General features: G+C 37.8%; 1 protein-coding gene across 1 annotated transcript; it reads left to right on the plus strand.

Moving 5' to 3' along the window:
• The first annotated feature begins 19,855 nt into the window (after window positions 1-19,855).
• LOC118934470 (kelch-like protein 4) lies at window positions 19,856-117,880 on the plus strand. The gene is given in 9 exon segments (XM_057495364.1): window positions 19,856-19,927; window positions 72,362-72,574; window positions 75,236-75,336; window positions 75,338-75,420; window positions 87,611-87,835; window positions 89,354-89,516; window positions 91,429-91,641; window positions 94,979-95,154; window positions 117,843-117,880. Coding segments are annotated over 9 exon segments (1,284 nt in total).
• The last annotated feature ends 10,724 nt before the right edge of the window (window positions 117,881-128,604 follow it).

Genomic DNA, 128,604 nt, shown 5'->3' on the forward strand with positions numbered 1-128,604 from the left:
CACCAATTAGGATGTCCACCATCCAAAAGACAAACAACAACAAATGTTGGTGAGGTTATGGAGAAAGGGGAACCCTCCTACACTGCTGGTGAGAATGTAAATTAGTTCAACCACTGTGGAAAGTAGTATGGAGGTTCCTCAAAAAACTCAAAATAGAAATACCATTTGACCCAGGAATTCCACTCCTAGGTATTTTCCCTAGGAATGCAGGAGCGCAGTTTGAAAAAGACATATTCACCCCTATGTTTATCGCAGCACTATTTACAATAGCCAAGAAATGGAAGCAACCTATGTCCATCAGTAGATGAAAGGATTAAGAAGATGTGGTATAACTATGCAATGGAATATTATTCAGCCATCAGAAGAAAACAAATCCTACCATTTGCACCAACATGGATGGATCTAGAGAGTATTATGCTCAGTGAAATAAGTCAGGCAGAGAAAGACAAGTATGAAATGATTTCACTCATCTGTGGAGTATAAGAACAAAGCAAAAACTGAAGGAACAAAACAGCAGCAGACTCACAGAACCCAAGAATGGACTTACCATTACCAAAGGGAAAGGGACTGTGGAGGGTAGGTTGGCAAGGAAGGGATTAGGGGGAAAAAAGGGCATTATGTTTAGCACACATAATGTTGGGGGGGGGCATGGTGAAGGCAGTATAACACCAAGAAGACAAGTAGTGATTCTATAGCATCTTACTACGCTGATGGACTGTGACTGTAATGGGGTATGTCGTGGAGACTTGATAATGGGTGGATTCTAGTAACCATAATGTTGCTCATGTAATTGTACATTAATGACACCAACATAAAAAAAAGAGAAGTCCTTTATCTGAACTTTAATACTGTAAAAATGCATTGGTTTTTGTGTGTGCACATGCCCAAATTTTACATTGTTCTCTTTTAACTAGTCATTGCTTACTTTGCTCAGTATAAAATGTTCAGCAATAGGATGTGTAACAAGGGCATTAATTTATTTACACTATGGTCAGATGTGCAGAGACAATGTAGTTTCTTTATTTACAAGTCCTACCTCTGTAGTTAAAAGGAACCATTTAGACTTAACAATTAACAATATTTTCATTTCTTCTGGTTTAAACATTCTCCTTTCTGTTTAAACATTCAGTCTACTCAATGTCCAACTTCTTATCAGGGCTGGCTTAAAAAGTCTCTTGAATAATTCTTTTTGTATAAATGTCTAGATTTTCATTATTTTCCCTCCAACCTCCTTCTCTGGGTTATGAAGAGAGGATTGTCTCTTTATGGCACTTGAGTGAAGGAATTCCCCAGATCCTCATATTGTCCCCTGATTGCTCTTGTGTAACACCATTGACACTGCTTGATGACTGCCCACCTGCTGGCATTCATGTGTGAAGTTTGTGATCAGATCTCTGAGGTTTGTCATAGCCTGTTGATGACTTTTAACCACATCTTAACTCTCATCTCTACTGAATATCTGATATATGTTTGTCTAGACTTAGAGATTTACCCCAAATTCCTTCTATGGGATTACTTCACTCCTTACCATAATAAGCACCATGACACATCTTCTGGCTTCCTAGTCATCTCCCATGTTCATCCCTCTCAAAAACTATTCTGGGATTCTTTGTCTCTGTCTACTCCACTGGAGACACAAGTACAGTTTAGAGAAACTAAACTCTTGCAGCTGTAAGTATCAGATGGAGTTTAGTTTGGAAAACCAGAAACCACTATAGGCATTTCAAGCAAAATGGAATATATTGCAAGGAATTCTGTGCTTATAAAATTATTGGCAGGGTTAGAGAGGCAAACATTAGGAGACTGCCATAAAATTTAGGTTATGCAACCTCAGCTATGCTGGAAAGATAAGGGATTGCTATCACTATTTAGTGATCAGGGAAGAGGAGGAAATCTGCTAAGATTTGAATTACCCCTCAGCCTCAAAACTGGGGACTAGCAGTGAAATGAATATTCATGTTTCTGTAAAATTTTCACACTTCAAAATCCCACTGCTGCCAGAGGAAGAATTCCTTCTGTCACCTTTCTACCTTTCAATTCTCATGTCCACGACTGGTAATGGCAGAATGTAAATCATATCCAGATCCCTAGAGGCAAAACAGTCTTTGAAATGTAATTTCAAGGATTCCAGCCACCATTATATAAAAAAAGAACATAAAAGAGGATAGGATAAATTCTGATCAGCAATAGAAAATATCCAGCACCTTCTTTCTTAATAATTCTACAGCAGTTTTCATTACTGTGATCACCCACTAGACTTTCAAGTCCCTAACTAGTAACCTCTTACACTAAGGTAGTAAGTTTCCTTGCCCAGCTGTTAGAGGGAAAGAGATATATCTTCTCTATAGTCAACGAAGAAATTATATTATCTGAGTTCTCTATACTTGGTTCTTGAAACATTAAATATATTTTGATAATCAAGTGCTCTTTCAACAAAGCTTGGCTTTTGAGCCCATCACTTTGTTTTGAAATCTAATTTTGAATGTCAAAAGCTGAATAAAAATAGTTTCCTTTCTTAACTTATCCAATTTAGTATAACCAAGGAACTAAAGCCTTTGAGCCTTTTTATATGCCAAACATTTTTCTAAGTCTTTTACATCAATTAATTCTTATTTAAAACTTGCCCTGGAGAGGCGGAGCCAACATGGCGGCGTGAGTAGGACAGTGGGAATCTCCTCCCAAAAACATATATACTTTTGAAAATACAACAAACACAACTAGCCCTAAAAGAGAGACCAGAAGACGCAGGACAGTGGCCAGACTGCAGCTACACCAGCGAGAACCCAGCGACTGGTGAAAGGGGTAAGATACAAGCCCCGGCCCTGCGGGACGCGAGCGCCCCTCCCCCCAGCTCCCGGCGGGAGAACAATAGGCAGAGCGGGAGGGAGACGGAGCCCAGGACTGCCGAACACCCAGCCCCAGCCATCCGGGCCAGAGCGCAGACACAGTATATGCCCAGGGGGCCCTGGATACTGGGAGAACAGGGGGTAGACCTCAGAGCGGGTGATGAAGCTGATGCCCCTGTGACAAAGAAAAGCGGGGGCTTTTTTGAAAGTCTTAAAGGGACAGGGACTTAACAGCTTGACGGAAACAACCCAGGTCACAGTACAGCAGCTGGAAATTACAGGGAAAACCGGGTGCACTAACCCCCTGGGCAACAGCTCTGAGACCCCTCACGGAGGCAAACAGTCAAGCAGCCCCCCCATCCATCACCCCACCGGGCGCTGCGAAAGCAGAGAAGCAGCCTGAGACAAATTCCGCCCACAGAAAGGGAAATTTCTCCCTTCCGGCCAGGCAAGACACAAAGACCCACTCTACACGCAATTACCCAACACAAGCCACTAGGGGTCGCAGTTGCCCCAGTAAAGAAAGGCCAGTAGTAAGTGAAAATTTTGGCCCTCCCAGCTGACAGTCAATAGCACCTGTCAACATGAAAAGGCAAAAAAATATGATTCAGACAAGACTAACCCAGACAGCTTCGGCATCTGCTACATCTTCCCCTGAGAAGGAATCAGGGGAGATAGATTTAGCCAGTCTACCTGAAAAAGAATTCAAAACAAAAGTCATAACCATGCTGATGGACTTGCAGAGAAATATGCAAGAACTAAGGAAGGAGAATTCAGAAATAAAACAAGCTCTGGAAGGACTTCAAAACAGAATGGACGAGATGCAAGAGACCATTAATGGACTAGAAAACAGAGAACAGGAACGCAGAGAAGCTGATGCAGAGAGAGATAAAAGGATCTCCAGGAATGAAAGAATTTTAAGAGAGCTGAGTGATCAATATAAAAGAAATAATTTAAGAATCATAGGCATTCCAGAAGAAGTAGAGAGAGAAAAGGGGATAGAAAATGTCTTTGAAGAAATAATTGCTGAAAATTTCCCCAAACTAGGGGAAGAAATGGCCTCTCAGACCACAGAGGTACACAGAACTCCCATGACAAGGGATCCAAGGAGGGCAACACCAAGACACATAATAATTAAAATGGCAAAGATCAAAGACAAGGACAAAGTATTACAAGCAGCCAGAGAGAAAAAAAAGGTTACCTACAAAGGAAAACCCATCAGGCTATCATCAGACTTCTCAACAGAAAACCTACAGGCCAGAAGAGAATGGCATGATATACTTAATGCAATGAAACAGAAGGGCCTCGAACCAAGACTACTGTATCCAGCACGAATATCATTTAAATATGAAGGAGGGATTAAACAATTCCCAGACAAGCAAAAGTTGAGGGAATTTGCCTCCCACAAACCACCTCTACAGGGCATCCTACAGGGACTGCTCTAGATGGGAGCACTCCTAAAAAGAGCACACAACAAAACACCCAACATATGAAGAAGGGAGGAGGAGGAATAAGAAGGGAGAGAAATAAAGAATCATCAGATTGTGTTTATAATAGCTCAACAAGCGAGTTAAGTTAGACAGTAAAACAGTAAAGAAGCTAACCCTAAACCTTTGGTAACCACAAACTTAAAGCCTGCAATGGCAATAAATTCATACCTTTCAATAATCACCCTAAATGTAAATGGACTGAATGCACCAATCAAAAGACACAGAGTAATAGAATGGATAAAAAAGCAAGATCCATCCATATGCTGCTTACAAGAGACTCACCTCAAACCCAAAGACGCGCACAGACTTAAAGTCAAGGGATGGAAAAAGATATTTCAAGCAAACAACAGAGAGAAGAAAGCAGGTGTTGCAATTCTGGTATCAGACAAAACAGACTTCAAAATAAAGAAAGTAAAAAAAGACAAAGAAGGACATTACATAATGATAAAGGGCTCAGTCCATCAAGAGGATATAACCATTATAAATATATATGCACCCAATACAGGAGCACCAACATACCTGAAACAAATATTAACAGAACTAAAGGAGGAAATAGAATGCAATGCATTCATTCTAGGAGACTTCAACACACCACTCACTCCAAAGGACAGATCCACCAGACAGAAAATAAGTAAGGACACAGAGGCACTGAACAACACACTAGAACAGATGGACCTAATAGACATCTACAGAACTCTACATCCAAAAGCAACAGGATACACGTTCTTCTCAAGTGCACATGGAACATTCTCCAGAATAGACCACATACTAGGACACAAAAAGAGCCTCAGTAAATTCCAAAAGATTGAAATCCTACCAACCAACTTTTCAGACCACAAAGGCATTAAACTAGAAATAAACTGTTCAAAGAAAGCAAAAAGGCTCACAAACACATGGAGGCTAAACAACACGCTCCTAAATAATCAATGGATCAATGACCAAATCAAAATGGAGATCCAGCAATATATGGAAACAAATGACAACAACAACACTAAGCCCCAACTTCTGTGGGACGCAGCAAAAGCAGTCTTAAGAGGAAAGTATATAGCACTCCAAGCATATTTAAAAAAGGAAGAGCAATCCCAAATGAACGGTCTAATGTCACAACTATCAAAATTGGAAAAAGAAGAACAAATGAGGCCTAAGGTCAGCAGAAGGAGGGACATAATAAAGATCAGAGAAGAAATAAATAAAATTGAGAAGAATAAAACAATAGCAAAAATCAATGAAACCAAGAGCTGGTTCTTCGAGAAAATAAACAAAATAGATAAGCCTCTAGCCAGACTTATTAAGAGGAAAAGAGAGTCAACACAAATCAACAGTATCAGAAATGAGAAAGGAAAAATCACAACAGATCCCGCAGAAATACAAAGAATTATTAGAGACTACTATGAAAACCTATATGCTAACAAGCTGGGAAACCTAGGAGAAATGGACAACTTCCTAGAAAAATACAACCTTCCAAGACTGACCCAAAAAGAAACAGAAAATCTAAACAGACCAATTACCAGCAACGAAATTGAAGCGGTAATCAAAAAACTACCAAAGAACAAAACCCCCGGGCCAGATGGATTTACCTCGGAATTTTATCAGACATACAGGGAAGACATAATACCCATTCTCCTTAAAGTTTTCCAAGAAATAGAAGAGGAGGGGATACTCCCAAACTCATTCTATGAAGCTAACATCACCCTAATACCAAAACCAGGCAAAGACACCACCAAAAAAGAAAACTATAGACCAATATCCCTGATGAACGTAGACGCAAAAATACTCAACAAAATTTTAGCAAACCGAATTCAAAAATACATCAAAACCATCGTACACCATGACCAAGTGGGATTCATCCCAGGGATGCAAGGATGGTACAACATTCGAAAGTCCATCAACATCATCCACCACATCAACAAAAAGAAAGACAGAAACCACATGATCATCTCCATAGATGCTGAAAAAGCATTTGACAAAGTTCAACATCCATTCATGATAAAAACTCTCAGCAAAATGGGAATAGAGGGCAAGTACCTCAACATAATAAAGGCCATCTATGAAAAACCCACAGCCAACATTATATTGAATAGTGAGAAGCTGAAAGCATTTCCGCTGAGATCGGGAACTAGACAGGGATGCCCACTCTCCCCACTGTTATTTAACATTGTACTAGAGGTCCTAGCCACGGCAATCAGACAAAACAAAAAAATACAAGGAATCCAGATTGGCAAAGAAGAAGTCAAACTGTCACTATTTGCAGATGACATGATACTGTACATAAAAAACCCTAAAGACTCCACCCCAGAACTACTAGAACTGATATCGGAATACAGCAAAGTTGCAGGATACAAAATCAACACACAGAAATCTGTGGCTTTCCTATATACCAACAATGAACCAACAGAAAGAGAAATCAGGAAAACAACTCCATTCACAATTGCATCAAAAAAAATAAAATACCTAGGAATAAACCTAACCAAAGAAGTGAAAGACTTATATTCTGAAAACTACAAGTCACTCTTAAAAGAAATTAAAGGGGACACTAACAGATGGAAACGCATCCCATGCTCATGGCTAGGAAGAATTAATATCGTCAAAATGGCCATCCTGCCCAAAGCAATATACAGATTTAATGCAATCCCTATGAGACTACCAGCAACATTCTTCAATGAACTGGATCAAATAATTCAAAAATTCATATGGAACCACCAAAGACCCCGAATAGCCAAAGCAATCCTGAGAAAGAAGAATAAAGTAGGGGGGATCTCACTCCCCAACTTCAAGCTCTATTATAAAGCCATAGTAATCAAGACAATTTGGTACTGGCACAAGAACAGAGCCACAGACCAATGGAACAGACTAGAGAATCCAGACATTAACTCAGACATATATGGTCAATTAATATTTGATAAAGGAGCCATGGACATACAATGGCGAAATGACAGTCTCTTCAACAGATGGTGCTGGCAAAACTGGACAGCTACATGTAGGAGAATGAAACTGGACCATCGTCTAACCCCATATACAAAAGTAAACTCAAAATGGATCAAAGACCTGAATGTAAGTCATGAAACCATTAAACTCTTGGAAGAAAACATAGGCACAAACCTCTTAGACATAAACATGAGTGACCTCTTCTTGAACATATCTCCCCGGGCAAGGAAAACAACAGCAAAAATGAACAAGTGGGACTATATTAAGCTGAAAAGCTTCTGTACAGCAAAAGACACCATCAATAGAACAAAAAGGATCCCTACAGTATGGGAGAATATCTTTGAAAATGACACATCCGATAAAGGCTTGACGTCCAGAATATATAAAGAGCTCACACGCCTCAACAAACAAAAAACAAATAACCCAATTAAAAAATGGGCAAAGGAACTGAACAGACGGTTCTCCAAAAAAGAAATACAGATGGCCAACAGACACATGAAAAGATGCTCCACATCGCTAATTATCAGAGAAATGCAAATTAAAACTACAATGAGGTATCACCTCACACCAGTAAGGATGGCTGCCATCCAAAAGACAAACAACAACAAATGTTGGCGAGGCTGTGGAGAAAGGGGAACCCTCCTACACTGCTGGTGGGAATGTAAACTTGTTCAACCATTGTGGAAAGCAGTATGGAGGTACATCAAAATGCTCAAAACAGACTTACCATTTGACCCAGGAATTGCACTCCTAGGAATTTACCCTAAGAATGCAGCAATCAAGTATGAGAAAGATCAGTGCACCCCTATGTTTATCGCAGCACTATTTACAATAGCCAAGAATTGGAAGCAACCTAAATGTCCATCGATAGATGAATGGATAAAGAAGAGGTGGTACATATACACAATGGAATACTACTCAGCCATAAGAAAAGGGCAAATCCAACCATTTGCAGCAACATGGATGGAGCTGGAGGGTATTTTGCTCAGTGAAACAAGCCAAGCAGAGAAAGAGAAATACCAAATGATTTCACTCATCTGTGGAATATAAGAACAAAGGAAAAACTGAAGGAACAAAACAGCAGCAGAATCACAGAACTCAAGAATGGACTAACAGGTACCAAAGGGAAAGGGACTGGGGAGGATGGGTGGGTAGGGAGGGATAAGGGGGGGAGAAGTAGGGGGGTATTAAGATTAGCATCCATAGCGGGGTGGGAGAAAGGGGAGGGCTGTACAACACAGAGAAGACAAGTAGTGATTCTACAACAGGTTGCTACGCTGATGGACAGTGACTGTAAAGGAGTATATAGGGGGGACCTGGTATAGGGGAGAGCCTAGTAAACAAAGTATTCGTAAGTATTCGTCATGTAAGTGTAGATTAATGATTAAAAAAAAAAAAATGCAGTTCCTATGTGGTGACCTCTAATGAGTTCTACACAATAATATAAAGGACATATAAAAGTGTAGGCAAAGGGTCTGTTTGTGTTTATACAGAGGATCAAAGCCTAATTTGGCTACCCCGAAAATGAACTAAGAAACGATATGAAAGAGAACTTCCAACATCAGCACTCTCGGGAAGACTCATGCCAGAAGATGATCATCAAAAAACCCCAACAAAGATCCACGCACTGCTACAGCTGTAGATGCACTCATCCCACCAGCTCCTGGACTTGCCATGGGAATGAAGGAGATATCTAAGCTGGCCTGTGCATACAGTAAAACAACAAATTTGACTGGATCTATACTGTTGGAACTCAACCAAGAATTAGGAGAAGTGCAAATTGTAGCGCTCCAAAATCTTACAACTACAGACTATTTACTGTTAAAAGAACATATGGGATGTGAACAGTGCCCAGGAATGGGTTGTTTTAATTTGTCTGATTTTTCTCAAACTATTCAAATTCAGTTAGATAATAACCATCATATCATTGATAAGTTTTCACAAATGCCTAGGGTGCCTAACTGGTTTTCTTGGTTTCACTGGAGATGGCTGGTAATTACAGGTATGCTTTGGTTATGTAACTATACTCCTATTATGTTAATGTGTGTGCGCAATTTAAGTAGTAGCTTAAAATATATACATGCTGAAGTTACTCTACAAGAAGATATGTCAAAGAAATAATCAATCTTCCCATGTTTTCTCCCGCCTGCTACTTCTATAGCTTTTCTTCTTCCTTCCTAATTACAACGAATTCTTAAATAGAATTCGTGCCTCATATCAAATTTACCGAGTATCATAACTCCTCCAAGTGGTAAAGATACCTCAAGACAAATGCTGGGCATAGAAGCCACAGGGCATAAATATGCAAAGAAATAAAAAGCTAACCATTTCAAACAATAAGGCTTCTCTCTCACTTACCAACTTAACATTTCCCTGTGTGGCCCCGGAAGATGACTGGTTAGCCAGAGACGGGTAAGATTCCTCAAGGGAGGAACAACCTAAGACAGGCACAGTCGCTGGCGGGTCATCAGGTGAGAAATTGGGGATCAACAGAGGTGAGGCTTAGAACCTCACCCCCCCTGTTCTGAGAGAAATCTTCTGCATATGTGGATGTTTTATTGCCCTTGTCTAGCTTGGATTAACACATAGTCTACAGGCACACACCTGATCATATACATTTGCTCTCTTACAACACTAAACTATGTTTTCTACCTTTATGTTGTATCTACCTACCACTTCAGCATCTTATTAAAAATAATAAAGAGAGAAATGTGGTATCCACATATAAATCAAGTATAAAAATCAAATGTGTATTCATATTTGAACTGACTGTTTATAGTTCATAATGCATGAGCAAAACCAAAAGTTTCTGTGATGACTGCCCTTGTACTGTTCACCATGTAACTTATTCACTATGTAAGAATTTGTTCTCCATGTAAGAACTTGTTCGTTATGCTTCAGAAGATTGGAGACTGACGAAAATTAGGCTTGGGGTGGATTAATGATTGTGCATTGAGCATTGACTCCCCTATACAGAATTTTATTGTTGTTAACAACCATTTGATCAATAAAAATGAGAGATGCCCTAACAACAACAACCAAGAAAAAGTACACACTTCCAATTGTAAAATAAATAAGCAACCGGGATGTAATGTATAGCATAAGGAATATAGTCAAAATATTGTAACAACTTGGTATGGTGATAGCTGGTACTTAGAATTATCATGTATATAAATGTTGAATCACTGTGTTGTACACCTGAAACTAATGTAATGTAATACTGTGTGTCAACTACCCTTCAATAAAAAAAAAATAAAATAAAAAAAAAATTACAAAAAAAAAAAAAAAACTTGCCCTAACCCTCTCCCTATTGATTTTACTTTTCTCCTCCCCCTCCCACTTCTCCTCCTCCTCCTCCTCCTCCTCCTCCTCCTCCTCCTCCTCCTCCTCCTCCTCCTCCTCCTCCTCCTTCTTCTTCTTCTTCTTCTTCTTCTTCTTCTTCTTCTTCTTCTTCTTCTTCTTCTTCTTCTTCTTCTTCTTCTTCTTCTTCTTAGTATTATTATTACCATTATACTATAAGATATATACTCCTATTCCCATTTTACCAATAAGAAATTGACACATAGAGAAGTAAACAATTTCCCACTGGAAATGACAGAGTCAAAGTGTACTAAAGCAATTCAGTATCCTACCAGGTACTTTTAACTGCTTCTCATAGATATAACAGTACCCACTCCACACATATTTCAAAATATTACCCCTATTACTTGTGGCTTGCCTCTTTTACTGATTACTTTGAAATGGTTTGCCTTTCCTAAATTATATTCTCTCTGTGTTTCTCTCCTTAGTCAGACTTCTGATTTCTTGGTACACCTTTGACTACTGTGTGAATGCATGATCATTTTATTCTGCTCTCTTTGGTTGCAATAGTCTTTTCCCAGTAGAAGCCTGAGTTTAAAATGTATTCTTTTGTGGAACAACTGTAACCCTCATGAACTGGTGATGGGCACATAAAATGGTTAAACCATTTAGGAAAGCACTTCAGCAATCTCTTATAAATTTAAACATCCATCAACCCTATTTTACCCAAGAGAAAAGATAGTATCTGTATCCAACATATGTCAACAGACTATGTGCCCAAATATGTCAAATATGTATATGTTAATTATAACTCAAAGAAGTTGTATTTTTAAAAAACTGAGTGTAAGACAAAATTAATGGATTTTTCATTGAAGAGAAACATAAATGATAAGACATTCTTTGTGCAACACTGTGAACATCATATCTCTTACACCTTCTTCTTCTTCTTCTTCTTCTTCTTATTATTATTATTATTATTACCATTATACTATAAGATATATACTCCACTAAAGGTCCATGTGTGTAACTCAGTCGTGACTGGATTCCTGTGAGTGGAGCCTCTATTGTCACTCCATTCTCATCCTCAAGCTGTGCTAAATATTTGACTGTTTCTCTGAAGAAATGATTCAATTCTGTAACTTACTAGAAACTGTTTTTTACTAAAGATATCATATTAGAGAGAGACAAGGGTTATCATACAGAATAACTTTATTAATGCTCGCATTAGATGCATCCATTTTTTCCCTAAAACACCTTACAATAGGATTTCTTCTTCCTTTCATTTTTTATTTCTCCACCTGCATCTAGACCCCCTGGGCTTTTTTGAGCAGTTCAACAATGGCCCTTAAATTGTATACAACATTCAAAACATAAAAGCTTCTACTTAGCTGAATTTTCCTGTTAGAGAAAAGGTTATCCACACTGTCCACCCTTCCTCCAAAATCTTCCTTGGGAATCTCATTCACTTTACCAAGTATTCACTAGTCCATCCTTAAAATACATTTCTTCATGTAGAGATATGATTCCCATACTAGGAAATGAGATTTTCATTACATTCCATGTACTTTTTGCCAATTGTCTTTTTATAATTATTGTCCATTGACAGTTCTTTGTGTTATTTGTAAAATTTTTGTACATATATCAGAACTAATTGTCCTTAATTTCCTAAAATGGTCAATTGCTCTAGCAGGTCTTATTCATTCATTACATAGAATGATGAATGAAACCATTTTACAATGAGAAACCATGTACTTATTTGAAGGGAATGGTACCGCACAGATGCTTCTTTTCATGTAGTTTTAGTATTATTCCCTGGAAAATAACTGATTTAAAGGTTTTGTTTATGTTTCAATGTTTATCCTGAATTTCTATAAAAATGGACATATTATTTTTTCTGGTACTCCATATCTATTAAATGTCTACTAGAAACAAGACCTTTGTGGTCTCAAAGCTCCCTCTCACAAGTTGTTTTTACCAATCTCATGTAGTTTCATAGTGAAATACTATGTAATCTATAAAAAGACATATGATTTTAATGTTGGCAGAATTTAAGGTACTTAGAGTCTGTTTTTATGACAATAATCTTGCCACTATGATTTCTCTGCTTAATCCATTCATTTTAGTGAAAATGACAGCAATTGTCTATTTCATTTGGCAGGGAAAAATATTTTCTGAAGTTTAAAATGTTTATCTTTTCCTCAAGATAAACTTTCTGCTGACCATAGATTATTTCAAGCTCAGGTGTTTGTTTACTATAAATTACTTGCTAAATCTAAATGTCAGTAGTAAACTACTGTGATTTAGAACTATAATCTCATTAATTTACTTCCTGATGAATGTTCACAAGGTCCTTTAAATGGAGGGCAAGATAAATCTATGGTGACTAGGAGGCCACTTTTGAACACAGGAAAACCTAACAGATGTATATTATAGAAAATAATATTTAGAAACTTGCCTAGACAGTCAGATTTTACTATTATGTTGAAAGGTGAGAGAAATTTAAACAGTTGCACTGTAAGCCATCTTATATCCCTAGCTTGCTTCAGGATTGTTTTCTAGCATGAAATAAACCTTTGGTATATGGAGTTTCCTGCTGATTTTTGAATAAGGATACTTCTCATCTGCATAATCTTAATTGCTCTGTAAGGTCAGCAAAGCTGAAATGAATGTTGATTCAGGAACACTAAAATATGATATGAAACTCAACGTAGAAAAATAAGAAAACACTCAACCACTACATATTCCTGAATCATTGTCATGGCATAGCAAGTAGAAGGCCATTGGTGATATCTGAATGCATGCATGAGGTAGAAAAACACAATCATAAATGAATTTAAAGGGGATTATTTTTCATTCTCACTGAACTAACTCATTTCCTCTTTTTCCTTAGTGTTAGAAAAATGAATCCATTTTCACAGTTTCAATACTCATCTTTTATATAGATGACTGCTAACCCTCTCATCAATCTCCACTGAAATAGCTGCACTTAATGAAAGACATCCTAACTTGGATGTTTTGTTTTCTACAACTCAACATGTCTAATAATTGAGTTTGCTCTTCCCTAATTGGCACATTTTCCTATTGCTCTCCCTGTTAACCAACATCCTCAGTTAGCCTTTAAAACTTCCACCCCTACAAACAAACTTCATATATAATCTATCTCAAAGTGAAGTCAATGGTTCCATAATGACTTACTTATCCATATCTTCTTTGATATCCTGCCCAATGAAATCTCAGCTTTTCCTTCGAGATGCTGAACTCTAATAGTATTAGGATGGCTGATGAACTCCAAATACCATACTGATAGAATTTGTGCCTAATTAAAAAGGTCATGTAGTAAAAAGTTTTTTGAACAATAACACAGATATGTGTTTGAGGGGAAGGAAGGGGAGAAATCATATTCATCAGGGATTGAGTTTAACTTATATATATTTTTTCTCTCTGGGGCCTAAAATTTAAATAGTTCATTTCTCAATTGCCACTGAGAATTTTCTTTTGCATCCTTTAGGTGCCCTTTACACACTTGAGTGATAATATCACATCTGTACATCTGTTCTCCTTTCAGTACAAAACACCATTGTGCACACACTACTTAATGAGAATTTAAAACTGGGAAACTGTATTTTCTTACCTGCTAATAGGCTTACCTGTGTTACAACTCCATCTTGCCTGAAAGGAAGCTTTGAAGACCTAAAACAGTCCCCTAAATGCTGGAACTTCCTAAAATTATAATTGCAATTTAGGATCACGGTTGTGATTTGATATATGAACCACAGGAGTTTACTGAAATAGTAATTCCATGAAATTAATTGATAACCTTTCCCAACCTAATCCTGCCTGCCTAGCAATTTCAGCTACTAAAGACATTTGATGAGATTGTTTTATCACACAAACTCAGACTCTAAACAACAGGATACTAGTGGTTGAAGAGGAAAATTAACAAAGATAAACACTTTGCTAGTGGACTAGCCAAGGCAAAATTCTATGCATGTCACAATGAAATGCATATTTAAGGCAATTGTCACTAAGTCCATTTACCAATGACATGGTTTTCTGTTTTGTTAAATCAGTAGTGCATTTATTATTATACTAGATTGAAAAGGGCTTCAAAATTTGTCCCATGAATATAGATCATCTTTCAGATATTAGAAATGAAAAAAAATATAGGTGACTATTTTGTTTATTGCTTGAAAGTAAGTGTGTTTAACACAAGATACCAAAAGGAAAAAACCATGAGATTGGTAAATGAGTACACAAAATTTCAAAATATACGTAAATAAAGAAACCCACCACGTTAAAAGTTGATCAAGAAAATGGAAAAAATGAGGTTAATATCCTTGCTACAAAAGAACTTCTTACATACATCGGTGTATATGAAAGAAGAAAAATGACAATATTAAAATAAATAGAACAATTAACAGAAAAAAACTATAAATTCATCAATTCTGTAAATACTTACTGGGAATGTACTATGTGCTTTGCACAAATGTTCAATAAACAGAAAAAAAGATTCAACCTCACCAGATCAACCTCATCAGTAAACAAATATATGCAAATAAATATCAAAGGGGTATAAATTGATATACATTTTCTAGAGTGAAGTTGGTAAACTGTATCAAAATGAAAACTACACATTCATTAGTTCAGTAGTTCTATGAATCTTATCTCACAAAAATAATTTGACAAGTGTGTACAGATGTAAGCACTAGGAAATTGAGTGAAGCATGTTTTATGACATTGGTTTTAAGACTGGGTGCCCAGAGCTGCAGAGACATTTCATGGTTTCATGGTACCCCTTCAGGGGCTATTTCCTGTGTACACGAATGGAGGAATAAACTGAAAATGTGAAGCTCACAATCCCATTCCCTGCTTCAACAAGAACATTTGAACAATTGCGTGTTTTGAATATTGAGATTCTGTGCAAGTTTCCATTTTAAGAAATGACTGTATATATAAAATGTTTGTAGAAGCTACTGAAAATTTGGAAGCAAAAGTGACTATCAAAAGAGAATTAATTTAAAAATAATGAAATAATCATATCATGGAATTCTCTCAGCCCGTTAAAGTGATATATGTCATCAAAAATGATACCAGCCAATATTTTTTATATCAACAGAGGCCCAAAATATTTTTCCAGGGATAAAAGCAGGATACATAATGTAATCCATTTGATGATGTAATTATTATGTGTCTGTGTAAAGAATAAAGTCCAGAAATATATGTAACAAGACAAATCTCAATCATAATATAAATTAGTCACAGGGATGTAAGTATAGTATAAAGAATATAGACAATGTTTCTGTAACATCTTTGTATTTTGACAGATAATAACTACACTAGTTGGGGTGAGCATTTAATAATGTATAACTGTTGAATCACAATGTTGTATACTTGAAACCAAAAAGTATTGTATATCAATGTTACTTCAGTAAAAATAAATGATCTCAAATTAATAACAGAGCAAAAAGATATTAACAGTGCTTATCTCTGCTGGGTGGCATTGTAGGTGAATTTAATCTCACTCATATTTTTCTGTATTGTTTCATATTTGTATCACCTTTGTTCAAGGGAAATATTATATTCATTTTGGAAAAAATCACAAAAATTACTTTTGATACATTTTTCTAATTGCTTATCTTCTTTGACTGAGACTATCACTGTAACACTAGGTGATAATCAGACTGCCATTCCAGGGTTGATGCTGAAGGAGGAGAGGAGAAGAGAGAGATGAGGGCAGGATACGTCAATGCTTTGCCTATCATCTGTCATTTCCTATCCATACCCTCCTCTTCCATCCTTCTGCTTTTAAATGGTCCTGTTTAAATAATGCCCTGAAAGCATGTGAATGCTTAATTGGAATTAATCTCCATATAAGAGTTCAAAATATCTATCTTACAGCTGATGTGCCAGAAGCATGTTCTTTCCAAAAAATAGCATATTTTATTTATTTTATAAATAGTCCAATACTGTATTATATAATATCATTCTAAAAATAACCCTAAAGCTCAGGGTTAATGCAAATACACACACATGCATGCATATTTGTATAAGTATTTTCTATTCTTCTATTTTTATATTTCCTTTCCCTCCGTAATTATTAATTATTTATGACATTCCCATCCTCTTTTTTTTAAAGTATGACCATTTTGTGGAACTCAAAATTGCTCTTTTACCATGTAAAGATTTTTATTCTCCAGAGATTTCTAAAATATTTTCTCCAATTTTTTTTCCTCCAATTCATATTCTTACTGAAATGGAAAAGTATAGAAATAACAACAGACTTAACATAAAATCTAGGAATGGTAACAATATTTTTTACTGAATTCAGTCTTTCAAGTAAGGTGACTCATATTAATAATTTAACTGATTGATTAAGGATTTTAAAACTGAAAGGAACATGTATACATTGCTATACTTACACAGGAAGGAATTTTTCAGGAGATTGGATAGGGTATTTTTAAGGGTTCTTAGGCAAAAACAGTGAGTTTACTAGATTAAAAATCATGAAAATTTGATAAATGCTCTATGTCTTAAGCAGAGATGTCCTATTTGTTTTTAATATTTTTGGGTGAAGAAAAAGGGATATGTTCCCTTCATTAAATGTCTCCCCATGCATGTGTGTCTAAACATGTTCATAGTAGAGATACTTTTGCTTTGTTCATTTGATTCCTCTCACAAGTCAGGCCTGAGACTGTGTAACCTATTCAAATAACAGAGCTCAAGGGTCTAGCTGGTGAGGATTAGAGTCAGCTTTGTATTTTATTGATTCTCAAACTCTGCTCTGGCATTAGAGACATGACATGTGTTGTTCATATATATAAAACAACCTGCTCTGGTCACAGTGAAGGTGATGGATAATGAACACCTGGCAATCTAGTCACTTGTTTCTTTTCCATTAGAGGAAGAGTATCAAAATTCAAGTTAGTGACAACAACATTACTATAGAGGTAATCTTTAGTCTGCTCAATTTATATGAAAAGCAAACTATTTGCAAACTTTGTTTTATAACTAAAGTGATTATTCAGTTATTTTACTATCAGTGTCAAAGATTTTATGGCCTGCTTCACACTAGATTAAGATATACATGTAAGTCAAGACATTGAGATAAAAAAATGCTACAATAGCAGTTAGAAATCAAAGGGGGTCTCATGCCAGTATTGTAACTGGTCTTTTGGTACTGCTTTTAACCCAGAAGCACTCCAAAGGTGCCAGTTACCAATGGTACAACCTGTAGACATTTATTTTGCTGTTTCTTCTATAGACTATGATAATTGGCCTGTCCTTTTCCTTATTTGCATTCTTAGTAGAAAACTAATGGAGTCAGTGTAAGGCTAGAGGTACAGGAGGGAGGAAAGCAGGGACAGTGCAAGTGGAACAAAGACAGCACCAAATAGCACTGTGCCATATAAGGAAGGAACTGACAGCTCTTCCTAGATTCCAGTCCCGTGAAGTGCCGACAAACCCCGGATGCAGACCCCCTCCATCCAGAAGGAGGACACCTCTGGCTGTCCATTACCCGACTCTGAGCCAATAAAAATTCCCCACATACCCCTGGCATGGCCCACTCCTCCTTCCTTTCCTGTGCTTATAAATATCCCAGCCTATCTAGTTGCACAACTTCTCCAGCCTGTCCCAGTGCAGACTGGTGAACCTTGCCTGGGATTGCGCTCAAATAAACTGTCTGGCCCTTTGTTGCCTCTTGTCACCTGCTTATTTCGGTTAGAATTTATCTTACATTTGGTGCTGAAACCCGGGATGGGGTGTGAGCATAGTGCCCTGACTGGCCATCAGTGGCCCTGCCCCCTCCTTCCTTGCCCCGGGACCTCAGCCTGCTCTCTTCTGCATGGACTATTTTCCGGTGAGTCCCTCAGTTTCCCCCGGTCTGCTTCCCTTCCTAACTCCACTTCACCAGGTCCTTTCGAAATCGTAGCTATGTCCAGGTTGGGGCATCTGGCCCCTGGGCATCCGGCCCACCCTCTGTGGGCATCCAGCACGCCCCTGGCCCTGCGGTGCGGGAGACATCCCTAACCCAGGCCCCAGGATGTCTGCTGGCATCTGGCCTGCCCCTGGCCCTGCAGTGTGGGAGACGTCCCTCACCTAGGCTCCCAGGACGCCTCCCCTGACTTGGCATGCATAGGACGCTGGGTGCTCCTCTCAGCGGGATTAGTTGGGGGGTGATGCAGACATGGGGAACCAGCCTTCAAAAGCGGAGGCTCAGACCCCGTTGCAGTGTCTCATTTCTAATTTGGCTACTCTATATTTGTCCCGTAAGTTCACAAATGGAAGCTAGTCTTCCTTTGCTCTCAGGCCTGGCCTCAGTATCCCTTGGACAACCAATCTTGCTGGCCCCCTGAGGGAACTTTCGATATTGGCCTCCTCACCGACTTGACTAATTATTGCCACTGGAGGGGAAAGTGGAGTGAAATCCCATATGTGCAGGCTTTTTGGACTTTGTGCGCCTGCGCAGATCTATGTGTTCAATGTACTCCTTCCCAAGTTTTGTTAGCCCAGGCCTCTGCCAAGGACCGCCAATCTCTACTGGTGAGGCTTTTCTCTGATAGACTCAGTGGAGGATCTCGGCTACCCCCCTTCCCGCTCCTCCAGGCCCACCATGGGGGCCAGCTCCCTTCCTCAATGTTCATGTCCTCACCCCTCCTTCTCTCTCTCTCTCTCTCCACCATCCTGTTCCCCTTCTCTTCTGGTCTTGCCACCATCCTGCTCCACAGGTGCCAACTCCACTTCAGAAAAAAATGGATAACCCCCCAACCCATGAGGCCCCTTGTCAGCTGGAAGTAGCCAGATCGAGTCATCATCCATTATAAACAAATGAACCTCGCCTGGGATTGCGCTCAAATAAACTGCCTGACCCTTTGTTGCGTCTCGTCGCCTGCTTATTTCGGTTAGAATTTATCTTACAGTCAGTATATCTCTCATTTTGTGCTCTAACTAAGATATAACAGCAAATTTCATGTACTTTTGCTTCTATCTTTTAAGGAATCCACTGCAGGGAAGCAGGTTTTAAACAAACAATTGATTGTAAAACATATAATAGGAAACAAAATTATGAAATCTTAAGATACTTAAGATAAAAGCAGTCTGTGTTCAATTTAATTGTCTTGGGAGCTGGTCACATTTCTACCTCTTCATCCTCCTCCTCCACTCCCTCCTTTTTTCTTTCAGTTTCTTCTCCTCCTTTATGGACCTAGACCAATGATCCTGAGTCAAGCACAATCTCCTAGGTCTCCATCCATCTATCCTCTAGTCCAAGCCCCAGCTAATCCTTTATAAAGAGCTATGACAGCAACTAAGGAGAGGATGTGTAATAAGAGGAGAACCAGGAAAAGCTGTGTCACTGAAGCTTTGAAGGTAAGTGAGAAAAATTATCAAGAAATCAATAGAGTTGAATCTTTCAGAGAGATCAAGTAATTAAGTTCTGAAAAACATTAGTCATTGTAGATGTTAAAAACTGTAATTGGAATTATAGGTCATCTTCAAAATGTGATTATCTATCTTAAGACATGTTACAAAGCATAGAAGTAGAAGAATATTTGATGAAAACTTGCAATATCTCACTGTCTCTGTGTAATAGAATTTTGGTGTTTGAAATTCCTGTTTTATTAAGTTGCCTTATGTCAACTGTCACTGTTTGGCATGTCTTTGTAAGTTATTTACTGTACTTCCATATTTCATATATATTCCAGCAATAAAGAAGAAATTCTCCCCAACATTTTATAATATAATTCATATTTTAAATTTTTTCATAATTTTTATAAATAGTGAAAGTTACAATTTTACTATTTTTTTTCATTTTCCTTTTATTTCCATGTATTTCATTGATTTCTCTTTTGAAATAGTCTTTACTAACATAGTTAAACAAGGATCCTCCGAAGTGTTTTTGAATTATGGATTCCAAAATCTGGTGCTGAACTGAAAATAAGAACAGCAATTTTAATTTTAATTTTTCTTAAAAATATCAACAAAATATCAGTGATACCTCTGACTAGCTTAAATTAATAAATCCAAATTTTATTTTATTATCATATTGGCAAAAAATTTAGTCAAATTTGGAAGCTTAAGTACAAAGCAAGTTGCCTGGTTCAGACATATTTTACTGAAAATCTCTGCAGAAAAATGTATAATATGTATACAGGTAGAAACAGTTAAGTGCTAACAGAATGTAAAATAAAACAATAAACATTAATGGTCTAGTCAAAGATATTTAATTTTCATCCTAAGAAATTTTTCGGTTTTTGTTCTGACCACACAGATCTCAGATCCAAGTAAAAACAGATGTTCCTCTCCCTTTAAATCTGTATTTTCCCAGTGCCAAAGACATAAACTTTCATTGTCTTACATTTTATTACCATCACTACCTTATGATTTTCATTTACTTTGCTGTTAGTAATCATTTTCTACACAGCTAGTGATCCCTTTGTGGAAATTTTTTTGATAATGAGTTGATATTCTATTTCTAATTCTGTTGCTTTTTTTCAAGGAAGTTGTCAATGTCATTTAAGATTTTATCATATTGGCATAAAGATTTTTATAAAATTTCTTTCTTTTTCTTTTAGTATCTTTAGGATCTGTAATTGTATTTCCTCTTCCATTCCCAGTGAGAGTAATTTGGGTTATCTCCCTTTTCCCTCCTTGATTTTCACTAGGGTTTTTTTTAATTTATCCATTTTTCCAAGAAAACACTTTCTGTGTCTATTTTCCTTTATTGTTTGTATGTTTACAATTTCATTGTTTTTTATTCTTATCCTTTTTTTCTTCATATTTACTTTGGGTTTAATTTTTTCCTTGTCTATCTTGTTTTGGTGGAAATTTAGGTTGTTCTTTCATAATATAAACTTCTAATAAAAGAAATTTCCTGATAGCATTATTTTTAGCTGGATCCTATATATTTTGATACATGTTTTCATTATTACTTATTTTTTTCTAATTTCACATCACCTGTGGATTATTAGAAGTGTGTCATTTACATTCTGATTACTTGAGGCATACTTGATTTATTGTTACTGATGTCTAATTTAATTTTATTATGGTCAGAAAACATAATCTGTAGGATTCCAACCTTTTCAAATATACTGAGTTTTCTTATGGTCTAGCACATGGTTATTGTGATGAATGCTTCACCTGTACTTGAAAAGAATGTGAATTTTGCTGTTCTGAGGCTATAGAAATTTGAAATTGTCATCTAGGTCAAGGTCATTAACAATGCTGTTCAGATCTTATATAGTTCTAGTGACATTTTGCCTATTTGTTCCTCTCCATAAGAGGCATTACAATCCCTGAAATTATTATTGATTTGTCTATTTTCCCTTGAGCTCTGTCCACTTTTGTTTTATGTTTTTGAAGCTCTGATATTAGATTCATGAGACAGGGACCATGGGTGTAGTCAGAGTAGGGTGAGTTCCTCCAGAAAAAGCAAGGCAGAATATTTATAGTTAGAGCAATGTAACTGTGCAAAGAGGTCCCTATTGAAACTCTGTTAAACATTATGCAAAGACAAGGTCACACCAAATTCTCTACTGTAAAGATACCAGACTAGGAATATAGACATCTTCAGTGAGATCAGTTAAAGCTTAAAAGGTCAGGAGCAACTTGGCCTGGAATGTTTGAGTGTTCTGCAAATAAAGAAGGGTATCTCAGCATAACCCGTAACTTCACTGTATCTCAACTATAAACATCCCTAGCAAACAGACAACAACCCAGCCCACCTTGGGAGCAGGGCAGGTGGTACAAGTCTGCACCCCTAGCCCTTACCCATATTCCTGAAAATCCTCAACTGATGATAAATCCCCTAGACAATGCACCATCACAGGCTCTCTTGTCCCCTCCTGACGTGAGCCAGGAGCTCTGTCCTCTCACTTTCTAAATAAAAGCCTCTGCCTTGCTTTCCTACCTTGAGTGTTTGTGAAGTTCATTCTTCGGTTCCGCAAACAAGAACCCTGGCATCATTCATACATATTTAATATTGCTGTGTTTCTGTTAAATTTATCTTATCATTGTAAACTGTTTCTTTTTAGCTCTGGAATGTTTTGTTTGATATTAATATAGTAATACCAACTATCTTATGCTTAACATTTGTGTAGTTGGTTTACTTTTTTTCACAATCTGTACGTTGAAGTGTAACTTTTGAAGTTGGCATTGAATGGGTCTTGCATTTTTAACTAGTTTGATGACCTATGCATTTTATTTGAAGTATTTAGTTTAGTTATATTTAATAAAAGTTATTGTTATGTTTGGGGTTAATTCTGTAATGTTGCTGTATGTTTTATTTTACAATTCATCTCTATATCTGGCTGTTGTGGGCTGAATTGTGACCCTCCAAAATTTCACAGGTTGAAGTCTTAATCAGAAGTGCCTCAGAAGATGACTGTATTTGAAGGCAGGGCCTTTAAAAATAGGTGATTAAGTTACACCTATTTCAATGTGACTGGTGTCCTTATAATAATAAGAGGAGATCTGGACACAAAAAGAGATGGTAGATGTGTTCTAATGAAGAAAAAATCATCTGAGAACACAGGGAGCAGGAGATCTTAAACTTGCTGACACTTTGGTGTTGGATTTCTAGCGTCCAAAAACTGTGAAAAATCAATTTCTGTGGTTTATGTCCACCTAACAATAGTATTTTGTACAGAAGCCCTAACAAATTAATACACTGCATGTTTACAAAAAATGTCACAGACCTCTGCTATAGAGGTGAATCCTTTTGCCTAATGCTTAGACTTCCTGATATTTCAGCAAAGTACCAAGGTTTTAATGAGGTGTTAATCTCAGCCTGGACTATAACTCTAATTTCTCTCAGAACTATGTAACCTCTAGTTTCTTTGTTTCAATTTCATATCAATAGCAGCCATCATCTGTGAAGGACTTATTAAATCCACTCTGTGAATGTGCATTCCAGCTCTCTGTCAGAGAATTGTGGGGAATCATTGCACATACTTCTGGACCCTCTTTCTGTAAGGCCCACTCCTCCTCAGTGTATTTTGGTAAATGACCCATTTTGACTTAACTTTGTTCATGCTCTCCAATTGTTGCAGCACATTTGTTGAAGAGACTTGTTTTTAAAATACTGTTTTAATATTCTATTTATGGATATGTGTTAATTAATTCAACCATTCATTTATTGTTGTACATTTATTTGGCGATGGTCTTTTGATACTAATTATAGTATAATTAAATTTGATTGTCATAAACACAGATGTGCAAAAATGTATCTAAAAATGCGTGTATGAATGAAATTAGCAAGGCCTTCAAGGTCACTATTACCGCTTAATAGTGTAAACATAATCTTCCCCACTAATGGTTATATAATTACTTCTCAGGGTTTTTTTATTGGTCTGTTTAGTTAAATTCTCAGCTCTACACAATCCTGCTTCTCCTTCATCTCCCCAAACGCAGTATTGTTAAGCATAAAGACAAATCTGAGCTGGATGAGAAGAGGGTGGGGCCCAAGAACTCAGGGAGTTAATCAGATAAAGCCAGAGAGCCAGAAAGGACTTACAGTTAACGCCCTTTGCACTGTGAGTTCATTCCACATGCTCTGAATCTGAGCTGACCTTGAGACTTGCTCTAGCTAATGTATGTGAGATAGGGCAGACATGGGACAAGCACCATGATTAATTTTCCTAAAAATGCCAAAATATAAATAGTATAGTAACAACAGGAGGGAATCTGTCTTAAGGCTAAAGTTACACTTTAAAAGCAGAACTTTTAGAAGTTAAATATTTAACATATTCTTTAGTAATCAGACAATAACATACCCTATCTTAAGGCAAGGCAAGCATCTTAACTGATAAGTTCCCACTACTTGGGGATAGCCACTATCTTGAAGAAGAACAAGAAGCTTATGCTGCAGAATTATCCAGAGGACTGATTGTGGATAGTGGCATAATGCCTCATTGGAGAGAGATATTAGAGCACGAGTCAAGCCTACATCCAAAAACCTCCAATCCTACTCTTTGCCCCATTCTTGAAAGCCTGGACAGAACCCAAAGCCCTTAACTGCACCTCCTCTTTGAGGCTGCCCGCACTCTCCTTTCTTAGAGTGTGTGTTTTTAAAAGGTTTCTTAATGCTCAGCATTTTATGTTCTGCGTTTATGCTCTTCCAGTGGTGTCTTCATCATTTTGCTATTTCAATTCTATTTTCCAGACTTTAAGCACAAGTCTTCACTCTCTCTGTCGTATTTCAGATAAGTAGGGAGGGGTTACTGAGAGCTCTGATTTGAGCTTGCAAGTTCTCATCAATGAGCTTTCCTTCCTCTCTGCTTTATTCAAGTAAACCTGCCTTTGCCTTCTTGACTCTGGCCTGTTCTTTCCTTAGAGTGTATTCAAATAAAACCTTTGTTCCACTTCACTACCATGTTTCTGCCCTTCAATTCTTTGTTGTGGAGGGGGCAAGAACTGAGGAAAACAAACTCAATCCCCCAAACAGTACAATTTAAGATTAGAGTAGGGTGTAAATGTCTATATATCTAGAGCAGAGGGATCTGGTATTTTGTTTTTCACTGAGATGTGACATATTTGACCGGGTCTTTGCTCTATCTGCCAAAATGACTCAGTCAGGCCAGTTCTTAGCCTCCTGTTATCAGATTCATTCATATCACTCTGAAACTCCCTTGAGTCTTGATTTCAAAATTTTGTAAGCTCACCTTTGCCCTCTTATACAGCATTCTTGGTAGTGATGCTGGTGTTCTTGTTCGCAAAGTTGAAGAATGAACTTCATGAACGAGCAAGGTAGGGGATGTACAGAGAAAGTTTTATTCAGGATAAGAGAAAATACAGAACTCCCAACAGGTGCAGGTGAGATAGGGAGACAGCAGAGAGTAACTCCTGCCCAGTTAGAGTACAGTGTGGGCCCTGGAAAAGGACAAAGTCTTACTGAGGCTTCCTTCAGGAATGTAGAGCAAGAACAGAGTGTTTGAGGTTGAAACAATGTAACAATGTACCCCACCACAGGGACCCAGAGATATGGAACAGCCTGATGACTATAGTTACATAGGCTCATTAGTTTACAATAGAGACAGGTTAAAACATACCTGGCATTCTGGCTGAACCTACAGGAAACTCCCACTGCAACACACATAAAACCCTGGACACCAAGACTCCAAGCAGCAGTTCTGCCCCTCACTGCACCTGTGGGGAATTCCGTATTTTTTCTTATCCTGAAGAAAACTTTCTCTGTAAATCTCCTACCTTGCTCGTTCACGAAGTTCATTCTTCAACTCCATTAACAAGAGCTCCAGCATCAGTTCTGTGGGCTCTGCCAGGATATCTTCAGAGGTGAGTATTGGCATCCGAGTTCTCCTTTATCTTTCACTCCCCTTATACAAGGAAGCCGTCTATGGCACGCAACATTGGGCACTTGTCAGCCATTTAAATAGGACTGGCTTGGCTGCCAATCTCAAGTCTCGAGTGACAGGTTCTCCTGCATTTTCCTCAGTGGATCCCCCATCTCCCTTGGGAGCTGGGAAAGTCAACTGAGTGGAGGCCAGGATCCCCTTTCAGAAGCTCTCCTTGGATGCGAGGGACTGAGGAAAGCCATGGACGATTGCAAGAGTCCCGGCTGAGGCTACACTTCAGCGGCTTCTCAAAGGTCCACGTGTTTGGAATCCGGCCCTGACTGCCCAATCGGGTATCCATGGGGAGTGTCTCCCTCTCTCCCTCTCTCTCTCTGACTTTCAGCCTGCTTCTTCAGGTCTCCCTGGCCTTCGTGTGAGGCAGAGGTGCTCCCTACTTCCTTTACACACTCTATGTGTGCCTTTGACTCCTCCATCAATTTCACGGAACCAGTGCTTACCGTTTCAAGGTTGGAGATCCACACTTCACTTTTACTCCTGACTCTAACACTGCACTTTTTGTCTCTATCTCATAAATGTGATTTCCTACAGTGGGTGACTAGCAGGATAATTCCCAGGCAGTGGCAGGAACTAGTGTTTAAGAGTACTGACTCCCTCCCTCACAGTTGTCCTTGGCAACCTCTGTCTGACTTCTATCTCTGGCCTTGGGAAGAGTTCCCCTCCTCTTCATTCCAGGAGGCCTTTTGGGACTGCGCCACTTAATCTTGTGTAGTTTAAATGAGGTTTTCGAGGTGGACCCCACATTCAGGCCCCTTACCTGGCTTCAGGACCTTACACAGGCTACACATTTAAACCTCCTAGATCATACAGGCATAGGACTCAAGACACCTTGCCCATTCCACACTCTAGAGGCATTTTCTGGCATCACTGAGCTAGACTGTGACCAAGCTGAAGCCTGAGCCCGACTTGTAAAAAAGCCAGTCTCTAGTTGAAATATGTGTGAGGAAAGTCTTTCTGCTTTGTGTCAGGGAGATATGTCACCGACTCCAGGCCTCCATATTCTTGGCAGAGGAATGTAGAAAGAGAAGGCAGCCCCTCATAAAAGTCCCCAGATTTCGGGGTATCTCTCCCACAAGCCCCACCTTCCCACAGGAACTCTCAAGGAGGGTGATTCCAGTCTCATGAAAGGAAACCTTTCTCAAAATTATAGGTCCATACTCTTACAAGTATTGTACTTGAAATCCCAATGGCCTGTTTGAACTCTGTCCATGGCTCTATCCTGCTAAACTTTCTTCCTTGGAGACAGCCCTCCTGGGGCTGTAGCATTTCCTTTTCTGCAGCCCCATGGAAGCAGAACAGGCTTGTGATTCATACCAACCTCTCCTTTGGCAGAGAGCAGTCACACAGTCCCTACACTTAATTCTCTTAGATTGGACAGGCAGGGCCCTCTCAAGGGATGACCCTACCCTATGGTTGACAGAGTCTTCTGAAATATAAAGGGCATTAGCCCCAAAAACCATTACAGTGAGAAAGAAAAATATCCCTCTTTCCTTGTTGAGCTATGTGTGAGGAGGCTTTTTGAATAGTACATAGAGGAAATCTACATACTCTGCACCCTAGTGAACTATGCTAAGGCCCATGGAAAGGAAACTAGGGTCTGGATCTGAACTCCCAGGAGGAGCAGAGTAAAAACACGCTGGTGAGGTCCCACTGTAACCAGAGCTCTGAGACTACCCTTGCTTTGTGGGAAGACAAGAGGTAAATCAAGGTATGGGTCACACTGGTAAGGAGCAATTAAGTACAGCAGGCCAGAGAGGGGGCAGATTATCACTATTCCCTCAACCTCCCATCTGTATGGGGATACCCTGGTATGAAGCCTCAGGCCAGTTGCTGAACACATGTTCTCATTTTCTTTTCCAGATGGGAGCTTTTTCTTCAAGTTTAAAGCCAGACGTGGCTCTGGTGTGCATTCTGAAGGACTGGGGTAATTTGATCTCTACACCTTGAATAAGAAGCACCTTATCATGTTCTGCACACAAACCTGTCCTCAATACAAACTCTCTGATGGAGAAGCTTGGCCCCCTAAGGGAAGTATTCAATACAATAAGATCATGCAGTAGATTAATTTTGCTTCAAGGAAGGGACATATGTACTGCCCTTCTTTGCCCTTAGGGAAAATGAAAGAATATGCCAAAAATGTGGATTAATTCCTGACCCTACTCTGAACACTAACTCCTCCTAAATGGCCTCACTACTTATCGGGCTCAACATTATTCTTATACCAATATTTGGACCCTGTTTACTTAACCTAACAACACAATTTGTTCTATTTCTCCTAGAAGCAGTAATACTACACACGATGATGGAAATGGAGCCCAGGATGGAAATGTCCATTTTCTGAGGCCACCTAGATCAGCCAGTGATGGAGACCTGACTGCACCCTTCTCATTTCCCCTTGTCAGCGTGAGGCAGTTAGAGTGGTCATCACCCAGTGCCCTAAGATCAGTTAGGGTCTCCACCCATAGAAGGGAGAATGAGACAGGGAGGCAGCAGGGAGTAATCCCTGCCCAGTTAGAGTACAGTGTGGGCCCTGGAGAAGGACACAGTGTTACTGAGTCTTCAGGAATGTAGAGCAAGAACAGAGTACTTGAGTTTGAAACAATGAAACAATGTACCCCCCTCCCTCACTGGGACCCAGTGATATGGAACAGCTTGCTGACCATTATTATGTAGGCCCACTAGTTTACAATAGGTTAAAACACAGCTAGCATTCTGGTTGAGCCTATAGGAAACTAACAGCTCCCACTGAAACAGGCATAAAACCCTAGACACCAAGACCCCAGGTGGCAGCCTTGCCCATCCCTGTGATGCGGGGATCCTTGTTCGTGGAGTGGAAGAATGAACTTCATGAACAAGCAAGGTAGTAGGGGATTTACAGAGTTTTATTCAGGATAAGAGAAAATATGGAACTCCCCACAGGTGCAGGGAGAGGCAAGGCTGCCGCTTGGGGTCTCCTTGTCCAGGGTTTTACACTTGTTTCAGTGGGAGCTGATAGTTTCCTATATGTAACAATCACATATGGAAAAGAGAAGTTATCTGTTGAGTGTAAAGGGAGCAGGGATGGAGATTGGGTTTGCACTTGGAAAAAGGATTACTGTTAAGATATTTTAGAAGAAATTCTCTAAATAATTTATAGATATGTATACTTTTGTTGTTTTCCTTATCACAATCCAACAGCAACATGGCATGGATAGTTTATTAGAAATCAGCAGAAACAGTTTAGATAATTCATTTAAAAAATCTGAACATGCCTGTGCAAAGAATTAGTTTGTATTTCAATAATCCAATAGTCCAGTAGAGGGATATCTTGAGTTAAAAAAATCAACACAGCAGCATTGGAAGAAAAAGGAGGAATCTAGTTACTCTCATTCAACTGCCAGGATTATATTATAATGACAAATAAATATATAATGACATATATTTTTATTAAAAAATATAAAAATGAGGGGAGGCGGAGCCAACATGGCGGCATGAGTAGAACAGTGGGAATCTCCTCCCAAAAACATATATACTTTTGAAAATACAACAAACACAACTAGCCCTAAAAGAGAGACCAGAAGACGCAGGACAGTGGCCAGACTGCAGCTACACCAGCGAGAACCCAGCGACTGGTGAAAGGGGTAAGATACAAGCCCCGGCCTGGCGGGACCCGAGCGCCCGTCCCCCCAGCTCCCGGCGGGAGAACAATAGGCAGAGCAGGAAGGAGACGGAGCCCAGGACTGCCGAACACCCAGCCCCAGCCATCCGGGCCAGAGCGCAGACACAGTACATGCCCAGGGGGCCCTGGATACTGGGGGAACAGGGAGTAAGACCTCTGAGCGGGTGCTGAAGCTGATGCCCCTGTGACAAAGAAAAGCGGGGGCTTTTTGAAAGTCTTAAAGGGACAGGGACTTAACAGCTTGACGGAAACAACCCAGGTCACAGTACAGCAGCTGGAAATTACAGGGAAAACCGGGTGCACTAACCCCCTGGGCAACAGCTCTGAGACCCCTCACAGAGGCAAACAGTCAAGCAGCCCCCCCATCCATCACCCCACCGGGCGCTGCGAAAGCAGAGAAGCAGCCTGAGACAAATTCCACCCACAGAAAGGGAAATTTCTCCCTTCCGGCCAGGCAAGACACAAAGACCCACTCTACACACAATTACCCAACACAAGCCACTAGGGGTCGCAGTTGCCCCAGTAAAGAAAGGCCAGTAGCAAGTGAAAATTTTGGCCCTCCCAGCTGACAGTCAATTGCACCTGTCATCATGAAAAGGCAAAAAAATATGATTCAGACAAGACTAACCCAGACAGCTTCGGCATCTGCTACATCTTCCCCTGAGAATGAATCTGGGGAGATAGATTTAGCCAGTCTACCTGAAAAAGAATTCAAAACAAAAGTCATAACCATGCTGATGGACTTGCAGAGAAATATGCAAGAACTAAGGAAGGAGAATTCAGAAATAAAACAAGCTCTGGAAGGACTTCAAAACAGAATGGACGAGATGCAAGAGACCATTAATGGACTAGAAAACAGAGAACAGGAATGCAGAGAAGCTGATGCAGAGAGAGATAAAAGGATCTCCAGGAATGAAAGAATTTTAAGAGAGCTGAGTGATCAATATAAAAGAAATAATATAAGAATCATAGGCATTCCAGAAGAAGTAGAGAGAGAAAAGGGGATAGAAAATGTCTTTGAAGAAATAATTGCTGAAAATTTCCCCAAACTAGGGGAAGAAATGGCCTCTCAGACCACAGAGTTACACAGAACTCCCATGACAAGGAATCCAAGGAGGGCAACACCAAGACACATAATTAAAATGGCAAAGATCAAAGACAAGGACAAAGTATTACAAGCAGCCAGAGAGAAAAAAAAGGTTACCTACAAAGGAAAACCCATCAGGCTATCATCAGACTTCTCAACAGAAACCCTACAGGCCAGAAGAGAATGGCATGATATACTTAATGCAATGAAACAGAAGGGCCTCGAACCAAGACTACTGTATCCAGCACGAATATCATTTAAATATGAAGGAGGGATTAAACAATTCCCAGACAAGCAAAAGTTGAGGGAATTTGCCTCCCACAAACCACCTCTACAGGGCATCCTACAGGGACTGCTCTAGATGGGAGCACTCCTAAAAAGAGCACACAACAAAACACCCAACATATGAAGAAGGGAGGAGGAGGAATAAGAAGGGAGGGAAATAAAGAATCATCAGATTGTGTTTATAATAGCTCAACAAGCGAGTTAAGTTAGACAGTAAGACAGTAAAGAAGCTAACCCTAAACCTTTGGTAACCACAAACTTAAAGCCTGCAATGGCAATAAATTCATACCTTTCAATAATCACCCTAAATGTAAATGGACTGAATGCACCAATCAAAAGACACAGAGTAGACTTCTGGGGCGGAAGATGGCGGCGTGAGTAGAGCAGCGGAAATCTCCTCCCAAAACAGCATATATCTATGAAAATATAACAAAGACAACCCTTCCTAGAATAAAGACCAGAGGACACAGGACAATATCCAGACCACATCCACACCTGAGAGAACCCAGCGCCTCGCGAAGGGGGTAAGATACAAGCCCCGGCCCCGCGGGAGCCGAGCGCCCCTCCCCCCAGCTCCCGGCGGGAGAAGAGCAGGCAGAGCGGGAGGGAGACGGAGCCCAGGGCTGCCGAACACCCAGCCCCAGCCATCCAGGCCAGAGTGCAGGGCCCTCGATACTGGGAAAACAGGGCAGCAAGAACAGTGAGCAGGCACTGGAGGCTGGGCGACAGAGGACATAAGAAAAGCGCGCGACCATTTTTTTTTTTTTTTGCTTTTTTGCTGCTTTGTTTTGGCGAGCGCTTTTTGGAAGTCTTAAAGGGACAGGAACCCCAATATTAGGGAAACAGGGCAGAAAGACCGGTGAGCAGAGGCCTGAGGCTGGCACCAGAGAATAAAGAAAAACGAACGACCACCTTTTTTTTTTTTAATTAAAAATTTTTTTTTTTTTAATTAAAAAAATTTTTTTTCTTGTTTTTTTTTTGTGGTCGTTGTTTTGTTTTGGCGGGTGCTTTTTGGAAGTCTTAAAGGGGCAGGGCGGGTCACTTATTCCAGAGGTAGGGAATCCGGGATCTCTGGGCACCCTAACCCCAGGGCTGCAGGGAGCAGGGAGGCCCCTTACGGAGATAAATAGCCTCCCAGCAGCTCCTGCTCCAACGCGACTCCACCATTTTGGAGTAGCTGCCCGAGCCAGGCCACGCCCACAGCAACAGCGGAGATTAACTCCATAGCAGCCGGGCAGGAAGCAGAAACCCTGTCTGCGCGCAGCTGCGCAGCACAAGCCACTAGAGGCCGCTGTTCTCCCAGGAGAGGAGGGCCACAAACCAACAAGAAAGGAAGTCCTTCCAGCCGTCACTCGTCCCAGTTCTGCAGACTATTCCTATCACCATGAAAAGGCAAAGCTACAGGCAGACAAAGATCACAGAGACAACACCAGAGAAGGAGACAGACCTAACCAGTCTTCCTGACAAAGAATTCAAAATAAGAATCATAAACATGCTGACAGAGATGCAGAGAAATACGCAAGACAAATGGGATGAAGTCCGGAAAGAGATCACAGATGCCAGAAAGGAGATCGCAGAAATGAAACAAATTCTGGAAGGGTTTATAAGCAGAATGGATAGAATGCAAGAGGCCATTGATGGAATTGAAATCAGAGAACAGGAACGCATAGAAGCTGACATAGAGAGAGACAAAAGGATCTCCAGGAATGAAACAATATTAAGAGAACTGTGTGACCAATCTAAAAGGAGCAATATCCGTATTATAGGGGTCCCAGAAGAAGAAGAGAGAGGCAAAGAGATGGAAAGTATCTTAGAAGAAATAATTGCTGAAAACTTCCCCACACTGGGGGAGGAAGTAATCAAACAGACCACGGAAATACACAGAACCCCCAACAGAAAGGATCCAAGAAGGGCAACACCAAGACACATAATAATTAAAATGGCAAAGATCAAGGACAAGGAAAGAGTGTTAAAGGCAGCTAGAGAGAAAAAGGTCACCTATAAAGGGAAACCCATCAGGCTAACGTCAGATTTCTCAACAGAAACCCTACAGGCCAGAAGAGAATGGCATGATATATTTAATACAATGAAACAGAAGGGCCTTGAACCAAGGATACTGTATCCAGCACGACTATCATTCAAATATGATGGTGGGATTAAACAATTCCCAGACAAACAAAAGCTGAGGGAATTTGCTTTCCACAAACCACCTCTACAGAACATCTTACAGGGACTGCTCTAGATGGGAGCACTCCTAGAAAGAGCACAGCACAAAACACCCAACATATGAAGAATCGAGGAGGAGGAACAAGAAGGGAGAGAAGAAAAGAATCTCCAGACAGTGTATATAACAGCTCAATAAGCGAGCTAAGTTAGGCAGTAAGATACTAAAGAGGCTAACCTTGAACCTTTGGTAACCACGAATTTAAAGCCTGCAATGGCAATAAGTACATATCTTTCAATAGTCACCCTAATGTTAATGGGTTGAATGCACCAATCAAAAGACACAGAGTAACAGAATGGATAAAAAAGCAAGACCCATCTATATGCTGCTTACAAGAAACTCACCTCAAACCCAAAGACATGTACAGACTAAAAGTCAAGGGATGGAAAAATATATTTCAAGCAAACAACAGTGAGAAGAAAGCAGGGGTTGCAGTACTAATATCAGACAAAATAGACTTCAAAACAAAGAAAGTAACAAGAGATAAAGAAGGACACTACATAATGATAAAGGGCTCAGTCAAACAAGAGGATATAACCATTCTAAATATATATGCACCCAACACAGGAGCACCAGCATATGTGAAACAAATACTAACAGAACTAAAGGGGGATATAGACTGCAATGCATTCATTCTAGGAGACTTCAACACACCACTCACCCCAAAGGATAGATCCACTGGGCAGAAAATAAGTAAGGACACGGAAGCACTGAACAACACAGTAGAGCAGATGGACCTAATAGACATCTATAGAACTCTACATCCAAAAGCAGCGGGATATACATTCTTCTCAAGTGCACATGGAACATTCTCCAGAATAGACCACATACTAGGCCACAAAAAGAGCCTCAGAAAATTCCAAAAGATTGAAATCCTACCAACCAACTTTTCAGACCACAAAGGCATAAAACTAGAAATAAACTGTACAAAGAAAGCAAAGAGGCACACAAACACATGGAGGCTTAACAACACGCTCCTAAATAATCAATGGATCAATGACCAAATCAAAATGGAGATCCAGCAATATATGGAAACAAATGACAACAACAACACTAAGCCCCAACTTCTGTGGGACACAGCAAAAGCAGTCTTAAGAGGAAAGTATATAGCAATCCAAGCATATTTAAAAAAGGAAGAGCAATCCCAAATGAATGGTCTAATGTCACAATTATCGAAATTGGAAAAAGAAGAACAGATGAGGCCTAAGGTCAGCAGAAGGAGGGACATAATAAAGATCAGAGAAGAAATAAATAAAATTGAGAAGAATAAAACAATAGCAAAAATCAATGAAACCAAGAGCTGGTTCTTCGAGAAAATAAACAAAATAGATAAGCCTCTAGCCAGACTTATTAAGAAGAAAAGAGAGTCAACACAAATCAACAGTATCAGAAACGAGAAAGGAAAAATCACGACAGACCCCACGGAAATGCAAAGAATTATTGGAGACTACTATGAAAACCTATATGCTAACAAGCTGGGAAACCTAGGAGAAATGGACAACTTCCTAGAAAAATATAACCTTCCAAGATTGACCCAGGAAGAAACAGAAAATCTAAACAGACCAATTACCAGCAACGAAATTGAAGAGGTAATCAAAAAACTACCAAAGAACAAAACCCCCGGGCCAGATGGATTTACCTCGGAATTTTATCAGACATACAGGGAAGACATAATACCCATTTTCCTTAAAGTTTTCCAAAATATAGAAGAGGAGGGGATACTCCCAAAATTATTCTCTGAAGCTAACATCAACCTAATACTAAAAACCAGGCAAAGACTCCACCAAAAAAGAAAACTACAGACCAATATCCCTGATGAACGTAGATGCAAAAATACTCAACAAAATATTAGCAAACCGAATTCAAAAATACATCAAAAGGATCATACACCATGACCAAGTGGGATTCATTCCAGGGATGCAAGGAAGGTACAACATTCGAAAGTCCATCAACATCATCCACCACATCAACAAAAAGAAAGACAAAAACCACATGATCATCTCCATAGATGCTGAAAAAGCATTTGACAAAGTTCAACATCCATTCATGTTAAAAACTCTCAGCAAAATGGGAATAGAGGGCAAGTACCTCAACATAATAAAGGCCATCTATGATAAACCCACAGCCAACATTATATTGAACAGCGAGAAGCTGAAAGCATTTCCTCTGAGATCGGGAACTAGACAGGGATGCCCACTCTCTCCACTGTTATTTAACATAGTACTGGAGGTCCTAGCCACGGCAATCAGACAAAATAAAGAAATACAAGGAATCCAGATTGGTAAAGAAGAAGTTAAACTGTCACTATTTGCAGATGACATGATACTGTACATAAAAAACCCTAAAGACTCCACCCCAAAACTACTAGAACTGATATCGGAATACAGCAAAGTTGCAGGATACAAAATCAACACACAGAAATCTGTGGCTTTCCTATATACTAACAATGAACCAACAGAGAGAGAAATCAGGAAAACAACTCCATTCACAATTGCATCAAAAAAAATAAAATACCTAGGAATAAACCTAACCAAAGAAGTGAAAGACTTATACTCTGAAAACTACAAGTCACTCTTAAGAGAAATTAAAGGGGACACTAACAGATGGAAACTCATCCCATGCTCGTGGCTAGGAAGAATTAATATCGTTAAAATGGCCATCCTGCCCAAAGCAATATACAGATTTGATGCAATCCCTATGAGACTACCAGCAACATTCTTCAATGAACTGGAACAAATAATTCAAAAATTCATATGGAAACACCGAAGACCCCGAATAGCCAAAGCAATCCTGAGAAAGAAGAATAAAGTAGGGGGGATCTCACTCCCCAACTTCAAGCTCTACTATAAAGCCATAGTAATCAAGACAATTTTGTACTGGCACAAGAGCAGAGCCACAGACCAATGGAACAGACTAGAGAATCCAGACATTAACCCAGACATATATGGTCAATTAATATTTGATAAAGGAGCCATGGACATACAATGGCGAAATGACAGTCTCTTCAACAGGTGGTGCTGGCAAAACTGGACAGCTACATGTAGGAGAATGAAACTGGACCATTGTCTAACCCCATATACAAAAGTAAACTCAAAATGGATCAAAGACCTGAATGTAAGCCATGAAACCATTAAACTCTTGGAAGAAAACATAGGCGAACCTCTTAGACATAAACATGAGTGACCTCTTCTTGAACATATCTCCCCGGGCAAGGAAAACAACAGCAAAAATGAGTAAGTGGGACTATATTAAGCTGAAAAGCTTCTGTACAGCAAAAGACACCATCAATAGAACAAGAAGGATCCCTACAGTATGGGAGAATATATTTGAAAATGACACATCCGATAAAGGCTTGACGTCCAGAATATATAAGGAGCTCTCACGCCTCAACAAACAAAAAACAAATAACCCAATTAAAAAATGGGCAGAGGAACTGAACAGACAGTTCTCCAAAAAAGAAATACCGATGGCCAACAGACACATGAAAAGATGCTCCACATCGCTAATTATCAGAGAAATGCAAATTAAAACTACAATGAGGTATCACCTCACACCAGTAAGGATGGCTGCCATCCAAAAGACAAACAACAACAAATGTTGGCGAGGCTGTGGAGAAAGGGGAACCCTCCTACACTGCTGGTGGGAATGTAAGTTAGTTCAACCATTGTGGAAAGCAGTATGGAGGTACATCAAAATGCTCAAAACAGACTTACCATTTGACCCAGGAATTGCACTCCTAGGAATTTACCCTAAGAATGCAGCAATCAAGTTTGAGAAAGACAGATGCACCCCTATGTTTATTGCAGCACTATTTACAATAGCCAAGAATTGGAAGCAACCTAAATGTCCATCAATAGATGAATGGATAAAGAAGATGTGGTACATATACACAATGGAATACTACTCAGCTATAAGAAAAGGGCAAATCCAATCATTTGCAGCAACATGGATGGAGCTGGAGGGTATTATGCTCAGTGAAACAAGCCAAGCGGAGAAAGAGAAATACCAAATGATTTCACTCATCTGTGGAATATAAGAACAAAGGAAAAACTGAAGGAACAAAACAGCAGCAGAATCACAGAACTCAAGAATGGACTAACAGGTACCAAAGGGAAAGGGACTGGGGAGGATGGGTGGGTAGGGAGGGATAAGGGGGGGAGAAGTAGGGGGGTATTAAGATTAACATGCATGGGGGGGTAGGAGAAAAGGGAGGGCTGTACAACACAGAGAAGGCAAGTAGTGATTCTACAACATTTTGCTATGCTGATGGACAGTGACTGTAAAGGGGTTTATAGGGGAGACCTGGTATAGGGGAGAGCCTAGTAAACATAATATTCGTCATGTAAGTGTAGATTAGTGATAGCAAAAAAAAAAAAAAAAAAAAAAAAAAGGGCAGTTCCTGTGTGGTAACCTCCAACGAGTTCTACACAAGGGTATAAAGGGCATATAAAAGTGTAGGCAAAGGGTCTGTTTGTGTTTATACAGAGGATCAAAGCCTAATTGGGCTACCCCGAAAATGAACTAAGATACGATATGAATAAGAACTTCCAACATCTGCACCCTCTGGAAGACTCATGCCAGAAGATGATCATCAAAACACCCCAACAAAGATCCACGCACTGCTACAGCTGTAGATGCACTCATCCCACCAGTTCCTGGACCTGCCATGGGAATGAGGAAGGAGATATCTAAGCTGGTCTGTGCATACAGTAAAACAACAAAATTGGACTGGATCTATACTGTTGGAACTCAACCAAGAATTTGGAGAAGTGCAAATTGTAGCGCTCCAAAGTCTTACAACTACAAACTATTTATTGTTAAAAGAACATATGGCATTTGAACAGTCCCCAGGAATGGGTTGTTTTAATTTGTCTGATTTCTCTCAGACTGTTCAAGTTCATTTGGACAATATCCACCATATCATAGATAAGTTTTCACAAATGCCTAAGGTGCCTAACTGGTTTTCTTCGTTTCACTGGAGATGGCTGGTAATTACAGATATGCTTTGGTTATGTAACTATACTCCTATTATGTTAATGTGTGTGTGCAATTTAAGTAGTACCTTAAAACCTATACATGCTGAAGTTACTCTACAAGAAGATATATCAAAGAAATAATCAATCTTCCCATGTTTTCTTCCGCCTGCTACTTCTATAGCTTTTCTTCTTCCTTCCTAATTACAACCCTTAAATAGAATTCGTGCCTCATATCAAATTTACCAAGTATCATAATTCTTCCAAGTGGTAAAGATACCTCAAGACAAATGCTGGGCATGGAAGCTACAGGGAATAAATATGCAAAGAAATAAAAAGCTAACCATTTCTAACAATAAGGCTTCTCTCTCACTTACCAACTTTACATTTCCCTGTATGGCCCCGGAAGATGACTGGTTAGCCAGAGACGGGTAAGATTCCTCAAGGGAGGAACAACCTAAGACAGGCACAGTCGCAGGGGGGCCATCAGGTGAGAAATTGGGGATCAACAGAGGTGAGGCTTAGAACCTCACCCCCCCGTTCTGAGAGAAATCTTCTGCATACGTGGATGTTTTATTGCCCTGGTCTAGCTTGGATTAACACATAGTCTACAGGCACACACCTGATCATCTACATGTGCTCTCTTACAACACTAAACTATCTTTTCTACCTTTATCTTGTATCTACCTACCACTTCAGCATTTTATTAAAAATAATAATAATAAAGAGAGAAATGTGGTATCCACATATAAATCAAGTATAAAAACCAAATGAGTATTCATATTTGAACTGACTGTTTATAGTTCATAATGCATGTGCAAAACCGAAAGTTTCTGTGATGACTGCCCTTGTACTGTTCACTATGTAACTTATTCATTATGTAAGAATTTGTTCTACATGTAAAAACTTGTTTGTTATGCCTCAGAAGATTGGAGACTGACAAAAATTAGGCTTGGGGTGGAATAATGATTGTGCATTGAGCATTGACTCCCCTATAAAGAATCTTATTGTCGTTAACAACCATTTGATCAATAAATATGAGAGATGCCCTCACAAAAAAAAAAAAAAAAAGGACAGACTTCCAATGGTAAAATAAATTAGTAACCGGGATGTAAGGTATAGCATAAGGAATATAGTCAAGATATTGTAACAGCCTGGTAGGGTGATAGCTGGAACCTAGAATTATGTATATAAATGTTCTACCACTGTGTTGTACACTTGAAACTCATGCAATGTAATACTGTGTGTCAACTACCCTTCAATAAAAAATAATTATTAAAAAAAAATAAATAAATAAATTAAAAAAAAAAAAAAGACACAGAGTAATAGAATGGATAAAAAAGCAAGATCCATCCATATGCTGCTTACAAGAGACTCACCTCAAACCCAAAGACGCGCACAGACTTAAAGTCAAGGGATGGAAAAAGATATTTCAAGCAAACAACAGAGAGAAGAAAGCAGGTGTTGCAATTCTGGTATCAGACAAAACAGACTTCAAAATAAAGAAAGTAACAAAAGACAAAGAAGGACAGTACATAATGATAAAGGGCTCAGTCCATCAAGAGGATATAACCATTATAAATATATATGCACCCAATACAGGAGCACCAACATACCTGAAACAAATATTAACAGAACTAAAGGAGGAAATAGAATGCAATGCATTCATTCTAGGAGACTTCAACACACCACTCACTCCAAAGGACAGATCCACCAGACAGAAAATAAGTAAGGACCCAGAGGCACTGAACAACACACTAGAACAGATGGACCTAATAGACATCTACAGAACTCTACATCCGAAAGCAACAGGATACACATTCTTCTCAAGTGCACATGGAACATTCTCCAGAATAGACCACATACTAGGACACAAAAAGAGCCTCAGTAAATTCCAAAAGATTGAAATCCTACCAACCAACTTTTCAGACCACAAAGGCATTAAACTAGAAATAAACTGTTCAAAGAAAGCAAAAAGGCTCACAAAACATATGGAGGCTAAACAACACGCTCCTAAATAATCAATGGATCAATGACCAAATCAAAATGGAGATCCAGCAATATATGGAAACAAATGACAACAACAACACTAAGCCCCAACTTCTGTGGGACGCAGTAAAAGCAGTCTTAAGAGGAAAGTATATAGCACTCCAAGCATATTTTAAAAAGGAAGAGCAATCCCAAATGAACGGTCTAATGTCACAACTATCAAAATTGGAAAAAGAAGAACAAATGAGGCCTAAGGTCAGCAGAAGGAGGGACATAATAAAGATCAGAGAAGAAATAAATAAAATTGAGAAGAATAAAACAATAGCAAAAATCAATGAAACCAAGAGCTGGTTCTTCGAGAAAATAAACAAAATAGATAAGCCTCTAGCCAGACTTATTAAGAGGAAAAGAGAGTCAACACAAATCAACAGTATCAGAAATGAGAAAGGAAAAATCACAACAGATCCCGCAGAAATACAAAGAATTATTAGAGACTACTATGAAAACCTATATGCTAACAAGCTGGGAAACCTAGGAGAAATGGACAACTTCCTAGAAAAATACAACCTTCCAAGACTGACCCAAAAAGAAACAGAAAATCTAAACAGACCAATTACCAGCAACGAAATTGAAGCGGTAATCAAAAAACTACCAAAGAACAAAACCCCCGGGCCAGATGGATTTAACTCGGAATTTTATCAGACATACAGGGAAGACATAATACCCATTCTCCTTAAAGTTTTCCAAGAAATAGAAGAGGAGGGGATACTCCCAAACTCATTCTATGAAGCTAACATCACCCTAATACCGAAACCAGGCAAAGACACCACCAAAAAAGAAAACTACAGACCAATATCCCTGATGAACGTAGACGCAAAAATACTCAACAAAATTTTAGCAAACCGAATTCAAAAATACATCAAAACCATCGTACACCATGACCAAGTGGGATTCATCCCAGGGATGCAAGGATGGCACAACATTCGAAAGTCCATCAATATCATCCACCACATCAACAAAAAGAAAGACAAAAACCACATGATCATCTCCATAGATGCTGAAAAAGCATTTGACAAAGTTCAACATCCATTCATGATAAAAACTCTCAGCAAAATGGGAATAGAGGGCAAGTACCTCAACATAATAAAGGCCATCTATGAAAAACCCACAGCCAACATTATATTGAATAGCGAGAAGCTGAAAGCATTTCCGCTGAGATCGGGAACTAGAGAGGGATGCCCACTCTCCCCACTGTTATTTAACATTGTACTAGAGGTCCTAGCCACGGCAATCAGACAAAACAAAAAAATACAAGGAATCCAGATTGGCAAAGAAGAAGTTAAACTGTCACTATTTGCAGATGACATGATACTGTACATAAAAAACCCTAAAGACTCCACCCTAGAACTACTAGAACTGATATCGGAATACAGCAAAGTTGCAGGATACAAAATCAACACACAGAAATCTGTGGCTTTCCTATATACCAACAATGAACCAACAGAAAGAGAAATCAGGAAAACAACTCCATTCACAATTGCATCAAAAAAAATAAAATACCTAGGAATAAACCTAACCAAAGAAGTGAAAGACTTATATTCTGAAAACTACAAGTCACTCTTAAAAGAAATTAAATGGGACACTAACAGATGGAAATGCATCCCATGCTCATGGCTAGGAAGAATTAATATCGTCAAAATGGCCATCCTGCCCAAAGCAATATACAGATTTGATGCAATCCCTATGAAACTACCAGCAACATTCTTCAATGAACTGGAACAAATAATTCAAAAATTCATATGGAACCACCGAAGACCCCGAATAGCCAAAGCAATCCTGAGAAAGAAGAATAAAGTAGGGGGGATCTCACTCCCCAACTTCAAGCTCTATTATAAAGCCATAGTAATCAAGACAATTTGGTACTGGCACAAGAACAGAGCCACAGACCAATGGAACAGACTAGACAATCCAGACATTAACTCAGACATATATGGTCAATTAATATTTGATAAAGGAGCCATGGACATACAATGGCGAAAAGACAGTCTCTTCAACAGATGGTGCTGGCAAAACTGGACAGCTACATGTAGGAGAATGAAACTGGACCATCGTCTAACCCCATATACAAAAGTAAACTCAAAATGGATCAAAGACCTGAATGTAAGTCATGAAACCATTAAACTCTTGGAAGAAAACATAGGCACAAACCTCTTAGAAATAAACATGAGTGACCTCTTCTTGAACATATCTCCCCGGGCAAGGAAAACAACAGCAAAAATGAACAAGTGGGACTACATTAAGCTGAAAAGCTTCTGTACAGCAAAAGACACCATCAATAGAACAAAAAGGAACCCTACAGTATGGGAGAATATCTTTGAAAATGACACATCCGATAAAGGCTTGACGTCCAGAATATATAAAGAGCTCACACGCCTCAACAAACAAAAAACAAATAACCCAATTAAAAAATGGGCAAAGGAACTGAACAGACGGTTCTCCAAAAAAGAAATCCAGATGGCCAACAGACACATGAAAAGATGCTCCACATTGCTAATTATCAGAGAAATGCAAATTAAAACTACAATGAGGTATCACCTCACACCAGTAAGGATGGCTGCCACCCAAAAGACAAACAACAACAAATGTTGGCGAGGCTGTGGAGAAAGGGGCACCCTCCTACACTGCTGGTGGGAATGTAAACTTGTTCAACCATTGTGGAAAGCAGTATGGAGGTACATCAAAATGCTCAAAACAGACTTACCATTTGACCCAGGAATTGCACTCCTAGGAATTTACCCTAAGAATGCAGCAATCAAGTATGAGAAAGATCAGTGCACCCCTATGTTTATCGCAGCACTATTTACAATAGCCAAGAATTGGAAGCAACCTAAATGTCCATCGATAGATGAATGGATAAAGAAGATGTGGTACATATACACAATGGAATACTACTCAGCCATTAGAAAAGGGCAAATCCAACCATTTGCAGCAACATGGATGGAGCTGGAGGGTATTTTGCTCAGTGAAACAAGCCAAGCAGAGAAAGAGAAATACCAAATGATTTCACTCATCTGTAGAATATAAGAACAAAGGAAAAACTGAAGGAACAAAACAGCAGCAGAATCACAGAACTCAAGAATGGACTAACAGGTACCAAAGGGAAAGGGACTGGGGAGGATGGGTGGGTAGGGAGGTATAAGGGAGGGAGAAGTAGGGGGGTATTAAGATTAGCATCCATAGCGGGGTGGGAGAAAGGGGAGGGCTGTACAACACAGAGAAGACAAGTAGTGATTCTACAACAGTTTGCTACGCTGATGGACAGTGACTGTAAAGGAGTATATAGGGGGGACCTGGTATAGGGGAGAGCCTAGTAAACAAAGTATTCATCATGTAAGTGTAGATTAATGATTAAAAAAAAAATGCAGTTCCTATGTGGTGACCTCTAATGATTTCTACACAATGATATAAAGGACATATAAAAGTGTAGGCAAAGGGTCTGTTTGTGTTTATACAGAGGATCAAAGCCTAATTTGGCTACCCCAAAAATGAACTAAGATACGATATGAAAAAGAACTTCCAACATCAGCACTCTCGGGAAGACTCATGACAGAAGATGATCAGAAAAAAAAAAAAAAACTTCAACAAAGATCCACACACTGTCACAGGTGTAGATGCACTCATCCCACCAGTTCCTGGACTTGCCATGGGAAAGATGAAGGAGATATCTAAGCTGGCCTGTGCATGCAGTAAAACAAAAATTGGACTGTATCTATACTGTTGGAACTCAACCAAGAATTAGGAGAAGTGCAAATTGTAGCACCCAAAATCTTACAACCACAGACTATTTATCGTTAAAAGAACATATGGGATATGAACAGTCCCCAGGAATGGGGTGTTCTAGTTTATCTGAATTCTCTCAGACTGTTTAAGTTCAGTCGGACAATATCCACCATATCATAGATAAGTTTTCACAAATGCCTAAGGTGCCTAACTGGTTTTCTTGGTTTCACTGGAGATGGCTGGTAATTACAGGTATGCTTTGGTTAGGTAACTATATTCCTATTATGTTAATGTGTGTGCACAATTTAATTAGTAGTTTAAAACCCATCCATGCTGAAGTTACTCTACAAGAAGATATGTCAAAGAAATAATCAATCTTCCCAGGTTTTCTTCTGCCTGCTACTTCTATAGCTTTTCTTCTTCCTACCTAATCACAACCTTTAAATAGAACTCGTGCCACATGTCGAATTTACCGAGTATCATAATTCTTCCAAGTGGTAAAGATACATCAAGACAAATGCTGGGCATAGAAGCCACAGGGCATAAATATGCAAAGAAGTAAAAAGCTAACCTTTTCAAACAATAAGGCTTCTCTCTCACTTACCAACTTAACATTTCCCTGTATGGCCCCGGAAGATGACTGGTTAGCCAGAGACGGGTAAGATTCCTCAAGGGAGGAACAACCTAAGACAGGCACAGTCGCAGGGGGCCATCTGGTGAGAAAATGGGGAGCAGCAGAGGTGAGGCTTAGAACCTCCCCCCTCATGTTCTGAGAGAAATCTTCTGCATACATGGATGTTTTATTGCCCTTGTCTAGCTCGGATTAACACATAGTCTACAGGCACACACCTGATCATCTACATTTGCTCTCTTACAACACTAAACTCTGTTTTCTACCTTTATCTCGTATCTACCTACCACTTCAGCATTTTATTAAAAATAATAATAATAGAGAAATGTGGTATCCTCATATAAATCAAGTATAAAAATCAAATGAGTATTCATATTTGAACTGACTGTTTATAGTTCATAATGCATGAGCAAAACCGAAAGTTTCTGTGATGACTGCCCTTGCACTGTTCACCATGTAACTTATTCACTATGTAAGAATTTGTACTCCATGTAAGAATTTGTTCGTTATGCATCAGAAGATTGGAGACTGATGAAAATTAGGCTTGGGGTGGATTAATGATTGTGCATTGAGTATTGACCCCCCTATACAGAAATTTATTGTGGTTAACAACTATTTGATCAATAAATATGAGAGATGCCCTCACAAAGTATATATATATATATATATATATATATATATATATATATATATATATATATATGTATATATATAAACACACTTCCAATTGTAAAATAAATAAGTAACCGGGATGTAATGTATAGCATAAGGAATATAGTCAAAATATTGTAACAACTTGGTATGGTGATAGCTGGTACCTAGAATTATCATGTATATAAATGTTGAATCACTGTGTTGTACACCTGAAACTAATGTGATGTAATACTGTGTGTCAACTACCCTTCAATAAAAAATAATTATCTACAAAAAATAAAAAATAAATAAAAATAAAAAATAAAAAATAAAAAATATAAATGCACTTACTATGGCCTATGCTAATTGATGCCTAATTTTTCAAAATACAAATAGAATTAACCCTTGGGACTTATCAGCTACACACCAGTAAGATCCATGTTATTGTTATATCACGTTATGTGCAATGTTGATCATGATTTTTTGTTTTTATCTTCTATTTTATACAATTTATGCCATCCTTCCCTCATAAGCAGTTCCAAGTTAAACAAACAGGAGCATTTGATAAAAACTTGATATATTTAAACATTTGTCCTCAATACCATCATTCAACTTTTTTTTTTTTTTTAATAATTATTTTTTATTGAAGGGTAGTTGACGCACAGTATTACATTACATTAGTTTCAAGTGTACAACACAGTGGTAGAACATTTATATACATAATTCTAGGTTCCAGCTATCACCCTACCAAGCTGTTACAATATCTTGACTATATTCCTTATGCTATACATTACATCCCGGTTACTTATTTACATTCAACTTTTAAGTGTTGCTTTTTTATTGAAAAAACATCTTGCCACATAAAAATATAAATTTTAAATTAAAATATTCCATATTTGGGAACACAGGTTGAATTATTTTAATGTTTTGTTTTTAAAAAATAGGTTCTTAGTGATTCTTTCAATAGAGATTATATGAATGAATAAAATATAGCCGTTAATATGTTATAGATTTGTGTTTCTAATAGTAAAATGTTTTATAAAAGCAAATTACAGGAAAGATCATAAAATCAAATTATGTCTTCTTATAGCTTTGGTTTAGACAACATATATGATAATAAACATTTTTAGCTTTGATCATTACCATAACCATTCACCCAAATTGGAGATATTATTTCTTTAACTCAGGAAATATATATTGAGCAGGTATTATGCTTCAGGCACCTACGTTCTAGGTTCTGGGGATACAGTTGTCAAAAAAAAAAAAAGATAAAACTCCCCGTTCTCACAGAGTTTACATTGTTCTCATTGTGCTCCTCAAAAGTATTCAGAATCATCATTAACAGGTGCTTCTGAAAGTGAGTGTAAAAGGGGGAAATATTAGGAAGATTTTTTTCCGTTTATTTGAGAATCAGACCAGATCCCTTCTCCTCTGTGTAGGAGACTGTCCTTATTCATCCCAGCAGGAGACTGGAGGTTTCTATTCGGGAGAGGGTAAAACAGATGCCTTTGGACTAAGATGGTCGTGTTATGAAAACAAAAAAATTAAGTGGAAGCATATATACCCATCTTCAGAATACTGACAAACCAGGGGTATGCTCCTTAAGCAAAAAACTGGGAGAGACTCATCTCAGAATCTAAGCAGCTCAAAAGACAAAACTTAAAGTTACTGACGGCAAGTAATCCCCTTGCCAAGGGGCCCTATAAGGAAGCTCACACTTGATGAAAGATGGTTGAGAAAAATTTGAAATAAAATATCCTAGAAATTTGAGCAAATGGCAATGAGGTAGCACATGTGGAAGGCAACATAAGAGAACTGGAAGTCTTATCTATAAAAATCAACATCTGAGAAAAAAAGAAAAATCCTCACACGTAACAAAAGAATACATTTTCTTTCTAAAGTCCTGGCATTTCAGGTAAAGCTGAAGTCCCCATTGATATTGATGCCTATTCCTGAGCTCCTGGCAAGCACTCTAAGTGTTTGAAATACATTTTGGACATTTAATGTGCTTTTAGTTGGTTTTTGTTTTGTTTTGTTTAGTTTTTTGTGTTCCTGAACACCTTTCTTATTTATGAAATATCCTTCATTGCTAAATTCTCAGTGGAAGGCTGGCAACTCTCTGACCCTATATTTGAAGTGACAGATATTTCCATTTCCTTACTGTCCATCAGCCAGAGTGGTGAGAAGTATATAATCTTGAATCAGGCTCAACCAATGATGTGATCTTGCCCAGAATTATGAAACTAAAGGAGTAACTAAAAAACCAGAACCAGGTGAGGAATTATGCAGGTGATAAAGTGCTTTGTGGCTGTAGTGTCAGGAGTATAATATCCAACCTGTTCTTGTAACTTGTTCTTGTCCATTTCCTACAGCCTGTCTTCCCTTGATGGCTTTGCCTGTTTTTTGAGCCTGTGTCCAGTTACCTTAGCAATTTTTGAGCTATACCAGTAACCCCAATAAATTCCTTTTAGCTTTTGGTTAGTCGAAGTATTTCTTAATCCTTGAAAGTAAGAATACTGACTAAAGCAGTATGTCTTCTTCAAATCTTTTTTTTTTTATTTTTTATTGAAGGGTAGTTGACACACAGTATTACATTAGTTTCAGGTGTACAACACAGTGATTCAACATTTATATACATGATAATTCTAGCTACCAGCTATCACCATACAAAGTTGTTACAATATTTTGACTATATTCCTTATGCTATACATTACATCATGGTTACTTATTTTTTTTACAATTGGAAGTCTGTACTTTTCTTTTTTTGTCTTTATTGTTTTGTTTTGTTTTTCTGTTTTTTTGTTTTTTTTTAGAGGGCATCTCTCATATTTATTGATCAAATGGTTGTTAACAACAATAAAATTCTGTATAGGGGAGTCAATGCTCAGTGCACAATCATTAAAAAACCCCAAGCCTAATTTTCGTCAGTCTATAATCTTCTAAAGCACAGCGAACAAGTTCTTACAAAGAGAACAAATTCTTACATAGTGAATAAGTTACATGGTGAACAGTACAAGGGCAGTCATCACAAAAACTTTCAGTTTTGCTCACGCATTATGAACTATAAACAATCAGTTCAAATATGAATATTCGTTTGATTTTTATACTTGATTTATATGTGGATACCACATTTCTCTCTTTATTATTATTATTTTCAATAAAATGCTGAAGTGGTAGGTAGATGCAAGATAAAGGTAGAAAACATAGTTTAGTATTGTAAGAGAGCAAATGTAGATGATCAGGTGTATGCCTGTAGACGATGTGTTAATCCAAGCTAGACAAGGGCAATAAAACCTCCAAGGATGCAGAAGATTTCTCTCAGAACAGGGGGGGTGAGGTTCTAAGCCTCACATGTGTTGATCCCCAATTTCTCACCTGAAGGCCCCCCTGCGATTGTGCCTGTCTTAGGTTGTTCCTCCCTTGAGGAATCTTACTTGTCTCTGGCTAACCAGTCATCTTCCGGGGCCATACAGGGAAATGTTAAGTTGGTAGGTGAGAGAGAAGCTTTATTGTTTGAAAAGGTTAGCTTTTTACTTCTATGCATATTTATGCTCTGTGACTTCTATGCCCAGCATTTGTCTTGATGTATCTTTACCACTTGGAAGAATTATGATAGTAGGTAAATTCGATATGAGGCACGAATTCTATTTAAGGGTTGTAATTAGGAAGGAAGAAGAAAAGCTATAGAAGTAGCAGGCAGAAGAAAACATGGGAAGATTGATTATTTCTTTGAAATATCTTCTTGTAGATTAACTTAAGCATGTATAGGTTTTAAAATACAAATTAAATTGCGCACACACATTGACATAATAGGAGTACAGTTACATAACCAAAGCAGACCTATAATTACCGGCCATCTCCAGTGAAAACAAGAAAACCTGTTAGGCACCTTAGGCATTTGTGAAAACTTATCTATGATATGGTGGATATTGTCCAATTGAACTTGAACAGTCTGAGAGAAATCAAACAAATTAAAACAACACATTACAGGGGACTGTTCACATCCCATATGTTCTTTTAACAGTAGATAGTCTGTAGTTGTAAGATTTTGGAGCGCTACAATTTGTACTTCTCCTAAATCCTCGTTGAGTTCCAACAGTATAGATCCAGTCAAATTTGTTGTTTTACTGAATGCACAGGCCAACTTAGATATCTCCTTCTTCATTCCAATGGCAAGTCCAGGAACCAGAGGGATGAGTGCATCTACAGCTGTAACAGTGTGTGGATCTTTGTTGAGGATTTTTGATGATCATCTTCTGGTATGAGTAGTCCAGAGAGTGCTGATGTTGGAAGTTCTTTTTCATATCGTATCTTAGTTCATTTTCTGAGTAGTAAATTAGGCTTTGATCCTCTGTATAAACACAAACAGACCCTTTGCCTACACTTTTATATGCCCTGTATACCATTGTGTAGAACTCATTGAAGTTCACCACACAGGAACTGCTTTTTTTTCTTTTGTTACCATTAATCTACACTTATATGATGAATATTATGTTTACTAGGCTCTCCCCTATACCAGGTCCCCCCTATAAACCCATTTACAGTCACTGTCCATCAGCATACCTAAATGTTGTAGAATCACTACTTGTCTTCTCTGTGTTGTACAGTCCTCCCCTTTCTCCCACCCCCCTATTATGCATGCTAATCTTAATACCCCATTCTTCTCCCCCCCCTTATCCCTCCCTACCCACCCATCCTCCCCAGTCCCTTTACCTTTGGTACCTGTTAGTCCATTCTTGAGTTCTGTGATTCTGCTGCTGTTTTGTTCCTTCAGTTTTTCCTTTGTTCTTATATTCCACAGATAAGTGAAATCATTTGGTATTTCTCTTTCTCCGCTTGGCTTATTTCACTGAGCATAATACCCTCCAGCTCCATCCATGTTGCTACAAATGGTAGGATTTGCCCTTTTCTTATGGCTGAGTAGTATTCCATTGTGTATAGGTACCACTTCTTCTTTATCCATTCATCTATCGATGGACATTTAGGTTGCTTCCAATTCTTGGCTATTGTAAATAGTGCTGCAATAAACATAGGGGTGCATCTGTCTTTCTCAAACTTGATTGCTGCGTCCTTAGGGTAAATTCCTAGGAGTGGAATTCCTGGGTCAAATGGTAAGTCTGTTTTGAGCATTTTGATGAACCTCCGTACTGCTTTCCACAATGGTTGAACTAATTTACATTCCCACCAGCAGTGTAGGAGGGTTCCCCTTTCTCCACAGCATCACCAACATTTGTTGTTGTTTGTCTTTTGGATGGTAGCCATCCTTACTGGTGTGAGGTTATACCTCTTTGTGGTTTTAATTTGCATTTCTCTGATAATTAGCAATGAGGAGCATCTTTTCATGTGTGTTGGCCATCTGTATTTCTTTTTTGGAGAACTGTCTGTTCAGTTCCTCTGCCCATTTTTAAATTGGGTTATTTGTTTCTTGAGGCGTGTGAGCTCTTTATATATGCTGGACATCAAGCCTTTATCGGATCTGTCATTTACAAATATATTCTCCCATACTGTAGGGTTCCTTTTTGTTCTATTGATTGTGTCTTTTGCTGTACAGAAGCTTTTCAGCTTAATATAGTCACACTTTTTCATTATTGCTGTTGTTTTCCATGCCCAGGGAGATATGTTCAAAAAGAGGTCACTCATGTTTATGTCTAGGAGGTTTTTGCCTATGTTTTTTTCCAAGAGCTTAATGGTTTCATGACTTACATTCAGGTCTTTGATCCATTTTGAGTTTACTTTTGTATATGGGGTTAGACAATGGTCCAGTTTCATTCTCCTACATGTAGCTGTCCCGTTTTTCCAGAACCATCTGTTAAAGAGACTGTCATTTCGCCATTGTATGTCCATGGCTCCTTTATCAAATATTAATTGACCATATATGTCTGGGTTAATATCTGAACTCTCTAGTCTGTTCCATTGGTCTGTGGCTCTGTTCTTGTGCCAGTACCAAATTGTCTTGATTACTATGGCTTTATATTAGAGCTTGAAGTTGGGGAGTGAGATTCCCCCCTACTTTATTCTTCTTTCTCAGGATTGCTTTGGCTATTCGGGGTTTTTGGTGTTTCCATATGAATTTTTGAATTATTTGTTCCAGTTCATTGAAGAATGTTTCTGGCAGTTTCATAGGGATTGTATCAAATCTGTATATTGCTTTGGGCAGGATGGCCATTTTGACGATATTAATTCTTCCTAGCCACGAACATGGGATGTGTTTCTGTCTGTTATTGTCCCCTTTAATTTCTCTTAAGAGTGTCTTGTAGTTTTCAGAGTATAAGTCTTTCACTTCTTTGGTTAGGTTTATTCCTAGGTATTTTTTTTTTCATGCAATTGTGAATGGAGTTGTTTTCCTGATTTCTCTTTCTGTTGGTTCATTGTTAGTGTATAGGAAAGCCACAGATTTCTATGTGTTAATTTTGTATCCTGCTACTTTGCTGTCTTCCGATATCTGTTCTAGTAATTTTGGGGTGGAGTCTTTAGGGTTTTTGATGTACAGTATCATGTCATCTACAAATAGTGACAGTTTAACTTCTTCTTTACCAATCTGGATTCCTTGTATTTCTTTCTTTTGTCTGATTGCCGTGGCTAGGACCTCCAGTACTATGATAAATAACAGTGGGGAGAGTGGGCACCCCTGTCTAGTTCTTGATCTCAGAGGAATAGCTTTCAGCTTCTCGCTGTTCAGTATAATGCTGGCCATCGGTTTATGACACATGGCCTTTATTATTTTGAGGTACTTGTCCTCTATTCCCATTTTGCTGAGAGTTTTTATCATGAATGGATCTTGAACTTTGTCAAATGCTTTTCCAGCATCTACGGAGATGATCATGAGGTTTTTTTCTTTCTTTTTGTTAATGTGGTGGATGATGTTGATGGACTTTCGAATGTTGTACCATCCTTGCATCCCTGGGATGAGACCCACTTGGTCATGGTGTACGATCCTTTTGATGTGTTTTTGAATTTGGTTTGCTAATATTTTGTTGAGTATTTTTGCATCTACGTTCATCAGGGATATTGGTCTGTAGTTTTCTTTTTTGGTGGAGTCTTTGCCTGGTTTTGGTATTAGGTTGATGTTAGCTTCAGAGTATAATTTTGGGAGTATCCCCTCCTCTTCTATATTTTGGAAAACTTTAAGGAAAATGGGTATTATGTCTTCCCTGTATGTCTGATAAAATTCCAAGGTGAATCCATCTCGCCCGGAGGTTTTGTTCCTGGGTAGTTTTTTGATTACCGCTTCAATTTCGTTCCTGGTAATTGGTGTGTTTAGATTTTCTATTTCCTTCTGGGTCAGTCTTGGAAGGTTGTATTTTTCTAGGAAGTTGTCTTTTTCTCCTAGGTTTCCCAGCTTGTTAGCATATAGGTTTTCATTGTACTCTCTAATAATTCTTTGTATTTCTGTGGGGTCCATCATGATTTTTCTGTTCTCGTTTGTGATACTGTTGATTTGTGTTGACTCTCTTTTCCTCTTAATAAGTCTGGCTACAGGCTTATCTACTTTGTTAATTTTCTCAAAGAACCGGCTCTTGGTTTCATTGATTTTTGCTATTGTTTTATTCTTCTCAATTTTATTTGTTTCTTCTCTGATCTTTATTATGTCCCTCCTTCTGCTGACCTTAGGCCTCATTTGTTCTTTTTCCAATTTCTATAATTGTGACATTAGACCATTCATTTGGGATTGTTCTTCCTTTTTTAAATATGCCTGGGTTACTATATACTTTCCTCTTAAGAGTGCTTCCTGTGCGTCCCACAGAAGTTCGGGCTTTGTGTTGTTGTGGTCGTTTGTTTCTATATATTGCTGGATCTCCATTTTGATTTGGTCATTGATCCATTGATTATTTAGGAGCTTGTTGTTAAGCCTCCATGTGCTTGTGAGCCTTTTTGCTTTCTTTGTACAGTTTATTTCTAGTTTTATGCCTTTGTGGTCTGAAAAGTTTGTTGGTAGGATTTCAATCTTTTGGAATTTACTGAGGCTCTTTTTGTGCCCTAGTATGTGGTCTATTCTGGGGAATGTTCCATGTGCACTTGAGAAGTATGTGTATCCTTTTGCTTTTGGATGTAGAGTTCTGTAGATATCTATTAGTTCCATCTGTTCTAGTGTGTTGTTCAGTGCCTCTGGGTCCTTACTTAATTTCTGTCTGGTCGATCTGTCCTTTGGAGTGAGTGGTGTGTTGAAGTCTCCCTTCAATGGATGCATTGCATTCTATTTCCTCCTTTAGTTCTGTTAGTATTTGTTTCAGGTATGTTGGTGCTCCTGTATTGGGTGCATATATATTTATAATGGTTATATCCTCTTGATGGACTGAGCCCTTTATCATTATGTAATGTCGTTCTTTGTCTTTTGTTACTTTCTTTATTTTGACGTCTGTTTTGTCTGATACCAGAATTGCAACCCCTGCTTTGTTCTCTCTGTTGTTTGCATGAAATATCTTTTTCCATCCCTTGACTTTAAGTGTGTGCATGCCTTTGGGTTTGAGGTGAGTCTCTTGTAAGCAGCATATGGATAGATCTTGCTTTTTTTCCATTCTATTACTGTGTGTCTTTTGATTGGTGCATTCAGTCCATTTACATTTAGGGTGATTATTGAAAGGTATGTACTTATTGCTATTGCAGGCTTTAAGTTTGTGGTTACCAAAAGTTCTGGGTTATGTTCTTTGCTATCTTACTGTCTAACTTAACTCGCTTGTTGAGCTATTATAAACATGGTCTGATGATTCTTTATTTCTCTCCCTTCTTATTCCTCCTCTTCCCTTCTTCATATGTTGGGTGTTTTGTTGTGTGCTCTTTTTAGGAGTGCTCCAATCTAGAGCAGTTCCTGTAGGATGCCCTGTAGAGGGGTTTTGTGGGAGGCAAATTCCCTCCACTTTTGCTTGTCTGAGAGTTGTTTAATTCCTCCTTCATATTTAAATGTTATTCGTGCTGGATACAGTAGTCTTGGTTCAAGGCCCTTCTGTTTCATTGCATTAAGTATATCATGCCATTCTCTTCTTGCCTGTAGGGTTTCTGTTGAGTTGTCTGATGATAGCCTGATGGGTTTTCCTTTGTAGGTGACCTTTTTTTTCTCTCTGGCTGCCTTTAATACTTTGTTCTTGTCTTTGATCTTTACCATTTTAATTATTATGTGTCTTGGTGTTGCCTTCCTTGGATACCTTGTCATGGGAGTTCTGTGTACCTGTGGTGTGAGAGGCCATTTCTTCCCCTAGTTTGGGGAAGTTTTCGGCAATTTTTTCTTCAAAGACACTTTCTGCCCCTTTTTCTCCCTTTCTTCTTCTAGTATACCTATAATATGGATATTGTTCCTTTTCGATTGGTCGCTCAGCTCTCTTAAAATTCTTTCATTCCTGGAGATCCTTTTATCTCTGTCTGCATCAGCTTCTCTGCGCTCCTGTTCTCTGTTTTCTAGTCCATTAATGGTCTCTTGCATCTCGTGCATTCTGTTTTGAAGTCCTTCCAGAGCTTGTTTTATTTCTGTATTCTCCTTCTTTAGTTCTTGCATATTTCTCTGCAAGTCCATCAGCATGGTTATGACTTTTGTTTTGAATTCTTTTTCAGGAAGACTGGCTAAATCTATCTCCCCAGATTCCTTCTCAGGGGAAGATGTAGCAGATGCCGAAGCTGTCTGGGTTAGTCTTTTCTGCATCATATTTTTTTGCCTTTTCATGTTGACAGGTGCTATTGACTGTCAGCTGGGAGCATCAAACTCTTCACTTGCTACTGGCCTTTCTTTACTGGGACAACTGAGACCCCTAGTGTCTTGTGTTGGGTAATTGCGTGTATACTGGGTCTTTGTGTTTTACCCAGCCTATTTGGAGGAATCTCCCTTTCTGGGGGCATGGTCTGCCTTAGGCTACTTCTCTGCTTTCCCAGCACCTGAAGGGGTGATTGACGGGGGGCTGTTTGGCTGTTTACCTCTGTGAGGGGTCTCAGAGATGTTGCCCAGGGGGTTAGTGCACCCGGTTTTCCCTGTAATTTCCAGCCACTGGGCTGTGACCTCTGTTGTTTCCATGCAGCTGTTATGTCCCTGTCCCTTTAAGTTTTTCAAAAAGCACTCGCTTGTCTTTGTCACAGGGGCATCAGCTTCAGAACCTGCTCAGAGGTCTTACTGCCCTGATTCCCTAGTTTCCAGCCCTCCACGCATGCACTGTGTCTGCGCTCTGGTGTGGGTGGCTGGGGATTGGTGTTTAGCAGTCCTGGGCTCCCTCTCCCTCCCGCTGGGGTCTGGGGGGAGGCGTGCTCGGGTCCTGCCAGGCCGGGGGTTGTATCTTACCCCTTTCACCAGGTGCTCTGCTCTCGCACGTGTGGATGTAGTCTGGCTGTTGTTCTGTGTCTTCTGGTCTCTCTTTTAGGATTAGTTGTATTTGTTGTATTTTCAAAAATATATATGTTTTTGGGAGGAGATTCCCACTGTCCTACTCACACCGCCATGTTGGCTCCGCCTCCCCTTCTCCAAATCTTTTTTAAAAATTGGTTTGTATGTACATATATACCCATAATATATATAGTATTCTCTTGTGTTATCTAATTTATATAATTGTTAGCATACTGCACCTATTTTATTGTATTACCCTTCCTTCAATACACTATTTTTTGTAAGCCATTCCACTTAGATTGTCAGGTATACATCAAATTCATTGTTTCTAAAAGACATATAATAGCCTTGATGTTCATTTGCCATGATTTATTTACCTAAATGCTGCCATAAATAGGCTCATGATAGTTGAACAACTCAAATGAGCACCATTCACATAGTGTCTGTGAATGGGTTCCTGTGTTGCTGAACAAAGCAGAGGCTGCATATCTATACTTGGTGACCTTGGTAACATATGTATGTACACATATTTTCTTGAACTCGTGTATTTCTCTAGGTTACATACCTAGAAGTGCACGTTCTATATTTTAGGAGATAATATTACATCTTCATTTTCTCTGGTTCTGCCATTTTTCCACTGACTACATTGATTCATTGAATTTCCCTGAGTTAGGGAGATTTAACATCTTGACTAACCTAGTGTGCTACCTAGAAACCAGAACATTTCTTCATTAATAAACTTGTTCATGTTAAGAAAAACATTGTATTCCACTTATCTGAGGTCATTTGTCCCTTATCTCCACTCCCTGCAGTGTATTTGCCCTCATTTCTAATAAAAACATTCCTTAACTGGATTTGCATCAGTTTTTGTGAAGCCAAGTATTAGAAAATAATGCTCTGGAGCTCTAATAGAGAAAGAAAATCTCTTGCTTGAACACCTCACTATTTTTCCCACTTCTAGTTGCCCTATGGTTTGGATCACTACATGTGTATGTTCTTCTAGATGGAAGGGTCTTGGGGGTTCTAAGCAGTCTCCATAGGGTCACAAGTGTGGAATTGATGACAGATGTGCATACATAGTTCCAATCTGCCTCAACTGAAGTGTATCTGTTTTTATGTTTTCTTGTTTACACTGCTAGTTCCAGAGCTAAAGATAATTAGAATGTCTCTTACCTGAACACATGGTAGTTTCACAGCTGAAACATCATTGCTAAGACTATGTACCTACTTCCAGGAAGACTGGGGGAAAGTCTTGCTCCAGAACATTTGGTGTGCCTTTTCTATTTGATTACTTGGTTCACTAAGTAAATATCTCTTAATAATTATGACAGCAACAACATTATAAATACTACTACTAAGGAGAATAATAACATCTGACATTTATTGAATAGTTGCTACGTGCCAAGAACTGTTCTAAATATCTTACATATACTAGCTTATTGTATCTTCACCACAACACCTTGATTTTCCCATTTTATATGTGAGTGAAATTAATGAAAAGAGAATTTAAGTAACTTGGCCAACATCACACAGTAACCATACTTGAGAACATTAACACAGGATAACCACACCATGTAAGCCTTTAGTACATAGATAACCATGTGATATCATCTACTAATAACTATAGGGAGAAGGATTCTAGGATCTAAATTATTTGCATGGAGAACTCTCATGTCCTAGTTACACCTGCATGTTTGGGCAGAATGATTTTGTTTATCAACATCTCCAGTTCAGATTAAGATGTTCTTAAGGTGATAGCCTGCATTACAAAATTATAAAGGCCAAAGAAGTAACTATAAATAGATTTTCAAGGAAGAGTAACTGTTATTTAACAAGATGAAAGTCAATTTTAGGGCATTGGGAAGATGGGAGATAAAAAATTATAGAGAAAGGTACAGATGAAAACAATCACAGACATAGATGGATTTTAAATTATTCATTGTAATACTTTAATACTTAATTCATCTGATTAACTCAGCACTTAATTTTCCATTAAATGGGAAGGTTTATCTAGAACTTCTACTCGGATTTTCCATCCCTGAGTACATGTTTGTGGTGTGTTGGGGAGTGGTTGAACAAGGTTTATCAGAAGACAGAAGAAAGAATAACTAGTTAATAATAATAATCAGTTTTTAAATTGTTATACATCCAAATTTGAAATAGAGTTCAGTAATCATATTTTATCATTATACATATATAAGTAATAGCTTCAATTTTTTTGGAACATTTCTTATAGATATATTTTTTTCTCTAAGAGTAGAGAAATCCTTGATTTGTACATTATCCATATCCTTAAAAATATGAACTACCCTAGATTTTTAAAATTTACAATTAGTAAAATAATATGAATATTAAAGTAAAACAATCTTCCTTTCTTAAAGTTGGCATGCGTTTATTTTATTGAAGCATGTGAAATAAACCTACCAAAAATCAATACTTGACTTCACATGGAAGTAAGCTAAGCTCTAGGGCTAAGAGTGTAATTCTAGATCAATCTTGCTAACAGCTTTAGTGTAAATGGAATTCATTACCGAAAACATAATGTTTATGCTAGACTTAACCCAAGATATTTGGTGTTTCTATTACTACAGTAGTTAATAAACATGTGAAAAGGGAAATATTAGAAGCCATATAAGCCAAGGAAGAAATACAATTGCTGGTTAATATGAACAAATGGGAGCTCTCTTACCACTACCCTATTTGTATCCCTCCTTCTAAATATTCAATGCTGAGCATGATAAATTATTAGACAGGAAAGTAGAGAACTGTTTTGAAATTTAAAATATTTATGCAAATGAAAATTCATTTCCGTCCCCTAAATTAAGATAAAACTTTTTAAAGATGAGAAATAAAATGTTGGACTCTAAGTTAATAGTAGAGCAATTTGCCATATTATCATAGTCTTCATATTCACAAAGTTTGGAAGAATAAAACACCTTATACACTGAAATGAAGTTTAATTCATTATTGCACAAACATTTTTGAAATTTTCAAATGAATAGTTTGATTTAGAAAATTATGTCAAATGTTAAGAGGTGCCATTTTTTTACATTCCATTTTTTCTAAACATCTTTCTCCTACTGTTCAAGTAAATTAATTCATTCAGTCAAGTTTTCAGAAACCAGAGAGGAAATACAATATGGCTCTGAAATTATTCAAACTCCAGAAAGCAGGCATTTCATAGAATTTAATTTTGAGAAAATAAAAATAAATAAAAACACCCACCATTCATAGAAATTATAGTATTTTTTTTTGAGAGGGCATCTCTCATATTTATTGATCAAATGCTTGTTAACAACAATACAATTCTGTATAGGGGACTCAATGCACAATCATTAATCCACCCCAAGCCTAATTCTCATCAGTCTCTGATCTTCTGAAGCATAACGAACAAGTTCTTACATGTTGAACAAATTCTTATATAGTGAATAAGTTCTTACATGGTGAACAGTACAAGGGCAGTCATCACAGAAACTTTCGGTTTTGATCACGCATTATGAACTAAAGAAATTATAGTATTTTATATCAAGATGATGAAACATTATACAGCTGTTAGAAATGACTTTCTGAAAATTGTGGAAATAGAAATATTTATTACCTGTAAGCTCAAATAAAATAATAGCATACATTATGTGCACCTATGTAAAATTGATAAGCATAAAGTAAAGGTTGAAGAGGTTTTAATATATTATAGCTTCTTTTTCACAAAACAAAAGAAAATATCTAGGGTTTAGATAGAAGATACCCTACAGTTCGGTTTTTCAAGCCCATTAATTTTATAGATGAAAATAAGGACATCATTTTTGGTAAGAAAAAGAAAATTTCCCAGATCACAGTCTTATAAGCTGCCATAAGGAAATAAAATATTCAAATAATTTCACATTTCTCAAGTAATTTTATAAAGCAATGTAAAGTTTCCTAATTAAAACAAATATTTTAAAGTTCTAGGAACTAATATCTCTTTTTAAAAAATAAAAGCAGTGGGAGGATCTTTGATGATACTGCAAATTGTTTGAAAAAGAAGTAGAAAGCATAGAGCTCAGGAAATGATGACCGGCGTCAGAATTGTTTAATGTTGGTTCTGTGGGCAATACAATGGAAAATATTTTTCAGGAGTTTCCATGCTGAAAGCAAGGTGTTTTTTCTTATTTTTTAAAAGATAAAATGCAAACATTTGTCAGCAACAGTTAGGGTGCAGAAAAACTGGAAGGGAATTAGGGAGGTCTATGAGATAGTCTGTCACTGGAAAGTAAGAAAAAAACATGTTTATTGCTAGCAATAATCAAAGTAAAACTTCATATCTCACTACAAACCATCTGTCTATACAATACAACACAATTGTCATATATCTTGTAGGCTGACAATTTTTGAGGTAAGAAGAAAATATTTCTATTTCATTGATCTTTCCTCATTATTACATATATAGTTTTAATTTCCAAAATTCCTGAGGCATCTTACAAACAAAATAAATATTGAAGTGGCTTTATTTTGAAGGATCTTTGAATTAAAAAACAAGTTTTAAAAGCAACCAAATGTAATTTCAATCAGATACATAATAAAATGTTATGATCATCTTTAAAACACAGAGTGGTAAATACAGTTTGAGTTAGTATCATGACATGCTTCTGATGGGAAAAGTTTTGTTTTAAAATGTTTGCTTAATATCTGACATTCTTAACATTTTTAAAAAACTTTGGTGGCACATTTAACTTAACTCTGTGTTAGGGAAACTAAAGAATGCGTCTAGCCAGCTGTCAGTGAGATAAAGAGAATATTTTAGTGAAAACTGATTTTGTACATTACAGATCCAGGAGTTAACAGTTAAATATGATAGTTTACATTTTAAATGTACAAATAAAACAATAAAAATTGCCAAGTATACATGACGATCCTATGACAGGCAGAGTTTACAGTCTTAACTATAATTTAATAGATATTTTTTTTGCCAGTGTATAAACATTCACTGAACATAGCACAGCAATAAGTAATCAAAATTTTCATGAGTTGATTTAGCAAAGGCCCATTCTGACATACCATTCTGACTTTTGCTTCCTCCCCAGGGACTGAGTTTTAGAAATATGGCATGGCTAGTAATTGGTATATGCCATGCAAGAGCTTCTCTAAGTACGTGTACATTAGATATGACCTGAGAAAATTGTGTGGCTGTAAAATCTAATTTTTAAAATAATAATAATGATAAAAATCTAAACAGGGAAGATTTTTTTTAGTGTAGAATTATACTCAAACTCCTTTTTTTATATATTTTTTTGTGATCTGAGTAGTCATGGTACATGTAGAGAGTAGTAAAATCATTTAAAGAAAACTAATGAAGTTATATTGCACAGCATACTTTAAAATTAGCAGCCAAAGCATATCTCTCAAGTACTAAAACTGATCCATTGTGGATTTTTCTCATCTCAAACAGCTTAATTGTACATTCTCAAAGACAGGCCCACTTCCTCATTTGTGCTAAATTATTTGCCTAGTATACAGTGAGTAACAAATAGTATAAACAAATGATAAAACATTATGTTATAGCCATAAGGCTCAAAAAAAGTATCAAACATTTATTCGTAGTGTGTAATCTTCAGAGCTGGTTTCCATCCATACTTAAGTCAATCAAGGATTTTTGAGTAATTAGTATGAAGTATAGCAAATACACTGTAAAATGTGGCTAGGTTTATATGAGCAATAAAAGAAATATAATAGATCTGGATAAAAAAGTGTAAATTCTAGAAAATACAACTGTTATGGTGAAAAACAAGGAGTTTCACTGCTACTTCTCAACAAGTAAACAGTTTTCCTGTGTCTTCAGGTAGGGAAAGAAAATTAGGATGGTCATTGCTATCTATTAATCTTAAGTTACCCACTTATCTTTGTGGCAAAAAATAGTGCTATGTTTTTCATTGAAACTTTGTGGCAAAGAATAGTGCTTTATTTTTCACTGAAACAAGAGCACAGAACATGCTGAATTACAAAGTAGAGATACTTCTTTTTAAGTGGTTATTACTCTCAGCATCTAATCTTATTAAAATGGCCAATTAATACCCAAAACAGAAACTTTGGGTTTCTTTTCCTAAAACCATAATACCCATATTCCTATGTAAATAAAGAATGTCCCGTTTCTTCAAAATGTGCATATAAAATTGTTTAAAAATGGCCAATTAATACCCAAAACAGAAACTTTGGGTTTCTTTTCCTAAAACCATAATACCCATATTCCTATGTAAATAAAGAATGTCCCGTTTCTTCAAAATGTGCATATAAAATTGTTTAAAATAGCTACAGTTTGTCTGGTGTCTATTATGAAGAGAAAAATATGTTAGCACTTCAGCAGAACATATACTATTTCTGATTCTCAGCTGTCTTTTGGATACAGCTTATGATCTCCATTTTGTAGATGAGGAGACAGATTTTGAGAGTTTAAGTGCTTGTTCAAAATCTAACAATTGTTTTGTGTCTAATGTTAGACTTGAACCTAGATCTGTATGGCTCAAAGCTCTTGTATATTCCACTAATCATGGTTCACAGCCCTTGTATATTCTACTATGTAGTACCTTTGTTTCTCCAAATCTCTAATCATCCTGTGTACTATCATCAGAATATTTGCCATCTCTGCAGACAATACACACTATTTTTACTTAACATGTTAAAATTCACTATAAATCATCTTGCTTTGAATCTAGTGGAATAATTTAGGCTAAGTACCACAGAAGTCTCAAAAACTGTGAAATCATCAGTTTGCTGGACTACTTGAACTGTTTCTAACACATATTCAAATAAATATCTTAGAAAACTGTCAGTGTAACACCTAAAATCATCTTGCATAGCCTCAAAAGGTATAGCTGCCATACTTGGTAAAACCTAGCTACCTATCATGCACTGGCAAGACATTCAGATATCAATGCCAAGCAGCCAGTTCATAAATGGGGATCTATTTACAATTTGGGGTATATAGTAGAGATTTGGAACTAAAAGTTATCGATAGATACAAAAAATGATGCCGTAAGAGTGTATGAGTGTGTATGATAAATAAGATAAAGTGCATAGTGAGAAAATTTTAGGAAGACTAAGAATAAATTTTAGACAATGTTTACTTCTAGGTAACACAAGGATAAAACATAGATTCTATGACAGTTTATACCAAATAAGGAAATAATTTTCAGTGTGATCATATGAAGTATAAGCGTCCCGGAAAAAAAAAAAGATTGAGGAATGCCACAGGATTTAATGATTAGATGATTACTGGTGACTTTATTTGTAGAACAGGTATAAAATAAACTGTAAGGAATTAAGGTGTGAGTTGGCCTGGACGATGGTACTATAAACTCACCATTTAAGAGATTTGAAAATATCTCGGCAAGACAGTCTTGAGACAGTTGTAAAACAGAGCATATTCATTCACAGATTTAGATCACGTGCATAGAGAGTGATTTCAGGTATAAAGGAAAAACATACATTGTTGGCGAAGAGTCCTGGAGCAAATACAAGGTAGAGAATAGGATGAAAAGTGCATGTAGGAATTTTAGCAAGGACAAATGGTAACTTTTGCTTCATTACAGGAAAATATGGGTAAAAAAATGGAAATCTTAAAGTAGAGAAAAATGGAGTTTTACAGAGTGGCTTGACCTTATCAGTAAAGAGAGGCATCTGCTGAAAATAAAGTGATGGTGAGTTTCCGGTTTTGACAAGTGGAAAATGAACATCTGCTTTGTGAAATGTAGTATGGGGACAACACCGATGATCAAATTTAAATAACTTTTTTAAAAGGAAAGGAAGACAATATCCTGAAAAATCCTCTAATCTCTACATTTTAAATGCTTCCATGTTCTCCTATGTACACACATTTTACAATATAAACACAGTGTACATTCAAGTTTCATATTCTTCCACCACATTAGATAAAACATTACTATCATATTACCACACTTGATATACTGCAATAATCTTCTAACTATAACCCTTGATCCAGCCTCTTGGCCTCTCTAATTGGCCCAGCTTATATTACCTAAACACCATAGAAGTGCCTTGTTCAATAGCCTTCAGTGTCTCTTTATGACTCTTAATGTTCAGGCATGTAAGAATCACACAAATCTATATTGAAATCCCAGATCCTCTACATAAAAGCTAAGGGATTTGGGGTAAGTAACTTAGTCTCACTAAGTCTCAATTTTCACCACTACAGAATGGGTATTCTAATACCTACCTTGAAGAGTTTATTATGAAAAATATTAAGACACTTATCAGTGATCAAAGAAGGGGCAAGAGTAGCCATTGTTCCATAATCTATCTTAGAGTTTGCAAATATATGCCATTAGTGGCCCACTCCCACAATCCACAAACTTCTAATTGACTACAGCATTCTTCACCACTCAGCACTAAACATGGACTTTCCAGACAGCCTTTATGTATTAATAAAACTAGGCATGAAAGATATCACTTGCCTTTCTAGATCTTACTAAAATCAGTATTTCCTACCTTTTCCCTCAATTTTCCCATAAGGGAATTCTCTAATGAAATTAATCTACTTGTCATCCTGAGCATGCTTCACATGTTTCCACTACCATAATTTTGTTCTAGCTACTCTCCTCACACAAAATATGTACTCACTCCTTTTTGTGTTCATCAAAAATTTGCCCATATTACAGGATGTAAATAAAGTCTTCACTTTTCCATCAATCATTTTATAATCAGCATCAGATTTTTTCCCTCTTTTTAGCTTCTTTTGTTAGACTATATGTCTTATCATAGCCTATTTGTTACTTTTGATAGTGACTTTTGGGGATTTTTACTTCCATATTTAAAATGCCAAAGGTCATTCAAGTCTAATACATTAATATATGAAAAACCTGGGTTCCATTATTAAAGTGAGAGGAAAGAAAAGAGGCATTTACCAATGAAAAAAATGATAAAAGGGCAATGGCCAGCTTGGTAGCTCAGTGGATCTCAACCATTTTTGAAGCTCAGCACATCTGAGAGATTTAACCCATACCAATCAGTAATAGTGAATAAGCACCTTCTATGGCAGTGATTCCCGTGATGATTATGGTGGCAGTGGTAGAAGTGGGATACTGGAAAGTAATATGCAATTTAATAAAGCCCCAGGAAGTGACTCTGATATGCCCTCTGTCAAGCCCAGGATTTTATTTTGATTTATTTACAGACTGCTCAGCTAGCTTATAACTGTTTCGTGGATGCTGACAGAATATATACAACTCCTGGGACAGAGAGAACAGAATTTATTACTCATGGAAGAGCAATCAGCATGAGCATCTATCTGCATTTTTGCACAGATTTAGCTTGCCCCAAGTTTCCCAGGGGCAATTCAGTATAGCCCAGAAAGGCACACAGGGACTTTGCATTGCAGTTGAAAATGTAGTGCTTGGGAAACCCACTGCTTTTATGTCAAACAATATACAACCATACTTTCTGGTGGTTGGGAAGCAGATATTACTATATTCATCAAGGTTGTTCACTGAAAACTCAATCCTGAAAAATGACCTGGGTAAAGAACAGTTAGAACCTGCCATTCTTGGCAACCCCTGCAACAGCATAAGAAGCCCAAGGTAGGCTGTCTTGCAACTCTCCTCCTGCAGTTTCACAAAGTCAGTCTTCTCCTTATGGCTTAAAATCACCAGGGAACTCATCTTGTGGAAAGCAGAGTATGATGAGTGTGATTTTAGATTATCTTAAAGCTTCAAGATACATCTAGTTTGTCATGTGGCACTCTGAAAGGTGAGCTCATGAAAGGTGTTTTCCCTACAGTGTCATCTCTGAGAAGTGAGAAGTCACTTGTGTATGTTTCTGACACTGAGAATATTGACCACAGTAAATTGGATCAGCGATATATCCTAAAAATATAATTTGCAAAAGTGAGTATTGATGTGCCACTTATTTATCAAAGAAGGACACAGTATGGCACAGTGTGCAATCACTTTCTTACCAGTGCCTTATCATTTAAACATGTAGTTAGAGATGAACAAAGTGGTAGCCAAAAGCTGGCACCACTTTTTTGTTGTTTATTTGCAAGACTGAGCAAGTATTTATATAAGCACATTGGAAATGAAGCATTCCACCTGCATTCTAGGTAATAACGTACTGTGAGTGCCTATAAAAGCCATGCCTCTTACATGCTAGCATTTGAAATTCTGATGAAATTTTTTGACCTAGTTCAGATCTCATATAAAATTTGTTTTATTTCCCAACTCAGAAAAATAGTCACAGTATTACAGGTTAAAAAGTGACCGCCTTAAGAGAGAGGATTAAAGATGGCAGCGTGAGAGGAGAGACAGAGGCTTCCTCCTAAAACTGGATACAATTATAAAATATAGTTGGTGCAACTAATCCTGAGAGAGCAACAGGAAAGAGAATAGCGCCACACTGCATACACCTGGAGAAAAGAGCAGACCTCACCAAATAGTGTAACGTACAAGAGCTGTGGCTCTGTGGGACCCGAGCCATTCCCCCACCCCCCAGCTCACTGGTGGGAGGAAGAGAAACCGAGAAGGGAGGGAGTAGAAGGCTTGGGATGGCTGAATACCTAGATCTGGAGATCTGCAATGGGAGCACAAAACTACATTTCATGTGCTTTCATCACACTCTTCTGATTACAGGGTAGGAAAGCTGGGACAGGCAGAATTCCTGGGGAGACTGGGATTCTGGCCTCTTGTGGAAAGCAGGAATCCATATATGGCTGCTATCGGACAAAAGCTTATATCTGCATGCTCGGCCCACTGCCTCAGGCAGTGGAGAAAGGCATAGCAGCCTGGAAGCAGGGAAGAGCTCTTTCCTCCCCCCAGGAACCAATACCACTCCCCTGTGACCCCCAACATTGCTTCAGGGGTAGAACAGATACAGAATAGAGGTTAGGGCCATTAGAGGGCGCCATAAACAAATATGAAATGCCAAAGAAACCTGGCCCAGACTAAAATTATTAATACAACTCATGGGAAAGACTTAAATGTTATGGACCTTGTGACTCTTCCTGAAAGGGAGTTCAAAATAAAAATCATCGACATGCTAATGGAGGTATGGAAAGACATCCAAGTACTCAGGAATGAATTCAGGTCAGAGATCCAGTCATTGAAGAGCATGATGGAGGGTATTAAAAGCAGGTTGGATATGGTGGAGGAGACAATAAATGAAACAGAAACTAGAGAAGAGGAATACAAAGAAGCTGAGGCACAGAGAGAAAAAAGGATAACTAAGAAAGAAAGAATATTGAGAGAACTGTGTGACTAATGCAAATGGAACAATATTCGCATTATAGTGATACCAGAAGAAGAAGAAGAGAGAGAAAGGATAGAAAGTGTCTTTGAGGAGGGAGTTGCTGAAAACTTCCCCAATCTGGGGAAGGAGATAGTCTCTCAGGCCATGGAGATCCACAGATCTCCCAACACAAGGGACCCAAGGAAGACAACACCAAGACACATAGTAATTAAAATGGGAAAGATAAAGGATAAGGAGAGACTGCTAAAGCAGCCAGAGACAGAAAAAAGATCACATACAAAGGAAAGCCCATCAGGCTAACATCAGACTTCACAGAAGAAACCTTACAGGCCAGAAGGGAGTGGCATGATGTATTTAATGCCACGAAGCAGAAGGGCATGGAACCAAGATTACTTTATCCAGCAAGACTATCATTTAAATTTGAAGGAGGGATTAAGCAATTTACAGATAAGCAAAAGCTTAGAGAATTTACCTCCCACAAACCATCTCTACAGTCTATTTTGGAGGGACTGCTATAGATGAAAGTGTTCCTAAGGTTGAATAGCTGTCACCAGAGGTAATAAAACCACAGTAAAGAAAACAGAACAGGTAATTACCAAGCAAATGAAAAATTAAATTAACTAACCCCATAGGCAATCAAGGGATAGACAAAAAGTACAGAATATGATACCTAATATATAAGAATGAAGGAGGAAGGAAAAGGAGGAGAAACAGAAAAGAACCTTTAGATTGTGTTTGTAACAGCATATTAAGTGTGTAAAGTTAGACTCTTAGACAGTAAGGAAATTAACTTTGAACCTTTGGTAACCACGAATCTAAAGTCTGCAATAAATACATACCTATAAATAATCACCCTGAATGTAAATGGATTGAATGCACCAATTAAAAGACATAGAGTAACTGAATGGATAGAAAAACAGGACCCATCTATATGCTGCTTACAAGAGACTCACCTCAAACCCAAAGACATGCACAGACTAAAAGTCAAGGGATGGAAAAATATATTTCATGCAAACAACAGGGAGAAAAAAGGGGGTGCTGAAGTACTAGTATCAGACAAAATAGACTACAAAACAAAGAAAGTTACAAGAGATATAGTAGGACATTACATAATGATAAAGGGCTCAGTCCAACAAGAGGATATAACCATTATAAATATATATGTACCCAACACAGGAGCACCAGCATATGTGAAACAAATACTAACAGAACTAAAGGAGGAAATAGAATGCAATGCATTCATTTTAGGAGACTTCAACACACCATTCACTCCAAAAGACAGATCCATGAGACAGAAAATAAGTAAAGACACAGAGGCACTGAACAACTCACTAGAACAGATGGACCTAATACATATCTATAGAACTCTACATTAAAAAGAAACAGGATACACATTCTTCTCAAGTGCACATGGAACATTCTCCAGAATAGACCACAAACTAGGCCACAAAAAGAGCCTAAGTAAATTCAAAACGATTGAAATTCTACAAACCAACTTTTCAGACAACAAAGATATAAAACTAGAAATAAATTTTACAAAGAAAGTAAAAAGGCTCACAAACACATGGAGGCTTAACAACACGCTCCTAAATAGTCAATGGATCAACAACCAAATTAAAATGGAGATCAAGCAATATATGGAGACAAATGACAACAACAACACAAAGCCCCAACTTCTGTGGGACGCAGCGAAAGCAGTCTTAAGAAGAAAGTGTATAGCAATCCAGGCATATTTAAAGAAGGAAGAACAAATGCAGATGAATATTCTAACATCCCAATTATCGAAAATGGAAAAAGAAGAACAAATGAGGCTTAAGTCAGCAGAAGGAGGGACATAATAAAGATTAGAGAAGAAATAAATCAAATTTAGAAGAATAAAACAATAGAAAATATCAATGAAACCAAGAGCTGGTTCTCTGAGAAAATAAACAAAATAGATAAGCCTCTAGCCAGACTTATTAAGAGAAAAAGAGAATCAACACACATCTACAGAAACAGAAATGAGAAAGGAAACATCATGACAGACCCCACAGAAATACAAGGAATTATTAGAGACTAATATGAAAACCTATATGCTAAGTAGCTGGAAAACCTAGAAGAAATGTACAACTTCCTAGAAAAATGTAACCTGCCAAGACTGACCAAGGAAGAAACACAAAATTTAAACACTCCAATAACTAGCAAAGAAATTGAATTAGTAATCAAAAATCTACCCAAGAAAAAACCCACGGGCCAGATGGATTTACCTTGGAATTTTATCAGACATATGGAGAATACATAATACCCATTCTCCTTAAGGTTTTCAAAAAAATAGAAGAGGAGGGAATATTCACAAAATTATTCTATGAAGCCAACATCACCCTAATACCAAAACCAGGCAAAGACCCCACCAAAAAAGAAAATTACAGACCAATATCCCTGATGAATGTAGAGGCAAAAATACTCAACAAAATATTAGCAAACTGAATTAAAAAATATATCAAAAAGATCATACACCATGACCAAGTGGACTCATTCTGGGGATGCAAGGATGCGACAACATTCGAAAATCCATCAACATCATCCACTACATAAACAAAAAGAAAAACAAAAACTACATGATCATCTCCATAGACACTGAAAAAGCCTTTGACAAAATTCAACATCCGTTCATGATAAAAACTCTGAATAAAATGTGCACAGAATGCAAGTACCTCAACATAATAAAGGCCATATATGAAAAACCCACAGCCAACATCATACTGAACAGTGAGAAGCTGAAAGCTTTTCCTCTGAGATCGGAAACAAGACAGGGATGCCCAATCCTCCCCACTGTTATTCAACATAGTACTGGAGGTCCTAGCCATGGCAATTAGACAAAAAAGAGAAATACAAGGAATTGAAATTGGTAAAGAAGAAGTTAAACTCTCACTATTTGCAGATGACATGAAATTATACATAAAAAACCCTAACGACTCCACTCCAAAACTACTATAACTGATATCAGAATACAGCAAAGTTGCAAGATACAAAATTAAGACACAGAAATCTGTGATTTTCCTATACACTAACAATTAACTAATAGAAAGAGAAATCAGGAAAACAATTCCATTCACAATTGCATCAAAAAAATAGAATATCTAGGAATAAACCTAACCAAGGAAGTGAAAGACCTATACCCTGAAAACAACAAGACTCTCTTAAGAGAAATTAAAGAGGACACTAACAAATGGAAAATCATCCCATGATCTTGGCTGTGAAGAATTACTATTGTCAAAATGGCCATCCTGCCCAAAGAAATATATAGATTTGATGCAATCTGTATCAAATTACCAACAGCATTCTTCAACGACCTGGAACAAATAGTTCAAAAATACATATGGAAACACCAAGGACCCTGAATAGCCACAGCAATCCTGAGAAAGAAGAATAAAGTGGGGGGAATCTCACTCCCCAACCTCAAGCTCTACTACAAAGCCACAGTAATCAAGACAATTTGGTACTGGCACAAGAACAGAGCCACAGACCAGTGGAACAGAATAGAGACTCCAGAAGTTAACCCAAACATATATGGTCAATTAATATACAATGAAGGAGCCATGGACATACAATGGGGAAATGACAATCTCTTCAACAGATGGTGCTGGCAAAACTGGACAGCTATATGTAAGAGAATGAAACTGTATTACTGTCTAACCCCATACATAAAAGTACATTTGAAATGGATCAAAGTCCTGAATGTAAGTCATGAAACTATAAAACTCTTAGAAAAAAACATAGGAAAAATCTCTTGGACATAAATATGAGTGACTTCTTCATAAACGTATCTCCCTGGGCAAGGGAAACAAAAGCAAAAATGAACAGGTGGGACTATATCAAACTGAAAAGCTTCTGTACAGCAAAGGACACCATCAATAGAACAAAAAGGTACCCCACAGTATGGGAGAATATTTTCGTAAATGACAGATCCGATAAAGGCTTGACATCCAAAATATATAAAGGGCTCACACATCTCAACAAACAAAAAGCAAATAATCCAATTAAAAAATAGGCAGAGGAGCTGGACAGACAGTTCTCCAAAGAAGAAATTCAGATGGCCAACAGACACATGAAAAGATGCTCCACATCACCAGTCATCAGAGAAATGCAAATTAAAACCACAATGAGATATCACCTCACACCAGTAAGGATCGCCACCATCCAAAAGACAAACAACAGCAAATGTTGGCGAGGTTGTGAAGAAAGGGCAACCCTCCTGCACTACTGGTGGGAATGTAAATTAGCTCTACCATTGTGGAAAGCAGTATAGAGTTTCCTCAAAAACCTCAAAATTGAAATACCATTTGACTCAGGAATTCCACTTCTAGGAATTTACCCTAAGAATGCAGCAGCCCAGTTTGAAAAAGACAGATGCACCCCTATATTTATCGCAGCACTATATTCAATAGCCAAGAAATGGAAGCAACCTAAGTGTCCATCAGTAGATGAATGGGTAACGAAGATGTTATACATATACACAATGGAATATTATTCAGCCATAAGAAGAAAACAATCCTATCATTCGCAACAACATGGATGGAGCTAGAGTGTATTATACTCAGTGAAATAAGGTAGGTGGTAAAAGACAAGTACCAAATTATTTCACTCATCTGTGGAGTATTAGAACAGAAGAAAACCTGAAGGAACAAAACAGCAGCAGAATCACAGAACAAGAATGGACTAATAGTTACCAAAGGGAAAGAGACTTGGGAGAATGGGAGCGTACGGAGTGATAAGGGTGGGGAAGAAGAAAGGGGGTATTATGATTAGCATGTATAATGTGGTGGGTGGAGGAAGGGGAGGGCTGTGAAACACAGAGAAGACAATAGTGATTCTACAGCATCTTACTATGCTGATGGACAGTGACTGTACTGGGGTTTAGGGGGGACTTGGTGAAGGGGGCATCTAGTAAACAATGTTCTTCATGTAATTGTAGATTAATGATAACAAAATGAATTTAAAAAGTACAAGATAATACCATTGCAGATGGAAGAATAGAGATATAATATATATAAATAGACAGAGTCTCACTGCCCCCCAAAAGTAATTCCACAGGAGTCCCTTTTAGATTATCCTGAATCTGGAGATTGTTGTCCATTTTAAAAGAAACTTTTGCCTTGGTTAATAGAATGTCATGTTTTGCCATAAAAGAAAAGAGTTTTTCATCAACTTCTTCCTCTCATCGCAGAGGAATTCAGCATGTTCTCCTCTCAAATGCACAGCGAGAGCTACTCCTCCCAGCCCTTCAAGGCAGTAGCCACCTTGAAAATTTTCAGACTTTCTCTTAAGGTTGTTGACTAGAGACCAACTCAACATTAGTTCTGGAGCCCTGAGCTGTTGTCACCCACCAGCTGGGAAAGAAAATAAATCAACTCGGCTACTCTCTGCATGGCCCATGAAACAGTTACGGTCTTTCCTTGTATTCTGTAAATATCCCTAGTGGAAGCATTTGGCTCCTCAGTCTCACAAGCACCCTCCCGCCCATGCCTCCTGTCACAGGCAGTATAAATGCATATGTCTGTCTCCCAGGCTTTTTCTGAAATTTAGCAAAGTGAAATGTTTGATATTTTCATTGTGTTAAGAAGTTTCCAAAGTACGGGATTTCAGTAGAAGACCTTTCTTTTCTAGGAACACTTCATTGAGGTAATAAAGAACCAAGAATTCCTCCTGCTTCCAGCTAATGAGATTTCCAAACTTCTGTGCAGCGATGACGTTACTGTGCCTGATGAAGAAATCATTTTCAATGCTGTCATGCAGTGGGTGTGTTATGATGTGCAGGTGAGGCAGCAAGACTTGACAATGCTGCTGTCTTACATCAGACTGCCCTTACTGCCATCACAGGTAGGGACATCTACCCAGGTAGAGCAAACTCTCGTTCTGAACTACCACTAGTCATTAATCCATTCCTTAGTTGTCTAGTTTTATTTCATTCAGAAGATTTCTGATAATTAGAGTATTCAGGATTTTTGGAGGACATATGCAGCCTTCAATTAGCAATATTTATGATGAAGACAGAGAAAACAAGGATTTTTTTTTTGAAACCCTGCCGGTAATCCCTGAACATCAGCATACACATTAGCTTCCATTTCTTTTCTCTCCAAATGGAACTTGTAAACAACCAGGGAAAATGACTAGGTTAACTCTTTGTCTATTTCTGCCCACCTTCTAGGCAAGGCGATGATAATTGGTACAGTAGCATGTCAGAGGAGACTCTAGGAAAGAGTTAGATTCTGGATAGTCACTACTGACATGAGTAATTAGCTGCTGTGATTGAAAGCATATTATATTAGTCAGATGTACTAGACCGTTGTTATAACAGCATCTACACTGTGCATGCTGAAGGATTATCCTAAAAATGAATCTAGAAACAAACACCCTTGAATAAGATTCAGGATTGACCCATCTCATAATGAATTTTAGTATGTGATGTTTAGGGAGGGTGGAATACAGTACCACTACATAATTCTACCATTAGTGAAAGCCACACTTTTTCTCTGTAATGAATTGATCAATAGTAGGTATCTTTTATGTACCAAATATATGAATATATTGCACACTTCATATAGATCCTGTGGTTAAAGTCCCTAAACATCATCCACATTGGGAGGAGGGACCTTATTTGGGCCTAGTGGATCACTGGTCTCATAAACACTAAAAAATTCATTGATTTTCAATAAAATTACTAATTAAATGTTAGTATTTAAAAACAGAATTCTAATTTGCTGATGATTTATCTACATTTTTTTCCTTTTAGCTGTAAGTTGAATTCCATGGAACTCTAGTAAGCTTGAGAATCTCTCCATATGGAATGAAAAACACTGACTTCTCTCCAGGGTATAACAAATTATTTAAAGGGCAAGGCAATAGTCACACCAAAAAGAGAAGCACTAAAATATACATGTAATCTTAGACCAAAGTTTCAGCATCTATGGAAATTTTATGTTAATGTTCTTTTGTGTGTTTATCTCATGAGAGGGTCTATACTATTTAACAGATTTTCTAAGGCAATGCTATTCAAAATGTCCCTGGACCAGCTGCATGCCATTTTCTGGAAGCCTGTCAGAAACTCAGTTTCTGACCCCCACCACATATATACTGAAACAATTTCTAGGGACAAAGAGAAGGAATTTGTGTTTTAACAAGTTCTCCAGATTATTCTTAGGTACGTAAACACTTGAGATGCACTGGTATAAAGGATCAGACACATTTAACTCTACACTGCTTTAAGTCAATATGACATTCTTTCAGCAAAGTGCTTATTTTGGACTTCTCTTACTTTATAAGAAGATGGATACATTTCCAGTGCATACAACCAGTGGTACCTTGGCCTCCCACCCATGAGGAGGCCTTAGAGCCTAAAATGTGGACTCCTGTGGACTTTTGCTGCTGATGGCAGTGGTGGGTAATGGCATACAGAATACAGACTTTCCAAAACAATTTTGAAAATGACCTTAAACAAAAATTCTAGAAAAGAGATATATGAAGAGAATAGTAGTAAACCTTTGAAAAATATTTTTGGAAGAAAATAAACTACAAAGCGCAATTTTCAAACCTATTTGCAGCAGTGTATCCATTAGGAAATGTCTAGGGTTTCACCAGCCAAGTAAAAATAGTGATCCATCATAAATTATAGGTAAGGTGAGAACAGAGGTGAGATTAACCACTGGAGAACAGGAAACTTCAGGAAAGTTTTAGGGAGTGAAATTAGCACCTTTATTACAACAATCTGATACTCTTCTCAATGTTCTGTGATACTGTGGACCCTAAACTCCAAGGACCCAATCTAAATGATGCTTGATAAATTCTGAAACAAACTTAATTTCTCAGCTCATCTTAGGAAAAATACTATATCTAATGTTCATCCTACTCAGTTAGAGTCTTACTGTCTGTCAGGCAGTGATGGTTTGGCCAGAAATGACTGGCCATCTACTCTTGCTGATGCGTTGCCTTCTTGCTAACACATGTACTTCACTGATGTACACATGTACATGAATACAGATAAAAAGCACCTGCTTTCAGAATACCTTACAAAAGTGATTTGATGATAAAGATGTGACACCCTGAGGGCAATGCTCTTTCATTTTCACTGGGCATGTTTGTACTCCCTCATCTAAATCCAGCATAAAGGTGGCTGCTTGTGCAGCTACATGCAGTAGACTGGGAGATGCTTGCTTTGTGTACATACACACAGTCCTTCGCTTTGACTGCTTTAGGAAACACATTTCATGAGTGCTTTTTCACTTTCACCCCTTGAGAGTGGATGTGTATGTATTCCAAAGATAAAATGTCAAATCTGCAGAGATCTTTAGCTACTATATTGAGGCCTTTAGTCACTTCAAATCATCAGTGAATACAAAGTATGTCACTAAGCAACTTAAAATATTAAATGATAGCATTTGTACATTTGAATTAGCTCAAGTTTTCTCCAAAGTTCTCTATGCGAATATGTTCTTTCTAATGATGGGTTCCTCATTTCATATACCGTGAATTATTACTTTTCAGTTACTGGTGGATCTTGAAGAAAGCCCCGTGTTTACTGCTGAATTTAACTGCCAAAATCTCCTGATAGAAGCTATGAAATATCACCTCTTACCTGAGAAAAGACATGCTGCAGTACCCTTGGATCAAGCCTAGAAAATCTACTGTAGGGGCACTTTATTCTGGAGGAGGCATGGATGCTATGAGAGGTATCAGGAACAAGCTAATTAATTGAAAGTATCATTTTAAAGAGAGGATATATTCTCAACACCCTCAGAATTATGAGAGTAATATTAAAGCTGTATTTAAATATTGGCATCTGAAGCTAATTTTAGGCTTCTTTATGTAATTATGTGACTTTCTTATTTTATGGGATATAACCCTTTTATTACTGTTGGCTAAACTCTGAACAGGTACTTTTTTTTTTAAGGGCATCTCTCATATTTATTGATCAAATGGTTGTTAACAACAATAAAATTCTGTATAGGGGAGTCAATGCTCAATGCACAATCATTAATCCACCCCCACCCTAACTCTCATCAGTCTCCAATCTTCTGAAGCATAATGAACAAGTCCTTACATGGTGGACAAATTCTTACATAGTGAATAAGTTCTTACATGCTGAACAGTACAAGGGCAGTCATCACAGAAACTTTTGGTTTTGATCAGTCATTATGAACTATAAACAATCAGGTCAAATATGAATATTCATTTGATTTTTATACTTGATTTACATGTGAATCCCACATTTCTCCCTTTATTATTATTATTATTTTTTTAAATAAATTGCTGAAGTGGTAGGTAGATGCAAGATAAAGGTAGAAAACATAGTTTAGTGCTGTAAGAGAGCAAATGTAGATGATCAGGTGTGTGCCTGTAGACTAAGTGTTAATCCAAGCTAGACCAGGGCAATAAAACATCCACGGATGCAGAACATTTCTCTCAAAACAGGGCGGGTGAGGTTCTAAGCCTCACCTCTGTTGATCCCCAACTTCTCACCTGACAGCCCCCCTGCAACTGTGCCTGTCTTAGGTTGTTCCTCCCTTGAGGAATCTTACCCGTCTATGGCTAACCAGTCATCTTCTGGGGCCATACAGGGAAATGTAAAGTTGTTAAGTGAGAGAGAGGCAATATTGTTTGAAAAGGTTAGCTTTTTACTTCTTTGCATATTTATGCCCTGTGGCTTTTATGCCCAGTATTTGTCTTGAGGTATCTTTACCACTTGGAAGAATTATGATACTCAGTAAACTCGATTTGAGGCACAAATTCTGTTTAAGGGTTGTAATTAGGAAGGAAGAAGAAAAGCTATAGGAGTAGCAGATGGAAGAAAACATGGGAAGATTGACTATTTCTTTGACATATCTTCTTATAGAGTAAATTAAGCATGTATAGGTTTCAAACTACTAATTAAATTGTGTATGCATATTAACATAATAAGAATACAGTTACATAACCAAAGCAGACCTATAATTACCAGCCACCTCCTGTGAAACCAAGAAAACCAGTTAGGCATCCTAGGCATTTGTGAAAACTTACCTATGATATGGTGGGTATTGTCCAACTAAACTTGAACAGTCTGAGAGAAATAAGACAAATTAAAACAACACATTCCTGGGAACTGTTCACATCCCATATGTTCTTTTAACAGTAGATAGTCTGTAGTTGTAAGATTTTGGAGCGCTACAACTTGCACTTCTCCTAATTCTTTGTTGAGTTCCAACTGTACAGATCAGGTCAAACTTGTTGTTTTACTGTATGCACAGGCCAGCTTAGATATCTCCTTCTTCATTGCAATGGCAAGTCCAGGAACCAGTGGGATGAATGCAGCTACAACTGCAGAATCTCTTGAATCTTTGTTGAGGATTTTGATGATCATCTTCTGGTGTGACTCTTCCAGAGAGTGCTGATGTTGGAAGTTCTTCTTCATATCATATCTCAGTTCATTTTCTGGGTAGTCAAATTAGGCTTTGAACCTCTGTATAAACTCAGACCCTTTGCCCACACATTGATATGCCCTTTATATCATTGTGTAGAACTCATTGGAGGTTACCACACAGGAACTGCTTTTTTTTCTTATTTTTAAGACAAAGAAATATTATCAGAAAAGTGTACATCCATAGCCAATCATCTGACACACTTTAAGTGATCAAAATTAAGGATATTTAAAGCATGCATTAATCGATGATTTACAGTAGGTTTTATCCTATCAGGGAATAATCCCCCTTCACTTACTTTCTTTTTTTTTTCTTGTTATCTTTAATCTACACTTACAATAATAATATTATGTTTTCCAGGCTCTCCCCTATACCAGGTCCTCCCTATAAACCCCTTTACAGTCACTGTCCATCAGCAGAGCAAAATGTTGTAGAATCACTACTTGTCTTCTTTGTGTTGTACAGCCCTCCCCTTTCCCCCACCTATGCATGCTAATATCAATACCCCTCTTCTTCTTCTCCCCAAATTATCCCTCCCTACCCACCCATCCTCCCCAGTCAATTTCCCTTTGGTACCTGTTTGTCCATTCTTGGGTTCTGTGATTCTGCTGATGTTTTGTTCCTTCAGTTTTTCCTTTGTTCTTATACTCCACAGATGAGTGAAATCATTTGGTATTTCTTTTTTTCCACTTGGCTTATTTCACTGAGCATAATACCCTCCAGGTCCATCCATGTTGATGAAAATGGTAGGATTTTCCCTCTTCTTATGGCTGAGTAGTATTCCATTGTGTATATGACCACTTCTTTATCCATTCATCTACCGATGGACATTTAGGTTGCTTCAAATTCTTGGCTATTGTAAATAGTGCTGCGATAAACATAGGGGTGCATCTGTCTCACTCAAACTTGATTGCTGCTTTCTTATGGTAAATTGCTAGGAGTGGAATTCCTGGGTTAAATGGTAAGTCTGTTTTGAGCATTTTGAGGAAACTCCATACTGCTTTCCACAATGGTTGAACTAATTTACATTCGCAACAACAGTGTAGGAGGGTTACGCTTTCTCCACAGCCTCACCAACATTTGTTGTTGTTTGTCTTTTGGATGGCAGCCATCCTTATGGTATGAGATGATACCTCATTGTGGTTTTAATTTGCATTTCTCTGATAATTAGCGATGTGGAGCATCTTTTCATGTGTCTGTTGGCCATCTGTATTTCTTTTATGGAGAACTGTCTGTTCAGTTCCTCTGCCCATTTTTTAATTGGATTATTTGATTTTTGTTTGTTGAGGCATGTGAGCTCTTTATTTATTTTGGACGTCAAGCCTTTATCAAATCTGTCATTTACAAATATATTATCCCGTACTGTAGGGTTCCTTTTTGTTATATTGATAGTGTCTTTTGCTGTACAGAAGCTTTTCAGCTTAATATAGTCCCACTTGTTCAATTTGCTGTTGTTTTTCTTGCCCGGTAAGATATGTTCAAGAAGAGGTCACTCATGTTTACGTCTATGAGGATTTTGCCTATGCTTTCTTCTAAGAGTTTAATGGTTTCATGACTTACATTCAGGTCTTTGATCCATTTTGAATTTACTTTTGTGTATGGGGTTAGACAATGGTACAGTTTCATTCTCCTACATGTAGATGTCCAGTTTTGGCAGCACCATCTGTTGAAGAGACTGTCATTTCGCCATTGTACATCCATGGCTCCTTTATCAAATATTAATTGACCATATATGTTTGGGTTAATGTCTGGATTCTCTAGTCTGTTCCACTGGTCTGTGGCTCTGTTCTTGTGCCAGTACCAAATTGTCTTGATTACTATGGCTTTATAGTAGAGCTTGAAGTTGGGGACTGAGATCCCCCCTACTTTATTCTTCTTTCTCAGGATTGCTTTAGCTATTCGGTGTCTTTGGTGTTTCCATATGAATTTTTGAATTATTTGTTCCAGTTCATTGAAGAATGTTGCTGAAAATTTGATAGGGATTGCAAAAATCTGTATATTGCTTTGGGCAGGGCGGCCATTTTTATGATATTGATTCTTCCTAGCCACGAGCATGGGATGGGTTTCCATTTGTTAGTGTCCCTTTTAATTTCTCTTAAGAGTGATTTGTAGTTTTCAGAGTATAGATCATTCCCTTCTTTGGTTAGTTATATTCCTATGTATTTTATTCTTTTTGATGCAATTGTGAATGAAATTCTTTTCATGATTTCTCTTTCTTTTGGTTCATTGTTAGTGTATAGGAAAGCTACAAATTTCTGTGTGTTAATTTTGTATCCTGCAACTTTGCTGTATTCCGATATCAGTTCTAGTAGTTTTGGGGTGGAGTCTTTAGGGTTTTTTATGTACAATATCTTGTCATCTGCAACTAGTGACAGTTTGACTTCTTGTTTACCAATCTGGATTCCTTGTATTTCTTTGTTTTGTCTGATTGCCGTGGCTAGGACCTCCAGTACTATGTTAAATAGCTGTGGTGAGAGTGGGCATCCCTTTCTAGTTTCTGATTTCAGAGGAAAAGCTTTCAGCTTCTCGCTGTTCAATAAAATGCTGGCTGTGTGTTTTTCATAGATGGCCTTTATTATGTTGAGGTACTTGCCCTCTATTCCCATTTTGCTGAGAGTTTTTATCACGAATGGATGTTGAACTTTGTCAGATGCTTTTTCAGCATCTACGAAGATAATCATGTGTTTTTTGTCTTTCTTTTTGTTGATGTGGTGGATGATGTTGATGGATTTTCGAATGTTGTACCATTCTTGCATTCCTGGGATGAATCCCACTTGGTCATGGTGTATGATCCTTTTGATATACTTTTGAATTCAGTTTGCTAATATTTTATTGAGTATTTTTCATCTACATTCGTCAGGGATATTGGTCTGTAGTTTTCTTTTTTGTTGGGTCTTTGCCTGGTTTTGGTATTAGGGTGATGTTGGCTTCGTAGAATGAGTTTGGGAGTATTCCCTCCTCTTCTATTTTTTGGAAAACTTTAAGGAGAATGGGTTTATGTCTTCTCTGTGTCTGATAAAATTCCGAAGTAAATCCGTCCGACCCAGGTGCTTTGTTCTTGGGTAGTTTTTTGATTACCGTTTCAATTTCTTTGCTTGTAAATGGTTTGTTTAACTTTTGTGTTTCTTCCTTGATCACTCTGGGAAGGTTGTATTTTTCTAGGAATTTGTCCATTTTTTCTAGGTTTTCCAGCTTGTTGGCGTATAAGTTTTCATGGTAGTCTTATTAATTCTTTGTATTTCTGTGGAGTTTGTCATGATTTTTCTGTTCTCATTTCTGATTCTGTTGATTTGTGTTGATTGTCTTTTTCTGTTAATAATTTTGTCTAGAGTCTTATCTATTTTGTTTATTTTCTCAAAGAACCAGCTCTTGGTTTCATTGATTTTTGTTATTGTTTTATTTTTCTCAATTTTGTTTATTTCTTCTGTGATCTTTATTATGTCCCTCCTTCTGCTGACTTTAGGCCTCATTTGTTGTTCTTTTTCCAGTTTCAATAATTGTGACATTAGGCTATTCATTTGGGATTGTTCTTCCTTCTTCAAGTGTGCCTGGATCGCTATATACTTTCATCTTAAGAGTGCTTTCGCTGCGTCCCACAGAAGTTGGGGCTTTGTGTTGTTGATGTCATTTGTTTCCTTATATTCCTTGATCAATATTTTAATTTGTTCGTTGATCCATTGATTATTTTGGAGCATGTTGTTAAGCCTCCAAGCATTTGTGAGCCTTTTTGTTTTCTTCGTAGAATTTATTTCTACTTTTATACCTTTGTGGTCTGAAAAATTGGTTGGTAGCATTTCAATATTTTGGAATTTGCTGAGGCTCTTCTTGTGGGCTAGTATGTGGTCTATTCTGGAGAATGTTCCATGTGCACTTGAGAAGAATGTATATCCTGTTGCTTTTGGATGTAGAGTTTTATAGATGTCTATTAGGTCCATCTGCTCTACTGTGTTGTTCAGTGCTTCCGTGTCCTTACTTATTTTCTGCCCGGTGGATCTACCCTTTGGGTTGAGTGGTGTGTTGAAGTCTCCTAAAATGAATGCATTGCTGTCTATTTCCCCCTTTAGTTCTGTTAGTATTTGTTTCACATATGCTGGTGCTCCTGTGTTAGGTGCATATATATTTATAATGGTTATATCCTCTTGTTGAACTGAGCCCTTTATCATTATGTAGTGACCTTCTTTATCTCTTGTTACTTTCTTTATTTTGAAGTACGTTTTGTCTGATATTAGTACTGCAACCCCTGCTTTCTTCTCGCTGTTGTTTGCCTGAAATATGTTTTTCCATCCCTTGACTTTTAGTCTGTACATGTCTTTGGGTTTGAGGTGAGTTTCTTGTAAGCAGCATATAGATGGTTCTTGCTTTTTTTATCCATTTTATTTCTCTGTGTCTTTTGATTGGTGCGTTCAGTCCACTTACATTTAGTGTGACTATTGAAAGATATGTACTTTTTGCCATTGCAGGCTTTTAATTCATGTTTACCAAAGGTTTAAGGTTAGCCTCTTTGGTATCTTACCACCTAACTTAGCTCTCTCATTGTGCTGTTATATACACTGTCTGGAGATTCTTTTCTTCTCTCCCTTCTTATTCCTCCTCCTCCATTCTTCGTATGTTGGGTTTTTTGTTCTGCGCTCTTTCTAGGAGAGCTCCCATCTAGAGCAGTCCCTATAAGATATCCTGTCGAGGTGGTTTGTTGGAAGCAAATTCCCTCAGCTTTTGCTTGTCTGGGAATTGTTTAATCCCACCATCATAGTTAAATGATAGTCGTGCTGGGTACAGTATCCTTTGTTCGAGGCCCTTCTGTTTCATTGCATTAAATATATCATGCCATTCTCTCTGGCCTGTAGGGTTTCTGTCAAGAAGTCTGATGTTAGCCTGATGGGTTTTCCTTTATAGATGACCTTTTTCTCTCCAGCTGCCTTTAAAACTCTTTCCTTGTCCTTGATCTTTGCCATTTTAATTATTATGTTTCTTGGTGTTGTCTTCCTTGTATACTTTCTGTTGGGGGTTCTGTGTATTTCCATGGTCTGTTTGATTATTTCCTCCCCCAGTTTGGGGAAGTTTTCAGCAATTATTTCTTGAAGATACTTTCCGTCCCTTTTCCTCTCTCTTCTTCTTCTGGAACCCCTATAATACAGATATTATTCCTTTTCGATTGGTCACAAAGTTCTCTTAATATTGTTTCATTCATGGAGATCCTTTTATCTCTGTCTATGTCAGCTTCTATGCGTTCCTATTCTCTGGTTTCAGTTGCATCAATGGCCTCTTGCATCTTATCCATTCTGCTTATAAATCCTTCCAGAGTTTGTTTCATTTCTGTAATCTCCTTTCTGGCATCTGTGATCTCCCTCCAGACTTCATCCCATTTCTCTTGCATATTTCTCTGCATCTCTGTCAGCATGTTTATGATTTTTATTTTGAATTTTTTTCTGAAAGACTGGTTAGGTCTGTCTTCTTCTCTGGTGTCTTTGTGATCTTTGTTTGCCTATAATTTTGTCTTTTTATGGTGATAAGAATAGTTTGCAGAGCTGGGACTACTGACAGCTAGAAAAACTTCCCTTCTTGTTGGTTTGTGGCCTTCCTCTCCTGGAAGAATAGAGACCTCTAGTGGCTTGTGCTGTTTAACTGCACACAGAAAGGGCTTCTCCTTCCTGCCCAGCTGCTATGGAGTTTATCTCAGCTGTTGCTGTGGGCTGCTACTCCAAAGTGGTGGAGTTGCGTTGGAAGGGGAGGCTATTTATCTTCGTAAGGGGCCTCCGTGCTCCCTCAGCCCAGATGATTAGAGTGCCCAGAGATCCTCGGATTCCCTACCTCTTGACTAAGTGTCCCTCCCTGCCCCTTTAAGACTATCAAAAGCACCCGCCAAAACAAAACAATGACCACACACACAAAAAAAAGGCCGCTCGTTTTTCTTTATTCTCTGGCGCCAGCCTCGGGCACTCGCTTGCCATTCTTGCTGCCCTGTTTCCCTAGTATTGGGGTCCCTGTCCCTGTAAGACTTCCAAAAAGCAATCACCACAACAAAACAACAACAGACAAAAAAAAAGATGGCCGCTCACTTTTCTTTTGTCCTCAGGCACCAGCCTCCAGTACCCGCTCACCATTCTTGCTGCCCTGTTTCCCTAGTAACCAGGGTCCCGCGCATGCACTGTGTCTGCGCTCTGGTCCGGATGGATTGGGCTGGGTGTTCAGCCATCCTGGGCTCCATCTCCCTCCCGCTCTGCCTTCTCTCCTTCTGCCGGGAGCTGGAGGGAGGGGTGCTTGCGTCCCGCTGGGCTGGAGCTTGTATCTTACCCCCTTTGCGACGCACTGGGTTCTCGCATGTGCGGATGTGGTCTGGATATTGTCCTGTGTCCTCTGGTCTTTATTCTAGGAAGAGTTGTCTTTGTTATATTTTCATAGATATATGTGGTTTTGGGAGGAGATTTCTGCTGCTCTACTCATGCCGCTATCTTGCCTCCGCCTCTGAACAGGTACTTTTGTTGCAACAATTTTTAAATATGAGCATTTGCTCTGCAGTATAAGATCTTTTCAAAGAAAACTTATTTAAGGTTTATCATAAATGGAAGGGACAAGGTCCTCCAAATTTGCTTTTTGTCATAAATAGAAGTGTGGCCTCCAACTCCTTGATGTCAGTTTCCTGTTAGGTACTCAAAGGGCAGTTATAAAGAATCTTGAAGTAAGAATAATAAGATCATCAGTTAAAACCTGGAATAAAGTAATGATTTATAAGAATTTTATCAAAGGGAATAAGGAAACCTTTCTGAAGCCATCATCTTTACTTTGATCTGTTCTTAGAACCTATTTCTCTGTAGTTCTGCCCTTTATACATGTAAGTCAGTAGACCCATGTTTGCCAAAACAGTGGGGCAAGAATTTTGTAATTAAGAGTTGACTGTGTAGGAATTAAAATCAAACTACTTAAAACTTGCCAAATCATATGTAGAAATTTCATTGCACACCTTGTAAAAACTGATGCAAACATCAAAGTTCTGTGCTACTAGAAATTGATTCTTTCTTTTGATATGTGTAGTTGTAATTTTAATATTGAAATTGAAGGTGATACAGGAAATAATGTCAATTAATCACAAATCTATAAAACAAGAGCTTGGAAATGTAATTTTTTCCAAAGTAGTAGAGTAACCTCACAAAACTAGTACTCTTCAGAAAACAACAAATACAATGAAATCTTATAAATAATTTCAGGTCTGACAACTTGTTATTTTATTGCATTTTATTGAGTAGAATGAATATTGAAAGGTGTCTTCTTTGATATTTAAATTAAAGAGGTACTAAATACAAAATGCAAATACAGTCATTCTGAGTTTCTGATTAAAAAAAGAACCCAACTTGCAACGTGAGAAGTTGAATTTGTTGTGTTTGGTTTTGTGTTTGTTTTCCTTTTTCTTGTTACAGAAAATGGTAACAAGTATTTACAATTCATCAATTTCTGAAAATGAGTCAAATGTGACCCTACAGTCCCTTGACTCTATTACCATAGTTTTATATGTACGAAGTAAGGCCATGATTTTGAGACATTTTGTGTACTTACAGCATGGAGACATAAAAGGCCCTGTGGGAAGTTGCAGACAACTAAAATAGTAGTAAAGTTACAATTTCCAAGTATCTGATCCTTCATTGTCGTTTTGCAAACATCATTTCTAATCCTCACAAGAAGCGTACAAGATACATTTATTATGTAATTTTGCAGATGAAGAAACTAAGGTTCTTCAGTTTAGATAGCCAATCCAAGGACAAATGCCTAGAAATACTAGAAATGGAATTCTCACTCAAATCCTATGTTGCTTTTTGCTGTATTGCCACTATTTTAGAAGAGAGAGCAACAACAACAAAACTGATTCCCCTCTTTGAGGGTTTTAGAATCTGCTGAAGAACCGGCACGAGCACTTATAAATAAAAAAGGAAAAAGGAAAAAGACCTAAGTATAGCAAAAAAATTACCCAGGTAGCATTTATTTATATAAATCAGTAGTATTACATTTTAGAATATACCAATTTTCACTCCTTCATAAAACTTTGAAAAAGAATTTCTGCGGATATGCCTGTTTAGTGTGTTGTTTCAGTTACCTTTCTTTAGAAGATACTGTTTGAACTTTCACCTTTTGATGTCTAGGAAAGGCAGCGCTTCATCAATCTTTAATTTCCTCTCTGACTCATGCAAGTAACTTGTAATTCGTTGCTAAATATAGATATCAAACAAGTGGCTGGGGCTAACTATGATTCCTACTATTTAAAATAATCATCAGAAAACTTAAGCATGATCTCAGAGTAAAAATTTGTAAATGGTCAGATGGTAAACTTGGGGCTTTTGTACATACACAATGTAATCAGTAGCTTTTCATTTATTAAAAACAATGAACTCTGAGAGATGCTATGGCAAGGAACAAATTATTCATTTTTAAATCATTTTAAAAATAGAGGAAATCACTAAATCAGATATAGTCAAAACTACAGTAACTATCATGTTACCAACAATACTACAAAGTTTGGTTGGCTTTGTTCCTTCTTGAATAGATCATAAGTGAGGGTTGAGGAGGGGCTTAGAAATGAACTGAGAAACAGTTTTTGCCATATTTTAGGGCAGAAGGTCAATTTACACAGAAAAATTTTCAAGTGGGTGTTAAGGAGAGAAATAAGTAAAACAATCCAGTTTAACTTTCCCCATCAAATATAGAGCTGCCATAGCAAGCCAGCTAGATGATTTACATTTTGATTAGTAGGAGTAATAGTGGAGGTGGAAAAATGGTCTAAAAAGCATCTTCAGAATTCAACATACAGAATTATCAATCATATATGGTCATTGATACAAATAAAAGATGTGAGGAAAATTTATCATACATATTTAATCTAATGTCTGAGAAAAATTAACATGGCATGAAACACACCTCTACATCCTTTCAAAGTGTAAATCTCCTATATACATTTGATTATTACAGCTTTGTACAATTTCCTAGTCACTTCAACACTAATATCTGTATAATCTTAATAGTGCAGCCTAACCTTCATTTCTAATCTAAATTTGCTGTTTGGTAAATTCCACTAATTAAAAGACTTCAAAATAGAAACTTAAAATGAGAAGGATTGAGTAGGAAGACAGATTTGGGAACATTAGAATGAGGAAGTGAAAAGATGAAAACAGAGAAAATTGAATGATTGACGGAGTGAAAGCAGAGGTGGTTTGTTTGTAGATACTCCAGTTTTAATGGTATCACCCAGAGATAATTAGTTTAGAGTTTAGAAAAGATACTCTGCTAGGTAGTGTTATTTGATCTCTCAGTAGTAACTGTAGTCAATATAGCAATTGCTGATCTGTCAATCAGCCTTTAGCCAAATCCACATTACCAGTGAAAGACACAGGGATTAAAGAGAAATGGTAAATGAGTGCCTGTATAGTCACAAGATTTATTGTGAAAATACGAAGTGTTCAGACATAAATACTTACAGTGTACTATTCACCAGAAAAGACTTAAAATTAGAGAAAAGATATGTTGCCACTGATCCATTGTACACAGAAAAATTTTCAAAAGCAGCCATAAATGTAAAATATACTCTGTTTAAATACTGACTTGATCTGACCTCCTATCATAGCATTATAATTGGCCAGTAGAGATGCTTCAGATGTTAAATATATTTTCAAATAACAAATAGATTATATCTTCTCCACAAATTGCACCGTAGAAAAGCAACTGAAAGATGCTTTTGTTTATTCCAATGGTTGGCTTTGTATGATTGGGATGAAATTTCCTAAACTTATCATAATATATTATGGTAGTAAACTTGTTATTTCAGTAATTGAATTGAAAATGAACTATTAATACATAAATGAGATAATAACTCAATGTCATATTTTAATATCAGTAATAATAATTAATTTTACTCTTAATTATAATCCTTTGTGTCACAATCATGAAACTTTCTGTGAATCAACACCAAAGACCCATTTAAAAGGAATTTTCATTCCTGCTCCTTAAGTCATTTGCATTCTAGATTAGCATAGACACACCCCAAGCTGAATGTTTAAAGGACACAAATTAATATATTGAATGGTATAATAATATGTATAATATATGGAATGAATAAGTAATTAAAATCATAGTGGATGTGTAAATAAATCAGTGATAGTTTCCAAGGTAATTTTTTGTGTTTGTCACCTGTATTAGTACTACCAGTAGCATAGTATAGCCAAAGAAGCCATTATGAGCATGTAAGCCATACATATAGTAAATAAACTATTTCATTCTGACTCTTGCATTTTAATCCAGGAGTGGTAAAATACTCCCCTTGTCTTCTGTGCCAAGTTGGAGAATCATCTGGTCTACTTACTTTACTTTGAGTTGCAAACTGATTCTATGCCATAAATTATCAGTACATGAATAAAATGTGAATGGTGCAAATTCAACATTTTTATCCATGTGTTTTTTTAACTTTGTCCAATATCCCCTTCAACAGATACCACTAAAATTGAAAAATATGACCTCAGGACCAACAGCTGGCTACATAGTAGCACCATCAGTAGCCTTAGGTTTCAGTTTGGAGTGGCAGTTATTGATAATAAGCTCTATGTCCTCAGAGGAAGGGATGGTTCCAAAACTTTAAATACTGTGGAATATTTTGATCCAGCTGGCAAAATCTGGACTGTAATGCCTCCCATCTCAATACCGAGGCATGGCTTAGGTAAGAGCTTAGTGTTACATAGTTTCTAAAGTATGTGTAGTTGTTAATAGAGCTTATTAAAAATTGGCCTCTAAAGAATGTATAGTTAGCAGGGATTAAAATAAATTAATGATAAAATTCAGCTTTAAGTTATTCAGATTCAGCCAAACCCTTAGCCAAAATGTTTCCAACATGCTGAAAATTTTAAGCAAATGGTAAAACACTGTCAAACTCTTCTCTTGTTTCAGATGTCGGACTTGTCAATCCTATCTCACTTCTACTGGTATTTTACCAAGGCCTGCTTTAAGAGAGATGAAAACTGTCGAAGGAATACATTGCTGAGGAATATAAAACTACACCAGGAATTTTTTTTCTAAGCTCAGTTTAGAGGAAAGAGCATATGATGATGAAGAGACATTGTGTTTCTAGTTACATGAATTGTGACCCCCACAGAACATCAATTTGGTATTTCAGCAAAGGCCTTAGGATGCAGATCCAAGGCAGGGATATTTAGGAAATCGTAGAGCAGCTTTAGGTTATACTTAAGCCAGAAGTTGCCAAGAAATTGAAGAAAGATGTAGTGAAGACCTGCGGAATAGTGAGGAACTTTGATTCTCCTGAATGTTTGACAGAGTACAGCTTTCTGCATGCTAGACTCCTTTGTTTAAAAAGAAGAATAATTACCTTAGTAAGTCAATTAAGAAATGACTTATATACAGCTAAAAAGTGGCAGATTAAGGTCTGGTATTGTTTACCCCAAATTGCCTAATACATTGTCCATGCCAAATGATAGACTACATAACTATGTAGCTCAGTTGTGTCAGTGTGATTCCTTGACATAGCTTAGAAAACATATCTTGTGGAGAAATCAGAGCAAGTTTTAAAAATCCCATAGATATCACTAAAGAGGTAAGAGAGCTGTGAGGATATACCACTGAGAGACTGACTGAGATGGTGAAGAAGGTGGGGTGGGGAATCCAATTATGTGAATTCCCAGAGCAGATAAGCAGCAGTTAGAAAGGGGTTATTCATAGTATATAATGGAACACACTTCTGACTGAACCTCACAAAGCTCTATTTAGTTATCCCATGGGAATCTTTTCTTTTAATCCGTATAATAAAGAGCAGCATTTAAAAAGACCTACCACAGATAGCCCACAATTCTAAAATTTATCCACGTTTCAGTATCATATCTCATCTACCCCTTATATTCAAAACCTAGAATTGAAATTATGTCAGAAAAAATCAGCTTCCCTTTTCTATGATATCCCTATTAAAGTGTGTCTCACTACCTCCTTTGACTTCAGTGTTACAATAGTGATACCCATTCACAATGAAGTAACTATGGCCTGAAAGTTTCCTAGGATTAATAGACCATATTTACTTTCATATCAAGATCAGTAAATTATTCATGTGTACACAGAACCATTTAAGAAACAAAAAAACAAAGTTTTAGCCCATCAGTCATTTTCAGAATGAAACAGTATCCCTTATCTGTGGTGTACCTTGGTGAGCCCTCATGCTATTTTTATCCTTTAGGTGTAGCCACACTTGAAGGACCAATGTATGCTGCTGGTGGTCATGATGGGTCAAGTTATCTAAATACTGTAGAAAGATGGGACCCTGAGGGACGTCAGTAGACTTACGTGGCCAGTATGTCAACTCCTAGAAGCACAGTTGGCATTGTTGCATTAAACGGCAAGTGAGTAAACCCGAACCTGCATGTGCTTTGCTCCTAGGTCATGTGATACAGCACTTCCTTGATGTGCTTCGTCAGTGAGTAAGCATTCCCAGTGACCAGGACACCCTAGTTATCAATCATAAAAGACCTTTGTTGGAACCCTCCCTTCACTATGACAGAAAATACTTATCTAAAATGAACACTTAAATTAAATATTCTGCAGTCCCTCACCGCTCAAGTGTGGTCCTGGGACCAGCAGCATTAGCATTACCTGAGATCTATTTAGATATGCTGGTTTGATATCTTGCTCTGGGTGATGGTTACGTGAGTGTATACATATGTCAAAACTCATCAAGCTATACACTAAGATTTGTGCATTTCATTGTATGTGCCTCAATAAAAATTCATGAAAAAAGAAATGCTGAATCCTAGCCCCACCCTAAATAAACCTCCTGAATCAGAATCAGTATTTGAACAAGATCCTCAAGTGACTTGTGTGTGCAGTAAACTTGAAAAGCACTTTTTTAGGTAAACCAGTTCCAATTTTGCCCTCAAGAAGCTACCACTATTTACATTATGATTATATTTTACTTATCAAAACTTTGGCCTCTGTAATATGGAAGTCTTTTGTTCTTTACTACTCCCTCTCTCCTGAGAGTCTAGGATTCCAGACTCTAGAATTACATCTAGTACCATCTTTCTGAATCTTTCCCTCTTTCTGATCACTTGCCTTTAAGAGAAAGCTAATATATTAAAGTCCTATGGTATTAGAGGTTGCAAAGAGCCTGAAAGGTTACTTCTTCCAAGTAATTATGTACTTTCTGACAGGGGTCCTTTGGAGACAATGACTAGCATGTAGGAAGCACTTGAATGATAAGAATTTCAGACAGAAGGGTATATCAGTGGCAGGAGATAGGCTTCTGTGTCCATATTTACTATGTATAAAGTCAGTACTTTGTCATATAAATGGCCTCAGTAGAAATTTCAACACAAATGTTTTTTATCACCTGTGTATGAAGTGGGAAATGTGCATAGTTAAGAGAAAATCCGGGCTTACCATGTCTTAGAGCTTAAAAGACTCCTAACTGTCATTATCTCTGGTCTGGCCTGAATGATAACAGGGGACTCAGTGACCATCTCCTAACTATTGCAGAATAGACTGAAAGCATTGAATTTGACTAATTTAATTTTGTTTTGCTGTCTCACAAAACAAATGGGCTCATAACTCAGCATGAAGTGCAGTTACAGACATACGGTTTAGTAAATGTTTATCTTCTTTATTGATGCAGGATTCAATTTAAGTTAGATTTAAAATGCTGCTCATCAAAATAATTGGCATTGTAAAGTTTATCAAAGAAATGTCATTGACAATGTATCTCCCTAGGAAAAATTCCAGTTTCTTGGTTCTACCCTATTTCCTTAGGTGTTTAAGTTATGTTTTGTTAGTGACAGTTTTTTATATTAAATAAAGCGGTTCATAAAGATGATAGGGATTCCAGTGGTAGGCAGTTGAGTCTAGCTAAAATTATATGGTTGCTAAAGTTGGCCTTTGGCAACACCTACCTTTTTATTTTTAATTTCCACCTTTATTAAACCATAATTGACAAATACTGCCAATGCTTTTGATATCTCCCTTCTTTCTCTGTATTTCATTTTCCACGAAATCATTAATCTACCACATCAAATTAACTTTCACAAAAATGATAAAGGAGAGAGGCTTGGATTAAGGTAGACCTTACCAAGTGCCTTCAAATAAATATCCATTCACAGAATCAGACCATCGGCTACAAAATACTACCAAGCATAATATATATTCAGAAGCTTTAAATGCTTTTTGCAAGGTTCTTTCACTTTCATTCTATGCATAAATTGGAAATACAATCTCCCTCTCCGTATGTGTATACACATACACTCACTTGTGTCTTTTTTCTAGGATATATGCTAGTGGTGGATGTGATGGACGTCCCTGCCACAAATCAATGGAATACTTTGACCCACATACTAACAAATGGAGTCTGTGTACTTCAATGTCTAAAAGACGTGGATGTGTGGGAGTTGCAACATACAATGGATTCTTATATGTTGTTGGGGGTCACGATGCCTCTGCTTCTAACCAATGCACAATACTTTCTAACCGTGTGGAATGGTAAAATGTTTCTATTTACTTATGCATGTATTTATTTGTTGATTTTCTTTTTTTCAGAAATGAGAAATATTTTTAGGCTACCAGAAAGATTTTTAGGCTTCTAAATAAGTGTTAATCCTTTCAGGGGATTAATCCTTTGTAAAATTGCACACTTATTCCTAGGCTCAAAGTATTTTGAAGAAATCCTCCTTAAGCATTTCAGATCCACCACCAATAAATATATTAAAAGAATATGCTGTTTTGTTTGATAGTCAACTGTTAAAATAATAAGACAGAAGGGATGAAATAATGAAGAAATTTTACACCCAGCTGTATCACTCAACCCATTCTTCAGCTCAATTAAAAATATCTTTATTCCAAAAATCAAATCAATCTTCAAAAGATGAAGACTTACCACCACAAAATATACAAGAAGAATTCCCAAAGAGAGATATTATGTTCTGAACAAATACTCTATTGTGTTAAGTATTTCATTTTCCAAGGTTAACCTTTTTTAATGGGAAACACTTATTTGCATGAATAAAGTGTGACATGTTTAAAACAAGTCAATCCTATGACTTTGCAGTTATACCATTCATACTCCTTTTCAAGATAGAAAAAAATATGCAAATACAATAGTTAAATAATATTAACTAAGACCAAATGAGAAATTTGCAGTCAGTAAGATTATCAAAATTCAGAAGACAGATCAGTGCGGGATGGTGTCCTCAAGGGAAATTCATGCAAGGGGTAAAATTTGTAATTTGTATGTATATAAACAAATGGAGGGAATTTCAGGGAGAGGAAAAAGCACAATCAAAACTGTGGAAATAAAGGAGAAAGCTTTGTAGATACAATCAGAGATTTTAGGTTGGAATGTTGTTTGGAACTTCAAGTAGGACAAACCTAGAGAGACACACACTGAGACAGTGTAAGTAAACTGTTGAACATCAAAAACAGAGACAGTCTTGAAAACAGCATGAGAAAAACAATTTGTGACTTAGAAGAAAGGGTTGGTGCACTATAAAGAAAACCAACTGATAGAGCTGGGAGAAAAGCCAGTTCTTAAGAACACTAAGAGATTAGTCTTTTCAAATAATGAATTGCACCACTCAAGGGAAGTCTAAGTTCCAATCCCAGGAATACTATTTACAAGTATGTGAACTTGATCCTATTACTTTATATCTCTAAACACTAGTTTCTTCATGTGAAAAATGGGAATAATTATAGTATCAACCTCCTTGGGTACAAGATAGTCAATGTTAGTGTACTTAGTACATTTCCCGGTACCCATTAAGTACTGAATAGAAGTTAGTTCATGATACTGTTTTTGTCTGTTACTTTTGTAAACAGTATTATTCTTACTACTATATTTATCTCCTTATTAGCCTTTTCCTTCAAAAAACTTTGAGAAAATGGCTAGTGCTAAAGTATAATTTTCAGAAAATTGACTTTCATACAAAATTTTTCATAAAATTTGCACGTGTCAAGGATTTTATGGGATTAATTAATGAATCAAGCCCATAAAATGCTAAAACCAGTTCAGAGTCTTTGAAGAAAAGGTATACAGATAATTTAGGAGTTCTGAAAAAAATTGTTAATAGATGCAAAAGTAGTTAATGTCTTGTAGAGAATAAAATGTAATCTTTGAGTATCATCATATCTACATGGTGGAGATTAATTCTGTGTCAGACAAAATTCATTTGTATTGTTACATACAAGAATCACAAGAAAACTGTTTTCTACAAGTTAACCTCTACATCTAGAGTTGTAAAATAGCTTTGTCAATAGAAAGTCAATCAAAGGTGCATATTCTGTGGAATCAGATAACCTACATTCATTTTATTTCCACTGGAATACAGATACTTCTATCCAAAGTAAGGAGAGACAGAAAGGCAAAAAAACAAAAACAAAAAGGGAGAGGCATAATGCTATTTTAATTCGAAAGTGATATAGTGGCTAATTATTTTTAAATAACTGCTTCTGTATGTCTTTACAGATGGTAACCATATTGCCAGTTTTTTCCTCAAAAGATTCACTATTTCCCAAAATGCTTTTGTTAACTAACCAAACAGTATCCAGATAATATTAACAGCCAGATTTTTTTAGCATTATTATGCACATGTATAAAAGTATTGGGTTTGGGTGCAAGACTTTAAGGAAATCCTATGAGCTCTGGTTCACCATTCATACATGTGTGTACTCTGTTAGCTGAGTGAAGCATCAATTAATAACAATTGTGCTGAAGATTCAGCTTAGCTAAATCATGCAGTTATGAGATTTTTTTTTTCTGGGTTTTATTGTAATATCAGAACTCAAGTTGATATGCTTTGTGACACTCAAAAGTATGTTCTGGATATTGAGGTTATGTTAATTATTGCTGATTTTCAGATATTATTAAAAATATTCCTGGATGTGTATGGCCAAGTTCAAATGGAAAGCTAGGATCAGATAATTTATAATATGATTAAAGAGATAAAAACAGAAATAAGAGAGGTATTAGAATTATAAGGAAATTAGTAGAAGATAATTCATGAAAATTTCTTTCATAAAATAAAACTTTTTCATTAGGTTTTTCAAATAGGCCAATATAAAATCAGAGAGCATTTCCAAGTATAATTATATGAGTTCTCTTTTAGTCACTCCTTTAGATTTTAGTATTGCATATTTTTTAAATAGGCTTCAAATTTTAGGAAATAATTCCTGGAGAAGAGTTTAATTAATATTACTTACCCAACTGCCTTTTATTTGCTTACAGAAGAGGCTTGGGGATAAAGAGTTAACTTCAGATAAAAATAAATGGAAAATAATCCTAGGCTCCTATGAAGATAAATAGGAACTCCCAGAAGGGAAAAAGATAGAATAAGACTATAATCATTTTAACTACAAATTGTATGGAAATCAGGATGCTGCATTACATAAAGCAAAAAGGCAATTATATTCACATTTACTTAAAATGTGAGCTCTTGTATAAACAGGATCGTGTATAATGTTGGTACATAACGAATAAGATAATAGAAACACAAAAGCCCTCCAATCAGTACACTAAGTGAGAGAGGGGGCATTTTTCATAGAATGTTAAGATGCTAATATGTGTGATTTGCTCATAGAGAATCTGAGTACTTATCAAAGAAATGCATAGTATGTTGGAAAGGAACTACATTTTTGATATGCGTTGAGTGAACTCTGGTGGCAGAAGACAATTTCTTCCTGTACTGATCCTTAACATTTAGTAGACTACATTTGATATTTAAAAGGTATTTTTAACTCCTTAGATAAATACACATTTTATTAATGTCTATATTTTTAATTTTAACACTATTGGACTTGTCTCTTTTGTCTTCCTAAACCTCATAAGGTATGACCCAAAAACTGATTCGTGGTCAACTGTGGCGCCTCTGAGTGTTCCTTGTGATGCTAGCACTGTATGTCCCCTCAGAGACAGGCTCTATGTGGTTGGAGGATATGATGGGCATAGTTATTTGAATACTTTTGAGTCATATGATGTCCAGAAACATGAATGGAGAGAGATACGTAATGAAAGTAATAAGATTGGTATATTTCAGATTTTAATAAAATATTTCAAAATAAATGTTTGAAATTAATTAGATTACCTTGTGCTCTAGGGGCTATCCACATTCTCTTAGAAGATTTTGTAGTGCATGCTTTATGTGTGTCACAGAAAATTACTCATTGATCTAGTTGATCATTAGCAGGATCCAATAGTACTTATATAGAAGAGGGCAGAACATTCCTTTGACTTCATGGACTCATTCCCTTGACAGAAAAGTGAATATATTCAATAATTTAAGAACTTTACTCTCTGGCCGACTTTCTACATATATAGTATGATTTGAAAGTCAAAGAGCAATGTCTTCATCCACAAATGTCTGTTCCTCTTTTTGGCTTGTGCCCAAAAGAAAAAGCAACAAAGTGAAGAATGAGTATTATTAGCTGCAATTTTTTCTTTTTCTTTTTTTCTACTTATTTTTATTAATGTATGATTGATATACACTCTTATGAAGGTTTTGCATGAAAAACAATGTGGTTACTACATATGCCCATATTATCAAGTCGCCACCCATACCCTAATGCACTTACTGCCCATCAGTGTAGTAAGATGCCACAGATCCACTATGTGCCTTCTCTGTGCTACACTGTTCTCCGCGGGATCACCCGCACCATGTGTATTAAACATAATGCCCCTCAATCCTCTTCTCCCTCCCTCCCCACGGGCCCTCCCACACCTTAGTCTTTGGTAATCAATAGTTCATTCTTGGAGACTCCAGGTCTGATGCTATTTTGTTCCTTCAGTTTTTCTTCATTGTTATACTCCACATATGAGAGAAATCATTTGATATTTGTCTTTCTCTGCCTGGCTTATTTCACTGAGCATAATGCCCTCCAGCTCCATCCATGTGGTTGCAAATGGTAGAATATGTTTCTTTCTTACTGCCGAATAGTATTCCATTGTGTTTATATACCACATCTTCTTTATCCATTTATCTACTGATGGACACTTAGGTTGCTTCCATATATTGGCTATTGTAAAAAATGCTGCGATAAACATAGGGGTGCATATGTCTTTTTAAATCTGAGAAGTTGTATACTTTGGGTAAATTCCAAGGAGTGGGATTCCCTGGTCAAATGGTATTTCTAGTTTTAGTTTTTGGGGGAACCTCCATATTGCTTTCCACAATGGTTGAACTAGCTTACATTCCCACCAGCAGTGTAGGTGGGTTCCCCTTCCTCCGCATCCTCAACAGCATTTGTTGCTCCTAGTCTTTTCAATGTTGGCCATCCTAACTGGTGTGAGGTGATATCGCATTGTGGTTTTAATTTGCATTTCCCTGATGATTAGTGATGTGGAGCATCTTTTCATGTGTTTTTTGGCCTTCTGAATGTCTTCTTTGGAGAACTGTCTCTTCATATCCTCTGCCCATTTGTTAATTGGGTTATTTGCTTTTTGGTTGTTAAGGTGTATAAGTTCTTTATATATTTTGGATGTTAACCCTTTATCAGATATGTCATTTACAAATATATTCTCCCATACTGTAGGATGCCTTTTTGTTCTGTTGATGGTGTCCTTTGCTGTACAGAAACTTTTTAGTTTGATGTAGTCCCATGAGTTCATTTTTGCTTTTGTTTCCCTTGCTCATGGAGATGCATTCAGGAAGAAGTTGCTTATGCTTATATTCAGGAGATGTTTGCCTATGTTGTCTTCTAAGAGTTTTATGGTTTCATAACTTACATTCAAGTCTTTAATGCATTTCGAGTTCACTTTTGTGTATGGGGTTAAACAATAATCCAGTTTCATTCTCTTGCATGTAGCTGTCCAGTTTTGCCAACACCAGCTGTTAAAGAGACCATCATTTCCCTATTGTATATCCATTGCTCCTTTATCAAAAATTAATTGACCATATATGGTTGGGTTTATATCTGGGCTCTCTAGTCTGTTCCATTGGTCTATGGGTCTCTTCTTGTGCCAGTACCAATTTGTCTTGGTTACTGTGTCTTTGTAGTAGAGCTTGAAGTTGGGGAGCATAATGCCCCCAGCTTTATTCTTCCTTCTCAGAATTTCTTTGGCTATTCAAGGTCTTTTGTGGTACCATATGAATTTTAGAATGATATTCTCTAGTTCATTAAAGAATGTTGTTGGTATTTTGATAGGAATTGCATTGAATCTATAGATTGCTTTAGGCAGGATGGCCATTTTGACAATATTAATTCTTTCTATCCATGAGCACAGGATGTGTTTCCAATTATTGGTATCTTCTTTAATTTCTCTCATGAGTGTATTGTCGTTTTCAGAGTATATGTCTTTCACTTCCTTGTTTAGGTTTATTCCTAAGTATTTTATTATTTTTTATGTAATTGTGAATGGAATTGTTTTCCTGATTTCTCTCTCTGTTAGTTCATGGTTAGGGTATAGGAATGCCAAAGATTTCTGTGTATTAACTTTGTATCCTGCAACTTTGCTGAATTCAGATATTAGATCTAGTAGTTTAGGGGTGCATTCTTTAGGGATTTTTGTGTACAATATCATGTCATCTGCAAACAGGGACAGTTTGACTTCTTCCTTGCCAATCTGGATGCCTTTTATTTCTTTGTGTTGTCTGATTGTCACGGCTAGGATTTCCAGTACTACGTTGAATAGAAGTGGGGAGAGTGGGCAGCCTTGTCTTGTTCCCGATCTTAAAGGAAAAGCATTCAGCTTCTTGCTGTTAAGTATGATGTTAGCTATGGGTCTGTCATATATGGCCTTTATTATGTTGAAGTACTTGCCCTCTGTATGCATTTTGTTGAGAGTTTTAATCATGTATGGATAGTGAATTTTGTCAAATGCTTTTTCAGCATCTATGGAGATGATCATGTAGTTTTTGTTCTTCTTTTGTTGATGTGGTGGATGATGTTGATGGATTTTTAAATGTTGTACCATTCTCATATCCCCGGAATAAATCCTACTTGGTCATGATGGTTGATATTTTTTATGTATGTTTGAATTCAGTTTGCTAATATTTTGTTGAGTATTTTTGCATCTATGTTCATCAGGAATATTGGTCTGTAATTTTCTTTTTTTGTGGTGCCTTTGCCTGGTTTTGGTATTGGAGTGATGTTGGCCTCATAGAATGAGTTTGGAAGTGTTCCCTCTTCTTCTATTCTTTGGAAAACTTTAAGGAGGATGGGTATTAGGTCTTCACTAAATGTTTGATAAAATTCACCGTGGTCCCATCTGGTCCAGGGCTTTTGTCCTTAGATAGTTTTTTGATTACCAGTTTGATTTCTTTGCTGGTAATTGGTCTGTTAAGATTTTCTCTTTCTTGGTCAGCCTTGGAAGGTTGTATTTTTCTAGAAAGTTGTCCATTTCTTCTAGGTTATCCAGTTTGTTACCATATAATTTTTCATAGTATTATCTCATAATTCTTTGTATTTCTGTGGTGTCCATAGTGGTTTATCCTTTCTCATTTCTGATTCTGTTTATGTGTGTAGACTTTATTTTTTTCTTGGTAAGTCTGGCTAGGGGTTTACTATTTTGTTTATTTTCTCAAAGAACCAACTCTTGTTTTGATTGATTCTTTCTATTGTTTTATTCTTCTTGAATTTATTTATTATTGCTCTAATCTTTATTATGTCCCTCCTTCTACTGACTTTGGGCCTCATTTGTTCTTTTTACAGTTTCATTAATTGTGAGTTTAGACTGCTTATATGGGATTGTTCTTCTTTCCTGAGGTAGGCCTGTATTGCAATATATTTTCCTCTTAGTACGGCCTTGGCTACATAACACAGATTTTGCGGTGTTGAATTCTTGTCATTTTTCCCCATATATTGCTTGATCTCTATTCTTATTTGGTCATTGGTACATTGATTATTTAGGAGCATGTTGTGAAGCCTCCATGTGTTTGTGGGATATTTCATTTTCTTTGCATAATTTATTTCTAGTTTCATACCTTTGTGGTCTAAGAAACTGGTTGGTACAATTTCTATCTTTTTGAATTTACTGAGTCTCTTTTTGTGGCCTACTATATGATCTATTCTTGAAAATATTCCAAGTGCAGTTGATAAGAATGTCTGTTCTGCTGTGTTTGGGTGTGGAGTACTGTAGATGTCTGTTAGGTCCATCTGCTCTGATGTGTTGTTCAGTGCCTCTGTGTCCTTATTTATTTTCTGTCTGGTGGATCTGTCCTTCAGAGTGAATGGAGTGTTGAAGTCTCCTAGAATGAATGCATTGCATTCTATTACCCCTTTTAATTCAGTTAGTATTTGTTTCACATATGTAGGTGCTCCTCTGTTGGGAGCATAGATATTTATAATGGTTATATCTTCTTGTTGGATTGACCCCTTTATCATTAAGTAAGGTCCTTCTTTGTCTCTTGTGACTTTCTTTGTTTTGAAGTCTATTTTGTGTGATACAAGTACTGCAACTCCTGCTTTTTTCTCTATATTAGTTGCATGAAATATCTTTTTCCATCCCTTCACTTTTAGTCTGTGCATGTCTCCGGGTTTAAAGTGATTCTCTTGTAAGCAGCATATAGATGGGTCTTGTTTTTTATCCATTCAGTGACTCTATGTCTTTTGATTGGTGCATTCAGTCCATTTACATTTAGGGTGATTATCAATAGGTATGTACTTATTGCCGTTGCAGACTTTAGATTTGTGGTTAACAAACATTCAAAGTTAACTTCCTTTCTATCTAAGAGTCTAACTTAACTCACTTAATATGCTATTACAATCACAATCTAAAGGTTCTTTTCTTTTTCTCTTCCTTTTTCTTCTTCCTCCATTCTTTATATATTAGGTATTGTATTCTGCACTGTCTGTCTATCCCTTGATTGACTCTGGGGATAGTTAATTTAATTTTGCATTTGCTTAGTAATTAGCTGTTCTACTTCCTTTACTATTGTTTTATTACCTCTGGTGACAGCTATTATATCTTAGGAGCAGTTCCATCTTTAGCAGTCCCTCCAAAATAGACTGTAGAGATGGTTTGTGGGAGGTAAATTCTCTTAGCTTTTGCTTATCTGGAAATTGTTTAATCCAGCCTTCAAATTTAAATGAAAATCTTGCTGGGTAATGTAATCTTGGTTCCAGGCCCTTCTGCTTCATTTCATTAAATATATCATGCCACTCCCTTTTGGCCTGTGAGTTTTCTGCTGAGAAGTCTGATGTAAGCCTGATGGGCTTTCCTTTGTATGTGATTGTATTTCTCTCTCTGGTGCTTTTAATAGTCTGTCTTTATCCTTGATCTTTGCCATTTTAATTTCTATATGTCTTGGTGTTTCCCTCCTTGGGTCCCTTGTGTTGGGAGATCTGTGGATCTCCATGGCCTGAGAGACTATCTCCTTCCCCAGAATGCGGAAATTTTCAGCAACTCCCTCCTCAGAGACACTTTCTATCCCTTTCTCTCTTCTTCTTCTGGTATCCCTATCATGCAAATATTGTTCCGTTTGGATTGGTCACACAGTTATCTCAATATTCTTTCATTCTTAGTGGTCCCTTTTTCTCTCTGTGCCTCAGCTTCTTTGTATTCCTCTTCTCTGGTTTGTTTAATTTATCATCTCCTCCACTGTATCCAACCTGCTTTTAATACCCTCCTTCGTGCTCTTCAATGATTGGATCTCTTACCTGAATTCATTCCTGAGTTCTTGGATGTCTTTCCATATCTCCATTAGCATGTTACGGATTTTTATTTTTAACTTCTTTTCAGAGAGAGTCATGAGGTCCATGTCATTTAAATCTTTCTTGGGAGTTGTATTAATAATTTTACTCTGGACCTGGTTCCTTTGGCATTTCATATTTATATATGGCACCCTCTAGTGTCCAGAAGCTCTTCTCTCTGGATCTGCTCAGCCTCTGAAGCAATGTTGGGGGTCGCAGGGGAGTGTTATTGGTGCCTGGGGATAGGAAAAAGTCCTGCTTCCCGGCTGTTATGCCTGCCTCCACTGCCTGAACCAGTGGGCCAAGCACACCAGTATAAGCCTTTGTCACAACGCAACTGGATATGGATCCCTGCTTTCCACAAGCAGCCAGAATCCCAGTCTCCCCAAGAAATCTGCCTGTCCCAGTTTTCCAACCCCACAATCATGAGAGCATCATGAAAGCACCATGAAATGTAGGTTTGTGTTCCCAGAGAAGATCTCCGGAGCTAGGTATTCAGCAGTCCCAGGCTTCCATTCCCTCTCTACTCAGTTTCTCTTCCTCCTGTGGTGAGCTGGGGTGGGGGAGGGGCCTGGGCCCCACTGGGTCACTGCTTGGGTTTGTTACCCTGTTCCGTGAGGTCTGCTCTTTTCTCCAGGTGTATACAGTGTGGCACAGTTCTCTTTCCTGTTGCTCTCTCAGGGTTAGTTATATTAATTATATTTTCATATTATATGCAGTTTTTGGAGGAAGTGTCTGTCTCACCTCTCATGCCACCATCTTTAATCCCCTAGCTGTAATTTTTCAAAGGAGAAAATTATCAGAGAGGTGAAACTTCTTCAATATCACCTGCTCCTCAAATTCAGGTCTGCATCATTCCAAAGATATGTACATTCTTCCACCACCCTGGACTTTGATCTGGCCTGTATTTCCCCTTACTTTTATGGAAGATGAAGTTTGGACCAGAATAGCTAAGGACTTTTTCAACTCCAGCATGCCATATTATGTTAAAAACAACATTCATTCAAACAGCATTTCTTTCCTTGTTTTTATTTTCTGTGTTAGGAAGCTCCTGTCAACATTGGAAGGGTGCATGAGTGGTGGTGATAAAGCTACTATAAAGCCATATTTATCAAAGGGAAGGAAAGTGGATACTTTCAAGAAATGGAGTAGGAAGAAGAGAAGAATGTTCTTTCCTTCAGTTAGTAATCAAATGTGAAAATTCTTGTGTCATTTTAATATGTAGTTATAATTGCTCTCATCTCTGAAGACAGAACAAGTTTTCAAGCATTAATTACATACAGCTGCTAATTGTGTTAAGTGTATGTATTGTCGTACCTCATACTATAAATGGAAATCCAATAGTCCAGGCTTAGCCTCAGTACTTTAAAATGTTAAAATGTTTAAGGGAAACTGATAGTAGCCAAGGCATGAAATGTTATAAAATCATTGGTAATATTTGAGTCCGAAGTTAAAAACATTTTTTATTTTAAGAAAAAGCTACTATAATACCTGGAAAATAACATATAAAAGAGAACATCTAAAGCTGAAAATAGAGTCTCATTTTTAGCAAAATACCTTTGTCTTATTCAAACAATATCCCAAATAGCTAAATAATGCCTCACATTTATCAAAGGGAAGCCTTTACTGTATTGAGGCTAAAAAACAAAAACAAAAATAGCTCACTGACATAATTTGTTATGCCAATCACAGTATACTAAAATGTTCAATCTTACTCTTGTACAGGACCATCTTCCAAAGCACACAGAGATTTGTTATTCTTTAACATTTTGTCTTGTCAGATGTTACTAGTAAAATACTATTGTAATTTCATATATACAATCTATACAAAAAATAGCAAATATTTTTCACATTGATATAAACTGTGACCTCAGATTTAAGAGTCTTAGGGCCTCACTTGTCTAGAAAGCAATATTCTCCTCAAACATTTCTGTGAATTCTGTGAACACCTACAATTAAGTTAGCAAGTTTTCAAAAGCAATTTTTAAAATACAGTAACATTGGTAAGATATTCTCTAATATTAACACATGGAAACACCAAATGTCCAATATCCACACTTAATTCTATAATTATATTTTATGTACCAATACATGCTTTCCTGTTGTTGTATTCATACAGAAGAAAACATTAAGGATGTGTGCACTAAAAAAATCTTTTTAAATTAAAAATAACAAAAAAGCCTTGTTGGGGAGCATTTTACCTTAAAATATTACTTCTATTTATCCTATTACAAAAATATTTGAAATTAAATGTTGAAAATACTTCAAGAGGTAACTTTTCAAATAAATGTACTATTATTTTATAATCTATGCAACATGTTCTTTTAAACAAGCTTTGTATTCTTATATGTGAAACCAGCAAATAAAATCCAGAGAGATGCTTATAAAATGTACTATTGCCTTTTAAGTTTTAAAAAAGAACTACATAAATCGTGCAAAGATATTTGTACTTTGACAAGTTGAACTTAAATAAAATCTATTTCTTATGGTTACAAAGAGACCCCAAGAAGCAGACTGCCCCTCCCTGTACCTGCTGGGAGTTCAGTATTTTTTCTTATCCTGAATAAAACTCTGTAAATCCCCGACCTTGCTCGTTCAAGTTCATTCTTCGACTCTGCGAACAAGAACGACTGCATCACAGGTTTGGGCAAGGTTGCCTCCTGGGGTCTCAGTGTCTAGGGTTTTATGCCTGTTGCAGTGGGAGCTGCTAGTTTCTTACAGCCTCAGTCAGAATGCTAGTTGTGCTTTAACCTATCTCAATAAGTTACCCGGTTACCCTACTGTAAACTAATGTCCCTATGTGGCACCACTGAAATACAAAGAATTATTAGAGAGTACTATGAAAAATTGTATGCTAACAAGCTGGATAACCTAGAAGAAATGGAAAACTTTCTAGAAAAATACAACCTTCCAAGACTGACCCAGGAAGAAACAGGAAATCTTAACAGACCAATTACCAGCAATGAAATTGAATCAGTAATAAAAAAACTAAGCAAGAACAAACCTCTACACAAGATGGCTTCACTGCTGAATTTTATCACAAATTTAGAGAAGACATAATCCCATTCTTCTTAGTTTTCCAAAAAATAGAAGAGAAGGGAACACTTCCAAACTCATTCTGTGAAGCCAGCATTACTGTTATACCAAAATCAGGCAAAAACACCACAAAAAAAGAAAAATTCAGAAGAATATACCTGATGAAGAGAGATGCAAAAATACTCAACAAAATTTTAGCAAACCAAAAGGAAAAATACATCAAGAGGATCAAACACCATGATCAAGTCGGATTCATCACAGGGATGCAAGGATGTTACATCATTAGAAAATCCATCAATATTATCCACCAAATCAATAAAAAGAAGGAAAAAATCACATGATCATCTCCATAGATGCTGAAGTAGCATTTGACAAAATTCAACACCCATTCACGATAAAAACTCTCAACAAAATGGGTATAGAGGGCAAGTACCTCAACATAATAAAGGCCATATATGACAAACTCAAACCCAATATCATGCTTAACAGTGAATAACTGAAAGCATTTCCTCTAAGATCAGGAACAAAACAAGGATGCCCACTCTCTCCACTTTTATTCAACTCATTTCTGGAGTTCCTAGCCATGGCAATCAGAGAACACAAAGAAATAAAAGGCATCCAGATTGGTAAGGAAGATGTTCAACTGTCACTGTTTGCAGATGACAAGATATTGTACATAAAAAAAACTCTAAGAAATTCACTCCAAATCTACTAGACCTAATAACTGAATTCAGCAAAGTTGCAGGATACAAAATTAATACACAGAGATCTGTTGCACTCCTATACACTAATGGTGAACTAGCAGAAAGAGAAACTGGGAAAACAGTTACATCCACAATTGCATAAAAACCCACAAAATACCTAAGAATAATCCTAACCAAGGAAGTGAAAGACATATACCCTGCAAACTTCAAGACACTCTTCTTTTTTTAAAGCATTTTTTGGTCTGTTTATTTAATGATGTATTAAAAATGAATCAAAACACTAAAAATTTTTCTTTGTCAAAAGTTTTACAAAGTAATAAATCTTTGTATTTGCCTATCTAAAAGGTTACATCAAATGAGCAAAATGTAGAGCTTCACAATATTCATACATCATTAGTTTACTGGAAAATGTTTCACGTATACTCAGCATTTGCTAAATCATCAACTGCATTAGATAACAATGCTACCGATCCGATTTTCATAGTAGGTTGTCACCCGCAAAATGTGTTACAGTGCTATTGACAAGAAAACAATGAGCCTTTTTATATCTTAGTATGTTATTTTCTCATGTTGTTAAGTAAAATAAAGTATTTAATATTTTAATGTTTTATTTTTTATGTTTTTTTGAAAGATCATGTTTTCATATTTATTTATTTTTTTATTAAGGTTTCATTGATATACACTCTCATGAAGGTTTCACAAGGAAAACAATGTGGTTATTACCTTCCCACTTATTATGAGTCCCAACCACCATACGCCATCATAATCACTGCCCATCAGTATAGTAAGATGCCACAGAGTTCCTATTTATTTTTTCTGAGCTACACAGTCTTCCCCGTGACACCAAACACACCATGTGCACCAATCATGATACCCCACAATTCCCTTACCCCTCCATCCCCACCCATCCTTCTCCATCCCTCCCCTTTGGTAATCACTAGCCATTTCTTGGAGTCTGTGAGTCTGCTGCTGTTTTGTTCATTCAGGTTTGCTTTGATGTTATACTCCACAAATGAGGGAAATGATTTGGTACTTAACTTTCTCTGTCTGACTTATTTCACTGAGCATAATACCCTTTAGCTCCATCCATGTTGTTGAAAATGGTAGGACTTGTTTCTTTCCTATGGTTGAATAGTATTCCATTGTGTATATGTACCACCTTTTCTTTATCCATTCATCTACTGATGAACACTTAGGTTGCTTCCGTATCTTGGCTATTGCAAATAGTGCTGCGATAAACACTGGGGTGCATGTCTTTTTTTTTTTTTTGAATGGAATTCAGGTCTTTATTGAGATATTTGGTGGAGCCAAGCATTTGTTCACATCTCCATCTTCAGTTTAATTTTTCCAGTGAGGAACTGAAACAGACAACTCATGGGTAGAGTCTATTCAATTCCTGAAATTCCTTCATTTGTAAGTCACTAATAGATAACAATATACATACATATTAAATAAATTATAAAATATATGGTGAGATACTTTAAGAAAATGCTTTAGAAATATTACAATGTAATTGTTATTATCTATGTTTATTTGTCATTTTGCTTATTCAACAATATGCTCTTGCAGACTGATACCACTGTATCTCATATTTTTTTTTAGATAATTATTTTTTATTGAAGGTAGTTGACACATAGTATTACAATAGTTTCAGGTGTACAGCACAGTGATTCAACATTTATATACATGATAATTCTAGGTACCAGCTATCACCATACCAAGTTGTTACAATATTTTGACTATATTCCTTATGCTATACATTACGTCCTGGTTACTTATTTATTTTACAATTGGAAGTGTGTATATATATATATACATTTTTTTTTCTGAGGGCATCTCTCATATTTATTGATCAAACGGTTGTTAACAACAATAAAATTCTGTATAGGGGGGTCAATGCTCAATGCACAATCATTAATCGACCCCAAGCCTAATTTTTATCAGTATCCAATCTTCTGAAGCATAACGAACAAGTTCTTACATGGAGAACAAATTCTTACATAGTGAATAAGTTACATGGTGAACATTACAAGGGCAGTCATCACAGAAGCTATAAACAGTCAGTTCAAATATGAATACTCATTTGATTTTTATACTTGATTTATATGTGGATACCACATTAGTCTCTTTATTATTATTATTTTTAATAAAATGCTGAAGCGGTAGGTAGATACAAGATAAAGGAAGAAAACATAGTTTAGTGTTGTAAGAGAGCAAATGTAGATGATCAGGGGTGAGCCTGTAGACTATTTGTTAATCCAAGCTAGACAAGGGCAATAAAACATCCACGTATGGAGAAGATTTCTCTCAGAACAGGGGGGTTGAGGTTCGAACCTCACCTCTGTTGATCCCCAATTTCTCACCTGATGGCCCCCCTGCGACTGTGCCTGTCTTAGGTTGTTCCTCCCTTGAGGAATCTTACCCATCTCTGGCTAACCAGTCATCTTCCGGGGCCATACAGGGAAATGTAAAGTTGGTAAGTGAGAGAGAAGCAATATTGTTAGAAAAGGTTAGCTTTTTACTTCTTTGCAGATTTATGCCCTGCGGCTTCTATGCCCAGCATTTGTCTTGAGGTGTCTTTACCACTTGGAAGAATTATGATACTCAGTAAATTTGATATGAGGCACGAATTCTATTTAAGGGTTGTAATTAGGAAGGAAGAAGAAAAGCTATAGAAGTAGCAGGAGGAAGAAAATATGGGAGGATTGATTATTTCTTTGACATATCTTCTTGTAGAGTAACTTCAGCATGTATAGGTTTTAAGCTACTAATTAAATTGTGCACACACATTAGCATAATAGGAGTACAGTTACATAACCAAAGCATAACTGTAATTACCATCCATCTCCAGTGAAAAAAAGAAAACCAGTTAGGCACCTTAGGCATTTGTGAAAACTTATTTATGATATGGTGGATATTGTCCAACTGAACTTGAACAGTCTGAGAGAAATCAGACAAATTAAAACAACCCATTCCTGGGGACTGTTCACATCCCATATGTTCTTTTAACAGTGAATAGTCTGTAGTTGTAAGATTTTGGAGCGCTACAATTTGCACTTCTCCTAATTCTTGGTTGAGTTCCAACAGTATAGATCCAGTCAAATTTGTTGTTTTACTGTATGCACAGGCCAGCTTAGATATCTCTTTCTTCATCCCCATGGCAAGTCCAGGAACTGGTGGGATGAGTGCATCTACACCTGTAGCAGTGCGTGGACCTTTGTTGGGGTTTTTTGATGATCATCTTCTGGCATGAGTCTTCCCAAGAATGCTGATGTTGGAAGTTCTTTTTCATATCGTATCTTAGTTCATTTTCTGGGAAGCCAAATTAGCCTTTCATCCTCTGTATAAACACAAACAGACCCTTTCCCTACACTTTTATATGCCCTTTATATCATTGTGTAGAACTCATTGGAGGTCACTACAGAGGAACTGCTTTTTTATTATTATTAATCTACACTTACATGATGAATATTTTGTTTACTAGGCTCCCCTTATACCAGTTCCCCACATATACCCCTTTACAGTCACTGTCCATCAGCATAGCTAAATGTTGTAGAATCACTACTTGTCTTCTCTGTGTTGTACAGCCCTCCCCTTTCTCCCAACCCACATGCATGCTAATCTTAATAGCCCCCTTTTTCTTCGCCCCTTATCCCTGCCTACCCACCCATCCTCCCCAGTCCCTTCCCCATTGGTACCTGTTAGTCCATTCTTGAGTTCTGTGATTCTGCTGCTGTTTTTTTCCTTCAGTTTTCCTTTGTTCTTATAGTCCACAGATGAGTGAAATCATTTGGTATTTCTCTTTCTCTGCTTGGCTTATTTCACTGAGCATAATACCCTCCAGCTCCATCCATGTTGCTGCAAATGGTAGGATTTTCCCTTTTCTTATGGCTGAGTAGTATTCCATTGTGTATATGTACCACTTCTTCTTTATCCATTCATCTATCAGTGGAATTTAGGTTGCTTCCAATTCTTGGCTACTGTAAATAGTGCTGCGATAAACGTAGGGGTACATTGGTCTTTCTCATACTTGATTGCTGCGTTCTTAGGGTAAATTCCTTGGACTGGAATTTTAGGGTCAAATGGTAAGTCTGTTTTGAGCATTATGATGAACCTCCATACTGCTTTCCACAATGGTTGAACTAGTTTACATTCCCACCAGCAGTGAAGGAGGGTCCCCCTTTCTCCACAGCCTCGCCAACATTTGTTGTTGTTTGTCTTTTGGATGGCAGCCATCCTTACAGGTGTGAGGTGATACCTCATTGTAGTTTTAGTTTGCATTTCTCTGATAATTAGCGATGCGGAGCATCTTTTCATGTGTCTGTTGGCCATCTGTATTTCTTTTTTGGAGAACCGTCTGTTCAGTTCCTCTGCCCATTTTTTAATTGGTTATTTGTTTTTTGTTTGTTGAGGCGTGTGAGCTCTTTATATATTCTGGACGTCAAGCCTTTATCGGATGTGTCATTTTCAAATATATTCTCCCATACTGTAAGGTTCCTTTTTGTTCTATTGATGGTGTCTTTTGCTGTACAGAAGCTTTTCAGCTTAATATAGTCCCACTTACTCATTTTTGCTGTTGTTTTACTTGCCCGGGGAGATATGTTCAAGAAGAGGTCACTCATGTTTATGACTAAGAAGTTTTTGCCTATGTTTTTTTCTAAGAGTTTAATGGTTTCATTACTTACACTCAGGTCTTTGATCCATTTTGAGTTTACTTTTGTATATGGGGTTAGATAATGGTCCAGTTTCATTCTCCTACTTGTAGCTGTCCCGTTTTCCCAGCACCATCTGTTGAAGAGACTGTCATTTCGCCATTGTATTTCCATGGCTCCTTTATCAAATATTAATTGACCATAAATGTCTGGGTTAATGTCTGGATTCTCTAGTCTGTTCCATTGGTCTGAGGCTCTGTTCTTGTGCCAGTACGAAACTGTCTTGATTACTATGGCTTTATAATAGAGCTTGAAGTTGGGGAGTGAGATCCTCCCTACTTTATTCTTCTTTCTCAGGGTTGCTTTGGCTATTCGGGGTCTTTGGTGTTTCCATATGAATTTTTGAATTATTTGTTCCAGTTCATTGAAGAATGATGCTGGTACTTTCATAGGGATTGCATCAAATCTGTATATTGCTTTGGGCAGGATGGACATTTTGACGATATTAATTCTTCCTAGCCACGAGCATGGGATGAGCTCCCATCTGTTAGTGTCCCCTTTAATTTATCTTAAGAGTGACTTGTAGATATCAGAGTATAAGTCTTTCACTTTTTTGGTTAGGTTTATTCCTAGGTGTTTTATTCATTTTGATGCAATTGTGAATAGAGTTGTTTTCCTGATTTCTCTTTCTGTTGGTTCATTGTTAGTGTATAGGAAAGCCAGAGATTTCTGTGTGTTGATTTTGTATCCTGCAACTTTGCTGTCTTCCGATATCAGTTCTAGTAGTTTTGGGGTGGAGTTTTTAGTTTTTTTTATGTACAGTATCATGTCATCTACAAATAGTGACAGTTTAACTTCTTCTTTACCAATCTGGATTCCTTGTATTTCTTTATTTTGTCTGATTGCCGTGGCTAGGACCTCCAGTACTATGTTAAATAACAGTGGGGAGAGTGGGCATCCCTGTCTAATTCCCGATCTCAGAGGAAAAGCTTTCAGCTTCTCGTTGTTCAATATAATGTTGGCTCTGGATTTTTCGTAGATGGCCTTTATTATGTTGAGGTACTTAACCTCTATTCCCATTTTGCTGAGAGTTTTTATCATAATGGATGTTGAACTTTGTCAAGTGCTTTTTCTGCATCTATGGAGATGATCTTGTGGTTTTTGTCTTTCTTTTTGTTGATGTGGTGGATGATGTTGATTGACTTTCTAATGTTGTGCTATGCTTGCATCCCTGGGATGAGTCCCACGTGGTCATGGTGTACGATCCTTTTGATGTAATTTTGATTTCAGTTTGCTATTATTTTGTTGAGTATTTTTGCATCTACGTTCATCAGGGATATTGGTCTGTAGTTTTCTTTTTTGGTGGGGTCTTTGCCTGGTTTTGGTATCAGGGTGATGTTAGTTTCATAGAATGAGTTTGGGAGTATCTCCTCCTCTACTATTTTTTGGAAAACTTTAAGAGAATGGGTATTATGTCTTCCCTAATTGTCTGATAAAATTCCTAGGTAAATCCATCTGTCCCGGGGGTTTTGTTCTTTGGTAGTTTTTTGATTACCTCTTCAATTTCGTTGCTGGTATGTGGTCTGCTTAGATTTTCTGTTTCTTTCTGGGTCAGTCTTGGAAGGTTGTACTTTTCTAGGAAGTTGTCCATTTCTCCTAGGTTTCCCAGCTTGTTAGCATATAGGTTTTCATAGTATTCTCTAATAATTCTTTGTATACCTGTGGGGTCCGTCGTGATTTTTCCTTTCTCGTTTCTGATACTGTTGATTTGTGTTGACTCTCTTTTCCTCTTAATAAGTCTGGCTAGAGGCTTATCTATTTTGTTTATTTTCTCGAAGAACCAGCTCTTGTTTTCATTGAGTTTTGCTTTTTTTTAATTCTTCTCAGTTTTATTTATTTATTCTCTGATCCTTATTATGTCCCTCCTTCTGCTGACCTTAGGCCTCATTTGTTCTTTTTCCAATTTCGATAACTGTGACATTAGACCATTCATTTTGGATTGCTCTTCGTTTTTTAAATATGCTGGGATTGCTGTATACTTTCCTCTTAAGCCTGCTTTTGCTGAGTCCCACAGAAGTTGGGGCTTAGTGTTGTTGTTTTCGTTTGTTTCCATATATTGCTGGATCTCCATTTTGATTTTTTTCATTAAGCTTTGATTATTTAGGAGTGTGTTGTTAAGCCTCCATATGTTTGTGAGAATTTTTGCTTTCTTTTTACAGTTTATTTCTAGTTTTATGCCTTTATTGTCTGAAAAGTTGGTTGGTAGGATTTCAATCTTTTGGAATTTACTGAGGCTCTTTTTGTGGCCTAGTATGTGGTCTATTCTGGAGAATGTTCCATGTGCACTTGAGAAGACTGTGTATCCTGCTGCTTTTGGGTGTAGATTTCTGTAGGTGTCTATTAGGTTCATCTTTTCTAGTGTGTTGTTCAGTGCCTCTGTGTCCTTACTTATTTTCTGTCTGTTGGATCTGTTCTTTGGAGTAAGTGGTGTGTTGAAATCTCCTAGAATGAATGCATTGCGTTCTATTTCCTCCTTTAGTACTGTTAATATTTGTTTCAGGTATGTTGGTGCTCCTGTATTGGGTGCATATATATTTATATTGGTAATATCCTCCTGTTGGACTGAGCCCTTTATCACTATGTAATGTCCTTCTTTGTCTTTTGTTACTTTCTTTATTTTGAAGTCTGTTTTGTCTGATACCAGAATTGCAACACCTGCTTTCTTCTCTTTGTTGTTTGCATGAAATATCTTTTTCCATCCCTTCAGTTTAAGTCTATGCATGTCTTTGGATTTGAGGTGAGTCTCTTTTAAGCAGCATATGGATGGATCTTGCTTTTTTATCCATTCTATTACTCTGTGTCCTTTGATTGGTGCATTCAGTCCATTAACATTCAGGGTGATTATTGAAAGGTATGAACTTATTGCCATTGCAGACTTTAAGCTTGTGGTTACCAAAATTTCAGGGTTAGCTTCTTTACTATCTTACTGTCTAAATTAACTCGCTTGTTGAGCTATTATAAGAGCGGTCTGATGATTCTTTTTTTCTCTCTATTCTTATTCCTCCTTCTCCCTTCTTCATATGTTGGGTTTTTTTCTGTGCTCTTTTTAGGAGTGCTCGCACCTAGAGCAGTCCCTGTAGGAAGCCCTGTAGAGGTGGTTGGTGGGAGGCAAATTCCCTCAGCTTTTGCTTGTCTGGGAATTGTTTTATCCCTCCTTCATATTTAAATGATATTTGTGCTGGATACAGTAATCTTGGTTTGAGGCCCTTCTGTTTCATTGCATTAAGTATATCATGCCATTCTCTTCTGGCCTGTAGGTTTTCTGTTGAGAAGTCTGATGATTGCCTGATGGATTTTCCTTTGTAGGTAACCTTTTTTTCTCTCTGGTTGCCTTTAATACTTTTTCCTTGTCTTTGATCTTTGCCATTTATATATTATGTGTCTTGTTGTTGCCCTCCTTGGATCCTTTGTCATGGGAGTTCTCTGTACCTCTGTGGTCTGAAAGGCCATTTCTTCCCCTAGTTTCAGGAAGTTTTCGGCAATTATTTCTTCAGAGACACTTTCTTTCCCTTTTTCTCTCTCTTCTTCTTCTGGTATCCCTATAATACGTATATTGTTCCTTTTAGTTGGTCGCTCAGCTCTCTTAAAATTCTTTCATTCCTGGAGAACCTTTTATCTCTGTCTGCATCAGCTTCTCTGCGTTCCTGTTCTCTGTTTTCTAGTCCATTAATGGTCTCTTGCATCTCGTGCATTCTGTTTTGAAGTCCTTCCAGAGCTTGTTTTATTTCTGTGTTCTCTTTCCTTAGTTCTTGCATATTTCTCTGCAAGTCCATCAGCATGGTTATGACTTTTGTTTTGAATTCTTTTTCAGGAAGGCTGGCTAAATCTATCTCCCCAGGTTCCTTCTCAGGGGAAGATGTAGCAGATGCCGAAGCTGTCTGGGTTAGTCTTGTCTGGATCATATATTTTTGCCTTTTCATGTTGACAGGTGCTGTTGATTTTCAGCTGGGAGGGCCAAACTTTTCACTTGCTACTGGCCTTTCTTTACTGGGACAACTGCGTCCCCTAGAGGCTTGTGTTGGGTAATTGCATGTAGGCTGGTTCTTTGTGTCTTTCCCGGCCGATATGGAGTGATCTCCCTTTCTGTGGGTGTGGTTTCACTTAGGCTGTTTCTCGGCTTTCCCAGCGCCTGGAGGGGTAATGGATGGGGGCGGCGGGTTTGCTGTTTGGCTGTTTACCTCTGTGAGGGGTTTCAGAGCTGTTGCCCAGGGGTTTAGTGCACCCGGTTTTCCCTGTGATTTCCAGCCACTAGGCTGTGACCTGTGTTGTTTCCATCTAACTGTTAAGTCCCTGTCCCTTTAAGACTTTCAAAATGCACTCGCTTTTCTTTGTCACAGGGGTATCAGCTTCAGCACCTGCTCATAGGTCTTGCTGCCCTATTTCCCTAGTTTCCAGCCCTCCACGCATGCACTGTGCCTGCGCTCTGGTGCGGGTGACTAGGGCTGTGTGTTTAGCTGTCCTGGGAAACCTCTCCCTCCCGCCCGGAGCTAGGGGGAGGTGTGCTCGGGTACCACCAGGCCGGGGCTTGTATCTTACCCCTTTCACCAGGCACTGGGCTCTCGCACGTGTGAATGTATTCAGGCTGTTGTCCTGTGTCTTCTGGTCTCTCTTTTAGGATTAGTTGTATTTGTTGTATTTTCAAAAATATATATGTTTTTGGGAGGAGATTCCAACTGTTCCAATCACGGCGCCTTGTTGGCTCCGCCCTCCTGTATCTGATTTTAAAATACACACTACTGGTATTTTCTTTTTTTGAAAGAACATTATGTTTACTAGGTTCCCCCCTTCACCAAGTCCCCCCCACATACCCCTGCCCTGGCACTGTCCATCTGCATATTAAGATGTTGTAAAATCACTACCTGTCTTCTCTGTGTTGTGCAGCCCTCCCTGTGCCCCACACGCACTATGCATGCTAATCGTAATGCCCTCTTTCTTTTTCCCCACCATTACCCCTCCCTTCCCATCCATCGACCTCAGTCCCTTTCCCTTTGGTAAGTATTAGTCCATTCTTGGGTTCTGTGATTCTGCTGCTGTTTTGTTCCTTCAGTTTTCCTTTGTTCTTTTATCCACATATGAGTGAAATCATTTGGTACTTGTCCTTATCTGCTTGGCTTATTTCACTGAGCATAATACCCTCTAGCTCCATCCATGTTGTTGCGAATGGTAGGATCAGTTTTTTCCTTATGGCTGCATAATATTCCATTGTGTATAAGTACCGCATCTTCCTTATCCATTCATCTACTGATGGACATTTAGTTTGCTTCCATATCTTGGCTATTGTAAACAGTGCAGCGATAAATATAGGGGTGCATCTCTCTTTTTCAAACTGGACTGCTGCATTCTTAGGGTAAATTCCTAGAAAAGGAATTCCTGGGTCAAATGGTATTTCTGTTTTGAGCATTCTGAGGAACCACCATACTGCTTTACACAATGGTTGAACTAATTTACATTCCCACCAGCAGTGTAGGAGGGTTCCCCTTTCTCCACAACCTCGCCAACATATGTTTTTTGTCTTTTGGATGGTGGTGATCCTCACTGGTGTGAGGTGATATCTCATTGTGGTTTTAATTTGCATTTCTGTGATGACTATTGCTGTGGAGCATCTTTTCATGTGTCTGTTGGCCATCTGAATTTCTTCTTGGGAGAACTGTCTGTTCAGCCCCACTGCCCATTTTTAATTGGATTATTTACTTTTTGTTTGTTGAGGTGCATAAGCTCATTATATGTTTTAGATATCAACCATTTATTGGATCTGTCATTTATGAACATATTCTCCCATACTGTAGGATGCATTTTGTTCTACTGAAGGTGTCCTTTGCTGTACAGAAGCTTTTCAGCTTGATATAGTCCCACTTGTTCATTTTTGCTTGGGTTTTCCTTGCCCGGGGAGATATGTTCATGAAGAACTCACTCATGTTTATGTCCAAAAGATTTTTGCCTATGTTTTCTTCAAAGAGTTTTATGGTTTCATGACTTACATTCAGGTCTTTGATCCATTTGCAGTTTACTTTTGTGTATGGGGTTAGACAGTGATCCAGTTTCATTCTCTTACACGTAGCTGTCCAGTTTTGCCAGCACCATCTGTTGAAGAGACTGTCATTTCGCCATTGTATGTCCATGGCTCCTTTTTCAACTATAAATTGGCCACATATGTTTGGGTTAATGTCTGGAGTCTCTATTATGTTCCACTGGTCTGTGGTTCTCTTCTTGGACCAGTACAAAATTGTCTTGATTACTTTGGCTTTTTAGTAGAATTTGAAGTTGGGGAGCGAGATCTGCCCCACTTTATTCTTCCTTCTCAGGATTGCATTGGCCATTCGGAGTCTTTGAAGGTTCCATATGAATTTTTGAAATATTTTTTCCAGTTCATTGAAGAATGCTGTTGATAATTTGATAGGGATTGCATCAAATCTGTATATTGCTTTGGGAAGGATGACCATTTTAATGATATTAACTCTTCCTAGCCAGGAGCATGGGATGAGTTTCCATTTGTTAGTGACCTCTTTAATTTCTCTTAAGAGTGTCTTGTAATTTTCAGGGTATAGGGGTTTCACTTCTTTCGTTAGGTTTATTCCTAGGTATTTTATTCTTTTTAAAGGTATTGTGAATGGAATTGTTTTCCTGATTTCTCTTTCTATTAGCTCATTGTTAGTGTATAGGAAAGCTACAGATTTCTGTGTGTTAATTTTGTATCCTGCAACTTTGCTGAATTCTGATATTAGTTCTCGTAGTTGTGCAGTGGAGTCTTTAGGGTTTTTTATGTACTATATCATGTCATCTGCAAATAGTGACAGTTTGACTTCTCCTTTACCAATCTGGATTCATTGTATTTCTTTGTTTTGTCTAATTGCCATGGCTAGGACCTCCAGTACCATGTTGAATAACAGTGGGGAGAGTGGGCATCCCTGTCTTTTTCCCAATCTCAAATTGAAAGCTTTCAGCCTCTCGCTGTTCAGTATGATGTTAGCTGTGGGTTTATCATATATGGCCTTTATAGTTATAGGGCACATCTTGGGGCAACTTAATTCTGAACCGATACACAATCATACCCACAATTATTGAAGAGACTGCAAGACCAAAAAAAAGCTTTTAATCACTAACCTGTTTTTGAAAGGAGCCGGACAATGCACCATAAATGTTAATTTTCCCCCTGAATTCTTCCTAGTCAAAACAGACTCGTGAACTTTGACCCCCTACTGGGCCACTGGCTTTCTCTGGCTTTCCAACACCTGGCCTGCCAGGCTTTATTTTCACATGACACATTGCTTCTGCTTTTATAGGAAGGAGTTTAATATTACACTCTATGTATGGGAAATTTCCCCAACTCCCAATTCAGCCAGATGGTATTTCACATTGGAAAAGCCCTCCCATGGAGAGACAATTGTTTCTTGTTTTTCCTCAGTGGGAGAAGCTCCACAGCTGTGACTGCCAACAGGGAGAAATGTGTCTGGAGCTTGTAGGGTGTTCTGATAACCTGAATGTGCGCTGGATCCAATGGACTGATATCACTGTTAGGCAGGAAAATAGATATGAGCAGGGTGGAAAGAGAAAAAGGACAGAAAGTCCACTAAAAAAGACCCAAAATTAATCAATTAAAGCTCAAAAACCCAAGAGCAACTTGGCCTGGAATGCATTTGCCAGATAAAGGAAGGTACCTCAGCATAGCCCATGTCTTTATTGTGTTAATCATGCAGGCCCAGCTTACTTTCTTTACCTTTACCTATATGCTGGGTTTTTTTCTCCTTTTGGCCCTAATTGCATAGTTTGTAACCTAGGAAACTAATTTAGCATGCAGGCCCAGCCATAAACAACATAGTAAAAGGCAGGAAAGATTCCATCTTAAAGATTATATTTTAATACCCAGGAAATTAAAAATGTAAGATTCTTAACTTACTCTTTAGCAAACAGACAGTAACTCAGTCCACCTTGGGGGCAGGGCAGGCAGCCTGTTTGATCTGCTCCCAGACCAAGATGCCGCGAAATAAGAGCAGGAATTTCCTTGTGTTAAGTTAATTCTGAGTATTCAAAGACCACTTACCAAGTCTGCAGCCCCAGCCCTTAGTCACATTCCTAAAGATCCTTAAAAGGGGGTGTTAGGCTGGAGAAAGGAAAAACAAGGACATGCAAACAGAACAGAGAGATGCCATAGGGGGAGAACAGACCAGACCCCAAAGTCCATGCCATATATGGAAAGGGGACAGCTCTCTCTGAATTCCATCCTGATGTGCCGACTAAGAACCAGATGTCAGCCTCCTCCCTCTTGGAAAGAAAAAAGTTTCTAGTTGTCTATTATGTCACCTTTAGCCAATCATACCTCTCCACACCCCCTAGGATAGCTTGCCCACTCCTCTCCCTCCTAATCCCTTATAAGCACCCCACCTCCCTAACCGGGCGTGACTTCTCTGGCCTCTGGCAAGAAGGCCATGGAACCTCACCCGGGGTTATTTAAATAAATTACCTGGCCCTTTGTTGCCTCTCTTTGCCTACTTATTTCGGCTAGAATTTATCTTACAGGGGGAACCCCCAACCTTTAGTGCACTCCTCTCTCTGAAGTCACCCACACTTTCTAAGTGCATAAACTTTTAACTTTAAACTCTCTCTTTTTGACCTTCAGGGCATGCTCCTCTCTCTGAGGTCGCCCACACTTCCTAAGTGTGTAACCTTCTAATGTTAAACTTTCTCCAAACCTTTCAGGCTGCCTCTCCTTGCTGAGGTTGCCTGCTGCACTTCTTCTCTCTTTAAGTTACTTTAAATAAAACTTTAACTCTGCTTTACTACTGTGTCTGTCTCTGCCCTTCAATTCTTTGTTGCAGCAGGGACAAGGACCGAGGAAATACACAACGCTACCCAAACATGACCATTGCAGGTTATCGTCTAGCTGAAAATCATGTGTGTGCACGCATGCTCGCACAAAAGAGAGGAAACAGGCAATAATGCAGAGCTTAGCTCCTGATTTGGATGAGGAATTGGAGCGCTCTGCTGCCCGCCAGACCCCTAGGATGCTGGGTGACTGTGCTAGAGGCTAATGCTGGGTGTGGGGAAGCTGGTCCTCAGACTGAGAGGGTTTGAGAACAAGGAAACCCTGAAACTTGGCCAACAACCCAGAATCCCAAGCATAGTTAATGGCTCATGGTGTCACAGATCCCAAATACAATTGAGCAACTATCAGGTCATATCTATGTGTGAAAGGGAGGAAAGGGAAAGAGCAGTGGATACAGAGATGAGTAAGTATAGCTGTCTACTATTGTATTGCTTAACTCCAGTTTACTGACATTCTTTATTTGCAGCATTTAGGGTACAGCTGATATGAAAAGATAAAAGGGTTACTCGTTTACTATTATTTAAGGGCTAGTAGATGTTTTAAATATGGAGCATTGGTATTTGCTGCACTCAGTTCTTTTGTTGTTTTATTTGGCTTTAAATGTGAAATAACTGGACTTCTCTGAATGCAGGTCTGTGAAACTGCACAAAACATTTCACGAACTACCTTTGATGCTGGGGTTCTTGTTCATGAAGTTGAAGAATGAGCTTCACAAACACTCAAGGTAGGAGAGCAAGGTACAGGCTTTTATTTAGAGATAAAGTGAGAGGACAGAGCTCCCAGATCACACCAGGAGGGGACAAGAGAGTCCGTGGTTGGCTCATTGTCTTAGGGTTTTATGTGTGGTTGAGGATTTTCAGGAATGAGGGTAAAGGGTTAGGGGTGCAGACTTGTTGAGTGGTGTCATAATGCTCATTCTTGATCAGTAACAGAAGACATTTTCTGCTCTGATTCTTTCTCAAGATAGCAGTTTCCCTCTGGGAGAACATCAGTTAAGACCGCCTGCCCTGCCCCCAAGGTGGGCTGGGTTGTTGCCTGTTTGCTGAAGTAATTTAAGAATCTTACTTCTTAACTTCTCGGGCTGTTTATAGTTGGGCTTGCTTACTAAATTAGTCTTTTTCTTAGGTTGCAGATTACTTGGTTAGGATCAGAGAAGAAAATACAGCACATAGGTACAGTTAAAATAACCTGGGCCTTTTAGCAGGCTAAGGTAAATTTTACAGTGAAGTTGAGACAGGGACTGTGGGTGTAGTCAGAGTAGGGTGAGGTCCTCCAGGAAAAGCAGGGTGGAATATTTACAGTCAGAGCAATATAACAATGGGCAAAGAAGTCCCCATCGAAACTCTGTTAAGCATTATGCAAAGTCAAGGTCACACTAATTCTCTAGGGTAAAGATATAGACATTTTCAGTGAGATCAGTTAAAGGTCAAAAGGCCAGGAACAACTTGGCCTGGAATGTTTGAGTGTTCTGCAAGGGTATCAGCATAGCCCGTGACTCTGCTGTCAGCCCTGGCAATCAGACTATGACCCAGCCCACCTTGAGGACAGGGCAGGTGATGCAAGTACACACCCTAAGTTTTTTTCATGTTCTCAATAAATCCTCAATTGCCTATAAAACCCCCTAGACAACGTACCACTATGGGCTCTCTTGTCCCTGCCTGGCATGAGCCAGGAGCTCTTTTCTCTCACTTTATTTCTAAATAAAAGCCTGTACTTTGCTCTCCTACCTTGAGTGTTTGTGAAGCTCATTCTTCGACTTCATGAACAAGAACCCTGGCATCATCTTTGGGGGCTCATCTGGGATAACTTCGGAGGTGAGTATTGGCATCCAAGCCTGCCTTTTCTTTCACTGTCCTTATAGAAAGAAGCCATCTATGGCACACAAAATCGGGCACTTGTCAGCCACTTAAAGGGGACTAGCCCGGTTGCCAATCTCAAAGTCTCAAGCAACAGGATCCCCTGCATTTCCCTCAGTGGATCCCCCATCTCCCTTTGGAGCTGGGAAAGTCCACTGAGTGGAGGCCAGGATTCCCTTTCAGAAGCATCTCCTCGGATGCGAGGGACTGAGAAAAGCTGTGGGCAACTGCGAGAGTCTAGGCTGAGGCTACATTTCAGCAGCTTCTCAAAGGTCTGCGTGTCTGAAATCAGACCCCAACAGCCCAACTGGGTATCTGTGAGGAGTGTCTCTTTCTCTGTCTATGACTCCCAGCCTGCTTCTTCAGGCTGCCCTGGCCTCTGAGTGAAGCAGGGGGTGTCCCTAACTCTCTCCTAACTTTATCAATTTCACAGAACCCCATGCTCACCACCGTAAGGTAGGAGATCTATGCTTCACTCTTATTCCTAACTAAACGCTGTACTTTTTATCTCATAAAAATGTGTCTGGGTACCCGTTAGCCACTTAAAAGATGATTAGCGTCAACTACCAGTCTTAAGTCTCGGGTGAAAGGTTTCTCAGTGTCTGCCGCTCCTTGTTACCCCGCCTCCAGATGGGAATGTCGGGGAGTAGCTGAGCCAACTTCCTAGTTTCCTAATCTGCAGACTCCGAGGGCAGACCGGACTAGTAGATGGTGGTACTTGAATCTCGGCTCCAGCCGATTGATACTATGGCACTGAGTGAACCTCCGGCTAGGCTGCGGCCTATGCAAAAGTCGCAGATGACCCCTGACCTCTTGTTTCACAGATCAGATTTGTTATAGTGGGTGCCTGGCTAAATCCCAGGCAGTGGCATCAACTGGTGTTTGAGTATAGACACCCCCCCTCCATAACTGTGCATGTAAATGGCCCCATTTAAATTCTAGCCATGGCTCTATTATATTGATCTCTCTTCCTTGGAGGCAGTCTTTCTGGGGCTATGGCATTTCTTTATCTGCAGCCTGAGTGAACTATGCTAAAGCCTGTGCAGAGAAACTAGGGTCTGGATCAGGACTCCCAGAAGGCATAAAGTAGGAACACACTGGTAAGGTCCCACTAAATCCAGAGCTCCAAGGCGACTCTTGCTGTGTGGGAAAGCAAGAGGGGAATCAAGGCAAGGTAAAGGCCATGCAGGTAAGGAGTGGTTAAATCCAGTAGGCCTGGCAGAGGAGGTGATTGACCACTGTCACCCAGGCTCCAAGGAGAGGGGACGCCCTCACAGAGAAAGGCTGACCAGGTGTCACACACCTATCTTTCTTTCTTCCAGGTGGGAGCTTCCTCTTCAAGTTTAAAGCCAAACATGCCTCTGGCATGCATTCTAAAGAACTGGGAGCAATTTTGATCCCTGGACCCTGAAAAAAAGTGCTTTATCTTCTGCACCGAAGCCTGGCCTCCATACAAAGTCTCTGATTGGAGAGGCTTGGCCCCTGAGAGAAATACATAATAAGGTTATACAGCTAAATTTATTTTAATGCAAGGAAGGAAAGTAGTCAAAAGTCCCATGAATTACTAATATATGGAACTAGTTTTCTAAATTATTTTGGTGGAAATCTATTCTACTTATTGGGTTCATTATCTTCAAAAATTGGGACGTTTTTAAACTAGACTCCCTGAAACAGAAGAAATTTATCTTCTGCAGTACAGCCTGGCTTTAAATGACTGGTGCTATAATTGTACTTGCATTTCATTTCCAGCCACCTGGAGATACGCGGTCCCTATCAGTTCAGAGCCTTCATCGGCCCTGCTAGTCTGGGGCCATCTAAACCTTAACCCAGTTATACAAACTGCTCACCTGTAGAGTGTATTCTTGAAAACTGAGATACTTTTAGTCAAATAAACTAAAAGGAAAGGCAATTGGATATCAGTAACTCAAATCTCTGTATCAGTTTATCTGTCCATGTATATGTTCTTTTATGAAAAGTGTTGCCAACTGTAGTCATTATGTCTCAATCTGTATGTTTGTGTGTCTAAGTGTGTAAATGAAAGATTTTTCTACCTCTGGATGGTATTAATAAAATTGATTTAAAGACAAGCACTTGTGAAACTTGGGCATTCTAAAATTTCCAGAAAATTCTAATAGAAAATATTAAGCATTAATGCTAATTTAATTTGAACTGAAACAGACATGTCCTTATGGATATCGGCTGCCTAAGTTTACCTAAAGTCATTTAAGTTGATGTTATCTGCTAAATCTTTCAAGAATAAAATGCTTAGAGGCTTGACTTTGTCTAATATTCAGTAAAGATTTTGTAAGTAATCTAGCATAGTTGTTAGGAATGAGTGAACTAAATACGTGTGGCAAGTGAACACCTTAATAATTGTGTATTATAGTGTGTATACCTACCTACAGCCTGAGAATCTTTGTGATTACCTAAAACCTTAAAGTTTTGCTAAGTTAAGATATACTCTGTGCTTAGTGAGATATTGTGCTGTAAAGCTCATGGTTACAGAAATTATAAAATGTTCATAAATTTGTCAATCCAAAGAATGCTAATGTAAGTGTATAATAGCCTGCTTCTCAGTGTTCACTAAAAATTAAGATACCTAATGTTTTTAAGTTCTAATTAAAACTATTTAAAGTAATAAGGAAAATATTTCTGCATGCTAAGGAATGTGTCTTTTGATAAAAGAAAGTAACTTTGTTATAAAGTACAGCTGTTTTTAGAGGGAGAACTCTAAATGTAAAAAGAAGGTTGTAGAAAGTTTGTGGAAGAATTTGATATGGTCATGCTATATAAAATTAAAGCAGATGAGTCTCAGTATCAGTTATACAGCAAAATTAAAATTTTGTTTTCAGTTAAAAAGACAAAGTTTTCTTAACTGTTAATCTGCTCTTAATATTGAAAGATTCCAAAGCGTTCTGTAATTGTTTTATCAAAGCAGTTTCTCATGCTTAAAGTCTCAATGAGTTGTCGGGAGTATTTAAGAAAATGAGATCTTAATATTAAAAGGACTAAAAGCTAAACTTTGCTAACAACTGTGTAACCTTCTTTATTTGCCTTTGAGGTATTTTGTTGTCATTCTGGTTAAATGGATAAGTATTGCTTCATGGCAACCTATAATCCTATTTAAGCAAGTGCCAAAAAAAAAATGCAGAAAGGTGCTTTTACCTCTAGTTAACTCTGATATTTTCCAGAGGGCCCCTGGAACATGTCAGAGGAATTTTTTCTCACTGGAGAAAGTATATGGCTAATTTGGCTTATTTATCTGATATATAATTACCTGCTTAATTACCTGGAAAGCACTGTCAAAGAGAATGATGCTAAACTTTGTTACTGAATGTTTTGTATTACAGAAATATCTGAATTTCCTTATGTCAACTGTCTTACAGTAAGCTCTCATCAGATCTTTAACAATTGTCATTTGTAAGTCTTTTGTCATTTATAGTCACTGTTTTATTACTCCTAAACTTGGAAAGAACTAAATTTAAGTAAAACAGGTATTGGTTGCATAGGATTAAGTAAACTAAGGAAGATGATTTTGTGGCTTTTTGTTTCAAATGTTCCTGATAGTGTTTTAAGCTTTTTCTCTTAAGCTGACAACAGTTTATTAAGTGACTATCTTTATAAGCAGAATTGAAACTTATCTTTCTCTCTACCTGATCCCTCCAGAATTTAAAAACTCTCAGTGACTATTTTTATATTTCATGGCAGTATGTTTATTTGCATAAGTTCAATAAGAACCTGCTTTCCCTGTAAGAGGACCAATTAAAAACACAGGTTATACTACCAAGGCTTTGATTAGAATGTCATACCTGAGAGACACATGCATAAACTCAGATATAAACAGCTTTAAGGAACTAAGGTTGACTTTATAAAGCCAACAAAGCCCCTTGGAAGAACTCATCTGGTACCTTGCTTAGAGGGTTCCCAGCAGCGTTACCAGATGAGTAAGGAAGGTCACTTCCTGGCAGGTGCAGGAACTTCAGGATTTCTTGGGGATCTCGAGAAGAGAGGAACTCACCCAAATCTACAGGTACTGCAGGCAAAACCTGATGGCAAGTCTGGCTGGGCTGTCTGGCCTCCAGAGGCCTTTAAAAGTTCGATCTGAAATTTCCTTACAAAAAGTTCCAGCAGAGCACATTTAAAAGAGCCTATGTAATCAATTGCTCTTCTTGCTGCATTTATGCAAATAATAAAGCCAAGTGTTAATTATTTTCTTAATCTGGTTACTTCTAATAAAAATGAGGGTGATTTTAGAGAAAAATAGTGTTTCAATGATGCAGCCTTATCCATACTAAATTCTAATACTAGTCATTGGGACATAAACTCGATCCAGAATTCTAGCTTCTTCAAAATATCTGGCTATGATGATTTTCAAGATGTTTTAGTTTTCTCCTATCATTTCAATTAAAGTTTTACTATTTCTAGTTCTCATATTCAATCATGCATTCTTAATCTCATCAAGTTTGTCCTTCCAGAATGGAAAATCCAACTCCAGATATTGCCACTTAACCTAATAACACAGTTTGTTCTATCTTGCCTAAAAGCCACAAAACTGCAAATAGAAATAGAAATGGAACCTGGAATAGAAGCACCAATCTTCCGAGGCCCTCTCAACTGACCACTGATGGAGACCTAACTGCACCCTTTACTGCACCCCTTCTCAGCATGAAGCAGTCAGAGAGGTTGTCGCCCCCTTTCCCTAGCAGCAGCTAGGGTCTCCATCCATAGAGGGGGGAATGAGACAGGGATGGTGGGTTAGTCAGAGTAGGGTGAGGTCCTCCAGGAAAAGCAGGGTGGAATATTTACAGTCAGAGCAATATAACAATGGGCAAAGAAGTCCCCATCGAAACTCTGTTAAGCATTATGCAAAGTCAAGGTCACACTAATTCTCTAGGGTAAAGATATAGACATCTTCAGTGAGATCAGTTAAAGGTCAAAAGGCCAGAAGCAACTTAGCCTGGAATGTTTGAGTGTTCTGCAAGGGTATCAGCATAACCTGTGACTCTGCTGTCAGCCCTAGCAATCAGACTATGACCCAGCTCACCTTGAGGACAGGACAGGTGATGCAAGTACACACCCCTAAGTTTTTTCATGTTCTCAAAAAATCCTCAAATGTCTATAAAACCCCCTAGAAAACGCACTACTATGGGCTCTCTTGTCCCCTCCTGGCATGAGCCAGGAGCTCTATTCTCTCACTTTATTTATAAATAAAAGCCTGTACTTTGTTCTCCTACCTTGAGTGTTTCTGAAGCTCATTCTTCAGATTCGTGAACAGGAACCTTGGCATCAAAGTCACGGGTTATGCTGAGACACTTTTCTTTAACTGCAGAACACTCAAACATTCTAAGCTAAGTTGCTGCTGGCCTTTTGAGTTTTAACTGATCTCACTGAAGATGTCTATATTCCTAGTCTGGTTTCTTTACCCTAGAGAATTAGTGTGACTGACTTTGCATAATGCTTATCACAGTTTCAATAGGGACTTCTTTGCTTATTGCTACATTTATTTTGACTGTAATTATCTTGCTCTGCTTTTTCTCCAGAGGCCCTCACTCTACTCTGCCTAATCCCACGGTCCCTGTCTCACCTTCATGTATATATAAAACAGAGTAAATAAACCGTACAGATACTGTAAAAAACCAAGGGTCATGTACCTTGAAAACTTTGGATTCAAACCAGCTGAAGTACTGTCCATATTCATACCTTCTTCTGGTCTTCCTTTTTAAAACGTGAGCTTTACAGATTCTGATAATATTGTGCTTACTATTCATCCTAAAGGGAAAAGGAGATCACTTTCTTAAAAAAGGAGAGCTTAACCAACAGTTAATTTTTCTTATTGTTCTGTACATCTTTATTTATTTATTTATTTATTTATTTATTTATTATTTTTGAAGAATATCATGTTTACTAGGCTCTCCCCTACCCCAAGTCCCCCCCCACAAACCCCATTACAGTCACTGTCCATCAGCATAGTAAGATGTTGTAGAATCACTACGTGTCTTCTCTGTGTTGCAAAACCCTCCCCTTTTTCCCCCACACCCCACATTATAAATGCAAATCATAATACCTCCTTTCTTCTTCCCCGCCCTTATAACTCCCTCATTCTCCCCAGTCTCTTTCCCTTTGGTAACTGTTAGTCCATTCTTGGGTTCTGTGATTCTGCTGCTGTTATGTTCCTTCAGTTTTCTTTGTTCTTATACTCCACAGATGACTGAAATCACTTGGTATTTGTTTTTCTCCGCTTGGCTTATTTCACTGAGCATAATTCCCTCTAGCTCCATCCATGTTGTTGCAAATCATAGGATTTGTTTTCTTCTTATGGCTGTATAATATTCCATTGTGTATATGTACCACATCTTCTTTATCCATTCATCTACTGATGGACACTTAGGTTTCTTCCATTTATTGGCTATTGTAAATAGTGCTGCGATAAACATAGTGGTGCATCTGTCTTTTTCAAAATGGAGTGCTGCGCTCTTAGGGTAAATTCCTAGGAGTGGAATTCCTGGGTCAAATGGTAAGTCTATTTTGAACATTTTGAGAAAACTCCATAATGCTTTCCACAATGGTTGAACTAATTTACATTCCCACCAGCAGTGTAGGAGGGTTCCACATTCTCCGCAACCTTGCCAACATTTGTTGTTGTTTGTCTTTTGGATGGTGGCCATCCTTACTGGTGTGAGGTGATATCTCATTGTGGTTTTAATTTGCATTTCTCTGATAACTGGTGATGTGGAGCATCTTTCATGTGTCTGTTGGCCATCTGAATTTCTTCTTTGGAGAACTGTCTCTCCAGCTCCTCTGCCCATTTTTTAATTGGATTGTTTGCTTTTTGTTTGTTGAGGAGCATGAGCTCTTTATATATTTTGGATGTCAAGCCTTTATCGGATCTGTCATTTATGAAAATATTCTCCCATACTGTGGGGTACCTTTCTGTTCTATTGATGGTGTCCTTTGCTGTACAGAAGTTTTCAGCTTGATATAGTCCCACTTGTTCATTTTTGCTTTTGTTTCCCTTGCCCGGGGAGATATATTCATGAAGAAGTCGCTAATGTTCACATCCAAGAAATTTTTGCCTATGTTTTTTTCTAAGAGTTTTATGGTTTCATGACTTATATTCAGGTCTTTGATCCATTTTGAATTTACTTTTGTGTATGGGGTTAGACAGTGATCCAGTTTCATTCTCGTACATGTAGCTGTCCAGTTGTGCCAGCAACCATCTGTTGAAGAGACTGTCATTTCCCCATTGTATGTCCATGGCTCCTTTATTGAATATTAATTGACCATATACGTTTGGGTTAATGTCTGGAGTCGCTGATCTGTTCCACTGGTCTGTGGCTCTGTTCTTGTGCCAGTACCAAATTGTCTTGATTACTATGTCTTTGTAGTAGAGCTTGAAGTTGGGTAGTGAAATCCCCACCACTTTATTCTTCTTTCTCAGGATTGCTTTGGCTATTCAGGGTCTTTGGTGTTTCCATATGAATTTTTGAACTATTTGTTCCAGTTCGTTGAAGAATGTTGTTGGTAATTTGATAGGGATTGCATCAAATCTGTATATTGCTTTGGGCAGGATGGCCATTTTGAAGATATTAATTCTTCCTAGCCATGAGCATGTGATGAGTTTCCATTTGTTAGTGTCCTCTTTAATTTCTCTTAAGAGTGTTTTATAGTTTTCAGGGTATAGGTCTTTCACTTCTTTGGTTAGGTTTATTCCTAGGTATTTTATTCTTTTTGATGCAATTGTGAATGGAATTGTTTTCCTGATTTCTCTTTCTATTGGTTCATTGTTAGTGTATAGGAAGGCCCCAGATTTCTGTGTGTTAATTTTGTATCCTACAACTTTGCTGTATTCCAATATCAGTTCTAGTAGTTGTGGAGTGGAGTCTTTAGGGTTTTTTATGTATAATATCATGTCATCTGCAAATAGTGACAGTTTAACTTCTTCTTTACCAATCTGGATTCCTTGTATTTCTTTGTTTTGTCTAATTGCCATGGCTAGGATCTCCAGTACTATGTTAAATAACAGTGGGGAGAGTGGGCATCCCTGTCTTGTTCCCGATCTCAGAGTGAAAGCTTTCAGCTTCTCGCTGTTCAGTATGATGTTCGCTGTGGGTTTATCGTATATGGCCTTTATTATGTTGAGGTACTTGCCCTCTATACCCATTTTGTTGAGAGTTTTTATCATGAATGGATGTTGAATTTTGTCGAATGCCTTTTCAGCACCTATGGAGATGATCATGTGGTTTTTGTCTTTCTTTTTGTTGATGTGGTGGATGATGTTGATGGATTTTAGAATGTTGTACCATCCTTGCATCCCTGGGATGAATCCCACTTGGTCGTGGTGAGTGATCCTTTTGATATATTTTTGAATTCGTTTTTCTAATATTTTATTGAGTATTTTTCCATCTGTGTTCATCAGGGATTTTGGCTGTACATATCTTATATATTACTTGTGGCCTTAGATTCCAGGATAGAATAAACTAATGCATGAATGAATCAAATTAAAAAGGGGCATAATACAGAGAAAAGAAAATGCATTTAAATAGTGCAGAGAAGAAAACACACAAAAATTCATCAATATCCAATGGTTTATTCTGTTTAAAAATTTATCCACCATTACTGCATGGGGCTATATTAAACTGAATCCTTAATTCAGCAGAATGTGCAAGAACACATTTAGTACCTTTCAACATTTCTGTCTG

Source organism: Manis pentadactyla, chromosome X (assembly GCF_030020395.1).
Source record: "Manis pentadactyla isolate mManPen7 chromosome X, mManPen7.hap1, whole genome shotgun sequence".
NCBI lineage: Eukaryota > Metazoa > Chordata > Mammalia > Pholidota > Manidae > Manis > Manis pentadactyla.